The 144,179-nt window shown below is 41.5% G+C and overlaps 1 protein-coding gene and 2 non-coding genes across 3 annotated transcripts; 1 reads left to right on the top strand and 2 right to left on the bottom strand.

The window, feature by feature from the left end:
- Positions 1–16,399: 16,399 nt before the first annotated feature.
- Trnas-cga lies at positions 16,400–16,474 on the bottom strand. The gene has a single exon. It is a non-coding gene; the product is annotated as a tRNA-Ser (tRNA).
- Positions 16,475–35,865: 19,391 nt separating this feature from the next.
- On the bottom strand, positions 35,866–35,940 carry Trnas-cga. Its single transcript has one exon. It is a non-coding gene; the product is annotated as a tRNA-Ser (tRNA).
- Positions 35,941–47,306: 11,366 nt separating this feature from the next.
- Positions 47,307–130,011, top strand: LOC124789397 (esterase FE4-like). Its single transcript, XM_047256732.1, has 10 exons — positions 47,307–47,593; positions 64,853–64,996; positions 73,697–73,841; positions 79,779–79,964; positions 97,565–97,764; positions 102,531–102,687; positions 105,977–106,143; positions 107,892–108,033; positions 120,204–120,339; positions 129,740–130,011. The coding sequence occupies exons 1-10, from the start codon at positions 47,366–47,368 to the stop codon at positions 129,924–129,926; spliced, it is 1,692 nt and encodes a 563-aa protein (XP_047112688.1). The 5' UTR covers positions 47,307–47,365; the 3' UTR covers positions 129,927–130,011.
- Positions 130,012–144,179: the final 14,168 nt, after the last annotated feature.

Below are 144,179 nucleotides of genomic sequence, written 5' to 3'. Positions count from 1 at the left end.
GGCAGATGTGGACTCTGACCACAATCTATTGGTTATGACCTGTAGATTAAAACTGAAGAAACTGCAAAAAGATGGGAATTTAAGGAGATGGGACCTGGATAAACTGAAAGAACCAGAGATTGTACAGAGATTCAGTGAGAGCATAAGGGAGCAATTGACAGGAATGGGGGAAATAAATACAGTAGAAGAAGAATGGGTAGCTTTGAGGGATGAAGTAGTGAAGGCAGCAGAGGATCAAGTAGGTAAAAAGACGAGGGCTAGTAGAAATCCTTGGGTAACAGAAGGAATATTGAATTTAATTGATGAAAGGAGAAAATATAAAAATGCAGTAAGTGAAACAGGAAAAAAGGAATACAAACGTCTCAAAAATGAGATCGACAGGAAGTGCAAAATGGCTAAGCAGGGATGGCTAGAGGACAAATGTAAGGATGTAGAGGCCTATCTCACTAGGGGTAAGATAGATACCGCCTACAGGAAAATTAAAGAGACCTTTGGAGATAAGAGAACGACTTGTATGAATATCAAGAGCTCAGATGGAAACCCAGTTCTAAGCAAAGAAGGGAAAGCTGAAAGGTGGAAGGAGTATATAGAGGGTCTATACAAGGGCGATGTACTTGAGGACAATATTATGGAAATGGAAGAGGATGTAGATGAAGATGAAATGGGAGATATGATACTGCGTGAAGAGTTTGACAGAGCACTGAAAGACCTGAGTCGAAACAAGGCCCCCGGAGTAGACAATATTCCATTGGAACTACTGACGGCCGTGGGAGAGCCAGTCCTGACAAAACTCTACCATCTGGTGAGCAAGATGTATGAAACAGGCGAAATACCCTCAGACTTCAAGAAGAATATAATAATTCCAATCCCAAAGAAAGCAGGTGTTGACAGATGTGAAAATTACCGAACTATCAGCTTAATAAGTCACAGCTGCAAAATACTAACACGAATTCTTTACAGACGAATGGAAAAACTAGTAGAAGCCAACCTCGGGGAAGATCAGTTTGGATTCCGTAGAAACACTGGAACACGTGAGGCAATACTGACCTTACGACTTATCTTAGAAGAAAGATTAAGGAAAGGCAAACCTACGTTTCTAGTATTTGTAGACTTAGAGAAAGCTTTTGACAATGTTGACTGGAATACTCTCTTTCAAATTCTAAAGGTGGCAGGGGTAAAATACAGGGAGCGAAAGGCTATTTACAATTTGTACAGAAACCAGATGGCAGTTATAAGAGTCGAGGGACATGAAAGGGAAGCAGTGGTTGGGAAGGGAGTAAGACAGGGTTGTAGCCTCTCCCCGATGTTGTTCAATCTGTATATTGAGCAAGCAGTAAAGGAAACAAAAGAAAAATTCAGAGTAGGTATTAAAATTCAGGGAGAAGAAATAAAAACTTTGAGGTTCGCCGATGACATTGTAATTCTGTCAGAGACAGCAAAGGACTTGGAAGAGCAGTTGAATGGAATGGACAGTGTCTTGAAAGGAGGATATAAGATGAACATCAACAAAAGCAAAACAAGGATAATGGAATGTAGTCTAATTAAGTCGGGTGATGCTGAGGGAATTAGATTAGGAAATGAGGCACTTAAAGTAGTAAAGGAGTTTTGCTATTTGGGGAGCAAAATAACTGATGATGGTCGAAGTAGAGAGGATATAAAATGTAGGCTGGCAATGGCAAGGAAAGCGTTTCTGAAGAAGAGAAATTTGTTAACATCCAGTATTGATTTAAGTGTCAGGAAGTCATTTCTGAAAGTATTCGTATGGAGTGTAGCCATGTATGGAAGTGAAACATGGACGATAAGTAGTTTGGACAAGAAGAGAATAGAAGCTTTCGAAATGTGGTGCTACAGAAGAATGCTGAAGATTAGATGGGTAGATCACATAACTAATGAGGAAGTATTGAATAGGATTGGGGAGAAGAGAAGTTTGTGGCACAACTTGACCAGAAGAAGGGATCGGTTGGTAGGACATGTTCTGAGGCATCAAGGGATCACCAATTTAGTATTGGAGGGCAGCGTGGAGGGTAAAAATCATAGAGGGAGACCAAGAGATGAATACACTAAGCAGATTCAGAAGGATGTAGGTTGCAGTAGGTACTGGGAGATGAAAAAGCTTGCACAGGATAGAGTAGCATGGAGAGCTGCATCAAACCAGTCTCAGGGCTGAACACCACAACAACAACAACATGCAAGCCACTCCACTGATGGCAAGGTTTATGGTTGGACGTGGGGGGGAGAGGAACACTACAGAAGAAGGGTGTGTTTTTTAGAATACTCCCACGAGATAAAAAGATTATAACAGTAATGCCAGTGTTTTAACAAAAAAGTAAAATGTTACATGACTATGTCATGTCCCTACATTATGTCACAATACCTGCACAAACATTGTTGCAACTAACAGCTAGAACTAAGTAATCAGCTCAATGCAGCATATATTGTGCTTACAAATATTGTCCATCGTGGTGATCTGAGACCAAAATTTTGGCTTATTTTGCATACTGTAACTTCCTGTTGCTTGAAAGAATTTTCTTCTGTTGCAGTGTAGTATAGTTAAACACAGTTATACAGTAATGTGTACAGACAACAACCAAACAGATTACAGTGGCCTGTTGTGCATTTTCAACTTCTCGCAGCGTAATGAATAATCCATTAAATTTTGGGCATGCAGCCGCGCAAATAAAATTTCTTCTGCTGATATTTCGGCCGCGTATCGTCCGGCCATCTTCAGAGCGAGTTCCAAGACTGGAACTCGCTCTGAAGATGGCCGGACGATATGCGGCCGAAATATCAGCAGAAGAAATTTTATTTGCGCGGCTGCATGCCCGAAATTTAATGGATTATTAGATTACAGTGGCCTGTTCACAGATCTCTGAATTATTACATGCACTTACCACTGTATTTAGTCCCAGTCTTTGACTGTATTATATGTTAATAATTGACATTCAATTCACATTAATGTGATTTTCACAACCACAGTAACTCTATATCAAAAGCAGTATTTCGGAACTTTTTTTTGTGTAGGACATTCACCAACACAATGAACAGTTTAGGCTAATTTGGAAATATAAATACCCACTTAGACTCTACAGTAATTTAATACTGTCTGCCCAATCAACACAGTTTCCATTTTTTAAAATAAAGCTGAACGATTGCTCTAAGACAATCTATTTTAAAAAAATTTCATGTAGAATGATGAGATCAGATTTTATTACCTTTTAACTGTAGTTTTCTGTGTTAGTTTGTGTTCCATTTATTATTCCTTGCATTAAGTTCTACAATAATTTTGCCTGTTTTATTGAAAAATAATTATTAAATAACAGATATACTAGATTTATGATATGACAGCCATTAGTAAGTTGTTTATAAACCGACTACTACTAGGGTCTAACATTAGTTATTTACATGTACTAGCAAAAACAAATAATAATACAAGAAGCTGCTCAGTTATATAAAAAAGAAAAAAATCATATAAAAGAGTCATAACTAATTACTCAGTCATGATAGTCAGAATGTATGGAAAGAACTGTAAGAATAGGTCTAAAAAGCAGCCAATGTACACAAAAAATGCAGCTTCTCTTTAAATATATAACAACAGGAAGTTGAATTTCGTCAACTCCTTAAGACATATGAGGAAGAAATTAGACATGATTAGGGAAGAATCGTGAATAACAGAGTTAAAGTATCCTGTGCTCAGTAGAAGTGACACAACGTCACTCTTGGACAGTCTTTACTCAAAGTTACACTAGCAACAGTGTTTTAAAATCATTCTGACTATTAGCAAAGGAGTGTCATCATGCACTTTGCATTAAAAATAAATGCTTCAAGGACAAACTGAAAGTGGTCGGTAGCATTGTTAGGCAAGAAACAAACCTAAGCAGTGACAGAAATGAAAATGAAATTGAGTTCTCAGGTTTTTGCGCTGGAAATAATGACATGTTGATTTGTTTCTGCACAGAAATTAACTGCTACATCTTAACAGTGCCAACAACTACAACAGTTAATAATAAACCATCCAGTGCAGTTGTATTTTACGCGCTACACCAGACAACATACACATTTATCTATTCATTCATACATCACATTCTGTGAAGGAAACCCCTCAGTATGAGATGCATGTCAAGTTATATATTAAGAGGGAGAAGCAACAACTCTGGATTAGCAGTACTGCTGTAAAGCATATTAACAGCAGATTATGAAGAGAGTTATTTTATTCACACTGATAATTATAGGAATTACTTCTAGATTACTTTATGTATGTATATGTGTGAATATAGTGACTTTGAAAAAAGGCAGTACTCATTCTCTTACACAGCTTAGCTGCTGCTCGCACATACACTCCTGGAAACTGAAATAAGAACACCGTGAATTCATAGTCCCAGGAAGGGGAAACTTTATTGACACATTCCTGGGATCAGATACATCACATGATCACACTGACAGAACCACAGGCACATAGACACAGGCAACAGAGCATGCACAATGTCGGCACTAGTACAGTGTATATCCACCTTTCACAGCAATGCAGGCTGCTATTCTCCCATGGAGACGATCGTAGAGATGCTGGATGTAGTCCTGTGGAACGGCTTGCCATGCCAATTCCACCTGGCGCCTCAGTTGGACCAGCGTTCGTGCTGGACGTGCAGACCGCGTGAGCCGACGCTTGATCCAGTCCCAAACATGCTCAATGGGGGACAGACCCGGAGATCTTGCTGGCCAGGGTAGTTGACTTACACCTTCTAGAGCACGTTGGGTGGCACGGGATACATGCGGACGTGCATTGTCCTGTTGGAACAGCAAGTTCCCTTGCCGGTCTAGGAATGGTAGAACGATGGGTTCGATGACGGTTTGGATGTACCGTGCACTATAAAGTGTCCCCTCGACGATCACCAGTGGTGTACGGCCAGTGTAGGAGATCGCTCCCCACACCACGATGCCGGGTGTTGGCCCTGTGTGCCTCGGTCGTATGCAGTCCTGATTGTGGCGCTCACCTGCACGGCGCCAAACACGCATACGACCATCATTGGCACCAAGGCAGAAGCGACTCTCATCGCTGAAGACGACACGTCTCCATTCGTCCCTCCACTCACGCCTGTCGCGACACCACTGGAGGCGGGCTGCACGATGTTGGGGCGTGAGCGGAAGACGGCCTAACGGTGTGCGGGACCGTAGCCCAGCTTCATGGAGACGGTTGCGAATGGTCCTCACCGATACCCCAGGAGCAACAGTGTCCCTAATTTGCTGGGAAGTGGCGGTGCGGTCCCCTACGGCACTGCGTAGGATCCTACGGTCTTGGCATGCATCCGTGCGTCGCTGCGGTCCGGTCCCAGGTCGACGGGCACGTGCACCTTCCGCCGACCACTGGCGACAACATCGATGTACTGTGGAGACCTCACGCCCCACGTGTTGAGCAATTCGGCGGTACGTCCACCCGGCCTCCCGCATGCCCACTATACGCCCTCGCTCAAAGTCCGTCAACTGCACATACGGTTCACATCCACGCTGTCGCGGCATGCTACCAGTGTTAAAGACTGCGATGGAGCTCCGTATGCCACGGCAAACTGGCTGACACTGACGGCGGCGGTGCACAAATGCTGCGCAGCTAGCGCCATTCGACGGCCAACACCGCGGTTCCTGGTGTGTCCGCTGTGCCGTGCGTGTGATCATTGCTTGTACAGCCCTCTCGCAGTGTCCAGAGCAAGTATGGTGGGTCTGACACACCGGTGTCAATGTGTTCTTTTTTCCATTTCCAGGAGTGTAATTATTCAAACAAAGCATTTATGTAACTTTACACCGAACAGTGGCAGCTGCATACATACCAGCAAAGGCAAAATCTGTTTAATATGAGCAGAAGAGATAAATGGTATTTAGATACAGGAGTCTAAATAGTGTGGCAAGTTGTTGAAACAGTAGTTAATAAAGGTAAAAAACTCCATTCAGAACCTAGATAGGGATGCATATCGATATGGAAGTTATTTTTACTTCCAGTATTGTAATTATGAATTGCACAGTTCATTGCTCTTGTTATTACCCTAAGTACCATTGCACAGTACATGCGTCAGCATACAAATGTAAGAATTCCTTGGTCCCTCAAGATTCTTTTGCAAGTTGTTCACTTATCAACTTTACAAAATATTCTTACTGCATGATTCCTTAGAATAAATACTTTATTGTCCCTTGCTGCACTGATTCTGAAGATAATGTCATAGGACAGATCTGAGTGAAATAATGCAAAGTAAGCTAGAAATGCAATCTGTAGGTCACTACACTGAGAAGTTCAAAGCAAACAGCTCAGAGCTTTTTGGTTATCCTATCCACATGCTGGTGCAGTCTCTGTTTATTATCAGTCTGGGAGCCAAGGAACATTACACGCACTCTAGCGTGTGTCCATCGATCTTACTCCTCATACTTGTAAATCATTTTTGTGTGTTTTTAGGCCATTCAGCCATTAGCAATGGTGTTTTAATCATGTAATTCCTGGTTTCCAGACAAGTTTGTATTTTCATTTTCCCACAACATTTTGGTGACCAAGCCAGTTATCTTCTTCAGGTGGTGCAGGTTATGCTTGCAAAGTAACTCATTATTTCTGTTACACAATCCCTGAATGACTCAGACTCTGTTATTATGAGATAAAATGTGACATCAAGTGTGGGCACTGTATGACCTAAAATTTTTGCATGGCTTGCTGAAGTCAATGCACCATTTCATTTATGTCTATATCCTAATAAAGTAAATATTCCTTAAATCTTGTACTAGTATTGACACATCAATGAAAAAGAATGAACAACTGAATATCATATGTAATAAATAAGGGGAAAAATTTGCAATGGATCTGGTAGGATAATAATTTGCCTAAACCAGGTCGTTTAGAATTCAAACCAAAGGTTTATTTCAAATAAGCACACACATATATCTGTGAATGGTGGCCACACATAAAATTAATAAATCAAAGTAATGGTGCTAATGTAGTCATGTTGTTCTAGCAAAGCATTTACAGACAGTAACCTATGCAACCTGAGGGAATAAAGCTGTGCATCACTTCACAGAACCAGTAGTAAATCTTAAACTTTGTTAGTGTGAAAATCTCCTTAAGATTCATGGTGAAATCTGCAGTTCATTAATCATTAATGATATTGAGATGAGCTCCTAACACATTAATCACACAATTGGAAACAATAACTGCACCAAATATTTCTTTTCCACACTTGTTTTTATTTACAGTTGTCCAAAAGCATTTAAATACCAGTAATGATAAAGTAGGCATGGTTGCATAAGAAACAACCATTGAAAGTGACATCAAAATTGTACGTTCTGACCCAGTCCAAAATCCACAGCCCACTCTGACAAAATTAATCAAAGTACCAAAATATTCCAAGTGTTCAAGCTGACAACCACAAAATATTCTACATCTCACAATTGCTGTTTTAGACCTTACAGTGCTCTGGCCACACAGATCTCACCTGTCGTACCACACTACAGAACACCAACCAGAAGACCATACGTTTGGTTATGCAAGCCTCTTCTTACAATTGGTCGCAAAACCACCACTTAGTCAAATCAAGTGTTGTAAAATATCCACCATTCAAATTTTTAACATTATATTTCACATATATGCATACTAAACACAGAATAAATATTCATTGTCAGTTTGAGAGCTCATAATAAAACAATGGCACATTACTTAACCACTATTAGAAAATACTTGTCTCCCCACATGCAGCACTGCAATGAGTTTCCATTCAAATCATGAACATCAAAAACATTATAAACTTTGAATTACTTTTAACTAAATATAGGAATTGGTTAGGTTATGGATGGGGATACCCATGCTGATCTCATAATGACTGCTCATATGACAGAATTTGTAGCTGACAGAATTTGTAGTTATGGCACTATCTACATGTAACTAAATTGTTTATAATTATTAACAAATTTATTCAATAGTAAAATTTGTCATGATTGCTGGTTGCTGACTGCTCACTTCCTGCTTCACTAGCCACCTCTTGCGGCCTGCACTACTCCACCTGAGCACTCTGGGCACTATTTTGCCACAGCTGCTTAGTATACTGTGGTAGCCAGCTGTCCCCACAAATACTCAGCAATATGAGAATTTTTACAAGCGAGTCACTCGTAATGTTACTTACTGTTATTTGCAGTGCTTGATTTGTGATAGTACAGCCCGGTGCCTCATACCAGTACCTCTGTCAAAAAAAGACAAAACTGCAGGTTTTTTAGATGTGGCAGTTAGAACTTAATTGTTCACCAGCAGTAATTTTGTATTCACACTTTTAAAACAATAAGAAAAGCATTAAAGGTAATGTTTTAAGAAGTCTAAATTTCAACCCCCTCCCCTCGCTCCCAGAACCAGAAACCTTTTTTAACATATCAAGCACTGGCTACGTGTATTTGCTGTGTTAACTCCAAACTGAACTGGAAAGTAAGATAGATATCCCAGCTGCAGGTTAATATAATGAGAGATTTCTAAGTGTGAAGCACACACATTGGAAGAATTAACCACAGAGAGACATTAGTTCAGAAGACACCATTCAGAAGGAGATTACTTTATCATTGGCCTATTAAAATTAATTTAAATTTCTTACAGAGTCAATTAAAAGAAAATACCACAAGATGCTGGTATGAGATAAGGAAATAGCTGTCCATTCACTGAATGAAACACAGTGTATAATTCTTTGGGATCCACCTAAAAAGAGCTACTTGCCACCAGCAGGCTGCTACAGTTCCAAGCACTATTTTTGTCTTACATGGTTCTATAACGTTGATGTAGTGATTGACTGAAATCATTCTCTGCTTCAGGCTTTCAAACACTTAGGCATACTGCAAAAAAAATTTTACATAGAATTGATGTGCATGTGGTTGACGTGTCAATCATAACATCTCTGTATACAGACCAAAAGTGTGAACACCTATCATGAACTAACAATAATTTCTGCGAGAAACCTAACATCACCTCTTGAATATAATACAAACCTCACATGAATGTCCATATGTAAACCAGTAGAATTCAGTTTCACGTGATGTAACAAGTACTGAATGAAAAGTTATTGTATTTTGTAAATTTATTACTTTATTTATGACAGAGTTGACAGCTTCCATAAATTATGTGAATGATAACATTTTACCCATCCCCCCCCCCCCCACATGAACCATGGACCTTGCTGTTGGTGGGGAGGTTTGCGTGCCTCAGTGACACAGATGGCCGTACCATAGGTGTAACCACAACAGAGGGGTCTCTGTTGAGAGGCCAGACAAACGTGTGGTTACTGAAGAGGGGCAGCAGCCTTTTCAGTATTTGCAGGGGCAACGGTCTGGATGATTGACTGATCTGGCCCTGTAACGCTAACCAAAACGGCCTTGCTGTGCTGATACTGCGAACAGCTGAAAGCAAGGGGAAACTACAGCCATAATTTTTCCCGAGGGCATGCAGCTTCACTGTATGATTAAATGATGATGGCGTCCTCTTGAGTAAAATATTCCGGAGGTAAAATAGTCCCTCATTTGGATCTCTGGGCAGGGACTACTCAAGAGGACGTTGTTATCAGGAGAAAGAAAACTGACGTTCTATGGATCGGAGCGTGGAATGCCAGATCCCTTAATCAGGCAGGTAGGTTAGAAAATTTAAAAAGGGAAATGGATAGGTTAAAGTTAGATACAGTGGGAATTAGTGAAGTTTGGTGGCACGAGGAACAAGACTTCTGCTCACGTGAATACAGGGTTATGAATACAAAATCAAATAGGGGTAATGCATGAGTAGGTTTAATAACAAATAAAAAATAGGAGTGCGGGTAAGATACTACAAACAGCATAGTGAACGCATTATTGTGGCCAAGATAGACACGAAGCCCACGCCTACTCCAGTAGTGCAAGTTTATATGCAAACTAGCTCTGCAGATGATGATGAAATGTATGATGAGATAAAAGAAATTATTCAGGTAGTGAAGGGAGACGAAAATTTAATAGTCATGGGTGACTGTAATTCAATAGTAGGAGAAGGGAGAGGAGGAAACGTAGTAGGTGAATATGGATTGGGAATTTGCACAGAGCATAACTTAATCATAGCTAACACTTGGTCCCCCCCCCCCCCCCGCCTCCCCCCCACCCCCCACCCGCCACCATGAACCATGGACCTTGCCATTGGTGTGGAGGCTTGCGTGCCTCAACAATACAGATAGCCGTACCGTAGGTGCAACCACAACAGAGGGGTATCTATCTGTTGAGAGGCCAGACAAACGTGTGGTTCCTGAAGAGGGGCAGCAGCCTTTTTAGTAGTTGCAGGGGCAACGGTCTGGATGATTGACTGATCTGGCCCTGTAACACTAACCAAAACGGCCTTGCTGTTGTGGCACTGCGAATGACTGAAAGCAAGGGGAAACTACAACCTTAATTTTTCCCGAGGGCATGCAGCTTTACTGTATGATTAAATGATGATGGCGTCCTCTTGGGTAAAATATTCCGGAGGTAAAATAGTCCCCCATTCGGATCTCCAGGTGGGGACTACTCAAGAGGATGTCGTTATCAGGAGAAAAAAAAAAACTGGCGTTCTACGGATTGGAGCGTGGAATGTCAGATCCCTTAATTGGGCAGGTAGATTAGAAAATTTAAAAAGGGAAATGGATAGGTTAAAGTTATAGTGGGAATTAGTGAAGTTTGGTGGCAGGAGGAACAAGACTTCTGGTCAGCTGAATATAGGGTCATAAATACAAAATCAAATAGGGGTAATGCTGGAACAGGTTTAATAAGGAATTAAAAAATAGGAGTGCAGGTAAGCTACTACAAACAGCATAGTGGCTCTGAGCACTATGGGACTTAACATCTATGGTCATCAGTCCCCAACAGCATAGTGAACGCATTATTGTGGCCAAGATAGACACGAAGCCCATGCCTACTACAGTAGTACAAGTTTATATGCCAACTAGCTTTGCAGATGATGAAGAAATTGATGAAATGTATGATGAGATAAAAGAAATTATTCAGGTAGTGAAGGGAGACGAAAATTTAATAGTCATGGGTGACTGGAATTCGACAGTAGGAAAAGGAAGAGAAGGAAATGTAGTAGGTGAATATGGATTGGGGGCTAAGAAATGAAAGAGGAAGCCGCCTGGTAGAATTTTGCACAGAGCATAACTTAATCATAGCTAACCCTCGGATCAAGAATCATGAAAGAAGGCTGTATACATGGAAGAACCCTGGAGATACTAGAAGGTTTCTGATAGATATATAATGGTAAGACAGAGATTTAAGAACCAGATTTTAAATTGTAAGACATTTCCAGGGGCAGATGTGGACTCTGACCACAATCTATTGCTTATGAACTGTGGATTAAAACTGAAGAAACTGCAAAAAGGTGAGAATTTAAGGAGATGGGACCCGGATAAACTGAAAGATCCAGAGGTTGTACAGAGTTTCAGGGAGAGCATAAGGGAACAACTGACAGGTATGGGGGAAAGAAATACAGTAGAAGAAGAATGGGTAGCTTTGAGTAATGAAATAGTGAAGGCAGCAGAGGATGAAGTAGGTAAAAAGACGAGGGCTAATACAAATCCTTGGGCAACAGAAGAGATACTGAATTTCATTGACGAAAGAAGAAAATACAAAAATGCAGTAAGTGAAGCAGGCAAAAAGGAATAGAAACATCTCAAAAATGAGATTGACAGGAAGTGCAAAACGGCTAAGCAGGGATGGCTAGAGGACAAATGTAAGGATTTAGAGACTTATCTCACGAGGAGTAAGATAGATACTGCCAACAGGAAAATTGAACAGACCTTTGGAGAAAAGAGAACCACTAGCATGAATATCAAGAGCTCAGATGGAAACCCAGTTCTAAGCAAAGAAGGGAAAGCAGAAAGGTGGAAGGAGTACATAGAGGGTCTATACAGGGGCGATGTTCTTGAGGACAATATTATGGAAATGGAAGAGGATGTAGATGAAGATGAAATGAGAGATATGATACTACGTGAAGAGTTTGACATAGCACTGAAAGACCTACGTCGAAACAAGGCCCTAGGAGTAGACAAAATTCCATTAGAACTACTGACAGCATTGGGAGAACCAGTCCTGACAAAACTCTACCATCTGGTGAGCAAGATGTATGAGACAGGCGCAATTCCCTCAGACTTCAAGAAGAATATAATAATTCCAATCCCAAAGAAAGCAGTTGTTGACAGATGTGAAAATTACCGAACTATCAGTTTAATAAGTCACAGCTGCAAAATACTAATGCGAATTCTTTACAGACGAATGGAAAAACTGGTAGAAGTCGACCTCGGGGAAGATCATTTTGGATTCCGTAGAAATATTGGAACACGTGAGGCAATACTGACCTTACGACTTATCTTAGAAAAAGATTAAGGAAAGGCAAACCTACGTTTCTAGCATTTGTAGACTTAGAGAAAGCTTTTGACAATGTTGACTGGAATACTCTCTTTCAAATTCTAAAGGTGGCAGGGGTAAAATACAGGGAACAAAAGGCTATTTACTATTTGGATAGAAAGCAGATGGCAGTTATAAGAGTCGAGGGACATTAAAGAAAAGCAGTGGTTGGGAAGGGAGTGAGGCAGGGTTGTAGCCTATCCCCGATGCTATTCAATCTGTATATTGAGCAAGCAGTAAAGGAAACAAAAGAAAAATTCAGAGTAGGTATTAAAGTCCATGGAGAAGAAATAAACACTTTGAGGTTCGCCAATGACATTGTAAATCTGTCAGAGACTGCAAAGGACTTGGAAGAGCAATTGAACGGAATGGACATTGTCTTGAAAGGAGGACAGAAGATGAAAATCAACAAAAGAAAAACGAGGATAATGGAATGTAGTCGAATTAAGTCAGGTGATGCCGAGGGAATTAGATTAGGAAATGAGACACTTAAAGTAGTAAAGGAGTTTTGCTATTTGGGGAGCAAAATAACTGATGATGGTTGAAGTAGAGAGGATATAAAATGTAGACTGGCAAGGGCAAGGAAAGCGTTTCTGAAGACGAGAAATTTGTTAACATCGAGTATAGATGTAAGTGTCAGGAAGTCGTTTCTGAAAGTATTTGTATGGAGTGTAGCCATGTAAGGAAGTGAAACATGGACGATAAATAGTTTGGACACAAGGAGAATAGAAGCTTTCGAAATGTAGTGCTACAGAAGAATGCTGGAGATTAGATCGGTAGATCACATAACTAATGAGGAGGTATTGAATAGAATTGGGGAGAAGAGGAGTTTGTGGCACAACTTGACTAGAAGAAGGGATTGGTTGATAGGACATATTCTGAGGCATCAAGGGATCACCAATTTAGTATTGGATGGTAGCGTGGAGGGCAAAAATCATAGAGGGAGACCAAGAGATGAATACACTAAGCAGATTCAGAGGGATGTAGGTTGCAGTAGGTACTGGGAGATGATGAAGCTTGCACAGGATAGAGTAGCATGGAGAGCTGCATCAAACCAGTCTCAGGACTGAAGACCACAACAACAACAACAACATTTTACAACAAGAGGAGTCATTAGGCGTGGTAAAATGAGTTCTTGGACTCTGGCCCAATTATGGCCATTGAAATTCTTTCAAAACTGCAACTACAGTTTATTTCATATTTTAACTATGTAGCATTTGCATGTATTACAGGAAAACATTTAAAAATGGCATTAAATTCACAGTTGTATGCTATTGGAAACAAAATTAAGTAGAGCTTCACTTCATTCAGTCACTACGTGTTGGAAAATGTTATTATTTTTAAATTTATTTTTACACAACGTGTTTTGGCTTCTTCCTCTCTCTCTGCAAGCTGCAACAATCTAATCAAAATTATATTTATTTATTTATTCAGTAAATCTCATATGAGCGCATGGATGCATTGATGTTGCTTCAGCAGCAGTAGCAGTTTTTGCATATTCTTGCTTCAAACCTGTTGTTCTTCAAATAGTTTAAGAATTCTGCCTTTGAATAGAAGCAATGATCTAATGAGAAATAAGAATACTCTTGGGGAATTATGAAACAGTGAAAATGAAGAAATACCATAACTTGTATTTTATATGGCAGACCATTGTATATTTGTACTGCACTATTTGTAACAATAATGAAAGTTTCAAAGGCTGTTGTGGACTGAGTTAGCATATGTGCTATCCCAAAATATAATTCCATACTGTAGAATACTGTGGAACTGGGTAATGTATGCAATTCAAACAGTGTGGAAGCTTACTTTGTATGCAAGTAAATGTAGATTGTAGCATACTTTTTTTAGTGTCATTTTTGTTTTTCTTGTATGTCTGCCATTTAAAATTATGTTGGATTTATTTCCTCTAAACCAGTTATTTAGCTGGTCTGTAGCTTTATTTGCGTTTTCTTGTAGCTGTATTTGTGTTTTCTTTGTATGAAGAGTGCTAGTGTTATCTGCAAACAATGTTTTTATTTTTGATTCTATGCTTAGATCTACATCATTTATTTACAGAAGAAAAACAAAAGGTCCAAGAATGAATCCTTGAGGGACACTTTTTTCATTATTCCTGCAGCTGAAAAATATGGTCTAGTGCTATCATTTTGTTCATGTGTTATTACTACTTTCTGTTTCTGATTTGTCAAGTATGAGGAGGACCATTTTTGCGGTGCCTCTAATGCTATACTTTCGAGTTTTTCCAATGGAACTCTGCAGCCCAAGATGTCAAAAGCTTTGCTTCCATTTAAGAAAATTACCAGCAGCATTTTGTTTACTATCCAGTGCTTCTACAGCATTTTTGAGTAATGATGTAAGGCACTAGTCGTAGATTCATTTTCTCAAAACTCATTCTTAGCATCAGCGAGGGTTTAGTTCTTGTCCAGAAATTCCATCAATCTGTTATGCATGACTCTTTCAGTGAGTTTGGCAAAAACTGATAACAATGGATTGATCTATAATATTCCTTTGCTTTGCCACTTTTTTATGAATAGGGATCACTTTAGCAATTTTAAGACAGTCAGGAAAGGTTCCTGCCGAGAAGGATAAGTTAATTAACTCTGCAAGGGGTGTTGCAATGTTTCTAACACACTCCTTTACGATGTAGTCTGGAATACCATCAATCACTGAGGGCATTTTTCTGAAGGTTTTTGCTATGTGAATGATTTCATTCAGGGATGTCTCATAGAGATAGATTGAGTGGAGGTAAGAATTTACTTTGTTCTGTAGGTCAATTCGTCTGTCTATCTTATTATTAATTATTAAATTTTTCTGTTGTCTTCATAATACTGCCTGAAGAGATTTGCAATCTGCTGATGGTCAGTAATTCACTTGTTGTCACAGTTTAGGGGGATATTTTCCTTTTGTACTATTTACTTCCTGCTTCATTATTTTCCAGATTGCTTTGTTTTTACTTTCTGATTGATATAAACTTATCATTGGCCATTCTTTTTGCCTGGTGTATGACCTTTCTATACACCTGAACGTATTTTGTAATATAACTGTTAAGAAGAGGGGATATGCTGTGGCTTTTTTGCTAACTGAGCAATTTTTGTGTGCTCCTTGATACAACTTTATGAAACTATAATTATATTTTAATAAACCTCAAAAGAAAACATGTAAAACATCAATAATTAATCTACAAAGACATTAATCTATCTAAGAAAAAGAAAATTTTCTATTAACTTGTTCGCCATAATGGGTGTTTGAAACTCTTGGAATACGAATTTCTAGCATTACATTCATCACAATTTGCCAATTATCCTGATAAAAATTGTGCTGCCCTAAAAATTAGGTTCTGAAAATAAATTTAATGCCATTGGCAGAAATTGGATCAACTGTTTAAGCTGCTAGGAGAAATTAAAATACAAGCAGAAAGTGATACCAATAAGAGTTATGTTATGCTCCCCTTCCCATATTTCCCACAATTGTACTGTATGGTACACATAAGTACAATGCACCAAAATATTCAAAGATACCTGTATTGTATAACATACTATTTCTGAAAGTGTCTTTCAGTTTTTGTTACTTCTACTGGTGGTACAATGAAGTCATTTGCTGCACTGAGGCTTACATGAGGGAGTGTCGTTTATTCATTCATTGTGTTTTAGACATCTTGTCAAGGAGAACCTTCAGGGATGTGGAATGAGTCAAAGAATATATTAAAAAAAATACTATCAAATCATGAAAACTTAATCTGTACTTTGTATTAGTAATAAACTATCACCTTACTGCTTAATACTACTCATGCTTGTGTCAGTCAAATTTTAATATACACTGATGTCCGAAATTAAAGCAACAAACTGAAATTGTGCTAGATTGCATTTATTTTGCCACAAAACAGTATAATCAGGTGATGGTAAAGTAGAAACAATACAGAGAATGCAGAACATAATGCATAATGTTGTTTCCAGAATGAGATTTTCACTCTGCAGCAGTGTGTGCACCGATATGAAACTTCCTGGCAAATTAAAACTGTGTGCCAGGCCGAGACTCGAACTCGGGACCTTTGCCTTTCGCGGGCAAATGCTCTACCAACTGAGCTACCCAAGCACGACTCATGTCCCGTCCTCACAGCTTTACTTCTGCCAGTACCTTGTCTCCTACCTTCCACACTTTACACAAGCTCTCCTTGGTAGAGCACTTGCCCGCGAAAGGCAACGGTCCCGAGTTCGAGTCTCGGCCCGGCATACACTTGGAAGTTTCAAAAATGTTGTTCTTTTTTCCACCTCAATAAATTTACACACACATTCCAACTGTTTAATGGACTCAGTATGGGGTGAAAACACCTCTGGCAGCAATACAGGCCTGACAAATGATGGGGCATTTTGCGAATGATGTCATCAATCTAATGTTGAGCCAATAACACCCATCCTTCCTGCAGTGCTGCTGGCAAGTCTTGGAGAGTGGTTGATGGATGCTGAGGTGAGGCAGCCCGTGTCCCTAGGGCATCCCACACATGTTCTATGGGATTCAAACCGGGAGAGCGAGCAGGCCATGCCATGCATGCAATATCTTCTGTTTCCAAGAAAACATCAACCACGGTTGCTCTATGAGGTCGAGCATTATCATCCAGCAATACAAAATCTGGGCCCACAGCATCTCGCAATGACCACACGAGGTCTCAAGATCCTGACAGCAGTTAAATCTTGCCGGTTTAACAATAGAATTTCGTGAAGAGGTGTTTGAATGGTCAACATAATTCCTGTCCACACCATTAGCGATCATCCTCGATATCAGTCTCCTTCCACAATGGTTGGGTCCCGAAATTGTGTTCCATGTTCCCTCCAGATGCAAATCCATTGAGAATCACTGTCCTGATCAAATCAGGACTAATCTGAGAAAAAGACATTGGTCCACTGTTCGACCATCCACTGGCATGTTGAGGGCTCCACTTTAGACACATCAGAGGTACAAATACAGCAGGTCTTCAACAACGAAGGCTGCTCTGCCAAAGCCTTCTGTACACAGTTTGCCTCACTACAAACATCCAGTGGATGCTGTGAGGTCAGACGCCAGTTGTTGAGCAGTACTAAGGCGGTACCATTGTGCCCTTCCAGCCAAATAACAGTTCTCTCTTTCTGTCCACACCACATGGTCAGCCCCATTCTGGTCTTTGAGATACAGTTTCAATCTCTAGAAACTGTCAACCACATTCAAAAAACAACAGAACAATTCACATTAAGCCATTGGGCCACATAAGTTAGCGACTGTCCTGCTATCATTCTTCCTATGGCTCTCCACTGCAGAGAACCTGGTAGGTGTCTTCTATTTGCCATACTGTACCATCTGTGACTGTGTACACAGTGATTTTGGATGTGAGACTACCTGCCAAACACTATCGCATATGATAGATGCTCTGACGTCATCATTGGTGTGGTTGTTCGTTGACCAGAGTGCCATCATCCTTGCCGGACATGATCATAAGGACATCTGTTGACAATTTGTATGATTATATCGTGAATTAGCCATAGGATGGGACATTAATGGTTTGTTGATTTAATTCTGGACAACAGTGTAGTACATTAGAGGGAAGGCTGCTACTTTGAAAAATAACTGCTGCTTCCTCAGTTATATTAGGTAGCTGCTGTAAGAATATTTACTTAATTAATTTGATATTTTTCTAAGAAACTAGTAAACTGCATATGTAATTACACAGGCCAGTTTAGAAATACACTATGAAGATTTACAATGGGAACTGTTATCTACTTTACACAATATTCTTACTGCTTACTTCAGCTGAACAAATTATTCACTTTTAGCATGCTACAATAGCAGATTATTCTGTAAGACAACAAGGAGTGAAAATAAGCTAATACTTATGTCTTGAGTGATACTTCTAATCTGAAATGCACTTCTTTTATTAAACAATAGAAAATCCAGGATGGAATACCAACAATATTACAAAAAGGATAGGTTGCTGTTTACCATATAGAGGAGATGTTGAATCGTAGACAGGCATGACAAAAAGATTGCTCTACAATTAAGCTTTCGGCCAAAAGGCCTTTTTCTGAAGTAGAAATCCCACACACTTTCACACAAACTCAACTCTCACACACATGATCACTAACTCTGATCACTGAGGCAGGATGGTTTGGACAGTGGTCATGATGTACTTCTGTATGTTGACCCCATTTTAGGTCTTTCAGGAAATATACCCTGTCCACTGACTGGTTACAAATGTAGTTTAAGGGTAGTCCTACCATGTCTGCACAAGATTTTAATACTCTGGAGCAAACATTATGATAGCCAGCAGAATTACTAATTTCTTCTACACTGATTACTTCCTTAATTTTATATTTTTGAAATTAATGTGTATTGGTGGTGCACACAGTCTCTACTGAAGTAAGTCTACTGCATCTTTATGAGGCTGTATATTAGTGTGTGTAGTGTTTACTGCTACTGTGAGGAAGTATTCACTGACTCACTGAATCTCTAAGTGTCGCCATTGCTGTTACAGTTAATTTCTGTGTACTCAGTTTCAGGTGATTTTCTTCTTCGATAAAGTGATTTTCTTCTTCAATAAAGTTCGCCATTGTTTTTACTTTATCCTTGGAGGATTTGATTTTTTGAGTGTATATTTCACTCGTATAGCAATGGACTGGGGGATTTTACAATACTGGTGTTAAAGCAGTTTTAACTCTTAGCTATAGTTTATCTTCTGATTTAGACAGAGCTCCCTCTTCCTAGCACAAGGTAATTTAATCCCTAGTTACCCATCCCTTATCCTCACTTCCAATTTATTTTAGTGTTGTACGTTTCAGGAGGAAATGAGACTCAATTTTGTTTAGGAATATGACTAAGATACAGTTACATTTTCCTTCTGCACTGTTAGACTTTATTCTAGGATAGCATACTATTGTCCTATGATCTGTACCTAATTGGTTAGCACATTTTGTTGTTGACATTTCACCAACAATCCTGAAAGCCCCACTGTAGCTGGCTATGGTGGTCCCACTGAAAGAGTTCCACTCTTGCTGATTAACACCTCCAATCTATTGCCCGAAACCTAGCATCCCAAAGACAATAACCACTTATTTCAGTAACTCTTCAACCTCCCCATTCCTCTGCCTCCTCAATCCCTACTTATCACTGTTGATGACACTTCCATATTCACCAACATTCCTATGTACATGGAAATTGTTACTACCAAACTACTGAACACTACCTCTCCCTATGTCCTTCGGACTCAAAACTCACCACCTGATTCCTTACACATCTTGTCAACTACATCCTGATTCACAACTACTGTTCCTTTGAAGGGAAAGTAAACAAACAGAACCTATGCCACAAGCATGGGCACCCTGTTATGCCAACCTGTTTATGGGTCATTTAGAGGAAACCTTGCTAGCCTTCCAAAACTCCCAACCCCTAGTCTGGTTCAGGTTCGCTGATGATATCTTCATGATCTGGACACGGGGCCAAGTTACCCTATCCTCATTCCCTCACAACTTCAACATTTCTCCTACCTGCTTCAGTGCCCTCCTCAACCAAACGTGCCACCTTCCTGGACGTTGATCTCCCCCTTTCTGATGGCTCCATCTGCACCTCTGTCCACATTACGATGTATCTGCAGTGATGAAAACTCCCTTTTCCTGTATACTCAAGATCTCACCGAGGCCGTTGCAGACAGGCAGTACCCCAAACCTTGTTTGCAAACAGATCTTCCATCGTATCATCGTACACCCCAAATCCTCCCACTATCCTCAAAAATCAGCTACAAAGAAGCACCCCCGTCACCCAGAATCACTCTGGACTGGAACAACTGAACGATATCCTTTGTCAGAACTTTGACTATCTCTAATCATGCCATGAAACAAGAGATATCCTACCCAAAAATTATTCCCAACTCTCCTAAAACTACACAACATATTAGACCATCCCTATGCCTCTCCCACTCCCAACCTCTTGCCACAGGGGTAATATCCCTGTGGCAGACCCAGGTGCAAGGCCAATCGACCCACCCAGCACTTCCTACTTCTGTTCTGTCACAGGCTGAACCACCTGTGAAAGCAGCCAAGTCATATACCAACTCTGCTGGAAACACTCACAGGTTTTTATGTTGCTGTGACTAACAATCAGCTGTCCACGAGGATGAATGGCCACCAAGAACAAAATTGGCCACCCAGTGCCACAACATGCAGCTGAGGAAGCTCTCAATTTTAATGGCTGCTTCATGGCCAAAACCATCTACATCTTCCCTCCGGCACCAAACTTCCTGAACTACACAGATGAGAGTTCCCCTCACAACATATCCTTCATTCCTGCAATCATCCTGGCCTCAGCCTCTAGAAACCAGCTGCCCTCACACCCTCCACCCAACAGTTTTCTCTTACTTTGCCCTCTCATCCCCTCGCTATTCATGCCCCTATGCCATATTCAGCATGCACCACTCTCCACCATCTATACAAGCCTAGCCCTTATATCTGCCACCAGTCCCTCCCGCATTCCTAGCTGGCAAACCAGATGGTTCCCTCAGAGCCGTTGCCTACCCACTCCAAATCCCTTTCCACTACCTCTAACCTCTTTCCCTCTCTACCCACCCCATCCGACACAACCTTCACTGTAACCTACTGCAGCTGCTGAAATGCAGCACTGGCAATGTTTGTCTTGCTGGCACCATATAGGGGCATAGGTGTGTGCGAGTTCTTTACGCTAGCTTAAAAAAGGATTACTCCAAAAGCTAGCAAGTTTTCTTTCTACTGTGTGGGGCTACCAACAACTCAATGCTTCAGCTTTTCAGTGTATGGTCTCCTTTAATCCAAAGTATTTACATTCTACCAGAGCCTTCCTAAAACATTTTTCACCATCAAGGTTAGATAAACCACTGACTCTCACTTTTGTGTGTAAATCATTGAAAGAATTTGGGCCTAAAAACTAACTGTCAGTGACCGTTGAACTATGTCCTTTAATTCTTGTAGGGAATTCCACTGGGCCAAACAACCCAAAAGAGGGTACCAAAACTCCAAGAAGTCCTCAATCAGTACTTTCTTACAGAAAATCAACAGTAAAGTCTCCACAGACAACAAATCTCTCACCTAGTTAATCTTATTAAATCATTTTTTCTCCTTTCGGAAAAAAGGTCTTGGACTTAATCTAATGCCAAAAATACAACTTTAATTTCTGATGGCACAGGGAAACAAAGATTCAGGGGGGTAAACAAGAAAATAAAAGATATCACTGCACAGACATGTGCATTTACTTGGAAAATTTAAGTAAGTGCTGTCTACTACTCTTTACAAGGCAGTCAGTTGTTCAATATTTTAGACATCTTTTTGTAGTGATTTCTTTCACAACTCTATCAGAAGTACATCTACATACCTATTCCACAAGCCATTGATGTCTTCCTTTAATCTGACTTGGTGTGGATCCCAGACACTCGACCATTACTCAAGAATGGGTTGTATTAGTATCCTTCGTGCAGTCTCCTTTACAGTTGGACAACACTTTCCTAAAACGCTCCCAATAAACTGAAGTCAATCCTTTGTTTTCCTTGCTACAATTCAGAACAATGATTGTCAACTGGCTTTTCCAAAGCTGTTTAAACACTTACTCATGATTTCCAGCAATGAACTTTCAAAATTAGTTTATATCAGTATTTTTAACCACCCTTATCCTGTTACTAGCGATTTCCTTTCCTGTTCCACACACACAGAGAGAGGGAAAAGGAATGTCTCTATGCCTCCATACAAGTCCTTATTTCTCTTATCTTCATATTCCTTGCTTGAACTGTACATTGGCAGCAGTCAGCTTCAAATGCCAGTCCTCTAATTTTCCCAATAGAGTTCCTCAAAAAGAACACCACTTTCCCTCCAGGGATTCCCATTTTAAATCTCAAAGCATCTCTATAATACCTGCATGTCATTATAACTTACCGGTAACAAATCTAACAGCCTGCCTTTCACTTGGTTTGATGTCTTCCTTTAATCTGACTTGGTGTGGATCCCAGACACTCGACCGTTACTCAAGAATGGGTTGTACCAGTATCCTTCGTGCAGTCTCCTTTACAGATGGACCACATTTCCTAAAATTCTCCCAATAAACTGAAGTCAATCCTTTGTTTTCCTTACTACAATTCAGAACAACGATTGCCAACTGGCTTTTCCAAAGCTGTTTAAACACTTACTCATGATTTCCAGGAATGAACGTTCAAAATTAGTTGATATCAGTATTTTTAACCACCCTTATCCTTTTACAAAAGCTTGAAATATTTGAGCAGATCGTAATTTACTGGCACCTCTACATCAATTGTGTAAATGTTATTATATGTCCCGTTGACTGTGAATTGAAAAGAACTGCTTTACATTTATCACATCCAATAGTAGTAAGAAATGAGATCTACAACCTTGTAGATATATTAGCACACTTTAATTCTTCTGAGAGGTTTCTATTTTATTTGTGTGTCCACAATTGTCCACTAAATGTCTAATAGGCTTGCTCACCATGCATGTACAGAATTGAATGTCAGGTCTTGTACACAGAAGTGCCCAAACGACATAGATCTTATTTTTAAGGGCTGTATTGGTTTCAGTTTCTAAGACCTATGTAACTGACACGCGATAACATGTAACACACATCTGGTATAGTGACCAACCATACTTACTGATTAATGGGTCTGAAACTTTTTAACCAGTGAAAAATAAATGGAAAATTTAGAGCCTTATCACTCCAAGTACCTTTGTATAGTGATGATGTCATTCTTCTTATCCATACCACTTAGAGGTACACTTCACGAACACTGTTAGTGGGCTGAAGGATAGAACTGTAATATTTTGTTCAGCAGTGAACAATGGGTGAAAATTTTTAAATACATCTGTTTGCTTTTGGTGATTGCTACTTTATGTGGTATAACCACCACACATGGTAGCATGTCAACCTGCACAAAAAATAACCTACATTTACATTTCAAGGGATGGTGTGTATAGTAGACACACAAAAAACTGGTATGTGATCTACATCTACATGATTGCACTGCTATTTACAGTAACGTGCTTAGCAGAGGATTTAATGAACAACCTTCAAGCTACGACCAATATCACCGTTAAATGAATGAAACCGGCAATACAGTTTACAATGCAACGATCTGACCATAGACAGTTTTCTTTCGTAAGTGTCAGTGCATTATACAGCTCAACACTTCCGAAGAACTCTCAAGCATCGCATACTGGTTGTGTCTCTCTACCTTACCACTCTCGAATGGCACACGGGAAAAACGAGCACTTAAATTTTTCCGTGTGAGCCCTGGTTTCTCTTATTTTATTGTGATGATAATTTTTCTCTCTATGTAGGTGGGTGCCCACAGAATGTTTTCGCAATTGGAGCAGAAAACTGGCGATTGAAATTTCATGAGAAGATCCCGTCGCAACGAAAAACACCTTTGTTTTAATGATTGCCATTCCAATTCACATATCATGTCTGTGGCACTATCTCCCCTATTTCATGATAGTACAAAACGAGCTGCCCTTCTTTCATAAACTGACACAATAACAAGGTGTTATGATTTAGTATTTACAGAAAAAAATACTCTTGTATAGCAGATTTCTAAATATAAACAGCATAAATATTCTGAATTTGTTGGCCTTCTACTATTTCAGTAATGAATGTGATTTCAATTTGACACTACTTTGGTACCTTGTGTGTCAAGCAGCTCTACAGTTGGCCTTATGAAGCTTAATGTCCCCCATTACAGTCCCCCTGTCAAGGTTCCTGACAGTATCAGGAATTAAACAGAGCACTGTATGAATAGAAAGTCCACTAGCCACATACATGTCTTGACAATGTAGTTAGCAATGGACACTGGCAATGTCTGGAATGTTATGTTATAGACCAAGTAGTACCAGAGACTCTAACATTACGGGTGAAAAGAGAAAACTGCTTCCAATTCTATGGAAGATGAGACAAGAACAATTTTCTTTCTGAGATTAACATAAATATATGATAAGCCATTTAAAAATAAACAACTTCCGATTTTTTTCCTACTTTTCCCCCCTAATAGTAAACATATAATACACAACAATGTGTAGATGACACTAAAGAATGCCATGCTAATATTACTCAAAAGTAGCATCATATGAACAACTGTTACACTCAAATGGTTCAAATGGCTCTGAGCACTATGGGACTTAACATCGATGGTCATCAGTTCCCTAGAACTTAGAACTACTTAAACCTAACTAACCTAAGGACATCACACAACACCCAGTCATCACGAGGCAGAGAAAATCCCTGACCCCGCCGGGAATCGATCCTGGGAATGGTACACTCAAGAACTAAACAAACATAGGATACTGTTACCTGATTATTCTGAGATAGTGTCTCATAAAAGCAAGTATATGTAAATATAAGCAAAATATACAAAAAATTATTCAGTGCAAAGCACATGAGCATCATTTAAATTCTGAAAGTAAATGCAAAGCAACATGGAAACCCAACTGACTAATAGTCTCAGTGAATATTGGAAAATCTTGGAAACTCACTCTGTTGCAGTTTGCGTAACTCTTTATAGGTGTATTTCACATATTCTACTTCACACTTGTGGCCTTGCCAAGCAAGGAGTTAGCATATATGGTAGTATCTTTTGTGACTGATCTATCACCTTGAGCTGGATGCTGCAATATTGGTGAAGATCTCGCAATGACACCAACAGAAAGCAACAATAACAACAACCAAATAACCTCCTTGGAGCTGCTAAATGTTTATCTACAACGAAATTGGCAATATGTTATTTTAAATCTCTAATATTGGGAAATTTCACAAACCTTTAGAGTTAGCAATTATCAGATCGCACACTTCATTTACTTTTTCCACACGACTTTGTTTTGAGAATTAAAAAATTTACAGTGAAACTCAAGGCCACAAAATACACAAGCCCAGACAGACGCACATTTCCAACAAAACCCATATTGTGTGTAAGGTGTTTTGCTGTCACTTGACTTTCTGATTTGCTTATTATGCCTTATGTTTTAAAATTAATTCGCAATAAAAATTAGAAAAGAACCAATGAAATATTTCTGTAATGCACTTTGCTGATTTCGTTTACACAATTTCATCTTCTTTTAACAGTTAATCACACTAACTCTGTCATTGTATCTATTATTTAAACATAATTTTTCTTATTTTCATCCTGAGTACAATAACTCCATGCGACATTTCAATAGGAAATATTTAATACACTAGTGACTATTTATTAACCGCAGGTAAACACGAAAAATTTATATCAACCACTCAACAGTATTTACTAGCCGCCAGACTGTACCTAAGCTGTTCTTTTCTTACGTTGCTAGTTACGTAACTAGTTTTACTTCAACTAGTATTGCGGTCTCCCATTTCCTCATTGGAACAATTTTCTGTTGCAAATGATGAATATGTCTGTAACGGCGACATACATCAGACCGAAACCGTCCAGTGCTATTCTAAACGATCATCTCATTCCTGGCTATTTTTACAAAGTACAGTGTAAGTATTGACATTATACACAATCCCACAGCAGATCCTTGTTGAAATCTGCACTCTTCGTGTCATACATGATTTTCTCGTAATTGCGAAGCGAAAAGTTTATGACGGCTACCTGGTCGTTCAGTACACACCGATAGATGTCTCTGCAAGCATTGCAATTTGCTCAAGGTACTTCAGCACTTCGTAGCGCTAATGTTCAAAATGTATTTCGTAGCGAAGTGTTGAAAGAGCTTCGCAAATTCGCCAACAAGTGCATCACATATTGAAATGGTCCACAGAACTTCTCGCAGCGAGAGTACCTCTTGTCGTAGAAGTTTCCGTGATACATCTGATTTGAAGCGTGATGTCACTGCATGAAAACGACAATGCCTATATAAGAATTGAAGTGCCCAGTTAGCGGATGAAATTTAGATATTGCTATGGAGATGGATATTCTGAGATGAGATAGCGCAACCTTCAGAAAAATACACAGGTTTACAGGTTTGTAAAGCAGCGTTCTTCAAGAACAAGTAAAGGATGCAACTACAAAGGATACTCCTAACAAAATATTCGTGCGTCCCGTATTTTAATATTTCTCAAGCACATGGAACCCATACCAAATAGGACTAACTGGTTTATTCATTTTAACGTATACTCCATACCATGGTGCAACTTGGTATTTTTCACTTTAACAAATCTTTGCCAAAATAAGTCGTAGCACTAGTGCAGGTTTGAACCCCCAGGCCTTTAGATTACTGGTCCATTGTTTACTGGCTACTTTTGCTGTCGGACCGGCTGCTACTTTCGGTGACTACACTTATATTACCGGATCCGACAGCTAGTTCCTGTTAAACATATGCATGCAGCATTTAACTACAGGGGAAAATATTTCTTTTTACAAAACTCGAGTAGGTCGCAAGAATGAATGTAACAGGATCTCAGTTACGAAGTAAGAAAAGGCAGCAACTGCTTCAAAATTTACTATGTCACTCGAAGATACAGGCGACTCTCGATATTTCAAAGTTCAAGGGACCTCAGAAAAAGTTTGAACAATTGAGAGTTTTATTTATCAAAAGTTTGCCTTATTAAGGTGGAATTAAGAAAAAACAGGCTTCCTAGTCTATTTTTTCATGCCGAACAAATCTGACATAAACACTCACATTTCCTCACAAAACTTCTAAATAAGGATGTAATAGCTTTTTTTAGGTTAGTGAGGCGCCGATAATTAGAGACCGAGATTGATAACGAATGACTTAGCCTTGTCTTTAAACATTACAGCCCGCAACGTTCGACATGTATGGTATGTTTACCTTCTGCATTGATTATTTCAGTAAGTGTACTTCAAGACAACATGAACTCACCTTGCTAGGTCTGCAATCCGATCTTTCTGGTTCAAATGGCTCTGAGCACTATCGGACTTAACATCCGAGGTCATCAGTCTCCTAGAACTTAGAACTACTTAAACCTAAGTAAATCACACACATCCATGCCCGAGGCAGGATTCGAACCTGCGACCGTAGCGGTCGCGCGGTTCCAGACTGAACGATCTTTCTGCTTCGGCCTCAATAAAGAGCTTGTTTTTGCTTGAATGAAACACTTGCAGTTCTTTGAAGCCAGTTTTGCAACTGAGTTATGTATTGTAATATTATGTATTGTTGAGAAAACAAAGGAGTGTAGCAAAGAATTAAATGGCGAGGAAAGTAACTGCTAACTACGAATTATAATGTGCGTTTCTGGGCGGCATGTCACGACAGTCATTTTTATTTAACCCTTGTACAACGCACACATCCGATTTCTTCTATCTATCGAAGATTTTAAAACCATTTCAACTTATCGGGAAACTCGATTCATTGAGGTTCGAAGTAGCGAGTGTCGACTGTATAACAACCTGCTAGAATGCCTATAGCCGTGTAGACACGATACCCGACCGAAGAGCCATCTGTCGGTACCTTGCGTAGTCCAAGATCCAATGCCATCTCAAGGACGTAACGCAACATCGCCGGAGGCGTGAAAAGCTTGGCAGTTCTCGGCTGCCAGCGAAACTGATGATGGCTACAGCCACAGCGCGGCGTGCACCTAGGGTTGCAGTGACATCACTGCTATTCCTACAGCTGCTGCTGCTGAGGTCGTGTACCGGCGGCGGAGCGCCGGTGGTGCGGACACGTCAGGGTGCTGTCAGGGGGACCGCCAAGGTGTCGAGCAGCGGCCGCCACTTGCTGGCCTTCTACAACATTCCATTCGCCAAGCCGCCTGTGGGACCGTTGCGATTTAAGGTGAGTCCAAGTGCACTACAGGGACACGACACAAAACGACGCAGTGCATAACCAAAGAAGCGTCTTTCTCTAATTGGGGACAAACTGTAGAAAACGATCCCTGAGAGGATAAGGAGCAAAAGAGGCCATAGGGAGATATGACTGGAAATGCATTCCATGGGAGGTACATCCACTTACAGGTGTATAGAAGAGATCTTTGACAGTGTAGGTTTGAATGACAGAGCATACGTGAGAACACAAAAGGCTACAGGGCCATTTCTACCATTAGGCAAGAATGGGGCAGCAAAATTTTTAGGAGTGGCAAAGGGCGGAAAAATTAAATTCGAATCAAACAGGGAAAAAATTTAGTAAACGCGGAGAAAAAATGAACAAGAGGAAAACGTAAAACACCAAACTCAAACTGTTTTCTAAAGTGTAAGGAACATTTTCTTAATAAGTTTTTACTTACTTTGACGAAACTGGATGCTGAAAAAGATAATATTTATTCCTCATTCTAAAAACGTTTCAATTAAAACAGAACTAAATAACCCCATGATTATCCAGATGGCCTAGTTTGATGCTTTGGCATGTCTCCCATCAGTATAGCAAAATTTCTACACTCAAGGAAAAATTGATTTGCACCAGAAAATAGTTGCACACATTCATTAGTCAATTTTCTGGCAGTTAAATAAAATAAGTAATTGATGCCATATTTGGTTGGACTGGTATATTCAGATGAGTTCTAATTTAAGATGTTCAGCACGTTCTTCCAATGTCAGTTATTTTGGGAAATAACAAAAATGAGGTCAGAACATAGGAAACTAAGGACATTTGCTGTCCTCAATCAGTTTTAAAAGAATTGAGGACAATGAACGAAAATTGAGGACTGCCCCTAGAAAATAAGAATATATGGTCACTTTACTTTAATGATTAAAACTATAAAAGGATATTTGCACTGTCATAACGTTGGCTGTGGGAGGTGGTCGAAGGGAGGGGGGGATATCGGGGAAACCGATAGTAGTAAAAAAGATGGGGTGTCACTTCTCAGTTCTCACCTAGGGCGAAAAAATTCTTAGCAACGGTCCTGCCAGGCAAGTGGGAATTTTCTGCCTGTACTAGTGTTTTACTACCGTACTCAGGTTGGCAGTAGTATTTTCCACAACAAACTGTCACTACTGTATGGGAACTGTAACTTGGCATGTGGGCCCACTAGCCCTGAATCGGAAACTATCAGCAGCAGTCGGGAGATTTCGTGGCGTGACGTGGCGATTTGTACATGTCGCCAACTGTGCGGCATGGACTGCATATGTCGTCTGCTTTGTTGCCTGCTACGACGGTCGCTTAGCTGTGCTGTTGCTATCAGTGTGTAGTAGCTGTGTTTTCACTGTTTCGAAAGTAAGTGATGATCCAGTTGCTGGCCCATCGTGGGAGTTACCGTTGGCTCCAGTTCAGAAAAAGAATCCGGTTATAAGGAGCACTTGTCGTAAAATGATGATGCATGTAGTCAAGTGCTGCGATGATGAAAGAAACCAATAATCACTATTAATGTCTATTTAATAAGTCAGTACAAACAGTGATTACAATTTTGATAGGACGACGTATTTAACTGACGATTAACTGTGTCCTACATATAGCTGCTTTTGTGGAAGTTTAAGAAACACGTTTGTGTTGCCTACACTGTGTGCTTGCAGTACTTGGAGGCGGAGCTTGTTCCCCTCCTCACCCCACCTCTCTCAGGCCTTATTACCTATGGATTTACTTCCTTTATAACCACGTAATATAGACACTATGCATACCATCTTGAGTGTGGAGCTAAGATCACTAATGTAGACAGTTTTCCTATGTGCATATGTGTTCTCAAGTGATCTATCAAGGACTGAAACTTACAGTGTCAAAGATGTTTTACCTGTGCCTTCAAGTGGTTGTACCTCCCTTGGGAAGCAGTTCCGACAATATATCCATATGATGTTTTTTGCGCCTTATCTTCTCAGGGACTGGTTTCTGGAGTTTGTCCCCATGTAGCAAAATCAACTCTTGTACAGTAAATTTCAGAATTATCTTTTAAATATTAGGGTGCATGTTCCTTATGCCAAAAAAGTCCAGTAGATATGCATGTCTTAAGAGATATCAGCACTTGTTCATCCTCAGTGCTGTGAAACAATATCTTCTACTGTAATCACTTTGTTTTCCATGTTTTCCATATTTTTGTAGGAGGTAGGATGGGCCAATACAAAAAAAGTCCAGTAAACATGGGCTCTAAAGTGCTTACCTTAAGAGCTGTGAGCACTTGTTCATCTTCACAAGTGTGTAACACATCTCTTCTACTGAACGAGTGTGAGTCAACAGCCACTGTTTACTGCACTGGTTTGCACCGACTACAAGCTCCGCAGAAGCCTGAGTATGGGCAGCAGAGTGCGATCTCATTGACTACCCCTTCCAAAAGACCTGGGCCTCCTGGTCCAGTGTACCTAACAGCCTTCATCTGCCCCTGATGTGCTGGGGATTGCAGAATGTTTGTCACTATGATACATCATGCAGTTAAGAATGTGGGCAGATGCCTGGCACCTGTCCTCCACTTTCAGACATATTTCTTAGACTACACAATTTGTACTCGTAATCTCATTCACCTCTCCCCATGAACCATGGACCTTGCTGTTGGTGGGGAGACTTGCGTGCCTCAGCGATACAGATGGCCATACCGTAGGTGCAACCACAATGGAGGGGTATCTGTTGAGAGGCCAGACAAACGTGTGGTTCCTGAAGAGGGGCAGCAGCCTTTTCAGTAGTTGCAGGGGCAACAGTCTGGATGATTGATTGCTTTGGCCTTGTAACACTAACCAAAATGACCTTGTTGTGCTGGTACTGCGAACGACTGAAAGCAAGGGGAAACTACAGCCGTAATTTTTCCCGAGGGCATGCAGCTTTACTGTATGGTTAAATGATGATGGTGTTCTCTTGGGTAAAACATTCCAGAGGTAAAATAGTCCCCCATTCGGATCTCCGGGCGGGGACTACTCAAGAGGACGTCGTTAGTCAGGAGGAAAAAAACTTGCATTGTACAGATCGGAGCGTGGAATGTCAGACCCCTTAATCGGGCATGAGAAGTTAGAAAAGTTACATATAGAGGGAATTAGTGAAGTTCAGTGGCAGGAGGAACAAGACTTTTGGTCAGGTGAATACAGGGTTATAAATACAAAATCAAATAGGGGTAATGCAGGAGTTGGTTTAATAATGAATAAAAAAGTAGGAGTGCGGGTAAGCTACTACAAACAGCATAGTGAACGCATTATTGTGGCCAAGATAGACACGAAGCCCACACCTACTACAGTAGTACAAGTATAAATGCCAACTAGCTCTGCAGATGGCGAAGAAATTGAAGAAATTTATGATGAGGTAAAAGAAATTATTCAGATAGTGAAGGGAGACGAAAATTTAATAGTCATGAGTGACTGGAATTCGGTAGTAGGAAACGGAAAAGAAGGAAACATAGTAGGTGAATATGGATTGGGGGCTAAGAAATGAAAGAGGAAGCCACCTGGTAGCATTTTGCACAGAGCATAACTTAATCATAGCTAACGCCTGGTTCAAGAATAAAAAAAGAAGGTTGTATACATGGAAGAATCCTGGAGATACTAGAAGGTATCAGATAGATTATGTAATGGTAAGTCAGAGATTTAGGAACCAGGTTTTAAATTGTAAGACATTTCCAGGGGCAGATGTAGACACTGGCAACAATCTATTGGTTATGAACTGTAGATTAAAACTGAAGAAACTACAAAAAGGTGGGAATTTAAGGAGATGGGACCTGGATAAACTGAAAGAACCAGAGGTTGCACAGAGTTTCAGGGAGAGCATAAGGGAACAATTGACAGGAATGGGGGAAAGAAATACAGTAGAAGAAGAATGGATAGCTCTGAGGGATGAAGTAGTGAAGGCAGCAGAGGATGAAGTAGGTAAAAAGACGAGTGCTAGTAGAAATCCTTGGGTAACAGAAGAAATATTGAATTTAACTGATGAAAGGAGAAAATATAAAAATGCAGTAAATGAAGCAGGCAAAAAGGAATACAAACGTCTCAAAAATGAGATCGACGGGAAGTGCAAAATGGCTAAGCAGGGATGGCTTGAGGACAAGTGTAAGGATGAAGAGGCTTATCTCACTAGGGGTAAGATAGATACTGCCAACAGGAAAGTTAAAGAGACCTTTGGAGAAAAGAGAACCACTAGTATGAATATCAAGAGCTCAGATAGAAACCCAGTTCTAAGCAAAGAAGGGAAAGCAGAAAGGTGGAAGGAGTATATAAGTATATAGAGGGTCTATACAGGGGCGATGTTCTTGAGGACAATATTATGGAAATGGAAGAGCATGTAGATGAAGGTCCCTTTAACTTTCCTGTTGGCAGTATCTATCTTACCCCTAGTGAGATAAGCCTCTTCATCCTTACACTTGTCCTCAAGCCATCCCTGCTTAGCCATTTTGCACTTCCCGTCGATCTCATTTTTGAGACGTTTGTATTCCTTTTTGCCTGCTTCATTTACTGCGTGAAGAGTTTGACAGAACACTGAAAGACCTAAGTCGAAACAAGGCCCCGGGAGTAGACAACATTCCATTAGAACTACTGACAGCGTTGGGAGAACCAGTCCTGACAAAACTCTACCATCTGGTGAGCAAGATGTATGAGACAGGCGCAATTCCCTCAGACTTCAAGAAGAATATAATAATTCCAATCCCAAAGAAAGCAGTTGTTGACAGATGTGAAAATTACCGAAGTATCAGTTTAATAAGTCACAGCTGCAAAATACTAATGCGAATTCTTTACAGACGAATGGAAAAACTGGTAGAAGTCGACCTCGGGGAAGATCAGTTTGGATTCCGTAGAAATATTGGAACACGTGAGACAATACTGACCTTACGACTTATCTTAGAAAAAGATTAAGGAAAGGCAAACCTACGTTTCTAGCATTTGTAGACTTAGAGAAAGCTTTTGACAATGTTGTCTGGAATACTCTCTTTCAAATTCTAAAGGTGGCAGGGGTAAAATACAGGGAACGAAAGGCTATTTACTATTTGTATAGAAAGCAGATGGCAGTTATAAGAGTCGAGGGACATTAAAGGAAAGCAGTGGTTGGGAAGGGAGTGAGACAGGGTTGTAACCTATCCCCAATGCTATTCAATCTGTATATTGAGCAAGCAGTAAAGGAAACAAAAGATACTACAACAATTCTGCGCAACAGATAGCACAAGTGATTAACGTAAAATGTTTCAGACTCTTCTATGGAGGTCTATCGTGCGTAACTCAAACGTTTCTTGTTATTTTCCTTAATTATCTGTTATACTACCACAACACTCTCAAATGTATGAGGTTCATATCTACTATGCACCAATAAGGAGTGATAAACTCTGCAGTATGCAAGCATCTAGAGAGATCGTGTGTAGTTGGGCGGGTGATATGAGTCAGATTGGTACGGAACAGTTTTTGCAGAACGGCAGATACAGTATTGGTACGAGAAAACCGATCTGTGTATCACTTGCACCGATCAGTGCAAGTTTGAAACTATGTTACATTCTTTTCGAAAACAAAATATCGAAGTGCATTGATAACGTGGAACTCCTTCACGAGACGTCGACTGCAGTGGGTGTAGTGCCCTCTTACTTTTAGTCACTTTCAAATTGAATCATAGATAGTGTTGCGGGGAGGATTGGTTAAAGACAGAGGAAGAGTTACGAGAAACATAGAGAGAGGCAATGTAGAGTTTTGCTCAGGCTCCTTAGCCTATAGCTTCAATGAAAGGGTAGCTCGTTTCGAAACAGAGATCTGAGCGCTAGAGCTTTGAATCTCCGACTTTATCCCACGAATGTGAGAATACTTAGTGACGCCATCCACATAGGGGGAGATGGCAAATCGTAATAAAATCTTACCGAATTTATAAACTGTTTCGGCTAAGGAACGTAATTTTTGCACCTCCTCTCTGCTGATGGCTGCTTCCTACACTGAGAAACAGTGTTTGTGTTTTTCCATGTAAGTCATAGAACAGGGTTCGTGACATGTGCACTGGTGAGATTGATTGGTGCATACTATCCGTGCTCTATGCGAAGTCCAGCAGAATACTCTTTTGTTCCACATGTAGTTATGCACTGTAAGTCATAAAAATGAAAGACGCAGGGCCTAAGACCTGGAGGCCAGGATGACTACCACCTAGAGCACAGAAATAGCGATTGTATACCTGGGAGCAATATGGACCAGCAATATGAGGAATCAATGCTCAGGGTCTCTTCGGAAAACGGAAAACCGAGACATCAGCTACCCTGCCACTGTGGACGATGAGATTAAATGTAAAGATTGTCACCTTTGGACAGCTGCTTGGAAACGCTTCACAATGCCGCAAACTGTTCTAATTTTCAGATGTTGCGATGTCCACCACATTTTTGTCAATAGGAAACATCGCCTCTGTCTTTTACTTCAACCATCCTGTGTGCTGTGGGAGCAGAACAGTTTACAACATGCGATATTTAGCTTTCTATGAGAGGCAATTGATCGAAATGTGTTAATATTGGTGTAACATCTGACACAGACCTTGAAGTCATGATGGAAAAATAAAAAGTATGGCATTGTACAAACCGTTGTCATACACAGCTTGGGTGTGTTATGGTAGAAAAACGATGTATCAAATTGCTTATAAAGAACAACATAGGAACCCTCTCTCGTGATCGACGGTATGTGAAATATGGTCCTCCTACAGTATAGGTGATGAAACTTTACGCTGGTCAGTGCAATTACTTTGATCGCTGGCCACCTGCTTCAGTGGATCAATACCTGCATAATTAATAGGATCGCCATATATGCTCGATGTCAGAGTGCAGACAGTATTTGCTTTCGATATATCTGAAGGGAGGGGCACAGTAATATCTTATAGAGTTCTCTGCCAGGTGACGTTAGTGAAGTCTTTCATAGCTCATAGTTTTTCTCTGTTGGATGGTACGAAATAATGGGGAGAGGCAATGTTTGGACGACAGTCATAAATGCACCCTGAGAGAAGCAAATCTCCTTCAGACTGAAGTACCTGTATGTACTTAGTAAACACACCATATTGCAGTAGCTAGATCCTCGTCCTTCTTCCAGTACCCGTATGATGTGAAGGCTTCCTAATTTTCCCAATAAGAAACACTACTGTAACTGCTTGTACTGTCTTTGCTACTACCTCATGTTGCAGGAGAAAGCTTCGTTTGGCGCTGGCCTTGCACATTGCACACGGTTGGTGGAGCTACGACATGTTCCCATTTCCAGAGAACGGGCGTAACAGTTTTTGTTACTTCTACTGGTGGTACAATGAAGTCATTTGCTGCACTGAGGCTTACATGAGGGAGTGTCGTTTATTCATTCATTGTGTTTTAGACATCTTGTCAAGGAGAACCTTCAGGGATGTGGAATGAGTCAAAGAATATATTAAAAAAAATACTATCAAATCATGAAAACTTAATCTGTACTTTGTATTAGTAATAAACTATCACCTTACTGCTTAATACTACTCATGCTTGTGTCAGTCAAATTTTAATATACACTGATGTCCGAAATTAAAGCAACAAACTGAAATTGTGCTAGATTGCATTTATTTTGCCACAAAACAGTATAATCAGGTGATGGTAAAGTAGAAACAATACAGAGAATGCAGAACATAATGCATAATGTTGTTTCCAGAATGAGATTTTCACTCTGCAGCAGTGTGTGCACCGATATGAAACTTCCTGGCAAATTAAAACTGTGTGCCAGGCCGAGACTCGAACTCGGGACCTTTGCCTTTCGCGGGCAAATGCTCTACCAACTGAGCTACCCAAGCACGACTCATGTCCCGTCCTCACAGCTTTACTTCTGCCAGTACCTTGTCTCCTACCTTCCACACTTTACACAAGCTCTCCTTGGTAGAGCACTTGCCCGCGAAAGGCAACGGTCCCGAGTTCGAGTCTCGGCCCGGCATACACTTGGAAGTTTCAAAAATGTTGTTCTTTTTTCCACCTCAATAAATTTACACACACATTCCAACTGTTTAATGGACTCAGTATGGGGTGAAAACACCTCTGGCAGCAATACAGGCCTGACAAATGATGGGGCATTTTGCGAATGATGTCATCAATCTAATGTTGAGCCAATAACACCCATCCTTCCTGCAGTGCTGCTGGCAAGTCTTGGAGAGTGGTTGATGGATGCTGAGGTGAGGCAGCCCGTGTCCCTAGGGCATCCCACACATGTTCTATGGGATTCAAACCGGGAGAGCGAGCAGGCCATGCCATGCATGCAATATCTTCTGTTTCCAAGAAAACATCAACCACGGTTGCTCTATGAGGTCGAGCATTATCATCCAGCAATACAAAATCTGGGCCCACAGCATCTCGCAATGACCACACGAGGTCTCAAGATCCTGACAGCAGTTAAATCTTGCCGGTTTAACAATAGAATTTCGTGAAGAGGTGTTTGAATGGTCAACATAATTCCTGTCCACACCATTAGCGATCATCCTCGATATCAGTCTCCTTCCACAATGGTTGGGTCCCGAAATTGTGTTCCATGTTCCCTCCAGATGCAAATCCATTGAGAATCACTGTCCTGATCAAATCAGGACTAATCTGAGAAAAAGACATTGGTCCACTGTTCGACCATCCACTGGCATGTTGAGGGCTCCACTTTAGACACATCAGAGGTACAAATACAGCAGGTCTTCAACAACGAAGGCTGCTCTGCCAAAGCCTTCTGTACACAGTTTGCCTCACTACAAACATCCAGTGGATGCTGTGAGGTCAGACGCCAGTTGTTGAGCAGTACTAAGGCGGTACCATTGTGCCCTTCCAGCCAAATAACAGTTCTCTCTTTCTGTCCACACCACATGGTCAGCCCCATTCTGGTCTTTGAGATACAGTTTCAATCTCTAGAAACTGTCAACCACATTCAAAAAACAACAGAACAATTCACATTAAGCCATTGGGCCACATAAGTTAGCGACTGTCCTGCTATCATTCTTCCTATGGCTCTCCACTGCAGAGAACCTGGTAGGTGTCTTCTATTTGCCATACTGTACCATCTGTGACTGTGTACACAGTGATTTTGGATGTGAGACTACCTGCCAAACACTATCGCATATGATAGATGCTCTGACGTCATCATTGGTGTGGTTGTTCGTTGACCAGAGTGCCATCATCCTTGCCGGACATGATCATAAGGACATCTGTTGACAATTTGTATGATTATATCGTGAATTAGCCATAGGATGGGACATTAATGGTTTGTTGATTTAATTCTGGACAACAGTGTAGTACATTAGAGGGAAGGCTGCTACTTTGAAAAATAACTGCTGCTTCCTCAGTTATATTAGGTAGCTGCTGTAAGAATATTTACTTAATTAATTTGATATTTTTCTAAGAAACTAGTAAACTGCATATGTAATTACACAGGCCAGTTTAGAAATACACTATGAAGATTTACAATGGGAACTGTTATCTACTTTACACAATATTCTTACTGCTTACTTCAGCTGAACAAATTATTCACTTTTAGCATGCTACAATAGCAGATTATTCTGTAAGACAACAAGGAGTGAAAATAAGCTAATACTTATGTCTTGAGTGATACTTCTAATCTGAAATGCACTTCTTTTATTAAACAATAGAAAATCCAGGATGGAATACCAACAATATTACAAAAAGGATAGGTTGCTGTTTACCATATAGAGGAGATGTTGAATCGTAGACAGGCATGACAAAAAGATTGCTCTACAATTAAGCTTTCGGCCAAAAGGCCTTTTTCTGAAGTAGAAATCCCACACACTTTCACACAAACTCAACTCTCACACACATGATCACTAACTCTGATCACTGAGGCAGGATGGTTTGGACAGTGGTCATGATGTACTTCTGTATGTTGACCCCATTTTAGGTCTTTCAGGAAATATACCCTGTCCACTGACTGGTTACAAATGTAGTTTAAGGGTAGTCCTACCATGTCTGCACAAGATTTTAATACTCTGGAGCAAACATTATGATAGCCAGCAGAATTACTAATTTCTTCTACACTGATTACTTCCTTAATTTTATATTTTTGAAATTAATGTGTATTGGTGGTGCACACAGTCTCTACTGAAGTAAGTCTACTGCATCTTTATGAGGCTGTATATTAGTGTGTGTAGTGTTTACTGCTACTGTGAGGAAGTATTCACTGACTCACTGAATCTCTAAGTGTCGCCATTGCTGTTACAGTTAATTTCTGTGTACTCAGTTTCAGGTGATTTTCTTCTTCGATAAAGTGATTTTCTTCTTCAATAAAGTTCGCCATTGTTTTTACTTTATCCTTGGAGGATTTGATTTTTTGAGTGTATATTTCACTCGTATAGCAATGGACTGGGGGATTTTACAATACTGGTGTTAAAGCAGTTTTAACTCTTAGCTATAGTTTATCTTCTGATTTAGACAGAGCTCCCTCTTCCTAGCACAAGGTAATTTAATCCCTAGTTACCCATCCCTTATCCTCACTTCCAATTTATTTTAGTGTTGTACGTTTCAGGAGGAAATGAGACTCAATTTTGTTTAGGAATATGACTAAGATACAGTTACATTTTCCTTCTGCACTGTTAGACTTTATTCTAGGATAGCATACTATTGTCCTATGATCTGTACCTAATTGGTTAGCACATTTTGTTGTTGACATTTCACCAACAATCCTGAAAGCCCCACTGTAGCTGGCTATGGTGGTCCCACTGAAAGAGTTCCACTCTTGCTGATTAACACCTCCAATCTATTGCCCGAAACCTAGCATCCCAAAGACAATAACCACTTATTTCAGTAACTCTTCAACCTCCCCATTCCTCTGCCTCCTCAATCCCTACTTATCACTGTTGATGACACTTCCATATTCACCAACATTCCTATGTACATGGAAATTGTTACTACCAAACTACTGAACACTACCTCTCCCTATGTCCTTCGGACTCAAAACTCACCACCTGATTCCTTACACATCTTGTCAACTACATCCTGATTCACAACTACTGTTCCTTTGAAGGGAAAGTAAACAAACAGAACCTATGCCACAAGCATGGGCACCCTGTTATGCCAACCTGTTTATGGGTCATTTAGAGGAAACCTTGCTAGCCTTCCAAAACTCCCAACCCCTAGTCTGGTTCAGGTTCGCTGATGATATCTTCATGATCTGGACACGGGGCCAAGTTACCCTATCCTCATTCCCTCACAACTTCAACATTTCTCCTACCTGCTTCAGTGCCCTCCTCAACCAAACGTGCCACCTTCCTGGACGTTGATCTCCCCCTTTCTGATGGCTCCATCTGCACCTCTGTCCACATTACGATGTATCTGCAGTGATGAAAACTCCCTTTTCCTGTATACTCAAGATCTCACCGAGGCCGTTGCAGACAGGCAGTACCCCAAACCTTGTTTGCAAACAGATCTTCCATCGTATCATCGTACACCCCAAATCCTCCCACTATCCTCAAAAATCAGCTACAAAGAAGCACCCCCGTCACCCAGAATCACTCTGGACTGGAACAACTGAACGATATCCTTTGTCAGAACTTTGACTATCTCTAATCATGCCATGAAACAAGAGATATCCTACCCAAAAATTATTCCCAACTCTCCTAAAACTACACAACATATTAGACCATCCCTATGCCTCTCCCACTCCCAACCTCTTGCCACAGGGGTAATATCCCTGTGGCAGACCCAGGTGCAAGGCCAATCGACCCACCCAGCACTTCCTACTTCTGTTCTGTCACAGGCTGAACCACCTGTGAAAGCAGCCAAGTCATATACCAACTCTGCTGGAAACACTCACAGGTTTTTATGTTGCTGTGACTAACAATCAGCTGTCCACGAGGATGAATGGCCACCAAGAACAAAATTGGCCACCCAGTGCCACAACATGCAGCTGAGGAAGCTCTCAATTTTAATGGCTGCTTCATGGCCAAAACCATCTACATCTTCCCTCCGGCACCAAACTTCCTGAACTACACAGATGAGAGTTCCCCTCACAACATATCCTTCATTCCTGCAATCATCCTGGCCTCAGCCTCTAGAAACCAGCTGCCCTCACACCCTCCACCCAACAGTTTTCTCTTACTTTGCCCTCTCATCCCCTCGCTATTCATGCCCCTATGCCATATTCAGCATGCACCACTCTCCACCATCTATACAAGCCTAGCCCTTATATCTGCCACCAGTCCCTCCCGCATTCCTAGCTGGCAAACCAGATGGTTCCCTCAGAGCCGTTGCCTACCCACTCCAAATCCCTTTCCACTACCTCTAACCTCTTTCCCTCTCTACCCACCCCATCCGACACAACCTTCACTGTAACCTACTGCAGCTGCTGAAATGCAGCACTGGCAATGTTTGTCTTGCTGGCACCATATAGGGGCATAGGTGTGTGCGAGTTCTTTACGCTAGCTTAAAAAAGGATTACTCCAAAAGCTAGCAAGTTTTCTTTCTACTGTGTGGGGCTACCAACAACTCAATGCTTCAGCTTTTCAGTGTATGGTCTCCTTTAATCCAAAGTATTTACATTCTACCAGAGCCTTCCTAAAACATTTTTCACCATCAAGGTTAGATAAACCACTGACTCTCACTTTTGTGTGTAAATCATTGAAAGAATTTGGGCCTAAAAACTAACTGTCAGTGACCGTTGAACTATGTCCTTTAATTCTTGTAGGGAATTCCACTGGGCCAAACAACCCAAAAGAGGGTACCAAAACTCCAAGAAGTCCTCAATCAGTACTTTCTTACAGAAAATCAACAGTAAAGTCTCCACAGACAACAAATCTCTCACCTAGTTAATCTTATTAAATCATTTTTTCTCCTTTCGGAAAAAAGGTCTTGGACTTAATCTAATGCCAAAAATACAACTTTAATTTCTGATGGCACAGGGAAACAAAGATTCAGGGGGGTAAACAAGAAAATAAAAGATATCACTGCACAGACATGTGCATTTACTTGGAAAATTTAAGTAAGTGCTGTCTACTACTCTTTACAAGGCAGTCAGTTGTTCAATATTTTAGACATCTTTTTGTAGTGATTTCTTTCACAACTCTATCAGAAGTACATCTACATACCTATTCCACAAGCCATTGATGTCTTCCTTTAATCTGACTTGGTGTGGATCCCAGACACTCGACCATTACTCAAGAATGGGTTGTATTAGTATCCTTCGTGCAGTCTCCTTTACAGTTGGACAACACTTTCCTAAAACGCTCCCAATAAACTGAAGTCAATCCTTTGTTTTCCTTGCTACAATTCAGAACAATGATTGTCAACTGGCTTTTCCAAAGCTGTTTAAACACTTACTCATGATTTCCAGCAATGAACTTTCAAAATTAGTTTATATCAGTATTTTTAACCACCCTTATCCTGTTACTAGCGATTTCCTTTCCTGTTCCACACACACAGAGAGAGGGAAAAGGAATGTCTCTATGCCTCCATACAAGTCCTTATTTCTCTTATCTTCATATTCCTTGCTTGAACTGTACATTGGCAGCAGTCAGCTTCAAATGCCAGTCCTCTAATTTTCCCAATAGAGTTCCTCAAAAAGAACACCACTTTCCCTCCAGGGATTCCCATTTTAAATCTCAAAGCATCTCTATAATACCTGCATGTCATTATAACTTACCGGTAACAAATCTAACAGCCTGCCTTTCACTTGGTTTGATGTCTTCCTTTAATCTGACTTGGTGTGGATCCCAGACACTCGACCGTTACTCAAGAATGGGTTGTACCAGTATCCTTCGTGCAGTCTCCTTTACAGATGGACCACATTTCCTAAAATTCTCCCAATAAACTGAAGTCAATCCTTTGTTTTCCTTACTACAATTCAGAACAACGATTGCCAACTGGCTTTTCCAAAGCTGTTTAAACACTTACTCATGATTTCCAGGAATGAACGTTCAAAATTAGTTGATATCAGTATTTTTAACCACCCTTATCCTTTTACAAAAGCTTGAAATATTTGAGCAGATCGTAATTTACTGGCACCTCTACATCAATTGTGTAAATGTTATTATATGTCCCGTTGACTGTGAATTGAAAAGAACTGCTTTACATTTATCACATCCAATAGTAGTAAGAAATGAGATCTACAACCTTGTAGATATATTAGCACACTTTAATTCTTCTGAGAGGTTTCTATTTTATTTGTGTGTCCACAATTGTCCACTAAATGTCTAATAGGCTTGCTCACCATGCATGTACAGAATTGAATGTCAGGTCTTGTACACAGAAGTGCCCAAACGACATAGATCTTATTTTTAAGGGCTGTATTGGTTTCAGTTTCTAAGACCTATGTAACTGACACGCGATAACATGTAACACACATCTGGTATAGTGACCAACCATACTTACTGATTAATGGGTCTGAAACTTTTTAACCAGTGAAAAATAAATGGAAAATTTAGAGCCTTATCACTCCAAGTACCTTTGTATAGTGATGATGTCATTCTTCTTATCCATACCACTTAGAGGTACACTTCACGAACACTGTTAGTGGGCTGAAGGATAGAACTGTAATATTTTGTTCAGCAGTGAACAATGGGTGAAAATTTTTAAATACATCTGTTTGCTTTTGGTGATTGCTACTTTATGTGGTATAACCACCACACATGGTAGCATGTCAACCTGCACAAAAAATAACCTACATTTACATTTCAAGGGATGGTGTGTATAGTAGACACACAAAAAACTGGTATGTGATCTACATCTACATGATTGCACTGCTATTTACAGTAACGTGCTTAGCAGAGGATTTAATGAACAACCTTCAAGCTACGACCAATATCACCGTTAAATGAATGAAACCGGCAATACAGTTTACAATGCAACGATCTGACCATAGACAGTTTTCTTTCGTAAGTGTCAGTGCATTATACAGCTCAACACTTCCGAAGAACTCTCAAGCATCGCATACTGGTTGTGTCTCTCTACCTTACCACTCTCGAATGGCACACGGGAAAAACGAGCACTTAAATTTTTCCGTGTGAGCCCTGGTTTCTCTTATTTTATTGTGATGATAATTTTTCTCTCTATGTAGGTGGGTGCCCACAGAATGTTTTCGCAATTGGAGCAGAAAACTGGCGATTGAAATTTCATGAGAAGATCCCGTCGCAACGAAAAACACCTTTGTTTTAATGATTGCCATTCCAATTCACATATCATGTCTGTGGCACTATCTCCCCTATTTCATGATAGTACAAAACGAGCTGCCCTTCTTTCATAAACTGACACAATAACAAGGTGTTATGATTTAGTATTTACAGAAAAAAATACTCTTGTATAGCAGATTTCTAAATATAAACAGCATAAATATTCTGAATTTGTTGGCCTTCTACTATTTCAGTAATGAATGTGATTTCAATTTGACACTACTTTGGTACCTTGTGTGTCAAGCAGCTCTACAGTTGGCCTTATGAAGCTTAATGTCCCCCATTACAGTCCCCCTGTCAAGGTTCCTGACAGTATCAGGAATTAAACAGAGCACTGTATGAATAGAAAGTCCACTAGCCACATACATGTCTTGACAATGTAGTTAGCAATGGACACTGGCAATGTCTGGAATGTTATGTTATAGACCAAGTAGTACCAGAGACTCTAACATTACGGGTGAAAAGAGAAAACTGCTTCCAATTCTATGGAAGATGAGACAAGAACAATTTTCTTTCTGAGATTAACATAAATATATGATAAGCCATTTAAAAATAAACAACTTCCGATTTTTTTCCTACTTTTCCCCCCTAATAGTAAACATATAATACACAACAATGTGTAGATGACACTAAAGAATGCCATGCTAATATTACTCAAAAGTAGCATCATATGAACAACTGTTACACTCAAATGGTTCAAATGGCTCTGAGCACTATGGGACTTAACATCGATGGTCATCAGTTCCCTAGAACTTAGAACTACTTAAACCTAACTAACCTAAGGACATCACACAACACCCAGTCATCACGAGGCAGAGAAAATCCCTGACCCCGCCGGGAATCGATCCTGGGAATGGTACACTCAAGAACTAAACAAACATAGGATACTGTTACCTGATTATTCTGAGATAGTGTCTCATAAAAGCAAGTATATGTAAATATAAGCAAAATATACAAAAAATTATTCAGTGCAAAGCACATGAGCATCATTTAAATTCTGAAAGTAAATGCAAAGCAACATGGAAACCCAACTGACTAATAGTCTCAGTGAATATTGGAAAATCTTGGAAACTCACTCTGTTGCAGTTTGCGTAACTCTTTATAGGTGTATTTCACATATTCTACTTCACACTTGTGGCCTTGCCAAGCAAGGAGTTAGCATATATGGTAGTATCTTTTGTGACTGATCTATCACCTTGAGCTGGATGCTGCAATATTGGTGAAGATCTCGCAATGACACCAACAGAAAGCAACAATAACAACAACCAAATAACCTCCTTGGAGCTGCTAAATGTTTATCTACAACGAAATTGGCAATATGTTATTTTAAATCTCTAATATTGGGAAATTTCACAAACCTTTAGAGTTAGCAATTATCAGATCGCACACTTCATTTACTTTTTCCACACGACTTTGTTTTGAGAATTAAAAAATTTACAGTGAAACTCAAGGCCACAAAATACACAAGCCCAGACAGACGCACATTTCCAACAAAACCCATATTGTGTGTAAGGTGTTTTGCTGTCACTTGACTTTCTGATTTGCTTATTATGCCTTATGTTTTAAAATTAATTCGCAATAAAAATTAGAAAAGAACCAATGAAATATTTCTGTAATGCACTTTGCTGATTTCGTTTACACAATTTCATCTTCTTTTAACAGTTAATCACACTAACTCTGTCATTGTATCTATTATTTAAACATAATTTTTCTTATTTTCATCCTGAGTACAATAACTCCATGCGACATTTCAATAGGAAATATTTAATACACTAGTGACTATTTATTAACCGCAGGTAAACACGAAAAATTTATATCAACCACTCAACAGTATTTACTAGCCGCCAGACTGTACCTAAGCTGTTCTTTTCTTACGTTGCTAGTTACGTAACTAGTTTTACTTCAACTAGTATTGCGGTCTCCCATTTCCTCATTGGAACAATTTTCTGTTGCAAATGATGAATATGTCTGTAACGGCGACATACATCAGACCGAAACCGTCCAGTGCTATTCTAAACGATCATCTCATTCCTGGCTATTTTTACAAAGTACAGTGTAAGTATTGACATTATACACAATCCCACAGCAGATCCTTGTTGAAATCTGCACTCTTCGTGTCATACATGATTTTCTCGTAATTGCGAAGCGAAAAGTTTATGACGGCTACCTGGTCGTTCAGTACACACCGATAGATGTCTCTGCAAGCATTGCAATTTGCTCAAGGTACTTCAGCACTTCGTAGCGCTAATGTTCAAAATGTATTTCGTAGCGAAGTGTTGAAAGAGCTTCGCAAATTCGCCAACAAGTGCATCACATATTGAAATGGTCCACAGAACTTCTCGCAGCGAGAGTACCTCTTGTCGTAGAAGTTTCCGTGATACATCTGATTTGAAGCGTGATGTCACTGCATGAAAACGACAATGCCTATATAAGAATTGAAGTGCCCAGTTAGCGGATGAAATTTAGATATTGCTATGGAGATGGATATTCTGAGATGAGATAGCGCAACCTTCAGAAAAATACACAGGTTTACAGGTTTGTAAAGCAGCGTTCTTCAAGAACAAGTAAAGGATGCAACTACAAAGGATACTCCTAACAAAATATTCGTGCGTCCCGTATTTTAATATTTCTCAAGCACATGGAACCCATACCAAATAGGACTAACTGGTTTATTCATTTTAACGTATACTCCATACCATGGTGCAACTTGGTATTTTTCACTTTAACAAATCTTTGCCAAAATAAGTCGTAGCACTAGTGCAGGTTTGAACCCCCAGGCCTTTAGATTACTGGTCCATTGTTTACTGGCTACTTTTGCTGTCGGACCGGCTGCTACTTTCGGTGACTACACTTATATTACCGGATCCGACAGCTAGTTCCTGTTAAACATATGCATGCAGCATTTAACTACAGGGGAAAATATTTCTTTTTACAAAACTCGAGTAGGTCGCAAGAATGAATGTAACAGGATCTCAGTTACGAAGTAAGAAAAGGCAGCAACTGCTTCAAAATTTACTATGTCACTCGAAGATACAGGCGACTCTCGATATTTCAAAGTTCAAGGGACCTCAGAAAAAGTTTGAACAATTGAGAGTTTTATTTATCAAAAGTTTGCCTTATTAAGGTGGAATTAAGAAAAAACAGGCTTCCTAGTCTATTTTTTCATGCCGAACAAATCTGACATAAACACTCACATTTCCTCACAAAACTTCTAAATAAGGATGTAATAGCTTTTTTTAGGTTAGTGAGGCGCCGATAATTAGAGACCGAGATTGATAACGAATGACTTAGCCTTGTCTTTAAACATTACAGCCCGCAACGTTCGACATGTATGGTATGTTTACCTTCTGCATTGATTATTTCAGTAAGTGTACTTCAAGACAACATGAACTCACCTTGCTAGGTCTGCAATCCGATCTTTCTGGTTCAAATGGCTCTGAGCACTATCGGACTTAACATCCGAGGTCATCAGTCTCCTAGAACTTAGAACTACTTAAACCTAAGTAAATCACACACATCCATGCCCGAGGCAGGATTCGAACCTGCGACCGTAGCGGTCGCGCGGTTCCAGACTGAACGATCTTTCTGCTTCGGCCTCAATAAAGAGCTTGTTTTTGCTTGAATGAAACACTTGCAGTTCTTTGAAGCCAGTTTTGCAACTGAGTTATGTATTGTAATATTATGTATTGTTGAGAAAACAAAGGAGTGTAGCAAAGAATTAAATGGCGAGGAAAGTAACTGCTAACTACGAATTATAATGTGCGTTTCTGGGCGGCATGTCACGACAGTCATTTTTATTTAACCCTTGTACAACGCACACATCCGATTTCTTCTATCTATCGAAGATTTTAAAACCATTTCAACTTATCGGGAAACTCGATTCATTGAGGTTCGAAGTAGCGAGTGTCGACTGTATAACAACCTGCTAGAATGCCTATAGCCGTGTAGACACGATACCCGACCGAAGAGCCATCTGTCGGTACCTTGCGTAGTCCAAGATCCAATGCCATCTCAAGGACGTAACGCAACATCGCCGGAGGCGTGAAAAGCTTGGCAGTTCTCGGCTGCCAGCGAAACTGATGATGGCTACAGCCACAGCGCGGCGTGCACCTAGGGTTGCAGTGACATCACTGCTATTCCTACAGCTGCTGCTGCTGAGGTCGTGTACCGGCGGCGGAGCGCCGGTGGTGCGGACACGTCAGGGTGCTGTCAGGGGGACCGCCAAGGTGTCGAGCAGCGGCCGCCACTTGCTGGCCTTCTACAACATTCCATTCGCCAAGCCGCCTGTGGGACCGTTGCGATTTAAGGTGAGTCCAAGTGCACTACAGGGACACGACACAAAACGACGCAGTGCATAACCAAAGAAGCGTCTTTCTCTAATTGGGGACAAACTGTAGAAAACGATCCCTGAGAGGATAAGGAGCAAAAGAGGCCATAGGGAGATATGACTGGAAATGCATTCCATGGGAGGTACATCCACTTACAGGTGTATAGAAGAGATCTTTGACAGTGTAGGTTTGAATGACAGAGCATACGTGAGAACACAAAAGGCTACAGGGCCATTTCTACCATTAGGCAAGAATGGGGCAGCAAAATTTTTAGGAGTGGCAAAGGGCGGAAAAATTAAATTCGAATCAAACAGGGAAAAAATTTAGTAAACGCGGAGAAAAAATGAACAAGAGGAAAACGTAAAACACCAAACTCAAACTGTTTTCTAAAGTGTAAGGAACATTTTCTTAATAAGTTTTTACTTACTTTGACGAAACTGGATGCTGAAAAAGATAATATTTATTCCTCATTCTAAAAACGTTTCAATTAAAACAGAACTAAATAACCCCATGATTATCCAGATGGCCTAGTTTGATGCTTTGGCATGTCTCCCATCAGTATAGCAAAATTTCTACACTCAAGGAAAAATTGATTTGCACCAGAAAATAGTTGCACACATTCATTAGTCAATTTTCTGGCAGTTAAATAAAATAAGTAATTGATGCCATATTTGGTTGGACTGGTATATTCAGATGAGTTCTAATTTAAGATGTTCAGCACGTTCTTCCAATGTCAGTTATTTTGGGAAATAACAAAAATGAGGTCAGAACATAGGAAACTAAGGACATTTGCTGTCCTCAATCAGTTTTAAAAGAATTGAGGACAATGAACGAAAATTGAGGACTGCCCCTAGAAAATAAGAATATATGGTCACTTTACTTTAATGATTAAAACTATAAAAGGATATTTGCACTGTCATAACGTTGGCTGTGGGAGGTGGTCGAAGGGAGGGGGGGATATCGGGGAAACCGATAGTAGTAAAAAAGATGGGGTGTCACTTCTCAGTTCTCACCTAGGGCGAAAAAATTCTTAGCAACGGTCCTGCCAGGCAAGTGGGAATTTTCTGCCTGTACTAGTGTTTTACTACCGTACTCAGGTTGGCAGTAGTATTTTCCACAACAAACTGTCACTACTGTATGGGAACTGTAACTTGGCATGTGGGCCCACTAGCCCTGAATCGGAAACTATCAGCAGCAGTCGGGAGATTTCGTGGCGTGACGTGGCGATTTGTACATGTCGCCAACTGTGCGGCATGGACTGCATATGTCGTCTGCTTTGTTGCCTGCTACGACGGTCGCTTAGCTGTGCTGTTGCTATCAGTGTGTAGTAGCTGTGTTTTCACTGTTTCGAAAGTAAGTGATGATCCAGTTGCTGGCCCATCGTGGGAGTTACCGTTGGCTCCAGTTCAGAAAAAGAATCCGGTTATAAGGAGCACTTGTCGTAAAATGATGATGCATGTAGTCAAGTGCTGCGATGATGAAAGAAACCAATAATCACTATTAATGTCTATTTAATAAGTCAGTACAAACAGTGATTACAATTTTGATAGGACGACGTATTTAACTGACGATTAACTGTGTCCTACATATAGCTGCTTTTGTGGAAGTTTAAGAAACACGTTTGTGTTGCCTACACTGTGTGCTTGCAGTACTTGGAGGCGGAGCTTGTTCCCCTCCTCACCCCACCTCTCTCAGGCCTTATTACCTATGGATTTACTTCCTTTATAACCACGTAATATAGACACTATGCATACCATCTTGAGTGTGGAGCTAAGATCACTAATGTAGACAGTTTTCCTATGTGCATATGTGTTCTCAAGTGATCTATCAAGGACTGAAACTTACAGTGTCAAAGATGTTTTACCTGTGCCTTCAAGTGGTTGTACCTCCCTTGGGAAGCAGTTCCGACAATATATCCATATGATGTTTTTTGCGCCTTATCTTCTCAGGGACTGGTTTCTGGAGTTTGTCCCCATGTAGCAAAATCAACTCTTGTACAGTAAATTTCAGAATTATCTTTTAAATATTAGGGTGCATGTTCCTTATGCCAAAAAAGTCCAGTAGATATGCATGTCTTAAGAGATATCAGCACTTGTTCATCCTCAGTGCTGTGAAACAATATCTTCTACTGTAATCACTTTGTTTTCCATGTTTTCCATATTTTTGTAGGAGGTAGGATGGGCCAATACAAAAAAAGTCCAGTAAACATGGGCTCTAAAGTGCTTACCTTAAGAGCTGTGAGCACTTGTTCATCTTCACAAGTGTGTAACACATCTCTTCTACTGAACGAGTGTGAGTCAACAGCCACTGTTTACTGCACTGGTTTGCACCGACTACAAGCTCCGCAGAAGCCTGAGTATGGGCAGCAGAGTGCGATCTCATTGACTACCCCTTCCAAAAGACCTGGGCCTCCTGGTCCAGTGTACCTAACAGCCTTCATCTGCCCCTGATGTGCTGGGGATTGCAGAATGTTTGTCACTATGATACATCATGCAGTTAAGAATGTGGGCAGATGCCTGGCACCTGTCCTCCACTTTCAGACATATTTCTTAGACTACACAATTTGTACTCGTAATCTCATTCACCTCTCCCCATGAACCATGGACCTTGCTGTTGGTGGGGAGACTTGCGTGCCTCAGCGATACAGATGGCCATACCGTAGGTGCAACCACAATGGAGGGGTATCTGTTGAGAGGCCAGACAAACGTGTGGTTCCTGAAGAGGGGCAGCAGCCTTTTCAGTAGTTGCAGGGGCAACAGTCTGGATGATTGATTGCTTTGGCCTTGTAACACTAACCAAAATGACCTTGTTGTGCTGGTACTGCGAACGACTGAAAGCAAGGGGAAACTACAGCCGTAATTTTTCCCGAGGGCATGCAGCTTTACTGTATGGTTAAATGATGATGGTGTTCTCTTGGGTAAAACATTCCAGAGGTAAAATAGTCCCCCATTCGGATCTCCGGGCGGGGACTACTCAAGAGGACGTCGTTAGTCAGGAGGAAAAAAACTTGCATTGTACAGATCGGAGCGTGGAATGTCAGACCCCTTAATCGGGCATGAGAAGTTAGAAAAGTTACATATAGAGGGAATTAGTGAAGTTCAGTGGCAGGAGGAACAAGACTTTTGGTCAGGTGAATACAGGGTTATAAATACAAAATCAAATAGGGGTAATGCAGGAGTTGGTTTAATAATGAATAAAAAAGTAGGAGTGCGGGTAAGCTACTACAAACAGCATAGTGAACGCATTATTGTGGCCAAGATAGACACGAAGCCCACACCTACTACAGTAGTACAAGTATAAATGCCAACTAGCTCTGCAGATGGCGAAGAAATTGAAGAAATTTATGATGAGGTAAAAGAAATTATTCAGATAGTGAAGGGAGACGAAAATTTAATAGTCATGAGTGACTGGAATTCGGTAGTAGGAAACGGAAAAGAAGGAAACATAGTAGGTGAATATGGATTGGGGGCTAAGAAATGAAAGAGGAAGCCACCTGGTAGCATTTTGCACAGAGCATAACTTAATCATAGCTAACGCCTGGTTCAAGAATAAAAAAAGAAGGTTGTATACATGGAAGAATCCTGGAGATACTAGAAGGTATCAGATAGATTATGTAATGGTAAGTCAGAGATTTAGGAACCAGGTTTTAAATTGTAAGACATTTCCAGGGGCAGATGTAGACACTGGCAACAATCTATTGGTTATGAACTGTAGATTAAAACTGAAGAAACTACAAAAAGGTGGGAATTTAAGGAGATGGGACCTGGATAAACTGAAAGAACCAGAGGTTGCACAGAGTTTCAGGGAGAGCATAAGGGAACAATTGACAGGAATGGGGGAAAGAAATACAGTAGAAGAAGAATGGATAGCTCTGAGGGATGAAGTAGTGAAGGCAGCAGAGGATGAAGTAGGTAAAAAGACGAGTGCTAGTAGAAATCCTTGGGTAACAGAAGAAATATTGAATTTAACTGATGAAAGGAGAAAATATAAAAATGCAGTAAATGAAGCAGGCAAAAAGGAATACAAACGTCTCAAAAATGAGATCGACGGGAAGTGCAAAATGGCTAAGCAGGGATGGCTTGAGGACAAGTGTAAGGATGAAGAGGCTTATCTCACTAGGGGTAAGATAGATACTGCCAACAGGAAAGTTAAAGAGACCTTTGGAGAAAAGAGAACCACTAGTATGAATATCAAGAGCTCAGATAGAAACCCAGTTCTAAGCAAAGAAGGGAAAGCAGAAAGGTGGAAGGAGTATATAAGTATATAGAGGGTCTATACAGGGGCGATGTTCTTGAGGACAATATTATGGAAATGGAAGAGCATGTAGATGAAGGTCCCTTTAACTTTCCTGTTGGCAGTATCTATCTTACCCCTAGTGAGATAAGCCTCTTCATCCTTACACTTGTCCTCAAGCCATCCCTGCTTAGCCATTTTGCACTTCCCGTCGATCTCATTTTTGAGACGTTTGTATTCCTTTTTGCCTGCTTCATTTACTGCGTGAAGAGTTTGACAGAACACTGAAAGACCTAAGTCGAAACAAGGCCCCGGGAGTAGACAACATTCCATTAGAACTACTGACAGCGTTGGGAGAACCAGTCCTGACAAAACTCTACCATCTGGTGAGCAAGATGTATGAGACAGGCGCAATTCCCTCAGACTTCAAGAAGAATATAATAATTCCAATCCCAAAGAAAGCAGTTGTTGACAGATGTGAAAATTACCGAAGTATCAGTTTAATAAGTCACAGCTGCAAAATACTAATGCGAATTCTTTACAGACGAATGGAAAAACTGGTAGAAGTCGACCTCGGGGAAGATCAGTTTGGATTCCGTAGAAATATTGGAACACGTGAGACAATACTGACCTTACGACTTATCTTAGAAAAAGATTAAGGAAAGGCAAACCTACGTTTCTAGCATTTGTAGACTTAGAGAAAGCTTTTGACAATGTTGTCTGGAATACTCTCTTTCAAATTCTAAAGGTGGCAGGGGTAAAATACAGGGAACGAAAGGCTATTTACTATTTGTATAGAAAGCAGATGGCAGTTATAAGAGTCGAGGGACATTAAAGGAAAGCAGTGGTTGGGAAGGGAGTGAGACAGGGTTGTAACCTATCCCCAATGCTATTCAATCTGTATATTGAGCAAGCAGTAAAGGAAACAAAAGATACTACAACAATTCTGCGCAACAGATAGCACAAGTGATTAACGTAAAATGTTTCAGACTCTTCTATGGAGGTCTATCGTGCGTAACTCAAACGTTTCTTGTTATTTTCCTTAATTATCTGTTATACTACCACAACACTCTCAAATGTATGAGGTTCATATCTACTATGCACCAATAAGGAGTGATAAACTCTGCAGTATGCAAGCATCTAGAGAGATCGTGTGTAGTTGGGCGGGTGATATGAGTCAGATTGGTACGGAACAGTTTTTGCAGAACGGCAGATACAGTATTGGTACGAGAAAACCGATCTGTGTATCACTTGCACCGATCAGTGCAAGTTTGAAACTATGTTACATTCTTTTCGAAAACAAAATATCGAAGTGCATTGATAACGTGGAACTCCTTCACGAGACGTCGACTGCAGTGGGTGTAGTGCCCTCTTACTTTTAGTCACTTTCAAATTGAATCATAGATAGTGTTGCGGGGAGGATTGGTTAAAGACAGAGGAAGAGTTACGAGAAACATAGAGAGAGGCAATGTAGAGTTTTGCTCAGGCTCCTTAGCCTATAGCTTCAATGAAAGGGTAGCTCGTTTCGAAACAGAGATCTGAGCGCTAGAGCTTTGAATCTCCGACTTTATCCCACGAATGTGAGAATACTTAGTGACGCCATCCACATAGGGGGAGATGGCAAATCGTAATAAAATCTTACCGAATTTATAAACTGTTTCGGCTAAGGAACGTAATTTTTGCACCTCCTCTCTGCTGATGGCTGCTTCCTACACTGAGAAACAGTGTTTGTGTTTTTCCATGTAAGTCATAGAACAGGGTTCGTGACATGTGCACTGGTGAGATTGATTGGTGCATACTATCCGTGCTCTATGCGAAGTCCAGCAGAATACTCTTTTGTTCCACATGTAGTTATGCACTGTAAGTCATAAAAATGAAAGACGCAGGGCCTAAGACCTGGAGGCCAGGATGACTACCACCTAGAGCACAGAAATAGCGATTGTATACCTGGGAGCAATATGGACCAGCAATATGAGGAATCAATGCTCAGGGTCTCTTCGGAAAACGGAAAACCGAGACATCAGCTACCCTGCCACTGTGGACGATGAGATTAAATGTAAAGATTGTCACCTTTGGACAGCTGCTTGGAAACGCTTCACAATGCCGCAAACTGTTCTAATTTTCAGATGTTGCGATGTCCACCACATTTTTGTCAATAGGAAACATCGCCTCTGTCTTTTACTTCAACCATCCTGTGTGCTGTGGGAGCAGAACAGTTTACAACATGCGATATTTAGCTTTCTATGAGAGGCAATTGATCGAAATGTGTTAATATTGGTGTAACATCTGACACAGACCTTGAAGTCATGATGGAAAAATAAAAAGTATGGCATTGTACAAACCGTTGTCATACACAGCTTGGGTGTGTTATGGTAGAAAAACGATGTATCAAATTGCTTATAAAGAACAACATAGGAACCCTCTCTCGTGATCGACGGTATGTGAAATATGGTCCTCCTACAGTATAGGTGATGAAACTTTACGCTGGTCAGTGCAATTACTTTGATCGCTGGCCACCTGCTTCAGTGGATCAATACCTGCATAATTAATAGGATCGCCATATATGCTCGATGTCAGAGTGCAGACAGTATTTGCTTTCGATATATCTGAAGGGAGGGGCACAGTAATATCTTATAGAGTTCTCTGCCAGGTGACGTTAGTGAAGTCTTTCATAGCTCATAGTTTTTCTCTGTTGGATGGTACGAAATAATGGGGAGAGGCAATGTTTGGACGACAGTCATAAATGCACCCTGAGAGAAGCAAATCTCCTTCAGACTGAAGTACCTGTATGTACTTAGTAAACACACCATATTGCAGTAGCTAGATCCTCGTCCTTCTTCCAGTACCCGTATGATGTGAAGGCTTCCTAATTTTCCCAATAAGAAACACTACTGTAACTGCTTGTACTGTCTTTGCTACTACCTCATGTTGCAGGAGAAAGCTTCGTTTGGCGCTGGCCTTGCACATTGCACACGGTTGGTGGAGCTACGACATGTTCCCATTTCCAGAGAACGGGCGTAACAGGTACTATCACATTAGCTCAGCTCACCCCTTTCTCTATGGGATGCAGAAGGTGGTAGGTATAGCGCTCCACAACTTCTGCTCAGTTCCGACTTAAATTGGACCGATCACATGGGCAAAGATGCAGGGAGGGCGGGGCAGAGACTATGGAACTGTTACAAGATGCAGAGAGACTGTTTAACAACATGCTGGGGTTTTGCTGTATGGGGTCCTTAGCAGATAGGTTCGAAAAAAGTCACTCATTTCGAGATATGGAAGTGCAACAATTATGATTCACCAGTGGCTGTAATCATAAAAGACATCTCCACAGAATCCAACACAAGTGTGTGGTTCAGTGGAAAGACTTGATTCCAAATTGCAGACAGAATTTTTACTAGTAAGCGTAACACTACAGATCTGAAAAGCCAGTGTGTTAGTCACAGGATTTTGTACATTTATTACGACTTCATTCTAACATTGCATTTTTAAGTGATTTCTCACATAGCACACCATCTGCTATGTGTGATCATTCTCAATCAACCATCAACCTCCATTGCCTATAACCCCATGGATACATTACAGAACCTCTGTTATACTGTCTACATGGTATCGAGATAGAGTGCATTACAAATAAAATATGTTGGCTTGGGAAATATCTAGCAGCAGCATGACGGAGTTGTAAATATCGGCATAATACCACGTTCCTTTGCCGAATCTCTTTCTACATTCGGTGAGAAGGGTGATTTTATTACGAGCTTACACCACTGGCGACACGCAGTCACACTTTCAGTCTGTTAGTACACTGTCTATATTCAATGTTATCGTATTTGTGTGGAAGACCACTTCATTCGGAAGCAATATCATACTTCAAGTTATAAAGCATGTACAGTTTTTAACATGGATATCATTAGCGATACTTGTGTGTGCATGTAGAACCAGCACCGCTTTTTATGCAGGGTGACAGTAACATAGTCGTTGTGATCGTGTTTTTAATAGCTGGTTGCTCTTCCTGAAACATATTGGTACCACTCGCAAGAAAAACATCCATTCCGGAATTTTCGCTCAAATTGTTTGGTGCCATCATCATTCAGTTATTGACGAAGTATTTATCTTAGTAGGGGCTGTGGTAGATTTTCTGGGATCAGCAGGCTTATAAAATATGTTTTAGGGTGTAAAGTTGCTGTGGTCTGAGTTCAGACAAGTGTAAAGAAAATGATTATGTTCAGACATAAGGGAGGTATGAATTTGGTGTGGAAAACTGCAATTTCAGCACATTGATAGTCACAAGGGGGATGGAAGAATTTACGTGGAAAGTTACGTCCAGTCATCAGAAGGATATGGATATTGATATTTCCAGAGCGAATTGACATTTCCGGCTTAAGGCTGTAGCGAGCAGCAGGTGCAAAGAAAAATGCTGGCTGGTTGGCTCTTGCTTGCAGCCATGGGGACAAGCGCCGGTGGTGGCCTTTGCAGTGATCTCTGTATAGCTGAATATTGAACTAACCAGTATGCTGGTAGAGTGGCGACAGAGGTGGATGTGTGTGTTGCACGAGAAGCTGCAGAATGACAAGTGTTTGCATGGGATGATTATTCCCTCCATGTAAATTGATTGGTTGACTGCTTGGTGGTAGTCTCTCTCTGATCTTTGGGCTTTCAGTACGGTGGGCATGTGGATGCTGGGGGATGGGTGTACAGCTGTCAGCACGGAAGGAATCAACTAGCGATACATGGCCTCTGGCTTGGGTGCTGTTTGTGGATATCAGGATATGAGTGTGCAGGATGTATGAGTGTTCCAGCAGTCTCCGACATCTAATTGTGACAGCTACTACTACAGAATGGAACGTGGTTTAAGCGCGTGGCGTTTACTGCTTCTTAGTACAGTCTAGTGGACTCTGTCTTAAAGTGTTATTTATTGTTGTTACTATACTATCATGTTGTAGACGCTTTCCCCCTCCCTCTTTGTCCTGGTGTAATGGGGGGAACAAACTTGGGGATTATACAGTGATTTAAAAATCCAATTGCAACGACAAATTCCCGATTGACCAACTTATTGTTTCCGATAGTGGTACTATGAGGACACACATTAAACCAGCATCTCCGCAGATTGTTTAAGGACATAGCGTGCAAGTGAGCTGAAATTTGAAATTCTCAGCTACCTCCAACGTAATGGACTTCCTACCAAACGACCTAACTGTGCCAGTATCTGCCAATACGAGGCAAGGGGAAAAACGATCCAGAAGGATGTGGGAACTGGACAGTTGCAGCATCAAATCCTACCAAATATACGAGTTCTGTTGTCCACCAACTGGAATCAAAGAAAAACTGCTCACACACAAAGGGCATCAATTTAACTAATTAATTAGTCCAGCAATATGACAGAGTGAGGGAACTCAAACAACAGGAGAGAGAGAGAGAGAGTGAGAGAGAGACAGCTTATGTTTCTGCTGCCCACTACAATAACAGGATATCTTTGGATGTAGGGTGCCGCAGTCATGTGTGGATGAAAAGACTTGTGGAGAATATACTAGAGTGAGAAGGTGTATCAAGCTTCTGAAACGATATTTCATAAGAACCGATTTTGACGCAAAATTCACTGATTTCAACGCAAAATTCACCGGCTTCGACACAAAATTCAATGATTTCTGTGAAAAGCTCACCAATTTCGACCCAGAATCCTAAGATTTCAACGTAAATTCACTGATTCAGGCAAATAATTAATTGATTTCGGTACAATAGGGTTGATCCTATTGTTTCAGTTCCTTGTCGCCACATCTGCGTCATACCCTGACGCAAACTAGGTGGATGGCTGTCGCTAACCATGCAATGTGTGGAAACGAAGATTACCATTAAATACTGTGAACAGCTAGAAGGGTAGTAGTGACCGAAGTATACGGCTGCAAGTAAATTGAGCTCACATCAGTACCAGTTGTAAGCGATCCGTGATCCCATGAACATAGATGCTAGTATCCGACGCCCAGATCGATAGTAGACAGGAGTCAATTGTCAAGCGCTGCAGGAGGCAGTGAGACGAGTGTCAAGTGCGGAGTAGTACTGGAGAGTGCCTAGCGAGAGGTAGTGCGGGAGAGACGGGCAAGAATGGTGGTCGAGTGAGTTGTAAACGGTAAAATTCACCGGAGTATGACGAGTGAGCACGTCCTCCTGATCGTCGTGGGGTTGACCCTCACTAATACCGATTCGCGAGTGATATGAAACACAAAGTGACAAGTGCCGAATTACGTGTTTCGCGTCAACCGCGTCAGCCAGCAACAACCATGGATTGCAGTGAGGATTGTTGTGAATGTTAACCATCATCATTGCGTGTGACGAAGTACTGAAAATCAGCAACCAATAAAAAGAAATAACCACAATTAGACGTGTAAGGCGAAGGTAGCAACTGCCTCAGAATTTGTGTGTTAGTAGGAAATATATATCAGTTTTGTACATCGCAACCTTTGTGGTCCTTAATAATAGACAAACTTTCAATCATTAGCTATTCCGTCTCAGAACAGCCGCACTAGGTTGAAATACCCCCGAAACCACAGCAGAAAACCCGATAGCCTTTCATCCATTAAGCACACGGTCATATAATCATAATAATTAACTGTTTGGCGGCTACGATAAATTACACAAAATCCAATAAAGGAATTTAATGGGGGGGGGGGGGTTTCACAGTGAACAAAACCATTGATATTTCTAATTCAGGTCCACGTCTAGAAACTGAGGTAATTCCCGTTCTTGATGATCGGTGTACAGTCGTCAATCAGAGGATACGAACTGCCGATTCAACTGCTGGGCAAAAAGCATCCAGTAAGATATATTTGCCACCGCGACCTCTGAAGTTGGTGTCCTGCAACGGAACTATCTCCTACGTAGATGCTATAGCCGCTCGCTCTGCACTGGTTTCCGTGCACTGGAATGCCGGTGTATTAAATGAACAATTTTTGCATTCCATTCCATATTGGCCGGGGAATGCAAACAAAGAGACACACAGCGAAGGAGTTACCTGAATGGGATGGAAATCGGTAGATGTGCAGACGAACAAATGATTACAATTTCAGAAAAACTGGATGATTGGTTCAACAGAAAGGGCTTCACAAGATGAGCAAGTCAGTAACGCCTTGGTCCATTTCTGGCCCTTATCCATTCAGTTATTTGACTTGGCATTGATTGATAGAGCTGTTGGGCGTTCTTCTGAAGAATATCTTGGCAAGTTCTGTCAAACTGGCGCGTTAGATCGTCAAAATCCCAATCTGCTTGGAAGACCCTGCCCATAATGCTCCTAACGTTCTCAATCGGGTAGAGATCCAGTAATCTTGCTGGCCAATGTAGGGTTTCACAAGCACGAAGACAAACAGCAGAAACTCTCGCTGTGTGTGGGCAGTCATTACCTTGCTGAAATGTAAGCCCAGGATGGCTTCCCATAAAAGGCGACAAAACTGGGCATAGAATATCGTAGCTGTACCCCTGTGCTGTAAGAGTGGTGGGGATGACAACCAGAGGGGTTCTGTTATGAAATGAAGTGATACGCCAGAACATCACCTCTGGTTGTCGGCCCGTATGGCGGGCGACAGTGAGATTGTTATCTCACCGTTGTCTGGGGCATCTCTAGACACTTCTTTGCTGGTCATCGGGGCTCTGTTCGAAACGGGACTCATCACTGAAGACAGTTCTATCCAGTCAATGAGATTCCAGACCGAAGAGGCTGCTGGAGACGTCTCGGACACCATTGGGATACCAACTTGACTATCGCCCACCGGAAGGCCTGACAACAAGGAGTGATGATCTGGGGGTGTCATTTCATTTCATAGCAGAACCCCAATGGTCGTTTTCTGCTGCACCCTTAAAGCACGGCGGTACGTCGGCGGTATTCTATACCCCGTTTTGTTGTCCTTCTAGACAAGCCATCCTGGACTTGCATTTCGGCAAGATAATGTCTGCCCGCACTGGACAGGAGTTCATACTGCTTGTATTCGTGCTTGGGAAACACTGGCCAGCGGGGTCTCCGGATCTCTCCACAGTTCATCTCTGTACACTTCCCTTCCTATAATATTGCCATCAAGTTTATTTTCCTTGTAGGCCCTCTATATAATCCTTTCTCTTAATGGCTTAGGATTGGTTTTCCATCTCAGCTCTTATTATTCGTACAGCAGCTTTTCTTTCCCCCAAAGACCACTTTAATTTTTCTGTATTCAGCATCTATCTTTCTCGTAGTGAAATATGCTTCTACACTACTGGCCATTAAAATTGTTACACCACGAAGATGACGTGCTACAGACTCGAAATTTAACCTACAGGAAGAAGATGCTGTGATATGCAAATGATTAGCTTTTCAGAGCATTCACACAAGGTCGCCCGTGGCGACACCTACAACGTGCTGACATGAGGAAAGTTTCCAACCAATTTCTCATACACATACAGCAGTTGACCGCCGTTGCCTGGTGAAACGTCGTTGTGATGCCTCGTGTAAGGAGGAGAAATACGTACCATCACGTTTACGACTTTGATAAAGGTCGGATTGTAGCCTATCGCGATTGCGGTTTATCGTATCGCGACATTGCTGCTCACGTTGGTCGAAATCCAATGACTGTTAGCAGAATATGGTATCGGTGGGTTCAGGAGGGTAATACGGAACGCCGTGCTGGATCCCAACGGCCTCGCGTCACTAGCAGTTGAGATGACAGGCATCTTATCCGCATGGCTGTAACGGATAGTGCAGCCACGTCTTGATCCTTGAGTCAACAGATGGGGACGTTTGCAAGACAAAACCATCTGCACGAACAGCTCGACGACTTTTGCAGCAGCATGGACTATCAGCTCGGAGACCATGGCTGCGGTTACCCTTGACGCTGCATCACAGACAGGAGCGCCTGCATTGGTGTACTCAACGACGAACCTGGGTGCACGAATGGCAAAACGTCATTTTTTCGGATGAATCCAGGTTCTGTTTACAGCATCATGATGGTCGCATCCGTGTTTGGCGACATCGCGGTTAATGCACATTGGAAGCGTGTATTCGCCATCCAAGCTCTGTTTGACTCAATGCCCAATCGTATCAAGGCCGTTATTACGGCCAGAGGTGGTTGTTCTGGGTACTGATTTCTCAGAATCTATGCACCCAAATTGCGTGAAAATGTAATCACATGTCAGTTCAAGTATAATATATTTGTCCAATGAATACCCGTTTATCATCTGCATTTCTTCTTGGTGTAGCAATTTTAATGGCCAGTAGCGTAAATTCTTACCATCATGCTCTAACCATTCCTGCTTAGGCATTTTGAGCTTCCTGTAAATTTCATTCTTTAAACGTTTGTATTCCCTTTCGCGTCCTTCATGTACTGCATTTTTATATTTTCCCCGTTCATCAATTAAATTCAGTATCTCTTGTGTTATCCAAGAATTTCTACTAGGCCTTATTTTTTTCCCTATTTGATCTTCACTATTCCATCTCTCAAAGCTATCTATTCGTCTTCTGCTGTTTTCTTTTCCCCTGTTCTAGTCAACTGTTGCCTAGTGCTCTCTCTGAAAATTGGTTCAGTCAGTTATCAAGGTCCCATCTCCTTCATTTCCTACCCTTTTTTCCAATTTCTTCAGTTTTAGTATACAGCTCATAACCAATAAATCGAAGTCGGGGCTCACATCTGCACCCGGAAATGTCTTATAATTAAAGTCTGGTTCGTAAATCTGTGTCTTACCGTTGTATAATCAATCTTAAACCTTCCAATTTCTCCAGGCTCTTTCCACATAAACAACCTTCTTCCATGATTCTAAAACCAAGTGTTAGCAATGATTAAATTACGCGCTGTGCAAAAATCTACCAGCTGGCTTCCTCTTTCATTCCTTTCCCCGAGTCCATGTTCACCTACTATGTTTCCTTCTCCCACTATCGAATTCCAGTCCTCTATCACAATGAAACTTTCGTATTCTTTAACTACATGAGTAATTGCTTTTGTCTCGTCATACGTTTCTTCAATCGTTTCATTATTTCTGGAATTAGTTGGCATATAAACGTATACTACTGTGGTAGGTGAGGGCTTCACGTCTATCTTGGCTACGATAATGCGCTTACTACCCTGCTCATAGTAGCTTACCCACATTCCTGTTTTCTTATTCATTATTAAAATTACCCCTGCATTATCCCTATTTGATTTTGTGTTTATAACTCGGTTTGCGGCTGTCCAGAAGTCCTGTTCCTCCTGCCACCAGACTTAATTCCCACTATACCTAACTTCAGCCTACCCATTTTCCTTTCTAAATTTCCTAACCTCTGTCCAATTAAGGGATCTATCATTGAACGCTCCGACCCGTAGAACGCCTGTTTTGTTCCTCGTGATGACGACATGCTTCAGAGTAATCTCCGCTCGGAGATCCGAATGGGGACTATTTTCCGTCCAGAATATTTTACCCAAGAGGACGCCATCATCATCGAACCATACAATAGAACTGCATGCCTTCGGGAAAAATTACAGCTGTAGTTTCCCATTGTTTTCAGCCGTTCGCAGTACCTGAATAGCAAGGCGATGGGTGATGTTACAAGGCGAGATCAGTCAGTTATCTAGAGTATTGCCCCTGCAGCTACTAAAAGGCTGTTGCTGCTCTTCAGGAGCCACCATAGTGTGCTCAAAATTTGCTTATTGTCGAATCAGTTTTCAGCTACCGTGTACTACACTCCTGGAAATGGAAAAAAGAACACATTGACACCGGTGTGTCAGACCCACCATACTTGCTCCGGACACTGCGAGAGGGCTGTACAAGCAATGATCACACGCACGGCACAGCGGACACACCAGGAACAGCGGTGTTGGCCGTCGAATGGCGCTAGCTGCGCAGCATTTGTGCACCGCCGCCGTCAGTGTCAGCCAGTTTGCCGTGGCATACGGAGCTCCATCGCAGTCTTTAACACTGGTAGCATGCCGCGACAGCGTGGACGTGAACCGTATGTGCAGTTGACGGACTTTGAGCGAGGGCGTATAGTGGGCATGCGGGAGGCCGGGTGGACGTACCGCCGAATTGCTCAACACGTGGGGCGTGAGGTCTCCACAGTACATCGATGTTGTCGCCAGTGGTCGGCGGAAGGTGCACGTGCCCGTCGACCTGGGACCGGACCGCAGCGACGCACGGATGCACGCCAAGACCGTAGGATCCTACACAGTGCCGTAGGGGACCGCACCGCCACTTCCCAGCAAATTAGGGACACTGTTGCTCCTGGGGTATCGGCGAGGACCATTCGCAACCGTCTCCATGAAGCTGGGCTACGGTCCCGCACACCGTTAGGCCGTCTTCCGCTCACGCCCCAACATCGTGCAGCCCGCCTCCAGTGGTGTCGCGACAGGCGTGAGTGGAGGGACGAATGGAGACGTGTCGTCTTCAGCGATGAGAATCGCTTCTGCCTTGGTGCCAATGATGGTCGTATGCGTGTTTGGCGCCGTGCAGGTGAGCGCCACAATCAGGACTGCATAGGACCGAGGCACACAGGGCACATGGTGTGGGGAGCGATCTCCTACACTGGCCGTACACCACTGGTGATCGTCGAGGGGACACTGAATAGTGCACGGTACATCCAAACCGTCATCGAACCCATCGTTCTACCATTCCTAGACTGGCAAGGGAACTTGCTGTTCCTACAGGACAATGCACGTCCGCATGTATCCCGTGCCACCCAACGTGCTCTAGAAGGTGTAAGTCAACTACCCTGGCCAGCAAGATCTCCGGATCTGTCCCCCATTGAGCATGTTTGGGACTGGATGAAGCGTCGTCTCACGCGGTCTGCACGTCCAGCACGAACGCTGGTCCAACTGAGGCGCCAGGTGAAAATGGCATGGCAAGCCGTTCCACAGGACTACAGCCAGCATCTCTACGATCGTCTCCATGGGAGAATAGCAGCCTGCATTGCTGTGAAAGGTGGATATACACTGTACTAGTGCCGACATTGTGCATGCTCTGTTGCCTGTGTCTATGTGCCTGTGGTTCTGTCAGTGTGATCATGTGATGTATCTGACCCCAGGAATGTGTCAATAAAGTTTCCCCTTCCTGGGACAATGAATTCACGGTGTTCTTATTTCAATTTCCAGGAGTGTATTTTCAACATAGGATTAAACAGCCAACCGGTTGCAGATAAACGGTAGGAACATTGGCCTAGATTTCGACATCAGAGTCTGATGTTGTTGCCAGCTGGACACACGTGGCAAAGGCTAGAGCGGTTTGTTTTACTTTTGACTTGAGCCTACGGATAGCTGCTCCAAATTCTGACTATTGCTTTTTAGCAATGTAATTTTAAGATTGAGCAACATTTAATTTTCATGAAGACACCCCTAGTAGATGTCGAAACCTAGGTCAGTGTACCTATCGTTTAATCCTATGCTGAAATTACTGTCGAATGTTTTGATGATTCCATGTGGTTCAAAGCGGATGATCTCTGACCCATATTTGTTTCGAAAATAGAAATGAAGTGTACCTTATCCTTTCACAGAAGTTACTAGCACACAGAAGCTTGTCGATATTGATAGTTCGCACGGTTTATGTGCTCCTTGTCAGCCGAGCTGCCCACATTTGCCAGGCAGTGACTCTTACCGTTCTGCTGCTTATAAACCTGTTTCTTGGAGCATGCGGTCACGTCTGCGGGAACAATATGCAAACTTAAAATAATATTTAAATCATAAGGAGAATCAAATACATAGACTATCAACCTTGAAATATTCTTTGTCCCAAGTAGTACGATTTTCGTAAGCTCCCCTTTCAACCAAGTGAAAAAGCAACAGTTGAATAGATAGCACGTCTTTGTCACGGCTTAAACAACTTCGTTGCGTGGAAGTGTGGTGCGGATCGAGGGAATACATATTAAAGAATGTAAACAGTGTAATTGCAATCAAAAGAACTGGTGGAGGTTCAGAGAAACGGATATGTGAAAAAGGTATTGTTTATAAAGGATTATTAGCTACCTAATTATTTGCAGATAGACACGAACGTCAGTGCGCACAGTATTGAATAAAGTAAGTCATTTTGTTACAGAGTCCTCAACCTCCAGATGGATGGGAGCACATCCGCGATGCAACAGCTCCTGGGGCTTGGTGTCCGCAGGTGTCCGTGTTGTCCCCATTAGAGCCTCCAACAGGGACCGAGGACTGTCTGTATCTCAACGTGTTCACGCCACAGGTATGTTGCTCCCTATATTGTACTCCGTATGGAGGGAAAACGTAACACTTAATCAGTGTCAATATGTATTACTGTTTTTCTGTAAGGTAGGTCTTCCGGTTCTATAATACGCCAGACTACATTTAAAAAAATCCTTCCGAAGTTGACAAATCGATCTGTAATATACAAAGATTAAAAAAGCCGTGTCATTAAATGCTATAGAATTGTTTTGTGCTACAGAAGGTAACAAAATTATTTATTTTACTAACACCAATTTTCTGTAAATGCTCGTCACTTACATTGTTCCGTTGCACGGCTTTCTATTAAGCTTTTTCTCATCTTCGGCTATGAGTATTACACAGACCGTATTGGCTACATGCACGCCAGCAATGTAACAGGGAACTGATCCACAGATATAGAGAATGGGGAAGCTTCTAACAACGCCTAAAGATTCGTTCAGTTACGTGTTGCTTCATATGTATTTCTAAAACGTTTGTTGACGTTCATTACAAAATATTTCGTTATTGTTTCCTCTTAAGTACGAACACTATTACACTCAAGAAGTTGTTCTCACGTGCAGTGAAAACTTAACTGCTTGAATGCTAACAGTGACACGCCTGTTATAATGTTATTTTGTACAAAATAGTACAAAATATGGTAGCAACACGTAACTCAGCAAGGGCTATCTGTTAATATCCTTTCGATTAAGGACCAGCTGGAAACCCAGGAACGACTGGAAATCAATAGTTAAACATGTTAGGAAGAATATTAATGAGTAACCTCATCTGGCAAAAGTGTGTGTTTATTGGCGTTTGAGAGGGAGCGGTAGTTTCAAAATTCGAACGGATTAGCGGTTGGATTGTTGCAAATGGTCCGTCTCATTGTTCCCGAAATATGTCAGATGAGTTTGATGTACGCGCTCGAGATAAGAGATTACTTCAATGCTCCAACGTTGCAGATCTCAGTGTTACTGAGTACGTAAGGGATGATTTAACGGAGATGAAAGTTCCTTGGAGGTATGAACTACATGCGGGGGTAGGTATGATCAAAATGGCTCACTAACGTAACCTATTATTGCTGTTGTTTTTCTGATTAATTTAAATATTCTATGCTATTTACTTACCGAGAAACTATGATTGTTGACTTGTGAGTGCTAACAACAACGCCATCGTGTGCTCTATACTTGCACTACAACAACTCAAACAATCTCTTATTTTGTGGAGGCGGTAGTACCACGTTTCGCAACCGTCATAATTACAAGGTGATGAGACTCTTTAATGAGAGGAACGCTCCAATCCTCTTGCTTACTAACAACGGGATTGTTCTTAATGACAGGCCGATAATGAATCTTTTTGCTGGAATGCGTCATGAGAGCTGGCAGGAAGCGTCAGTGCATTATTCAGTTGTCTCTGCACATATAAAATGTACTATCTGCATCCGTCTTGATTTATATAAAACCAGTATTTATTATTTGGGAATATTTGAGAGGTAATGCTTCAGTAACATGAGTTAAAGTCGCAGTGAGATATATCCGCTTTAATATTTTAGCACAAGGGTGAATGAAATTACTGGCTAGAAATAACAAAGGACCATTATGTGTTTGTTACTATAATTCGTTTGGGCCTACAGTGAAACACGTAGCTCATAAAACTGGCAATCTTACCCTTCTAGTCCAGTACCTCTCATCCCAAAGCAGGTTCGAATCCTGCCTCGGGCATGGATGTGTGTGATGTCCTTAGGTTAGTTAGGTTTAAGTAGTTCTAAGTTCTAGGGGACTGATGACCAAAGTAGTTAAGTCCCATAGTGCTCGGAGCCTCATCCCAAAGCTATCGGTATTCTTCCATTCCTGAGCCCATTTCACTCCAGTACCCAAACGTACATTTACTGTTGTTAGTTAGTAGAGAGAATCTAATATTCTGATAATAACTCTGTTCTCATCTCTGTTGTGAATGTCTGTGTAGTCAGTTTCTAGTTGCTCAAGGTCTTTCCTAAATAGTCTTCTCAACTTTTTTTTTGAGTCATCAGTCTTCTGACTGGTTTGATGTGGCCCGCCACGAATTCCTCTCCTGTGTCAGTCTCTTCATCCTAGAGTAGCACTTGCAACCTATGTTCTCAATTATTTGCTGGATGTATTCCAAACTCTGTTTTCCTCTACGGTTTTTGCCCTCTACAGCTCCCTCTAGTACCACAGAAGTCATTCCCTGATGTCTTAACAGTTGTCCTATCATGCTGTTCCTACTCTCTGTCAGTGTTTTCCACATAATCCTTTCCTTTCCGATTCTGCGCAGAACCTACTCATTCCTTACCTTGTCAGTCCATTTAATTTTCAAAATTCGTCTGTAACACCACATCTCCAATGGTTCGATTCTCTTCTGTTTCGGTTTTCCACAGTCCATGTTTCACTAGCATGCAATGCTGTGCTCCAAAAGTACGTTCTCAGAAATTTCTTCCTCAAATTAAGGCGTATGTTTGATACTAGCAAATTTCTCTTTGCCAGGAATGCCCTTTTGCGGTGCTAGTCTGCTTTTGATCTCCTCCTTGCTCCGCCCATCACTGATTATTTTGCTGCCTAGGTAGTCGAATTCCTTAGCTTCATCTACATCATGACCGTCAATCCTGACGTTAAGTTTCTCACTATTCTCATTTTAACTACTTCTCATTATTTTCGCCTTTTTTCGATTTACTATCAATCCATACTCTGTACTCATTAGACTGTTCATTCCATTCAGCAGATCATGTAATTCTTCTTCACTTTCACTGAGGATAGCAATGTCATCACCGAATCGTATCATTGATATTCTTTCGCCTAAAATTCTAATCCCACTCCTAAACCTTTCTTTTATTTCCATCATTGCTTCTTCAATGCACAGATTGAACGGTAGGGTGAAACACTACATCCCTGTCTCACACCATTTTTAATCCGAGCGCTTCGTTCTAGGTCATCCATTCTTATTATCCTCTCTTGGCTCTTGTATATTACCCGTCTCTCCCTATAGCTTGCCCCTATTTTCCTCAGAATCTCCAACATCTTGCACCATTTTACACTGTCGAACGCTTTTTCCATGTCGACAAATCCTATGAACGTCTTGATCTCTCTTTATTCTTGCTTCCATTATCAAACGTAATGTCAGAATTGCCTCTCTGGTGCCTTTACCTTTCCTAAAGCCAAACTGGTTATATTTAACGCAATTCCATTTTCTTTCCCATTCTTCTGTATATTATTCTTGTCAGCAACTTGGATGCATGAGCCGTTAAGCTAATTGTGTGATAATTTCGCACTTTTCAGCTCTTGCTGTCTTAGAAATTGTGTGGATGATACTTTTCCGAAAGTAGGATGGGATGTCGCCAGACTCACATTCTACACGCTAACTTGAATAGCCTTTTTGTTGCCACTCCCACCAATGATTTTAGAAATTCTGATGGAATGTTATCTCTTCCTTCTGCCTTATTTGATCTTAAGTTCTCCAAAGCTCTCTTCAATTTTGATTCTAATACTGGATCCCTTATCTCTTCTAAACCGATTCCTGTTTCTTCTTCTATTACAGCAGACAAATCTTCTCCCTCATAGATGCCTTCAATGCACTTTCCACCTATCTGCTCTGCCCTCTGCGTTAAACAGTGGAATTCCCGTTGCATTGTTAATGTTACCGCCCTCGCTTTTAATGTCACCGAAGTTTGTTATGACTTTCCTATAAGCTGAGTCAGTCCTTTCGACAATCATTTCTTTTTCGATTTCTTCCCATTTTTCATGCAGCCATTTTATCTTAGCTTCCCCGTGCTTTCTATTTCTTTTATTCATCAGTAACTTGTATTTCCGTAATCCTGAATTTCTCTGAACGTTTTTGTACTTCCTTCTTTCAGCAATCAACTGAAGTTTTTCTTCTGTTACCTATGGTTTCATCGCGGTTACCTTCTTTGCACCTATGTTTTTCTTTACGAGTTCTGTGACTGCCCTTATTAGAGATGTCCATTCCTCTTCAACTGTACTGTGTACTGAGCTATTCCTTAGGGCTGTCTCTATAGCCTTAGAGAACGTCAAGCGTATCTCGTCACCCTTAGTACTTCCGTATGCCACTTTCTGCGTATCGATTCTTCCCGACTAATCTCTTAAACTTCAACCTACTCTTCATCATTACTACATCGCGATCTGAGTCTATATCTGCTCGTGGGTACGCCTTACAATCCAGTATCCCATTTCGGAATCTCTGTCTCTCAATGATGTAACCTAACTGAAATCTTCCCGTGTCACCTGCCTTTTGCAAGTATACCTCATCCTCTTATGATTCTTGAACAGAGTATTCGCTATTATTAGCTGAAATTTATTACACAACTCAATTAGTCTTTCTCCTCTCTCGTTCCATGTCTAAAGCCCATATTCTCCTGTAACCATTTCTTCTAATCCTTCCCCTATAACTGCATTCCAGACTCCCATGACGATTAGATTTTCATCTTCCTTTACTTTCTGTATTACCCTTTCAATACTGTCATATACTTTCTCTATCTCTTCATCTTCAGCCTGTGAATTCGGCTTGTATACCTGAACTAGCGTTGTCAGTAAGAACAACTCTATCACTGAACTGTTCACAGTAACACACTCTCTTCATTACTCTCCTATTGATAGCGAATCCTACTCCCGTTATATCATTTTCTGCTACTGTTGATACACCCTACACTCATCCGACCAGATATCCTTGCCTTGTTTCCATTTCACCTCACTGACCCCTACTATATCTAGATAGAGCCTTTGCATTTCACTTTTCAGATTTTTGTAGCTTTCCTACCACGTTCAAGCTTCTGACATTCCACGCTCCGACTCGCCACACGTTATGTCATTGGTTATTCAATCTTTTTCTCATGGTCACCTCCCTCTTGGCAGATCCGAATGGGGTACTACTCCGGAATCTTTTGCCAATAGAGAGATGATCATAACACTTCTTCAGTTACAGGCCACATGTTCTGTGGATACTCGTTACGTGTCTTTAATGAAGTGGTTTCCATTGCCTTCCACATCCTCATGACGGTGATCATTGATGATTATACCGCCCTTAAGGGTAATTTCCCACACCAAGGACAAGATACTGCCCTGAACCTTGAAAGGTGGCTTCACTGAGTCACAGCGCCAGAGATTGCGCCAAAGATTATTATTCCGCCGCCTCCACTGAGCAGTAGTAGTTCAGAGGAGTCGAGGGCTGTTGTTGTTCTGTTGGGCGAGAGAGTAGACGCTGTTCGGTTGGTGTAATGTATAGATGGAAGAAGTTCCAATTGTCAGAATATACACTCCTGGAAATTGAAATAAGAACACCGTGAATTCATTGTCCCAGGAAGGGGAAACTTTATTGACACATTCCTGGGGTCAGATACATCACATGATCACACTGACAGAACCACAGGCACATAGACACAGGCAACAGAGCATGCACAATGTCGGCACTAGTACAGTGTATATCCACCTTTCACAGCAATGCAGGCTGCTATTCTCCCATGGAGACGATCGTAGAGATGCTGGATGTAGTCCTGTGGAACGGCTTGCCATGCCATTTCCACCTGGCTCCTCAGTTGGACCAGCGTTCGTGCTGGACGTGCAGACCGCGTGAGACGACGCTTCATCCAGTCCCAAACATGCTCAATGGGGGACAGATCCGGAGATCTTGCTGGCCAGGGTAGTTGACTTACACCTTCTAGAGCACGTTGGGTGGCACGGGATACATGCGGACGTACATTGTCCTGTTGGAACAGCAAGTTCCCTTGCCGGTCTAGGAATGGTAGAACGATGGGTTCGATGACGGTTTGGATGTACCGTGCACTATTCAGTGTCCCCTCGACGATCACCAGTGGTGTACGGCCAGTGTAGGAGATCGCTCCCCACACCATGATGCCGGGTGTTGGCCCTGTGTGCCTCGGTCGTATGCAGTCCTGATTGTGGCGCTCACCTGCACGGCGCCAAACACGCATACGACCATCTTTGGCACCAAGGCAGAAGCAACTCTCATCGCTGAAGACGACACGTCTCCATTCGTCCCTCCATTCACGCCTGTCGCGACACCACTGGAGGCGGGCTGCACGATGTTGGGGCGTGAGCGGAAGACGGCCTAACGGTGTGCGGGACCGTAGCCCAGCTTCATAGAGACGGTTGCGAATGGTCCTCGCCGATACCCCAGGAGCAACAGTGTCCCTAATTTGCTGGGAAGTGGCGGTGCGGTCCCCTACGGCACTGCGTAGGATCCTACGGTCTTGGCGTGCATCCGTGCGTCGCTGCGGTCCGGTCCCAGGTCGACGGGCACGTGCACCTTCCGCCGACCACTGGCGACAACATCGATGTACTGTGGAGACCTCACGCCCCACGTGTTGAGCAATTCGGCGGTACGTCCACCCGGCCTCCCGCATGCCCACTATACGCCCTCGCTCAAAGTCCGTCAACTGCACATACGGTTCACGTCCACGCTGTCGCGGCATACTACCAGTGTTAAAGACTGCGATGGAGCTCCGTATGCCACGGCAAACTGGCTGACACTGACGGCGGCGGTGCACAAATGCTGCGCAGCTAGCGCCATTCGACGGCCAACACCGCGGTTCCTGGTGTGTCCGCTGTGCCGTGCGTGTGATCATTGCTTGTACAGCCCTCTTGCAGTGTCCGGAGCAAGTATGGTGGGTCTGACACACCGGTGTCAATGTGTTCTTTTTTCCATTTCCAGGAGTGTATTTGAGAAAGGAGATGGGCTTTTGATTTATGATGCTGGTGTGATGGAATATTTTCGTCAATATATAATGAGGTAAAAATGTATTACAGTTTTCTTTAATAACAATCCCTCTTGCTCATAGGTACAGCCAACAAAGCATTTTGCTCGTGTTCATTTATTAGACTTGTAATTCTGGTTTCTATGTGCAATTATAGTATTTCTGGTTATTAAATTAGTTCATTGTAAATGGTGTTTAAAATATTTTGTCGTATTGAGAAAGAACCGAACCAGATACATGTACGTTGAGTCACACTACCACACACAGAACAGTTACATTTGTGCTTTGTTGTTTCGTAGCTTTTATAGTTGCAGGGGACTTAATTAATCAATTGTGTTAACGGAAATTCCTTGTCAGTCTTTATTTTCATTTTATGCACTCAGATTGCGTGCTAATACTAGTCAGGGCCAACCGGTTACGAGACTTCGTAACTGGTCACACAGCTACTAAAATTATTGCATTTATTCATTAATGTTAGTCCTTTCTTTTTAATTACGACCCCATGCAACCTCTGTCCGATCCTCCGCTCTCTTTGACGAGGCTTTTGGCAGAATGAGAGTGACTTCTTCTGCCGAAAGTCTTCGGACATCTATGCTGATTGTTGATAAAAATTTAAGCGGTGGCGTGTTTCGAGCCCGGGATTGAAGATGTTTTGATTACTAGTCATAGACCCTACCACATTTTTTTTCTTCTTTAGTTCGTTATTATTTGGTGAATATGTTTGAGGACGGATGTCCCATGACACCAGTTCAATTTCATCGTTGATCCATTCACTCAGTCTTTTATTACAGAGAGCAGCCAGCCCTCTGACCGAAATTGCTGAGCTACCGTGCCGACTAACCCCTAGACCATCAGTGCGTCGAACGTATTGTTTCTATTTTGTATACATCATCCTTTCTGGCGGGACCCATGATATTTCTCGGAATCTTTGTATGCATCTGATTTCCTGATTTATCCCTTTCTGACCACGTTCAGGCATTCTGGGGCATAAACTACTGAAAGTCTCACTACGGTCATGTAATGTTGCAGTTTTAAGTTGAGGGAAAGGGATTTAGATCTGTAAACGTTCTTATAGAGATGGTAAGCTCTCTCCAGTTTAGCGTACCTATTGCTCAATGCCAAATCCTCACGGAATTTCGGGATTATCCATTCTCCAAGGTATATGAAGGAGTTGTTATTCTGTATTAATGTGTAATCCAATGGGGTCGTGTTCGGAGCATCTCTGATCATTGCTATTAACTCAGTCATTTTATGAGTGAGTTAATAGCAATTTTTGACTCAGTTTCAGCTTCTGTACTGTTGAGGGAGGTAAGTAACATCTGCTACACTGAATTCTAAAAGTGTCATGTCATCTGTGAAGACTAGACAATTAGCTACTAACTCGTCCTCTTTGCAGCCAGTTTTCATTCTAGAATTTTCGTTCATTCACGAATAATTTTCTCCAGCAGGCAGTTGAAGAGTGATAGATCTTCTCCTGGTCAAAAAACATTTCTGAACTCGTTTCGTGTTAGTTTTCCTCTGAATTTTTCATTTGACGTCGTATGGGTAATCGTTCCTTTTACACGGTTCAAGAAGTTGTTGTCTACCTTGGTTAGTGTCAGGAAGAGGAGATGTCTATCTACCGAGTTGTGCTTCTTTTGGGAGTCAACGAATTGCAAGAGTATATACATATTACTGATGTTCTGAAAACTAATTTTACTATCATTAATCTTCTTGTTGTTATGGTGAAAGTACGTGTTTAGAGCTGGCTACAAAATATTCGAAGTTCGGCTCTTTGCTGTTAAGTAGCCACAGGTTTCAATACGACGACTCGGTAGTGAGTAGTAGATTTTACCACCTCCTTAAAAGTGTGTGTGGTCTGGGCTTCCTGCATGTACTATCTTATATGCTCATTAAATACCATACGGTGACCACTAAACAGTTTATGTCACTGGTAAGTGTGTAGCTACAACGAGGCAGGGCGTTATGTTCCCTCTCTTCTTTCAGATAAGACCTAGTGAACTGTTTCCTGTCATGGTCTGGATTCATGGCGGCGGTTTCGTGGGAGGTGCAGCCACATTTTACGAATACGGATATCTCTTGGACCACGACATTGTTCTTGTTGCTCTCAACTATCGGATTGGCTCTCTTGGTAAGTATCTACTATTTGAGGTTGACTTAGGAGAACTGTAGATAATTATTGATTCTCAACCTGTCAGAACTGTGCAGCACAATGGCGAAAATATGTCATTTACACTAATAACGCAAAACTCAAAATTACACTAGGAACAGTTAGCGTCGTTTGGATCAACGCTGGTTTTCTGAAGCTGGGTTGATTTTTCCTGCGACTGCAGTAGTTCTGTTTCTACTATGCCATCTGTGACGTATGTGCCTTGACTTTCAGACTTTATCGTTTGGGCGTGTTCTTGGTCCGTTCAAAAATAAATGGTCGTCAGTTTCTACTGAGAAGGCAGTCACCATCTAAATGTTCAACTGTGTGTGAATTCCTAAGGGAGCAAACTGGTGAGGTCATCCCTAGGCTTACACACTACTTAAACTAACTTATGCTAAGAACAACATACACACCCATGCCCAAGGGAGGACTCGAACCTCCGGCAGGAGGGGCCGTCCAATCTGTGACATGGCGCCTCAAACTGCGCGGCCACTCCGCGCGGCGCAGTCACCATCTCTCCTCGACAATGGCGAGTAAGCGTTCTGTGGAAATATAGAAAGAAGAAAAGATGATCTCCCAATTGCATTTTGAAAAAAATGATGGGACGTACTGAAGAGAGGGTTGCACAGAAGATAGATTGACAGCTGTAGCAGTAATTCTGGGGACCACTTTCACTGATGTACGCGCGTGGTCGTTAGGTGTGACGTTATACATTGACGAAAAAAATCGTAACACCAAGATGGAAATGTGTGGCATAAACAAAAGTTGACAGGCGTTTTTCTACATATGAAAAATGTATTTTCAAATTTCGAGCGTCACGTACGAATGGCAGTAGCAACGCCACGATGAGAATGCAGATCAGGTTTACTTTAAGTACACCGTATCATGAGCGTTAGTTACCTTTGAGATTGGACGTGGTGAGTTGATGTTAGTTCACAATGCGTTTAAGGCGACAAAGACGCCATTATCAACACTCACTGAGATTGAACGAGGTCACTTTAAAGGGCTACAAGAAGCTGAATGTTCCTTCTGCGGTATTGCAGAAAGACTAGGCAAGAATGTAGCCGCTGTACATGTTTGCTGGCAGCGGTGCTCACGAGAACGTACAGTCGCAAGAAGACTGGTCTCCGGACGGTCATGGGGCACTACCGAGAGGGAAGACTCTGGCGCATCATATTACATCTGCATCAGATCAGCAATTTGAGCAGCAGTTGGCTTCACAGTGACACAATAAACTGTTGCAAATCGTTGTTTCAAGGACAGCTCCGAACGAAACGCCCTGTAGCGTGCATTCCACTGACGCCAAACCACCTCCATTTGTGACTTCAGTGGTGTCAAGCGAGGGCTCATTGGAGGGTAGTGTGGAGGTCTATTGTGTTTTCCGATAAAAGCTGGCTCTGCCTCAGTACCAGTAATGGCTGCCTGTTGGTTAGAAGGAGGCCAGTTAAGGGCCTGCAACCAACCTATCAGTGGCCTAGACGCACCAGGCCTACATCTGGAGGTATGGTCTGGGGTGCGATTTCGTATGACAGCAAGAGCACTCTCGTGGTTATTCTACGCAACCTAACTGCAAATTTGTACCGCAATCGGGTGATTCGACTAGTTGTGCTGCCATTCATGAACAGCATTGGTTCAAATGGCTCTGAGCACCATGGGACATAACTTCTAAGGTCATCAGTCCCCTAAAACTTAGAACTACTTAAACCTAACTAACCTAAGGACATCACACACACCCATGCCCGAGGCAGGATTATAACCTGCGACCGTAGCGGTCGCGCGGTTCCAGACTGTGGCACCTAGAACCCCCAGGCCACCTCGGCCGGCCATGAACAGCATTCTAGGATTGTTTTCCAACAGGATAACGCTCACCCACATACCGCTGTTGTAAGCTGACATTCTTTACAGAGTCTCGACATGCTGTCTTGGCCTTCTCGACCACCAGATCTGTCTCCATTTGAGCACATATGGGACATCATTTGATGACAACTCCAGTGTTAACGTCCCTGTATTGACTGACCAAGGGCAACATGTATGGTATTCCATCCCACAAACTGACATCTGGCACCTGTACAACATATGCATGCACATTTTCATGCTTGCATTCAACATTCTGGCGGTTACGTTGGTTATTAATGTACAAGCACTTCACATTTGCAATGGCTTATCTCGCATTTACGTTAATCTGTGCTATTGTAATGTTAATCCCTTAAATATGTTACCTAGACAAACGTATTCCCAAAATTTCATTACTTCATATTAATTATTTTGTGATATTGCGATTTTTTTCCGTTAGTGTATATTTCATGGACTTTGAAAAAATATTTCACGAGATAAAAAGGGTAAAAAAAGAAAAAAGTGTCCAAATTTAGTCTCCAGATCTCTTTCCGTTATTTCCACATGACCAGCTTCGGACCAGCTACCCATCTTCAGATGATTTGTTACAACTATAGAGTAACCTGTCGAATGTGTAACTGAAATTTCCCAGAGTTATGCCAATGAACTTTCAGTTCCACATTCGGCAAGTTGCTCTGTAGCTGTAATAAATTATCTGAAGATGGGTAGCTGGCTTGAAACAGGTCACATAGAAATGAAAGAAAGCAATCTGGAGACTGAATTTGGACTCTTTTTTTTATAAGTAATGATGTCTGTAGCTCTGTGAAGACGAATACGTCTAGTTTTGAAAAAAAAGGTAAAGTTTGGCCAGATAATTTTTCCAGTATCCGTATTAGACTATGTGCACTCTGTACCAGGCGACGTCAACTGACTCGTTATTTGCTATCTTCAGATCGTCATCAGCGTGAGGTTATCAAATTTTTGTAGACATCAACACATGTTGTTGGATGTTTTGTGGTACATACAGATTGTACGGTAAATGGCAGTGCAATTAAATGTTGTAAGATCGAGAAATGCGTAGCGGGCTTTTGGGTGCGCCTACATTGGCCAACGGGAAAACCGCACACCATGCGAGAGTTGTAGGTAGTCGACGCAGCCGATTAGAAGGCGAGGGGAAATGAAAGTGGGAAGGAACTGTATTGCTGTTTCTATATGTTTTACTATTTGGTTTGTATTTAGTGTTAAGGAACGAGTACAGAGAATTGGAATACAAAATACGACTACTCTATTATGTCTCAGTTAATCCAAACGAATACACTACAACTGCACAGATCCTATCTTACATAGAAACTCATGGCTGGAAGCTGCAGCGGAGTTTCATAAGTACTGTTCGAAATGACGGCCGCAGTGTGTGTGGCAAAGTTCAACTCTTCGCAGAAGCGATTGCTGAATACGATCCATCATGTTTGCATTTCTTCACATAGTATCACTGGCTTATTGTATTTTACGTCGAAGTTTGTTGACGTCACCAATCCCTCCTTCACAAATCACAGATTTCAGATGGCACCACAAAAAGAAATCCAGCGGATTAAGGTTTGACGATCTAGCTGGCCGTGCTATAAGGCCTCCACTACCAATCCGTCGGGAATGGAAGGAACTGTCCAGGTGGCGTCGCACTGTGCCGTTGAACTGAGCGGGGGTTTCATCATACTAGAAGCCAAACTAGCGTGTTCCAACAATTCCGTAGCATCCAGATAACGCCCATATCACGCTCCTGTCAGCGTTGGTGGTAGCACATGTGGCCCTAAGAGATGCCGATAGATACTACCACAACAGATTTTGACGCAGCATCGTTATTGATACCCTCTTACCACAGTGCTGTCGCGGTTTTCTCCTGCCCACTTGTGCCAGTTATGTGAATTGTCTATACTCTCCTTCATGAAATAGACTTCGTCGTTGAACAGTTTTGTTCGTAGCAAAATACTGGTCGTGCCTCTGACGACTCAGGATGCGTCGGCGTTGTGGTCGAACGGTTCTAGGCATTTCAGTCCGGAACCGCGCTGCTGCTACGGTCGCAGGTTCGAATCCTGTCTCGGGCATGGATGTGTGTGACGCACTTAGGTTGGTTAGGTTTAAGTAGTTTCTAAGTCTAGGGGACTGATGACCTCAGATGTTAAGTCCCATAGTGCCTAGAGCCACTTGAACCATCTGAGGCCTCTGCGACAGTGCTTGTTCCTTCCACAACCGAAAGGGATGGTAATGATTTCGGTGCAGTACTCGCATAACTGTAGATTGCGACATTCCGATCGCAGTGGCGAGAGACCAGGTGCTTATTCTTCGGTCCTCTGCAACAGTTTGTAACAAATTCTCTCCGTCAGCCGCACTGTATGTCACGGTCGGCGACGTCCACTGCATCCTGGTACACATGCACGATGGTCCATCAAGTGCCTATCCACAGAGTAAATTTGATTTTTGCGGATGGGAGACGACGGTTAGGAAACCTGTCGTGATACAGTTGTCTTGCAACGCCAGATCTTCCATCTGCAAACCCATAGGTGAGGTGGATGTCGGCATATTCCTCGTTTTTGAAAGTTGCCATAGCAGTAACACTGCACTACACTCATTAACAGCTATCGGCGCGGCGAGTATCGGCTAGAGCGAACAGTGCAGTGATGTTGTAAACACATCATGCGCGCCGCCTTTTACCTTCCGCCAATGACCACTCTTTCCGTTTACTGGACCAACATTCCAAGACATGAGACTGGACGATCTGTCACAGCTGACAACATGTAGTTCATAACCTCTGATACAATTGCACAAACACTGCGATGGAATTTGTTCATTCTTGTATCTTTCAAACGCTGGCAGATATAAATCAACTCACGCGATGCATCTGTGGGTGGATGATATGTCGTGATTGCAGGGTCTGTCGAATTAGCGTCAAATGGTTAACCGTTTATGTCGTTCTATGTGCACAATACATCAAGAAGAACAAAATTAAAATGTGAAATGCATATTTGTGCCGGACCAGGACTCGAACTAGGATTTCGCGTTTATTGCGAGCGGTCCCCATACCATTTTACTGTCTCAGCACGACTCATGGCCAGATCCAAATTTCTACGTATCATCAACCATCTGTTTATATCCTGTATTCGTCCATCCATTATGTACATTCCGTACAGGAGAAACATTTTACTTGGAAGTCGCTTGCCCATTGTCCGCCGATAAATACGATATTGCAGTGCCTGTGTTATTCCGAATTATGATGTGAAGTTCCTTCGGGTATGCGTGCAGGCGACAGGCACTGCGGCGACTACGGCTGTCATGAAATACATGAAATGTTTGAGCCTGCCGGCGAATCGTGTTCGGATAGCCAAATGGTAAGGCGATCGCTCACGACAAGCGGGAAATCCAGGTCCAAGTCGGGTCCGGTGCAAATTTTTACTGTCGTCATTCCATTATACAGCTAACGGTAATCCATATTCGCAGCTGCGAAGACATTTGTTGTATTTTATGACGGCTGTAATCGCTGTAGCGTCTGTTCATTCGGACATGAATGCATGTTCAAAGGAACTTTACACCGTAATTCGGAATAACACATGCACTACAATAACGTAAATTAACAACAGTCCGTTACTTGTTGCACATAGCAGCATGCGATCCTCAGAATATTTTTCCTCATTTGCAACTCACCAAGTATGTACATATTTCTAGGGGTTTTGTTCGACGTATTGTGTACAGTACGTAGCACAGCACGAGTTTCTAATATTCCAACATTTAAACAGCAACAAAAGGCGGAGGTAACACAAGATATTAGACATAGTTTTCTAGCGCTATTACATGCTGAATATCAATGAGTACGATGCCATTGTTCTTAGTTTGTATAATAATTCCGAGTATTTAACAGAAAATAAATTAGTATTATCGTTCAAAAATTTAAGGATTTGATACGTCAGTTGTTTGTACGCTGAAACATAGTGTTCAATGGTTTTGATTTTATATGCCATTTTTTTCATGTAATTATTTATTCGTTGTGCTACAACGATTCTGTCAATGAAATACTATTTTATTTTGTTGTTGAAGGTTTCTTAAGTACAGGAGATGAGATTTCTCCTGGGAATTATGGCCTTAAGGACCAGGTGTTGGCTCTGAGATGGGTTCAGGAGAATATTGAGGCGTTTGGCGGGGACCCTGGCAGCGTCACGATCTTTGGGGAGAGCGCCGGGGGTGCCAGCACCCACTACCTCATGCTGTCTCCTCTAGCCAGAGGTAAGCACTAGGAAATCGGTGCATATTCTCGCTTTTATAAAGCGACATGGAAATCGTCTGTTAATCACTGCTCTAACAAGCTACAATGCAAATAATTTTTAATGTTACACGCAGTGTAACCTAACAAAGTTCAGTCATTCGTATTTGTCGTTGTTTAAGTATCCTGAGTGACTCACCTGCGTTGTCAGTTACGAGACACCATACAGTTAAGACGCAATCACAAACAACACAGCACGGTATAGGTCATCTTGCCAAAACCTTCTTCACTGGTTTTTATAAGTGTATTCGTAATACGATTTTTATTCATGAAGCAACCTTACATCATAACATAGTAGACTGCAGAACTCCAACCTGCTAATGAAATATAGTACCTCATCAGGAAGGGTAGAAACTGATCGCTTCGGTAGAAAATAACACTTTGTCATTACCCAAATATGGATATACGAGGCTTGATAAATAAATAACGGAACTTTCTCTAATAATATTTTTATTCAAATTATCGATGTTTAGCCCGTGTTTCCTCTAGTCAAACACTTGACCCAGCGGTGTTTCCACTTCGGCAGCCAATCCAGGAAAGTTTGATCTGAAATTTACTTCCATGTCCTTCCTTACATCATCAATGATGTTGATATGGAACCTCCCAATACTAATTTAAAGTTTTGAAACAAGGTAAGCCCACAATTAGTGAGGTCTGAGTAGTAGAGTGCAAGGGACAAAAATTTGATTTTTTGCTGAAAACTCATGAACTGGCAGGACCTGGGGAAGACGATTTATCGTGGCAAGAAACCATGAGCTGTCTTGCCACAGCATCGATTTTAATGAATTTTAAAAGCTCATAGCAATGGCGATAGCTTTAAATGCTCAATTCCAGTGACATCGAAAAAAAGGGGATCATCGCTTTGACACTGTACTGGGGCGTTAACACTTTTTTAGTTTGTGGAGATGCAATGCTGCTCCATCGTGATGACAAGACGTTTGTGTAATGGTAAATTTAGCACCTGTCTCCTATGATGATAATTCTTTGCATGAATGTTTCGTCGCCGTCAGTTTGTTCAAGGAATTTCCTGAAAATGTTCGATTGATGGCCTCTATACTCCTCGGTCTTTAATGCAACTAGTTCGATTTTTCGATAACAGTCTCATGGCACGATCAGTTGAGTACCATCCAGAATACTGTTTTTTGAACGTGGTCGTCACCTGTTAAGATCGAATGGTTGTGGATCATCTTCAGCCGATTGACGAATATGGAGAACCATTCACAACATTACGATTCGCGTAGCTCATCATCTCCGTAAGTTTGCCTCAAAACTTCAGACATTTCTGTGAATGTTTTTTCCACTTTCAAACAAAATTTTACCTTCCATCTTTCCTCCCGATTTGAAAAATCGCCACGGACACTGTACCACCTTCACTCAATTAACGATAGCTCAGAAACTTAACGATGTAACAAAGTAATTACTCGGGAGGTTACAACATACGCGACGCCATCAGTGGCACTACGTTATCAGGTAAAAGAATTTTCTCAACAGAATTGTTCAAAACATGATAATACAACGTCACAAAAGTGCTTCACTGCGGCTGCCTGTCGGCCTTTACGCAGTGCATCGGCGATCACTGGCCGACTCAGCGTTCGCTTGAGCTTGAACGATAATAGGTGAATGTACAGAATCCTCTCTGATGGACGGCTATTGGGAGCGAGCCTCAGAAAATTTCGGAAACGCCAGAGTACCAGTTTGATGATTTTGTATACTTACAAGGGAAACTTCCCATCGCGCATCCTCTCAGATTTAGTGGTAAGGTGGCCCAGTGCATAGCCCGTGGAAAACTGATCACAGATCAAGCATGAAAACAGGAAGAACTGTGAAAAAAAACCAAAATAGAAACAGTGAAAGGTCCAAGCTGAATAAGTGCAATTTTAAGCAGCATTAAATTGCAGAGGCGTCGTAGTCAAGTGGCTACGATGATGGACTGTAAACGGGACGAGCGCTATTCGAAGCTCTCCCACGCCATTTCTTTTTATCTACTTTTCTTTTCACAATATTATGAACTGTCCGTCCGGTTATTGAAATGATTGTTCTCTTTCTGTAGTCTTGGTGGTTGTAATACTGTACATTCGTTATAGAATATGAGTCATGTGGTAAGAATGTGTTACCGTCGCAAGTAAATGTGATGATTAGTGAGAGTAGGTGAGATACCACATAGACGTCTCACAGAAATGAAAACAACAAATAACCGGGTGTGAACTATGTCACAACAAAGGAATTCAAGAGTCAAAACTTCCAAAACGGAAAGCATCTTCAGAAACGTTAAAAACATATGTTTTGTCAGAGGACAGAGAAACTGTGTGACTGTGAAACTGTTGCGCTCATTTTCTGCAGCTTATGTGACAAACTATTGCGTTCATCAATTTTCTTGAGAGTGATCACATTCACTTTCATACGAAAGGGCAAGGAGGCATATCTCACTTCTCAGTCGTAGAAATCAGGTGCGTCGATAAGAGATTCCTATCATATGACACATGTACTGTCGCTAATGCCGCATATGACACACCAGACATGTTTTCCAGTGGACCATTCGCTTGACTTGTCGCCTTGTCATCAAGCCTTTACTGTTCTCGTTCGAAAGCCACTTCCTTTCGGTTGCTAATAAAATAGTTGTGCGGAATCAACCATCATTATAGGTTCCTGCCTTACACCTCGCTGTTGCAAATGGCTGTTTCATCACGACAGAAAAAAATTTGAGTAAGCGAACAGCGTGCGGAAGAGGGGGGGGGGGGGGGGAATGGTAGGATGGAGGTTTGAACACGGCTCGCCAGGCCAACACCAACACCAACACCGTAACCACTTAACCACGACGCCGTTGCTCTGTCAGACTGCTGTATATTGCACTTCTTCTCTTTGGAGTATTCACTGATTCCATTTTCCTTTTTTTTTTTTCTTAGGTTCATGCTTCATGCTTGACCTGTATTCAGTTTTTGACTGGCTATCCACTTGGCCCTCCTACCACTAAATCTGGATGGGGTGCGATGGGGAGTTCCCATCGCTAGTAATTGTAAGTTAAGAAGTTTCTACTTATTACATTTCCGGTCTGGAAATGTTAAGTGTTGCCTGTAACTAAGAAACAACCGCAACCGCGTGACAGTAGCATCGCGATTTATGCCAGACTTTAGATGATCAGCGACTAGTGCAGAATTTCCAAATTTTGAATAATACTCGGACTCTGATCAGGTTGCAGTAATGCAGAAGATAAAAAAAAATTCCAAAGGAGAGAAGCACGTTTCCTTGTAATTTCGTTTAGTAAGAGTGAGGAAGTTTATTATTAAAATTCCCAAGACGATTCAAGGAACACGTTACTTCCTCCCACACAGATCTCTGCGTATGACCGTCTTCTTCCACATCAATACTCCGAAAGGCATGTCGTGATTGATGTTGGAGGAATCTTTGCCTATCGCTGTCACTTTTCCTCTTTCCTGGTGCAGTCGCGAATGTTGCACAGGAAAAGATAGTTGCTAAGCCTCCATGTGCTCTCCAATCTCACTAATTTTACTTTCGTGGTCTTCTCGTGAGATGTACGTAGGGGAAGTAACATATCGGCTGACTTTTTTATGGACATAATCTCTCTCGGAATTAAATCAGTAAACCACTCCGTCGTTCACAATGCCTCTCTTGTAGCGTTTACCACTCTAAATTGATTGCATGTCCGTCACGTTTTCGTGCATACTGAGCGAACTTGTGTCGAAATGCGCTATTCGTTTCTTATCTGCTCTATTTCCTATATCGTGTATCCTCTCGAGAAGAGGTCTCTCACACTGACAAGCAAACCGAAGTATCGATCGAAGGAGAGTTTCGTAAGCTATCTTCTGTATGGAAGAACAACACTTTCTGAGGATTACTGTAAAGAATCTCAGCCTCTCAACTGCCTTTTCTACGAGTAAATGTATGTGTTCTTTCCACTTTAAATCACTCCGTAGTAAACTGTATTCCAACTATTATTAATTTTATTACACACCTATGATACTGAGCTTTGATGACTTAAGTCCAATTTTAACCTTTATTTTACTAATGAAGTAAAGTTTTCCGTTAGAAGTGACTGAGCAGTTGCCAGCATGAATCTGAGGCCGCTGCGTTGAATCTGAAATACATTGGGAACGGTGGGTTATTATTCGTCACTTCGAGCGGAGGTGATTCTGCCTGTGTACTAGGTTGGTTCACTGAGTGAAGCTTGAAAGGGTAGCTGTCGTAGTGTTGTACTTAGTATGGGAATTAAAGTTAAAGAAATATTTACCCAACTGGGCGTTGACCGTAGTGCACATTCGTACTACCCAATCATTCTGCATGCATCTCCACTTCTCAAAAATGTCGAGTGTAGTACATGAAAGATAAAGATAGTTTAAGTTAAAGAAAATGCATGAAATGTACCTCATACAATACGTAGATACATTCTATTTAAAATCACATAAATGTTCCCTAAGAACTGGTACAATAATTAATAGTTATTACACTCTTGAAAAGGAGGACGTATGTCTTCGTTATTTGAGAAAATTTTGTATAATCGTCTCCGCCACAATCAATAACTATGGCGACACAAGTGACTTCGGATTTACTCACATTCGCTACTCTCACAAAATGTTTTCAGTAAATCGGTTCCCTTCTTTTCTACAAGTTGAAGAAAACAAATAACAATACATCTCCATTTTCAGTACAGCGCAAAGCGCTGCCACTCATGATTCGTTCGTATATGATCGCTGGCGCAGTGCTCGTGCGCTGTGTAAATTGTTCATTATTTAATACTGTTTCTAGTCTCTTGCAACAGCACAGTCTAAGTTTGTCCTTTAATTTAACTTTACACTAACAGAAGCAAAAGCGGATAGCAAGGAAAAGGGGATAGCACATTAGGTATATTGACTGTATTTAATGGATGTCACTTCTATGAGTGAGTTTTTAAAAATCGTGTAATCGTATGAGAAGTGTCTGAGAGGTTCTGTGACAAACCTGAACGTGTCTCTGAGTCACTGGTCTCTTTATAAATTCCCTAACCACACCAATCACGTTTCTCTCGAATAGCATTGCATGCTTCAACGACTTTATATTTTCCCTAAATGATGTTGTATGTGAGACGGAGAGCGAGAATTTTGAATTATTGTATTTTTTTACGTTCAGTATTAAATTCTGAACAATTCGTAAAACAAAAGAATAGATTTCCGTCAGTAAATTTGCTTGCGTTATGACAGGTTCAATATTCGTGATGGAAAATATGTATTTTGAGATAAGGCGGTTTAAATTTTCACTAATTTGACGTATTTATGAAACAAATTCTCAAATGGTACAGACTTTTTTAAGTTAATTTTACACGTTACATGGTTACCTCGTTCAGACAAATAGCACATTTTTTGCAAAACGTTGGTATTTTTACTCTGTATTATGGCATCTTTTAGACCAAGTTTTGGTTTTGAAGCCATTAATTGTACTAAAACCCTCTAAAATTATGAATACACAAAATCCCCAGAAATAGTTTACTGAGGTCCCGTATTTTATAGTGCCCCAAGGATTTAACTTTCAACTTCTAAAACACTTGTGCCTAAAGGGATGCAAGTTCGTTCACAAACAGCATATTCGTTGGTTCTGGAATATCTTGGTGGCTAGGTTCTTCCTCAGGACCCTCATTGTCATTGACTTTAGGTTCTGGTTTTACTTAGGAACACAGAGTGTCATTTTATTTCCTGTTGTTTCTAAAAAGATATTCTTTTCGTTCTTTTGTCATCCATACTGGAATTACTGCACCAGGAAACCCAACTGGTTTATTATCTTTGGGAAAGATGAGGTGCCCAAGCTCATTTCCATCAATGCTCATTTTGTTATGCACACTACCTTTGTAGCTAACGATGAGCTCAAAAATGGACATATTTAGTCATGAGAGTACTTTGTTAGCATTACTATTCTTCAAGGCATTTAACCAGTCGTATGTATTAACAGCAACATCACTTTTTTTATTTCCAGCAGCAATAGCTGAGTTAACATGTGTTGTAGGTTTTGGTTTTTGTTGCAACAGCAAGTCAGCTGTCAGCATTTTAGAGCTGCCAACTACAAACTGGCAACATTTATAGGCATTTATATCATTTATATCTCTCATATAAAAAGGGACTACTTATCTTGTTTGGCATTGTTTTATTAATAAAACGTTCTTCTTTTATACAAAGCTACTCTGAGCTCCTTAAAATGTCTATAAAATTTGGAGATGCTGTTTTGTGAAGCACTGCAGACGCCGCTGAGAGATTTAGATAATGGACCTTTTGTCGAGCCCATGTTATTTCCCCATAACGAGAAGGAATCTCTTATCGGAAGACTGATGTCGATTGCTTTTTAATTATATATTGAAATCTGTTGTATTCAAACAACTTTCAAATCGTTACGAGCGGGTACAGAATTAAGTAAATTAATACAATATACCAAAAAGATAAAACAGATATTTTAGATATTATCGAACATTTTTACTTGTACTAAAAAATTTACTTCTCCGACAAGAGGTCCCTTTTCGCTTTCTGTCTCACATATACTAGACAGACTTGGGAGCAGTGTACAAGTTTTATAGAATCTCATTTGCCTTCTTTACAATTAAGAAAAGGCAAACCTACGTTTCTAGCATTTGTAGACTTAGAGAAAGCTTTTGACAACGTTAACTGGAATACTCTCTTCCAAATTCTGAAGGTGGCAGGGGTGAAATACAGGGAGCGAAAGGCTATCTATTTACAATTTGTACAGAAACCAGATGGCAGTTATAAGAGTCGAGGGGCATGAAAGGGAAGCAGTGGTTGGGAAAGGAGTGAGACAGGGTTGTAGCCTCTCCCCAATGTTATTCAATCTGTATATTGAGCAAGCAGTAAAGGAAACAAAAGAAAAATTCGGAGTAGGTATTAAAATCCATGGGGAAGAAATAAAAACTTTGAGGTTCGCCGATGACATTGTAATTCTGTCAGAGACAGCAAAGGACTTGGAAGAGCAGTTGAACGGAATGGACAGTGTCTTGAAAGGAGGATATAAGGTGAACATCAACAAAAGCAAAACGAGGATAATGGAATGTAGTCAAATTAAATCGGGTGATGCTGAGGGGATTAGATTAGTAAATAAGACACTTAAAGTAGTAAAGGAGTTTTGCTATTTAGGGAGTAAAATAACTGATGATGATCGAAGTAGAGAGGATATAAAATGTAGACTGGCAATGGCAAGGAAATCGTTTCTGAAGAAGAGAAATTTGTTAACATCGAGTATAGATTTAAGTGTCAGGAAGTCGTTTCTGAAAGATTTGTACGGAGTGTAGCCATGTATGGAAGTGAAACATGGACAATAACCAGTTTGGACAAGAAGAGAATAGAAGCTTTCGAAATGTGGTGCTACAGAAGAATGCTGAAGATAATGTGGGTAGATCATGTAACTAATGAGGAGGTATTGAATAGGATTGGGGAGAAGAGAAGTTTGTGGCACAACTTGACTAGAAGAAGGGATCGGTTGGTAGGACATGTTTTGAGGCATCAAGGGATCACAAATTTAGCATTGGAGGGCAGCGTGGAGGGTAAAAATCGTAGAGGGAGACCAAGAGATCAATACACTAAGGAGATTCAGAAGGATGTAGGTTGCAGTAGGTACTGGGAGATGAAGAAGCTTGCACAGGATAGAGTAGCATGGAGAGCTGCATCAAACCAGTCTCAGGACTGAAGACCACAACAACAACAACAACAATTACATCAATCCGTGGAGTTAACTTGTTTACCTTCTTTTCAGCTAAATTAAACCTTGCAGTTAATTCATTGATTAACCTCAAAGTGGTCTGAAAATAAGTATTTAACTGTCTGATACTTTTGTTTAGCGCTGAAAGTTTAGTAGTATGACGTTCAATCCCATCATCGACACCTGAATTTTCACGTAAATGTAAATGTTCTACCTTAACTTCTCTGCCAAAAATTTCGTCAGTGTTCTGTAACTTCAGTTCCTATATCTCTTGCGTGTTTGCGTATTTATCAGGTACAGTTGCGCTCTTTGTTAACTATGTTGTGCAAAGAACCGCTGTTTGCATCATGCATTTGCTTTGTGTTTCAAGAGCCATTCGCAGCAGTTAGACCCCCAGTCGAATGATAGCTCTGAAAGTAGCAGCAGCTCATCAGAGTACTGTGAGCTGACACAGCTTCCCATAAAAAGCGACTCACTTTATATTTTGACAGTGTTCTTTAGCTTCAAAGCCTATATTTCTTGCATGTCTGTGTATTTATCAGGCCATATTTAGTCTGGATAAAAACTGTGTTTGCTGTGTTCAGACGCAAGCCAAGCTGGTGACCCTTAGCTCACAGCTCCAGGTGGTGTTGGCTTCATTAACGCTGCTTGGGGCTGTTGCCAATGGGAATCACTTTGGGGAGACGGGGGGGGGGGGGGGGCAGACAGGGTGATCCTAGGGATATCCAGCAGGACCCATGTGTCCCCCATTGGATCCACGACTATGGCCATCCCAGGCACTGCCTGCATTGAGGTAAATCCTTCATCTATAGTCGAGTGGGAGTCCGTTCAAAGTCGGTCAGCAGTGAAAGACTAGGGACCGATTGCAGAGTCTCCCGGGTTCGTCTGATGAACATATTTTGGGCACTGTCTGTGGCTGACGAAGTCCCTGAGCCAGATGGAGTTGCTCGCCCTTTTCCAGAGGAATTCTCTTGGCTGCAAGGTCTGGGCATTCATCTGGGCTTTCATAGAATGTGGGGTTAGTGCGAGCTCCAATGATAGGCTTGTAATGGAGCCCTTAGGGATATGGCTGCGAAGGAGGGGAAGGCATTCATTGTGCACTCTGTGTGAATACTGGGAGGAGACATTACAGATGTGAAACGGTTGCTTCTGGATGCTATGAAGAGCACAGGGTGCAGCCAACTGCATGTGGTGACTCATGTTGGTACTAACAATGTGTGTTCCTTTGGATCAGAAGAGATTTTTTTCTGGTTTCGAGCAGCTATCTGAAGTAGTAAAGACTGCCAGACTTGAAACTTCCTGGCAGATTAAAACTGTGTGCCGGAGAGCACACTCCGCTGCAGAGTGAAAATCTCATTCTGGAAACTGCCAGACTTGTTTGCTAGATGAAGGCTGAGCTCACCATCTCTAGCATCATCGACAGATTCAACAGTGTGGTCCTTTGGTACAGAGTTGGCTAGTCTGAATCAGAAGCTTAGGCGGTTCCGTGACCACGAAGGTTGTGTATTCCTCGGCTTTCGCCATAGGAGGGGGGGGGGGGGGGGTGGGGGTGTCCGGGTTCTGCTATATATGTCAGGAGTCCACTACACGCAGGAAGCGGCTAGACGGGCACGGGGGGCTGTGTGGAGAGGACTGTGCAGTTTTTTAGGTTACAGTGTCGCGGTGGAGGTCAGAAAGGGCTTCAGCTTCCAAGCACGCTGGGTCAAAACAGGAAGAGGTAGATACAGGAACAATCAATATTCTAGTTGCAACCTGTCGTAGCTATGTTGGAAAAGAACCAGAGCTCCAAGCGCTAACAGAAGGCTCTTAATCTCAAACCGTTATTGGTACCGAAAGCTGGCTACAGCTGGAAATAAGTGTAGCCAAAATTTCTACAAAGAACCTAACTGTGTTTGGAAAGGATAGATTAAATACCGTTAGAGGTGGAGTGTTTATTAGTGTCTGAAGTAGTTTAACTTGTAGTGAAATCGAAGTAGATAGTTCCTTTGAATTAGTATGTGTAGAGATTAACTTGACAACCGGAATAAACTAATAATGCTTCCTTTTACTGACACCCCGACTCAGATTATGCAGCCACTGAACAGTTCAAAGAAATCTTCTCATTTCTAATAGGTACCCCATTTATACAATTATAGATGCTGATGACGAGACTCTACCCTAATATGTTGGCGAAAATACATGTTTAAAGTCGGAGGTAGGCATAAAGCGCAACCAGAAATCGCACTGAATGCCTTCTCAAAAAGTTATTTTGAACAACTTGTTCAGGAGCCCACTCGAAGTGTCAATGGCTGCGAAAACGTACTTGACCTCTTAGCAACAAGTAATCCTCATCAGATAGGGAGCGTCATGACAGATACAGTGATCAGTGACCACAAAGTTACTGTAGCTAGACTGAATATCGTAACATCCAAACTCACCAAAAATAAACCCAAAATACATCTCTTTAATAAGCAGATAAAATTCTCTTGAAACCTTCCTAAGAGACGCTCTCTACGCCTTACAATTTGACTGTGCAAGCGAAGACCATATGTGGTTTAAATTCAAAGAAATATTATCGACGGCAGTTAATAAGAGATGGTACTGATCAGCCATGGTACACAAAGCAATTCAGAACAGTATTACGGAAGCAACGAAAAAAGCACGCCAAATTTGAAAGGACTTAAAATCACCAAGTCAGCAAATTTTACAGAAGATTGAAATTTAGCACAAACTTCAATGCGAGAAGCTTTTAACAGTTTCCATAACGAAACTCTCCCTCGAGATATTGAAGAAAACCCAAAGAAGTTCTGCTCGTATGAAAAGCACACCAAGACGCAGCCATTACGTTCACTGCACAATAACATTGGTGATGTTATTGATGACAGCGCCGCTAAAGCGGAGTTATTAAACACGGTTTTCCGAAACTTTTTCACAGAAGAAGACGAAGTGAATATTCCAGAATTCGAATCAAGAACAACTGCCAATAGGAGCAACTTAGAAGTAGGTATCCTCGGTGTAGCGAAGCGCTTAAAACACTCAAAAAGGACAAAGCCGGTCCAGACTGCATAAAAGTCAGATCCCTTTCAGATTATATTGGTACAATACTTCCAGATTTAGCAATCATATACAACCGCTCGCTCATAGAAATATCCGTACCCAAAAACTGGAAAGTTGCAGAAGTCACATCAGCGCCCAAGAAAGATAGTAGAAGTAATACACTGAATTACAGATCCATATCACCAACGTCGATTTGCAGCAGGATTTTGGAAAATATACTGTGCTCGAACATTGTGAATCACCTCGAAGAAAACGATTTATTGACAAATAGTCAACACGGATTCAGAAAATATCGTTATTGTGAAACACAACTGGCTCTTCATTCTCACGAAATAATGAGTGCTGTCGACAGGGGAATTCAAACTGATTCCATGTTTTTAAATTTCCAGAAGACTTTTGACACCATTCCTCACCAGCGACTTCTAATTAAGTTGCTTCTCTGTGGAGTATGGTCTCAGTTGTGTGACTGATTTATAATATCCTGCCAGAAAGGTCACATTTCGTAATAACTGACGGGAAGTCATCGAGTAAAACAGAAGTAATATTTAGAGCTCCCCGAGAATAAGTTACAGATCCTCTGCTCTTCCTGAATTACATAAACGATTTAGGAGATAACCTGAGCAGCCCTCTTAGACTGTTTGCAGATGATGCTATAATTTACCGTCTTGTAAAGTCATCAGATGATGAAAACAAATTGCAAAATGATTTAGACAAGATATCTGTGTGGGCAAAAAGTAGCAATTGGCTGTAAATCATGGAAAGTGTGAAGTCATCCACATGAGCAAAATCTCCTAAATTTCAGTTACACGATAAATCGCACAAATCTACAGGCTGTAAACTCAACTAAATAGTTAGAGATTACATTTGCAAATAACTTAAATTGGAACGATCACTTACATAATGTTGGGGGGATGGCGAACCAGAGACTGCGATTTTTGACATATAGCTTACAAAATGTAACAGGTCTACTAAAGAGACTGCTTGCACTACGCTTGTCCGCCATCTTCTAGAGTACTGCTGTGCGGTACGGAATCCGCATCAAATAGGATTGACGGAGAACGTCAAAAAAGTTCAAAGATGGGCAGCTCGCTTTGTATTATCGCGAAATAAGGGAGAGAGTATCACGGATATGATGCACGGATTGCCCTGCAGTCTTAATGACAAAAGCGCTTCCCGCTTTCTTCTCAGAGAGTGAAAATATTTTGTAGGCACCCAAGTACATAGGGAGAAATGATCATCGTAATAAAATAAGAGAAAGGAAAGATTTAAGAGTTCGTTTTCCCCGCGCCCTGAAAATAGTAGAAAAGTAGCTTAAAGGTGTTTCAGTGAAACCTTTGCCAAACACTTAATTGTGAATTGCAGAGTAATCATGTAGATGCAGACGTAAAAACGTCCTGAAGGTTAGACTGGTATCGACCATCATTCAACTGCCGCCTTTTATCGGTAACTAAAAGGCTGTACTGTGAATGATTACAGCAATCTCGGACTAAAGTAATAAGTTAGTCGAATGTCATGTTGTTCCCATATGCTTCTGATAAGTGTTTTGAAATCAGTAGACTATTATCCTGTTTGAAGGCTCGTATCTCTTATCAGTTGCTTTTGGATCCCAGAATATATCTGATTTGGCTAAAAGACATCAACTCCTGTACAGCACCCAAAATAGAAGTTGATAATTTTTGTTTTGGCTAGAGCGACAGTCATGGTTAATTTTTTGAATGATGCTGCCACCATTTGTAATAAGCTTCGTTTATTATTATACAATTCAGATTTTGGCCTTAGGCCATTTTCAGGTACAAAATCCTATTTATAAGTCAAAAGACAGAAGACTGATATGAAATACAAGTTCTTCTCAGTAAAGCATATCAGATCGTACAGTCTAGATGTGTCATTTGTAAAAGTGACAGCATTTAGACATTTTAGAGATGTTCTCACTTCTACTGATGACAGATCTGGCCTATATGACGAGATATGCTTTTCTGCCAAAGTCTTGTATTTCATAACAGTTCGATCTCTTTTAACATAGAAATAATTTTTTGTACTTGAAGATGGCCTAATGCCATGCAATAAAATAAAATTTCTTACAGTCGAATGGCGGCAGCGTATTTGATCCTGATTTGCTTCCAATAGATCGCGAATATTAATACTAGACCTTATTTTTTCAAATCGTGGGACGTTTTCACTTCGGGTGAATGTCTTATATGCAGCACCATCATGCCTGAAGATATTTCCTCAAGTAGTTGGTATCTGAAATGGGAGAATGTTTTTGAAAATAAATTTACATTTTCGAAGCGAACATCATGGATTCATTAGCACGAACATGAGAATATTCGTCTTCCTACATTTAGATGATTTGACACTGCCTACTATTAGACTATTAGAGATCCGTTCTTCTTATTCTGTTTTTCCAAAGTATTCTCAGATCAGGCAGTTACAACAAAATCTTTGTAGAGACGATGTGTGATCCATCAGCTCATGTTGAATACTATATGAGTACAATAGATACAGGGATTTTTATAGGAAAAATTAGTACAGATGTTATACACACCTCATTTATTTTTTACTTATACGTGACAGAATAAAAACCGTGAGCGTTAGGTACCTTTGACACTGGACGTGGTGAGGTGAAGTCAGTCAACAATGCCTTTAAGTCGACACAGACGCTATTATCAGAACCTCACTGAGTTTGAACGAAGTCGTGTAATAGGGCTACGAGAAGCTGGATGTTCGTTCGGCGATACTGCAGAAAGACTCGACAAGAATGTTGCCGCTGTACATGACTCCTGGCAGTGGCGGTCACGTGAATGAGCATTCACCAGCAGACTGACTCCAGAAAGCCACGTACCACTATCAAGATGGAAGACCATCGTGCTCAGCGTTTGGCTCTGATGCATCGTACTGCCTCTGCAGTAGCAATTTGAGCAGCAGCGGGCACGGCAGTGAATGACAAACTCTTACAGTTCTGAGACAGATGCCCTGTAGCATACAGATCCAAAACACCACCATTAGCTACTTCAGCGGTGTCAAGCGAGAGTTCATTGGAGGGCAGGGTGGAGGTCAATTGTACTTTCTGATGAAACTTGGTTTTGCCTCAATACCAGTGATGGCAGTGTGTTGGTTAGAAGGAGACCAGGCGAGGACCTTCAACCAACCTGTCTGCATGCTAGACGCACTTTACCTACACCTGGAGTTATGGTCTGAGGGGCAATTTTGTATGACAGCATGAGCGCTCTCGTGGTTATCTCGCAACCTGTTGTGAAGCCACTCATGAACATCATTCCAGGGGATATTTTCCAACAGGATAACGCTCGCCCACTTACCTATGTTACCCAAAATGACCGACAGGGTGTCGACATATTGCCTTGGCTTTCTTCTCACAATGTCTTATCTCCCACTTACATTAACCTGTGGTCTTGCAATATTAATCACTTAAATATGTTACCTAGAAAAATGTATTCTTAGAATTTCATTACTCTATATAAGTTATTTCTTGGTGGTGCGTTTTGTAATTGGATATATACACTCATGGAAAAGTCACACACGTCTATGACATCAGAGGGGTGGGGGAAATTGTTTAAACTTTGGGTAGCTGGACTTGAACTTATCAGAAGTAGACTGAAACGTCAGGGAAAAACCGATGAGCTGCTCGCCATTTTATACACAGGATAGGTGTCTTATTTTACAATACGTGAAGTCCGACAACCATGCACGCTGCACTAGTATCATAGGATCTGCCATCTTGAACTGTAATGTCATAGGGTTGGTGAAATCGCAGGAAATCTGACAACCCTGCAGACTGCCCTAGTGTCACAGGTCCACCATCTTGAGTTCTCGTATCGTATGGTTGGGGGAAAACCCAAGGAATTTGACAACTAAACTTGTTGCACCAGAATCCCAGGATCCACCACCTTGAATTTTCAGTCAATAGAGTAAATGTCTATCTCGGATTTTTGAATTTCCGACCATTTTATACACAGGACTTTTGGGCTATTTTGAATTTGCTGTTATTTTATACATAGGGAAATTAGACTTGGTGAGAGGGATGGCAGAGGGGAACTCTGGCAAATTCGCATAGTGATGTCATCAGAAGTCTGGCAGCAATGCAGGCTGCACCTGAACTGTCCTTGTTATATTACTTATACCTCAACATGAATATAACAAAGCGATTATCATTACTATTATTGTTGTTGTTCCTTTTGTGAGAAACGTGATTTGTTGTAGGGATACAAGTGTTTGGTGATACACTTTTTAAAAAATTACGAAGTTCGAAAGCAGTACAAGTATACCTTTATCTGCTGCTTCAGCCAGTTATGCTGATGCTGCTGCTCGTTGGCTGGCGCACTGTTCTGGTAAACTGGCTCATTTTCCCGAAGATGTTTATGAAGTGCATTGCACGAGAGAGGCATTTGTAACGTTTAAGTCTGTATTTCAGTCATGCAGAAGATAAAGTCATTTACCTTTAGGATATATGCTTCATCGTTGTACTCCAATTAAAATTACTTGATAGTTCACATCTGTCACTGACTGCTATAGTATTGCCACATCTACTGCCACCTGCTGCTCAGTTAAGGCAGCACACACACAGTGGGGTCACTTCAAAGACGCTGTTAATGTGTAACACGGAGCAATGTTGGAAGCGGCCTTCACAAGGTATGAAGGAAATGGTTGGTTGGTTGGTTGGTTGCTTGGGGAGAGGGGACCAAACAGCGAGGACATCGGTCCCATCGGATTAGGGAAGGTTGGGGGGAGGAAGTCAGCCATGCCCTATCAAAGGAACCATCGCGGCGTTTGCCTGAAGGGATTTAGAGAAATCGCGGAAAACCTAAATCAGTTGGGCGGACGCGGGTTTGAATCGTCGTCCTCCCGAATGCGAGTCCAGTGTGCTAACCGCTGCGCCACCTCGCTCGGTATGAAGGAATGAGAGATGTTCTATCGACAGCTAACTTTAACTGATCAATGGTTAAACTGCAGTAGACGACACGTTTTGTAGCCCGAAATTTAAACTCGTTTCCTAACCTAACCAAAACCTCATGATGCGCAGTGTGTCTGAGGAAACAATGTGCAGCAGAACTAAAATCAGGATCTCTTTGTTCACAGCGTTTAAGGCTAACCTCTAAGAGCAAACTCAAAACAGAAAATTTTCAGTTTAAGCAGGAAAAGCAAACTGTAATTTCTCATTGTCGTTGGTTACCTGAAGCTATCTTCACACTGGCGACACAGACTGGCTCGTTACCAACCAATAAGCAGTAAGCAGTCCTAGTTGGCACTTGGTTGCATATTACAGGCGACACAAGCAGATTTCAAACGAAAAAAGAGGTAGGAAGAAAATAAGAGCAAATAATAAAATTGAAATACTAATGATAATGACGCTGCAAAGTATTACAAATAAAAACCCATTCACTGAATAAACATAATAATCAAAGTCTGTTGATTAGATTCATAAAATTAAAAGAAATTGCTGTGTTTACGGGATTCATACCTACGACTTTCAACAGGGCAGGTGCGCTATGCCATTGCACTGCGACAGGTTGTTGTATTTAAGACTCTTGTGCCATGTCGCAATGATTAATTGCCGCCTTCAAAAATTCAGCTTCACACAAAGTCGTGAGAAACTTATCTAATGTAATCCAACCTCTGTGATTATAGTAGCTGTATACGTGGCGGCTGAATCACGGCCAGTGTGGAAGAATCCATTAGTGTTTGGTATGAAACGTATGTATTTTGTTGTGTGTGTGTGTGTGTGTGTGTGTGTGTGTGTGTGTTGTTTTTTGGTGTGGTTATTGTGTGTGATGAAATACAAAATAAAAGGATGAGATCCGAGATTCGGGATCCAAACACATCAAGAAAGGAAACTGGACAAGGAATTGCAAGTGAACAGATTAATTGTTGTGGTAGTTTGGCAATGTCAAATGGTCGGGGTGATGTTGAGCAATCTGATTGAAGGAAACCATCTACAATGCATGATGTGTCAACTATCAAGTAATTTAATCGGACAATAATCAGTTTGTCTGCAGTTTGTAAATACTTGAATGACTCGTGGAAAAATGTAAATAATAGATACATCAGGAGAAGGTTAACAAACCAGGCTGTTTATCCTGCAGAACATAACTGACTTCTGCAAAATAAATTAATTTAATGAGAAGGCACTGTTGTTAGACAGTGAACTAATACTTTTGAGGACTGCAGTTCACATCCTAATCTGGTCATTCAGATTCAGATTTTTATGATTTACCTGTATCGCTTAAATTGAATGCTGAAATAGTTCCTTTGAAAGGGCATGGCCGATCTCCTTTCCCATCCATTCCAATATGAGCTTGTGTTCTGTCTGTAATGACCTTGTTTTCAGCAGGACATTGAACCCTAATCTGTCTTCCTTGCTTCATAATAAAATTAGAATAACATTTTCAATTCATTGTTAACGAAGATAGGTATTTGTTCATATGGTACTATGGTTCCTGGAAGAGTAATGGATGTCTCAGAAAATTGCCATCAGATTCCTTACAATAAATCAAAATTTATATAGTCTGAGTAAAACGTAACGAATATAGTTTAGAAATTTTTAGTGCAGTTGTGTTAGAGGCCACATGATGCATCAGTCATTGCTGCACATATTCATAATTTTTTTCTGTTTTGTTGAAATCATGACTCGCCACACACAGCGAAATTACTGTATCCTGAAAATCTTACTTGTACGCACGGGGCACAAAGAGCTTATCATATTAAGCACATCTATCACTACTACAGATAGGTACCTCCTTCAGACACTGGAAAACACAACAAGAGTCCTACCACTCTGTTCCTACATTTGGGTAATCAATTTTCTGTGACATCCTTTTTCATGCTGCAGGTCTCTTCCACCGAGCGATATCGCAGAGCGGTGTAGCGTGGATGCCTTGGGCTGCGCCACAAAGTGGGGCTGGGGCAGTGCGAAATGCGCGCAAGTTGGCGACACTGGTCGGATGCCCAACAGAGCCCAGCGCCGCTCTCGTCGACTGTCTAACGGGCGTCGACGACCACAAGCTCATTGCGGCACAACAAAAGTTCGAGGTTGGTTCCTTACTATTCGTTTCACTGAATCTCACTACAATAATGACCTACAGAGTCGAATATAAAATAAAACACCGAAATTCACAATGACAGTAGACCAGTCGATAAAAGTATGACATAGATGACAAATACAGATACAAATAAGTGAAAGTATGTATCTAATCATATATGGGTTTCGTAGATACTATTTACCAGGTAGTTTCATGTTTCTGATTGATTGGCACTTACTTCTAGAGAACATGGAGACAACAAAGGTAACTTGTATCTGTTAGGTTCACACAGAAACTCAGGTCACGTCAAAGGTCAGATAGAAAAATGGATGCATGTTTCTTGAGCGCACTGAGAAATTCCCGAGTTCCATATTCCTGATGCAGCTTATGAGCAGCATTAACAGAAAGCTGCCTGGGTGTGTCTGTATTTATCTGCATAAATCATCGCTGTGTTGCCAGGGACATAGCAGTGTTTAATTGCCGTCGATCAGGGACTATGCAGAAGCACTGTTCTGATTTTTAATACTGTATCACTTCTTTCCGTTAAATTAAATTCGAGTTTTAGAATTTTTTATTTTACTCCAGAGTGATCATTATCCTTTGCTCAACTTTTTTATTTAGTACTAACAATGGATAAATATTATTTCATCACTTACATTCAGTAATGATAAACACAATGTGGATACACAGAAATGAAAGTTATGGAATCGGAAATATTTTAAAGAAATGGATGTTTATTGCAAAATTTTGAATTGGAATTGTTTGAGTGTTGCAAGAAAATGCATACAGCAGTGTTGTTGATATTAGTTGTGGTGGTCTTCATTGTGATGACTGGTTAGATGTAGCTCGCGAAGCTAGTCCACCAAGTGAAAGCTTCTTCATTTCTGCGTAGCTGTTGCATCCTACAGCCACCTGTAGTCAGGTTTTGGTCTTCCACTGCAGGTTTTTTACCTGCCACACTACCACCCACTAACAAACTGATTACTCCTTGATGCCTCAGAATATAGCTTTTAGTCTACTTGTACAATAAATTTTACTTCTTTCCTAAGCGACTGAGTATCTTATTATCAGTTATCTGATATACCCATCAGCATCCTTCTTTAGGACTACATTTCAGAGGTTTCTGTTCTCTCCCTGCCTGTAATTTTTGTCAAGAACTTTTCACCTCTGTATAAGGCTAAACACCAGACAAATTCAGGAAATATTTCTTAAAACCTAAATTTTTATTGAATTTTAAGATACTCATCTTTTCCAGAAAAGCTTGTTATGCTGTTGTAAGTCGGCAATCTATATTCTCTTCTGCCATCAGTTACGTTTTGCTGCCTCTATCAGCAGAACACGACTGAAGCTTTTACTGTCTCTTTTCCTAATCTAATTCCCTCAGCATCTCCTAACTTAATTTGACTACTTTTCATTACCCTTGTTAAACTTTTATTGATGAACACCCTACAAATTCTTTTCAGGTACTATCCGTTTCGTTCAAATGATCTTCCAAGGTTTTCGTTTTACCTGAGAGGATTTCAATGTCATCGACAAACCTTAAAGTTTTTATTTCTTCTTCCTAATCTTTAATAATTTTTTCACATTTCTGCTAGTTTTCCTTTACTGTTTCCTTGTTGTTGTTGTTGTGGTGGTGGTCTTCAGTCCTGAGACTGGTTTGATGCAGCTCTCCATGCACTGTTTTCTTAAGCTTCATATTAATCGACATTGGGAATGAAGTACAACACTATCTCACTCTCTTGTCAAGTACTGCCTTCCTTTCATGTCCTTCGACTCTCATAACTGCAATCAGGTTTTTGAACAAGTTGTAAATAACCTTTCGCTTCCTGTATTTTATCCATGATAACTACAGAGCCGGCAGGGGTGACCGAGCGGTTCTAGGCGCTACAGTCTGGAACCGCGCAACCACAACAGTCGCAGGTTCGAATCCTGCCTCGGGCATGGATGTGTGTGATGTCCTTAGGTTAGTTAGGTTTAAGTAGTTCTAAGTTCCAGGGGACTGATGACCTCAGAAGTTAAGTCCCATAGTGCTCAGAACCATTTGAACCATTTTTTTTGATAACTACAGAATTTCAAAGAGTGTATTCCAGCCAACTTTGTTAAAACCTTTTCGTAAATATATAGTTGCTATATCCGTACACTTGCGTTTTTTTTCATTTCTTTTCTGATGTGTTACATTTGGCCAGAATCCAAAATGATCTTCAGCCAGGTTGGCTTTTACTAGTCTTGACATTATTCCGTAGATAATAGGTGTCAGCATCTTTTTGACAGTAGCTTATTAAGCTGATAGTTCAGTCATACTCACACCGCTGAGAATCTACTTTCTTTGGACTGCGATTATTAGTCTTCTTGATGTCTGACAGTATTTCGCCTGTCACACATATCTTGCATACCAGATGGAACATTTTTGTCCCTATTGGTTCTCCCAAGGATCTTAAGAGTTCCGAGGGAACGTAGTGTACTCCATGCATCTTTTGGTCATTCAGTCATATGCCAAATACTTCTCGCAGTATTCCATCCTCAAAAAAAAAAAAAAAAAAAGAGGTTCAAATAGCTCTGAGCACTATGGGGCTTAACATCTATGGTCATCAGTCCCCTAGAACTTAGAACTACTTAAACCTAACTACCCTAAAGACATCACACACATCCATGCCCGAGGCAGGGTTCGAACCTGCGACCGTAGCGGTCACACGGTTCCAGACTGAAGCGCCTAGAACCGCACGGCCACACCGGCCGGCTATTGCATCCTCTATACCATCATAATTCATTTTCTTTTATATACCCTTCAGTAAATTCCTTCATCCTTTCAGCTTTCCTTTCTGTACAAGAACTAACTTCCCATCTGAGCCCTTGACGTTCGTACAGATGCTTGTATTTTCCTCCAGTTATGTTATTCAGGTCACCTCTCTTTTTGCATGCTTCTACAGGATTAAATTTCTCCTCTGGCTATTCTTTCTTTGCTGATTTGCCCCTTCTGTCAATCTCACTTTGCAGATATGTATATTACTTTTTTCTACTTCATAGACTTTATTTTTATATCTTTCCTTTCGTCCATTAAATTCAATATATCATGTGTTAGACAAGAATTTCTATTGAATTCGGATTCTTTGCCAAATAGTTAATTGTTGCCTTCATTACTTCATCTCTGAAAGATAGCAGTTTGTATTTTATTGTGTCCCGTTCCAAAGTTTCAGTCGAAAGTTTTCTAATGCTTATTTTGTAACTCTCAACAACCTCTAGCTCCATCAAATCATCTAGGTCTTACCTCCAGTATTTCGTACCTTTCTGACATTTGTTCAGTTTTAATCTGCAATTCATAACCAGTAAAGAACGGTCAGAGTCCTTTTCCACTCCTGAAAACGTTTTGGATTTAAAATTCGGTTTCTCTGTCTCACCATTACGTAATTTATCAAGAACCCCTCGTGTCTCCAGACCTTTTCCGCATATTCAAATCTATTTCATTATTCTTCAACCAGCTTTTTGCAGTGATTAAACTGTGCTCACTGCAAAAATCTATTATCTCTAGTTCCCTTTCAGTCCTGGTGTAAACTCAGCTTGTACTGCGTTCTCAACTATGATTTCGCCTAGAATGGGTGAATATTGGCTTTAAATATAGTTTTAAGAACTTCTCCAGGAAAAGAAGAAGGAAGAAAAAAAATTTAAAGCCGTATATATCAAGCCGCAATTTGTCTCGCTACAAGTCGGTTTATTCCATTCAAACTACAGCACTGTCGATTTGCGGACTTAATCTCGAGAATATTTGGTAATCTCAAGTAAAGACTATACCCTTTCGCTGTTCATTGGAAGAATAAAGAATAAGAAAGATAAAGAAATGAATAATATCCGTTGTTGGTTGGTATACTACAAAAAAATCATAAAACACTACTGGAAGGATATAGTTTTATCGCGATTCCCTACTAAAACAATGTACCTTGATTAGTGAATAGTTTCATGCCTATGTCGTCTTGCTGTGCAGTTGCCAATCGGAATTTTATTCTGAGTTAGAGGAGCGAGATCTAGAGAAGAATAACATCCCGATATCCATATTAAGACACCTTATAAATTTAGCTCCTATATTCATGAATTTAAGCATTTAAATTTGTAACTATCCGTTTAACTTGTAGGTAATACCAATGGGACACAGTGTAGTCACTGACTGGTATCATTTGATGCCATCAATTCATTGCAGTTTGAGAGTGAAACTGGTATTCACAATAATCTTAAAATCAAAACTGATTTATATTATTCTATAACGAATCTACTCTTGACGGATACAGGCTTGATAAGTAAGACAGATCTTTCGAAACAGTTAAGTAATTATCAAAATAAGTAATTGAAACAACTAAAAAGTAAGTGACTTATAAAGAAAATTCCACACGTAACGTTCTTGCTCTCTCTGTCTCTCTCTGCGACATCTTTGGGGATAGAAGAATACGGTATATAATATTCACCATATCATTATGTTTTTCTAGTCATGCTAAGATATTCTTGGATTAAATGTGATATTTACTAACTGATACGTTTGATAGATATTCTTCACCGGCAAGACATGTCACACGCGTGAAATTTTTTTCAGGCGAAATGAAATAAAAGTATCTTTGAGGTTCTAACGATTATAGGAATTCGATGAATAGAGATGGTTGCAATGAAGAGCGCCTATCAAAGCAAGTAATGCATTTTTTCTGTAGATTAGTTTCCCAGCGTTTAACGCATTTTTATTATGACTTCTGTGCTAGAGCATTACTGTATCATGATGGGTTTATGACTTTGTTGCAGGCGTCGTTCTTGACTCCTGTTATACCATTCCGGCCAACAGTCGAGGCTGAGCGGAAAGGCGCGTTTCTACCCAGACATCCACTGAACTTGGAACCCCACACAGCTCTACCGTGGTTGGTAGGGGTCACTAAAGATGAAGGATGCTTGTTCACAGCAGGTGACTTTTTTTCGCTATGATGACGACAATGATAACAGATAGGTGACATGGTGGAAGTTATAACGATATAAATCGAGATGCCGTGCGCATTAGTTACGTAGTATGAATAATTGTTCAGAATCTGCACACAGTATTATTTTCCACGTAATGCATCGGCTATGGTATATTAGCAGTTTATGGAAGGAAAGTCATTTACGTTTCTTTCAGTGTTGACATGCTTCCCAAATAAACTGAAGCTTAATATACTGTTGTTGTGGTTTTAACTGCTAGTACAGCCTGTAGACTGAGACTGTTACACATAAAGGCTTCAAAATCCTTATCATAGCTTTTGCGTCCTATCGTATGACATTCTGAACGAGGCCGCCCGTTGGTCGAGGTACTATGCTGACGACGTTGTGTTTAAGACACAAGCATCTGATTAGTTCAATATTAGAATATTAGTGGTAGGATTTGTACAATGAAAGAACCAAAACAACTGGACTCTCTTTCTCTCGGAGAATTGTACGTGGATGATGCTGTTGGAGACAAAGAAGTCGCGACGCTAGAAAATTGTAGCGAAATGTAGGAAGACCTGGAGATGATCGACGCTTGGTGCAGCCCCTCACAATAAACAAGTGCAGCTTATTGCGAATACATGGACACAATAAACCCTTTATTGTAAAACTACAATTGCAGAACAGCCACTGGAAGCAATTGCATCCATAAAATATCTAGGAGTATACGAATTTACGGATTTTAATGGAAAGACCACATAAAATTAATTGCGAGTAACGTGGATGCAAGAATGAGATTTATTGGAACAATCCTCAGGAAATGTAGTCCATCAACAAAGAGAGTAATTTACAAAACATTGGTTCGAAAGATACTTGAATGTTGCTCGTCAGATAGCACTGATAGATGAAATAGAGATGGTCCAAAGAAGCTCAGCGCGTTTCCGTTTCGTTACAGTTTCATTCAGTAAGCATGAAAGAGTCACAAAGACGATCAACCAACTCCAGTGGGAGATGCTGCGAGAGAAAGGTTCTGCATCACGGTATAGTTTATTGTTAAAGTTGCGAGTCAGTGCGTCCCTAGAAGAGCCAACAAGTACAGGATGTTTAAAAAACGTGGCGAATACTTTGAGAGGTGGTAGTACTCATCGAAACAAGAAAATAAGCTCAATGAGCATGGTTCCGGAAATGCATACTTTTTGCGATAAACAACCATTTACAGGAGGTGTTGAATGTGGCGTCCATTCATGACAAGCACCCCTCTGCCCTCTGGCGTAAGGAATGACACACCTTTGTAGTATACCCGGTTGTTGCTGTAACTGCTGGCACGCATTGAAGACGCAACATTGTAGCGTCCGGAAATCGTTGACTGGCGTCGTATAGACCAATTCCTTCAAATGTTCCCATAACCAAAAGTCTATGGGATTGAGATCTGGGGAACGAGAAGGGCAAGGTGTGCCGCCCCCCCCCCCCCCACCCCACCCCTCCCCAACCAAACGACAAATCCAGCGGTTCTGAAATGTCGTGTCAGATGTTCGCGCACATTGTGACGAAAGTGGGCTGGTGGGCCATCATGCATGAACCACATATGTATTCGTTGCTGCAGTGGCACAGCCTCCAGCAAAGTACGCAATTCATTAATGAGAAATTCCAAATAATGCACCCGAGTTAACCTTTCTGGTAGCACGTATGGCCCTACTAATCTATTGGCAAGGGCGCCAGCCGATGCGTTGACTGAGAACCAGTGTTGATGCCGTCTTTCCTAAATTGCAAAGGGGATTTCAACCTGCGCAAGCATGCTGGTATGGAAGTTCACAACATCATCTCTCGTGAATCCTGCCTCATCGATAAATAAAATCTTGGATATGAACAGTGGATCTGCGGCACCCTTCTGCAACTGCCATTGACAGAGCCGCTGTCTGCTATGATGATCCTGTGGTCTTAGGGCCTGAACACACTCTAGATGATATGGGTATGGCAGTTGTTCGTGAAGTACTCCACAGACAAGAGAATGAGACACGTTTTCTGCTGCTGATATTCGTCGCACACTGGTCTCAGGGGTTTCTTCCACTGAATGTAGCACCCGCTCCTCCATGTCAGGCGTGCAGACTGTGCGGGGTCTTCCACTGTCAGTCTTCCGAGATTCAAGGGAACCTGTGTCCCTCAGACGTTGGAAAAGTCTGCCAAATAGCTTATCAGAGGGCACTCTGCGCTGTGGATACTTTTCGGCGTAGAGGGCATGGGCTCGCAGGCTGCATCCATTTGTTAAACAATAGCAAAATATCATATCGACTATTTCACTTGTCGAGTAGTAGGCTTCCATTGGTAACAAGTGGTGGAGGAGAAGAAATGTACTACACCATTTGTACGTACAACAGTGCAATGACAATAAACAAGTAAGTGAATCCGCATTTGGAAGACGGTAAAACACCATAGTACATACCCTGAGTTGACAATACTGTAGAATAACGCACACTAACATGACGAAAACTAACGCAGCCTACAACCCGACTCGAACCACACAACTGGCTGCAGACCACCTAGTGGTAGGTAGAGAAGTGGGAGTAAGACATCTTAGTACCCTGGCGACACATTTGACAGAGCGTCAATGCGCTACTGTGCTAATATCCGCAACCAAGTGTCGTGCAGCCCTTCCTATAAACATGCGTTTATCTTGGAAAGTATGCGTTCCCGGATCCATGTTTATTGGACTTATTTTTCTTGTTTCGATGAGTGCTATCGCCCCTCAAAGTATCATACTTTTTTTTTAACACTTCGTATATTGCTCTCTCCTAGTGTGTCTCGCGAAAAGACCGTGAAAATATCGTTAGCGAGATTCGAGCCCATACGAAGGTTTACCGGAAGTCGTTCTTCCAGATAACTACTTGCTACTGCAACAGGAAAGGGGGAAAGTGACAGTGGTCACGAACTACCCTCCACGCACACCGTAAGAAGAGTTGCGGAGTATAGATGTAGATGTTGAATGTCTCCATATGTCCGTGGAATTACGATCCATAGGAAATAGAACGGTTGCCTTGTAGAGTTCTGGAGAACACGGACGTTATATCCTACTATTTGTTACTGAAATTTCATGTCATTGTCAGGCCACATTTGCTATACTGGCTGAATTGATCAAGGCTGTTACTGTTTTGGGTTTATTAGATTGCTACCAATATCCTAATGAATATCACAACAAATTGACACTTAAAAATTTTATCAGTACCTTCTGTGAATGTTTGGATATTGATCTTTAGTAACTATATGCACTAAGAGGTATTATGTCTTGTTGTGTTTTCCAGCTCTAGCCTTAAATAGCACACTATTGCAAGAATTTCAGCACGACGGCAAGAAAATCCTTCCCATGTCTTTATCTTACGATGTGTCGCCGCAAGTCGAATTCATTACAGAGAAGATTTACAATTTCTACTTCCCGTCTGGGGAACTTACTTACAGCAAAATCACTGAGGTAAGCAAATCTTTTTAGAATACTGAGTCACATATCTTTCTGAGTTTTTCGTGTAAGTGTGCTATTCAAGATGTGCTTTCTGAAAAATTTATGGAAAAATGCTTTACTGTGTAACAATTACTCAACGTTCCAGCCGTTTCAACAGGAGCAAATTCCTTAGGAGCAAAATATGACACCAAAATAAAACAGGAATTAATCCATCTATTGTTAACAAAACAGACAGCTAAGCAATTTAAAGTATAGGCTGATCTATCTATTCCAAACGTTAGACTTGGAATATCATGCCTTGTAAATAGATCACCAACAAATTAGTCGCTAATTATTCTTCCTGCAGTAGTGATAATAGCCAACACGCAATGTACAACATGGATGGCGTAAGCGTGTAAGATAGTATTAAAGACTCTCTCAGAATTGAAAGAGAAGAGGTTGTAATTAAGATCTTCCACCACTTCAACAGGTTGTAATTGTAACTATTAACAAGTACTGCGGATCTTCAGTGATCTTATCTTACTCTCTTATTAGTTGTACTGTTAGATGGTTATCAGGATCTGATTCTGGAGGTATTTTATGGTAGCGACTCTGAAGTGCTGCAATTATATATAAACCCTCACAATTCCTACTAAGAGTTTAAGTTTCGCAACATTATCAATAATGCCAATTTTCAAATGTCTAGAATGCAAAATAAGTGTAAACAGTAATACTGACACCACGATAGAACTAATTATTAGATTCATAATTGGGCAGTGTACACACTTTTGAAGAGCAAAACAAGGAAGGAAAGTAGAAAAAACTGCACAGAACAATCGACTTCGCTGTATAAAAGCGAAAGTTGGACACTTATGCAAAAAGAGGCTTCGACAGTGCAGTCCACTGAAGTGACTTTTCTTTGATTTGTTAAGAAAAATTTCATGGAAAATAAAGAACGAAAATGTATGGGTAGATGTAAATGAATACGGCGGCATGTATTAGGTGAGTACATCTCCTTCTGGCAAGAGAGTGCTAGAAAGACACAAAAGATGAACAATGGAACAGGGAGGTGGTGATATTTATTATTTCATGTTCTGCATAAACTTTTACCTCACTTAATTTCCCTGGAGTTTACATTTTCAAAATTTATTTTACAAACAGGAAAATCACACTGCATTTGCAGTAATGACTTGGGTACCAACCAGAGCATAAAAATGAACGGTTTTTAACATGACAAACTAAATTTTGACTACTGCATTCCTTTTTATTGTTGATACCATTTGAATAATTATTTTATACAATGGATTTCCAGATATTTGAATGGAAACCTAAGAAAAACGCATCACTGACACTCTTCAGGCACACCATGACGCGACCATGTTAGGTAATGCACTACCGCATACATACTAAAAAGGTAACAATGTAACCATAATCAGTAAAATAGACTGTCAATGACTTTCAAATATTAAGTAAAAAATCGCAGTTATGTTCATCACCTTCAACTTCAGATATCCTCTTCCAGATTTAATCACGTTGTGTAGGTACGTCATCCCTTTTTTGCAATGGAATGAAACAATAACATTTGGTAATGAATACAACATGAAACTAATAAATACAGCAGCTCTTTTTTGAACTGGGATGACAAAATGTCCGAAGATGAGCCATTAAGTTCGAATTTTTTTTTTGTGTAATAAGCAACAAATAAATAGGAGTAGTATGATACTCACAAAGCTATCTGCTAACTAATGCAACTGTGATTTTCCATTTCTTTTCCTCTTTAGCTGTATTCTGATGCATTATTTAATTGGAACACGGATGAAGCTGTCAGGAGGTATAAAGACGTGGCTCCAGTGTATTACTACATGTTTTCATACCAGGGGGAGCTCGGGGCGGAAGCTTTGCTTGGAGTACAGGAAGATTTAGGTAAGAATCCACAGCAGATCCTTAAGTGCATAAAAGGTAACAATGCAGTCTTTTCGGTAATCTTTTCAAACTGAATGTTGTGATTTTGCTTATTTGGAAAGTGAACTGATTTGAGTTGTAGCTTTTAAAACATAGTTTTTGTCCTCTACTGCAGTGACGGTCTTTGATCAACAACACAGACTCGCAATACATCCTATCAACGAGCGTAAAGCGAAAGACCGTCGACGCTTCAAATTCTCGTATCCTCCTTATATCATCAACCAAGATTCAGCAACCGAGGCGGAACAGTAATTAAGACAAGGATTCACATTCGAAAGGAATGCAGTTCAAATCCTTGTTCGGGCATCGAGATTTAAGTTTTCCGTCCTTTACGGTCACGGTCGATTTCTTTCCTTATTATTACGAATCATTAAATTCTAGTCTCCCTTCTTCTGTCTCACACATTATAGTTTGGCGTTGGTGACGGTGAAGATGATTATGACAACGATGATGATGACGACGACATTTGAATAAGTCCTATTGTCTAAGTTGCTGTTTCTTAATATGTCTCCATGGTCACTTTGCTCAAAATTCTAAACAAAGCCTTATGCTTATTCTCTGCCACCGAAGAAGGACGGCATCCCCACTTTTGAGAAAATCCTTTTTTCTTGAGTCATCAGTCTTCTGACTGGCTGATGCGGTCTGTCACGAATTCCCCTCCTGTGCCAACCTTTTCATCTCCGAGTAGCACCTGCAACCTATGTCCTCAATTATTTGCTAGTTTTATCCCAGTCTCTATCTCCCTCTACAGTTTTTATTCTCTACAGCTCCTTCTAGTAACATGGAAATTATTCTCTGATGTCTTAACAGATGTCCTATCATCCTGTACCTTCTTCTTGCCAGTGTTTTTCAAATATTCTTTTCTTCGCCGATTCAGCGGAGAGCTTCCTCATTCCTTATTTTATCAGTCCATCTAATTTTCAACATTCTTCTGTAGCACCACATCTCAAATGATTCTATCCTCTTCTGTTGCGGTTTTCCCACAGACCACGTTTCACTGCCACACAATGCTGTGCTCCAAACGTACAGTCTCAGAAATTTCTTCCTCAGAGTAAGACGTATGTTTGATGTTAATGGACTTCTCTTGGCCAGGAATGCCCTTTTTGACAGTGCTAGTCTGCTTTTTATGTCCTCCTTGCTCCGTACGCCATTGGTTATTTTGCTACCAAGTTAGCAGAATTCCTTAATTTCGTGATCACCAGTTATAATGTTAAGTTTCTCACTATTTTCATTCCTGCTATTTCTTATTACTTTCCTACTTCTCCAGTTTACTCTCAGTCCATATTCTGTACTCATTAAACTGTTCAAGACCATTCAAAGTTCCTGTAGTTCTTCTTCACTTTCACTGAGGATAGAAATGTCATCAGCGAATCTTAGGATTGATATCCTTTCACCTTGAATTCTAATCCCACTCTTGAACCTCTTTTTTAATTTCTATCATAGCCCCCTTGACATACAGACTGAACAGCAGGGGCGAAGACTACCCTTTTTAAGGGGGATAGGACGCCAAACGGGTCGACTTGGAGCAGGAGAGGCATCACAGGACATTTTAATTTCCAGTGTCTATACTTTTGCAAATAAATTCATCAAACTTTGCCTGCATCCCCAGGAAGGATTCAGGATGTACACCGATTGCCATGGAAGTTCGAAAACATAACAAAATAAATTTTTTTAGGTGCGAAATTTCATCATTTTTTCACTTACTAATGGCTGCATTTGTTGCTATAGGTACACTTTTCTTCATAAGTTAGAGAGATTCTTCGATGAATTTTGCACAGCATACATACCATAGTCATAGGTGTATGAAACTCTAGAATTTATTTAATTTATGAAAAAACTTCATCTTTAGAAAAAACACAAATTTTATAGTTAATTACCTCAATTTTTACCACAGTTTTTAATAGATTTGAAAAATTCTAGAGTTTCATACACCTTTAAGTATGGTTTGTATGCTGTGCAAAATTCATCGAAGAATCTCTCTTACTTATGAAGAAAAGTGTACCTACAGCAACAAATGCTGTCATTAGTAAGTGAAAAAATGAAGAAATTCACATGTAAAAAAAATTATTTCATGTTTTCGAACTTCCACTGCTAAGAGTGTGAATTCTGAATCCTTCCTGGTCATGCTGACAAAGTTTTATGAATTTGTTTGTAAAAGTATAGATAGCGGAAATTAAAATGTTCAGTGGTGCATCTCCTGCTCCAAGTCGGCCCGTTTGACGTCCTACCCCCCTTAATCCGTGCAGTTCGTACTTGGTCTTCCACTCTCACTATTCTCCGTTGGTTCTTGTACATATTTTATATTTGGTAGTAAACCTTTCGGGATGTGAGGTCGTGGCCCAAGAGGCGCAGTCCTGCCGACTGTCGGCTAGACTGAGTGGAGGAGTGCCTCTGAGGATGTCCGCCCCAGTTCTGGAAGAAACGTCAGTAACGTAAGTGTTACTTGGACCACGACCCCACATTCCGAAAGGTTTACTAGCAGCTATGTCATCCGGTCGTGAAAGCCTTCATTCTATGATCATATTTTATATTACCTGTCTTTCCCTGCAGCTGAAACGTCCCCTTAGAAAAATTATACATGACTGTGCTTAAACTGACACACAATATTTTTTAGCGCAACGCAATCTGACTTTCAATAATCCCTACAAAAGAATGGCCCTGACTAAGATTAACCTATACCTTTCAGAAATCACTTACCTCACAAAAATCTTAGTTACTCGAACTACTGCAATACAGCGAGCGCCACTACTGCCAGCTAAATAAAAGATTCTAACTACCGAAGGCAGTAACTACTGATAGGCATAGTTAGCAAATGAAAGATTTTGATAGAGAACAAACAATGTATTTACCTTAATAGTGTTCAAAAGTCATTATATATATATATATATATATATATATATATATATATATATATATATATATATCAGTTCATGACATCCAATCTTACAAATTTACTGTCTCTGTCCAGATCATCCGCTCTCAAAAATCCGCCATCTCACTTCCCCACATCCACCACCGCGGGCGGCTCACCTCCAACTGCGCAACGCTACGCGTTGTTAACAGCCAACTGTCCAACACTATAATAGCCAACAACAATGCAAACCAGCCACAGACTGCACACAGCACAGCCAGTGATTTTCATACAGGGTGCTACGTGGCACCAATATAAGAAACCTAAACAGCCTGCTTACACAACTTACAACCTATTTTCCTCAGTATATCGAATATCTTGCACCATTTTACATTGTCGAACGCTTTTTCCAGATCGACAAATCCTACGATCGTGTCTTCATTTTTCTTCGGTCTTGCTTCCGTTATCATCTGCAACGTCGGAACTAGGACTGTTGATATTTTCAAAAATGTCGGGAATCCGATATATCGATATTTGAAAATATATCATCATAAGTCCTCGATAAGATGGAAAAAGTATCGAATATCGATACGTCGATGGAGAAAATATCTATGTACTGGCCTATATAAAGATCGGCTGCACATTGTAATCGTACCGCTGGTTTTAGGGCTGTATATTTAAGTACTGAGTTCTTATTAGATATTCTGTACATCAATAAGCTGGCAGCATGCGTATCCTCCTTAGAGCAAGGATTTGACGATAACCACTTTGTTGGCAATGGTAACTGCATTTAAGTGACACAATAAAAGTTGTCCGATGTGTCCATCATTTGGTTTCGTCACATATCGGATCTGTACAGAACCCTTCATGTCGACTTCCCTGTTTTCTCATTTCTGCGAACACCAGCGACCTACCAACTGTAGTGTCAAAACTGCGGGGTGATGTTAAACATTGAAGTTTCTGTTGGTAGCGCCGACCGCCGATTACATCCAGCATTTTCCCTCAGACGTCTCCACCAACCATAAGGACCAATCTTGTCATTTAGAGTTTTGTTCTTTATTTTCAGCAACTGTTTCTGAAGAATGCCGAAGTGAAGAAATAGCACATTAGTGAAATTGAAAATTGTTTTGAAACGCAACTGGTGTGGTATTTCCTCACATCGGATTCTTTTTATTCCATTCACTCCGCTACCCCCCTCCCCCTACCCCCCCCACCCCCACCCAGTGCAACAATAAGTAGTAAGACTCCTTCGCACTGTTAAAACTAAATTTTGTTTTACTACAACTTCAAAAGAACAATTTCAAATATTTACCGAAAATTGTGAAAAAAATATAATATGAAATAAAAATATCGCCATCCGATATTGCCATTTTGATATCGATATCTCGGTGAAAGAAATATCGCGGCTATATACCGATATTTTTTGGGGAATGTATCGCAATATCGATACTGTATCAACGGCCCTAGTCGGAACTGCCTCTATGGTGCTTTTACCTTTCCTAAAGCCAAACTGATCGTCATGTAACAGATCCCCAGTTTCCTTTTCCATTCTTCTGTATGTTATTCTTGTCAGCAACTTCGATGCATGAGCTGTTGAGTTGATTGTGCGATAATTCTTGCACTTTTCGGCTCTTGCAGTGTGGGGAATTGTGTGGATGGTGTTTTTCGAAAGTCTGGTGATATATCACCAGTCTCATACATTCTTCACCCTAACGTGAACCAACGTAAATAACCTTTTTGTTGACACTTGACCCAATAATTTTAGAAACTGCGATGGAATGTTTTCTATCCCTTCTGCCATATTTGATTTTAAGTCTTCCAGAGCTCTTCTAAATTCTAACACTCGATCCACTATCTCTAACCCATCGCCTCCCGTTTATTCTATCACGTCATCGGGTAAGTCCTCTCCCTCGTGCATATTTTCAATAAACTCTTTCCATTTACGCGCCCTCTCCTCTGCATTTACCAGTGGAATTCCTATTGTATTCTTAATTTTATCGCCTTTGCTTTTAATTTCAGCGAAGACTGTTTTGACTTTTTCTGTATGCTGAGTTAGTCCCTCCGACAATCGTTTCCCCTTCGATTTCTTCATATTTTCGTGTAGCTATCTCTTCTTACAAGGGAACCTCCCCATCGCACCCCCCTCAGATTTAGTTATAAGTTGGCACAGTGGATAGGCCTTGAAAAACGGAACACAGGTCAATAGAGAAAACAGGAAGAAGTTGTGTGGAACTACGAAAAGAATAAGCAAAATATACAAACTGAGTAGTCCATGCGCAACATATGCAACATCAAGGAGAACATGAGCTACGAGCGCCGTGGTCCCGTGGTTAACGTGAGCAGCTGTGAAACGAGAGATCATTGGTTCAAGTCTTCCCTCGAGTAAAAATTTTATTTTCGCAAAGTTATGATCTGTTCGTTCGTTTGTTGACGTCTCTGTTCACTGTAATAAATTTAGTGTCTGTTTTGCGACTGCACCGCAAAACCGTGCGATTAGTAGGCGAAAGGACGTGCCTCTCCAATGAGAACCGAAAACATTTGATCGCAAGGTCATAGATCAACCGATTCCTCCACAGGAAAACACGTCTGATATATTATATACGACACTGGCGACGGCATGTGCGTCAGACGACAGGAATATGTTGTCGACCCACCTAACTTGTACACTTGGCGAACGGGTAAAAAGATTCTTCTACCTTGCCCGATTTAGGTTTTCTTGTGGATGCGATAATCACTCCCAAAAAAGTGATTAAAACATAAGAATTTGCCACATAAACTGCAACAAATGAATGCAACAGTTTCACAGTCGCACAGTTTTCCCTGTGCTCTGTCAAAACATATGTTTTCAACGTTTTCAAATTTTTCCGTGTGTAGACCGTCAAATCCTGCGTATGTCCAAGCAAATCTGAACATGTCCTGGAATTTTGGAGAGCGAAGTTGATTACGTGTCAGTGCCTGAACTTTGATAACTGTCTGAAAATAAAAAATTAAACTTTTTACTCGAGGGAAGACTTGAACCGAGAACCTTTCGTTCCGCAGCTGCTCACGCTAACCACGGGACCACGGCGCCCATAACGCACTATAACCTTGATATTGCATATATTGCGCATCACTACTCAGTTTGTATATTTTGCTTATTTTTTTTCATAGTTCCACACAACTTCTTCCTGTTTTCTCGATTGATCTGTGTTCAGTTTTTCAAGGCCTATCCACTGTGCCAACTTGTAACTAAATCTGAGGGGGGTGCGATGGGGATGTTCCCTTGTTAGCTTCCTCAAACTTCTTATTTATTTCATTCCTAAATGACTTGAATTTCTGAATTTCCCTGAACACTTTTGTACTTCCTTCTTTCAACTGAAGTATTTCTTCTGTTACCCACGTTTTCTTCTCAGCTGCCTTCCTTGTACCTAAACTTTTCTCTCTACTTTTTCTGATTGGCATTCATCTTCAACTGAACTGCCTACTGAGATATTCATTATCGCAGTATCTATAGCCTCAGATAACTTCAAGCGTATCTCTTCATTCCTTATTGTATCTTATTCCGTAGTACTTTCTTAGAAAATTCTACCACTCCGAATGGTCTGGATGGAATCTGAGAAGCCTAACACGCCAATTTAGAACTGATAGAAATATGCCGTAGCTTTTCAATTGTGGTACACCCCATGTCGAACTCTTAAGGGCGTCGGCATGCGCTATACTACATTTGATTCAGTATGATTCGAAGTATTCAGTTCTGACTATTACTGAATTCCTGGGTGGAATGCTGGATTGCTGGATGAGCTGGCACGAATGAGTCCTAAATGCCATTTTGCATGTATCGCAAGGGACTAATGTACTAGCGAAGGTTCGTCCAGCATTAAACTAATGTCCTTAGCTACTCTCATCAGGAGAAGTAGGTCTGGAATTCTACGGGACGAAGAGTGGAATGTTGAATCCCTTAATCGTGCATGTCAGAGTACGTGAGAAGAGATATGGAAAGTAGCCGCAGTGGGAATCAGTGAAGCGCAGAAGAACAGTAATTCTGGTCTAGCGAGTAACAGGTTATCAATAGAAAATAAAAGAGGACTTACGTTGGAGTAGCTGTAGCACTGAATAAGGAGAGGAAATCTGAATGGCCTACTGTCAACAGCACAGTTAAGGCATTATCATAGGCAAGATCGACAAAAAGCCACAGCGACACATGCAGTTTACTAGCTCTGTAGGTGAGGAAGAGTTTGAAAAAAAAAGATGAAATAAGTTTTTCAGTAGATTATGGGAAATGAATATTTCTGATGGAACGGTGGAATTCAGTAGCAGCAAAAGAAGACTATAAAAAGTAGTAGGTGATGGACAGGTAAAAAGAAGTGAAAGACAAAATTTGGCACGAAGCACAATTTATTCATTGATATAACTTGGTTTAAGAAGTTTTAAGATTTGTGAAACCTCGTTTCTTGGAGGAATATAGAGAATAAAGTATGAATGGAAATTAATAGTTTTAAAGTATGATTGAGGAATCAGATTCGTGCCCATTTCCCTCACTTATTTAATTCATATTAGCTCATTCATGTTAGCTCATTCTCGGGCCATTATCGTTCTGAAGTCAAGATTTCATGATAGCACTGTATAGCACGCCAGTGTTGGTGTTCCGACATCCCAGAAACACCCAGAAAAGATCTTAATCATTAAGTAGGAATCTTTTGCGTTTCCCACGCACGTGCACTGCTGGCTACTGCTCCATACAGTACACGCCCGGTTTTATGCCAACACGTCCGAATCTCCAGGAAGTTGTATTTTTGCACAATTACCAGCTCCCTTTCCCTCGGAATCCTGTCGCGTAAGCTTTACGCGCAGATAATTCCCTTATCCTTGTTGTTAGTCGAGGCTTATTTCGAAACTTGATTCAGTTGCTCAGGAACAAAGCTATTCTTCCGTTCTTAATAACTACTGAGTATTGATATTTCACTTAGAAGTTTATGTTAATTCCTAAATAACCTAATGTGTCAACATGAGAGGTACTAGCTAACCTTTGTGTTTATAAGCATTTATAAACTAGGTACAATAAAAGAATTGAATTTAAAGCAACAGATAGTTAGGTGTCGTTATTTGCTTGTAGAGATATGATTTTACTCTTTGTATGTTTTATCCATACGTAATGTTGATTTTTTGAAACCATTTACCTTATTAGGCATCAACAGCACACTCATCTGCAGATTCTCTCGCTCTTGCGACAGAGGAAACGACGAAACTAGAATCGAAACCCGACAGGTTGTATACGGGTATGGACCTGGAGACACCGTGAGGCTTCAGGTAGATTATACAGTGGTAAGACAGACATTTTGCAACCAGTCTGTCAACTGCAGTGCAAAACAAATGTGAACTCTGACCATAACCATAATATGGTAATTATAAAATGAAGAAAAACTGCAGAAATGTAGAGAGTTCAGCAGATAAAGCCTAGATAAGTTGAAAGAACAATTACTGAGAGTTTCAAAAAGAGCATTAGTCAGCGACTAACTGAAATTTTGAAAAGAAGTCAACAGTACATTAATACGTCCTTTTGAGAGTTGAAATAGTAAAGACAGCAGCGGAGCAACTCGGCAGAAAGGCAGGAAGCGATATAAATTCTTGGATAACGCACAAGACATTGAATTTAATTGACGGCAGCTTCCTACAAAGCATGAAAAAGGGTGTACACACCTCTAAAACTGAGATTGTCAGACTCTGGAAAGTAGCAAAGCACGAAGAGCTGGAGTGGAAATGCAAAACTGCAGAAACACGGATGACTGTGGAAAATGTATGGAAGCCTCGTATAGTCTAATTACTTAAACCTCAGAAGAAAAGCGAAGCAGCGGTATGAACGTGAAGAGCTCACGTGGAAAGCCATTAGTTAACGCAGAAGAGAAGGCCGAAGGCCGAAAGATGGAGTGAGAGAGGAAGAAAACTGAAAACAATGGAAGAAAGAAGTGGATGACTGTGAGATGAAGTGTGCGACACTGCCAGAATAGTTTGATAGCCTTAACTTTTTTACTAGGCTAAATACCCTCACACTTCAACAAGACTGAAGTGATCGCAATACCAAAGAAAGCAGAGTATGAGAGATAAAGGTATTACCGGACCAGCAGCTTGATAAGCCGTGTGCAAAATATTATCGGGAATTATCTAGTGAAGAATGGCAACTGCACTAGAAGGCAACCTGGGGCAAGATCTATTTGGGTTCTGGAGAGATGTGGGAACATGTCGGGGAATACTGACCCTACAATTATTCCTGAAAGAGATTTTGAAAATCTACATTTATAGCATTTGTAGATTTAGAATAAGCTTTTGACATAGTTGACTGGAATATATTGTTTGAAATTATGTAGTTATGAGGGATAAGATACGGAGAGCGAATGGGTATCAACAACTGTTACATAAACCAGACAGCAGTATAAAAGTAGAAGATCATGAAAGGAAGTTGGAACTTGGGAAGGGAGTGAGAATGGGTTCTAGCTTATCCCCCAAATATCTATCTAAATAGCTGAAAGAATACAGAAACCCAGGAGAGCTGTGGAAAAAGATTAAAGTTCAAGGAGAAGAAATAAAGTTTTTAAGCTTTTCCGTTGACACTGTAATTCTCTTAGAGATGCATCAGCTTGGGAGATCATTTGGAGGGAAAGGATAATCTCTTGAAAAGTTGTTATAAGATGAATATCAAGAAAAATAAACAACGGTAACAAATTTTAATCGAATTTAATTAGATCATGCTGAGAGAGTTAAATTAGGAAATGAGACACTAGAAGTTGTAGACGAGCTTTGCTCTTTGGGTAACAAAATAATTAACGATGACAGAAACAAAGAGTGTAGAAATACGGACGTACAATAGCAAGAAAAGCTGATACGAAAAAAATGTAATACGTTAACATGTAATATAAAGTCAAATATTTGGAAGTCTTTTATCGAAGTATATGTGTGGTCTGCAGCCATATATGGGAGTGGAATGTGGATGATAAACTTTAGACAGGAGGAAATTAGAAGCTTTTCAAATGTGCTAAAGAGGAATTTTAAAGGTTGGGTAGTTAGATTGGATAACTAATGAACGGAATGAATCGAATGAAAGAGTAAAGAATTTAATGGTAAGGTAAAAGAAGGGATAAGTTGAAAGGGAACATTATGAGGCATGCTGTAGAAGGATAAAACTCTTAAAGTGACACCAGGGCTACAATTCCAATGTATGCGGATTAGACCGACATGAAGACGCCTGAACAGCTTAGACTAGTGTCCAGATGTGCTTCACGCAAACCATCTCGCTCAATCAATGGCAAACTTGGTTACCTGCGCATCACCGCTACGACAATCCCACTGAGGCTCTGTGGCACAGTGTGCCATTTTTGAGGCTAAGGCACCAGCACTTCACGCATCTACCAAGGATTAAACGATTTCGTGATAATCATCCATGTTTTCCAGATCAAGTGTTACCACGGAAGAACTCAGCTGGATTTAATAAGTATTTTCTAATCAAAGAATTCGCCATGTTATTGATTTCCCAGTAACGTAAATCCGTAAGTTACAATTGACCCTGACATCAGGCTGCCACTTAACGATGTTGTTTTCAAAAAACCCTACATTTTGCCTTCTTTGTTGAGACGAGAAATGTGGCATAACAATGAAACTTCAGGGAGAACAAATGAAGACTTTGAAGAGTGGGTCCCACAGACTCACTGTAATGACCGACTGTAATCATTACGCTTATGTCTGTTAAAATATTTATTGCTATTGAAACTTAAACAGTTTGTCATTTTCAAGCCCTATGATGTATTGCTTGAAAAGTTGTTATATGATGAATACCAAGAAAAATCAAACAATATGTAAAGAATTTTAGTAGAATTCAAACAGTTTAGGCTGAGGCAGTTAAATTAGGGATGGGAGACGAGTTTTGTTCTTTGGGCAACAAAAAATTAACGATGACAGTAGTAAAGAGGATATGAAACGGAGGCCTGTAGTACCATGAAAAGCTTTAATGAAAAAGCAACTCTGCATGAGTGTGCACTGACCTCATATGTGAAAAATGAATCACAGAAAAGTAACCTGTCAGTTAACTATGGCCATAGTGTCTAAGTGTATGCACTGTGACTATTATGAAAAAATATTGGGCGTATCACTTAGTAAATAACCATAATTTGACCATTGACCTCATCACTCATATTTATAATCACAATTTACTCTTGCTTCACTCAACCCCTCCTGCCCAGTGAATTCATTATGTTTTATTGAATTTATTCAAACTGCAATTTTATACACAGTCGTACATAATTTTATTGGTTTAAGTGTTAGTACTACTGCTATAAACTCGGAAAAATTCTTGATATTAAAAATATAATTCTTATCAGTAATATATTTTTCATATATAGTTTAGGAGTTAAATCGCATTATAAGGTTTGTACAGAATAGATGAGGTCAGGTTAAATGAGATTATGTTAGGTGAAAATGGGGCCAGAACTTCTAAACCTGTTTATTTATGAATGAAGGTTAAATGTTTACAGACAACGTCAATTAGTTTCTATCATTTCAAGACACATGGAGCACTGTACACAAGATTGCTCTTAGGTGATAAATTGAAATAACTTAAATTCCTCTTCAGTTATGAATCCTATTAAATAGAGTCTATGAATGTGTGTTTCCTACTACAAACTATCATTGTAAAAAATAAATACATATTTAAACTTCATTTAACATTTTAGTCAGTTTACGTTTGCCATACTCGTTCAGTCATTTACCATTCATACTGGAAATGGACAAAAGATGTGAGTATTCAAACATTTAGTTCATCTTTTGTTTACGCAATACTGGGAGGCAACAAACTCGTCGCACTACCCCACAGTGACAAAAATGCGAACATTATGTTAGTTTATGATGCCACAGGTTCCGCTCCTTGTAAAATGAGTTACGTGATCAAACCGACGTGTTGAAGGATAGGATTTTCAATCCACTCTGCCATGTCTTTACCCATTATGTCTATATTCTCCTTCATATTTAAACCATTTTAAAAATGAAGATAATCATAAGGTTTCATGGACTGCATGGTCTTAGGAACGACAATATATCTGCGTACATTATGTGATTTCTCAGCATCTGTCAACGTTTTCCATACCTGATATTGCATTATGTACAAGAACACTATGTGAGAAATACTACCTCATTCTGTTTTCTAGAGGAAGAAATCGTATTGAGCAAACAGAAACTGTGGAATAATATTTTTGCGTTTCTTCTTCATTTGTTTTAACTAACAGTTTACTGTGTATTATCAGTTACAAAAATGTTTCAGGTATTTCTCATGGCGACGATTTACTTTACTTATTCTCAAATACAAGCATCTTGCCAATACCTGCTGAGAGGCCAAAAGAGGATAACGAAATGGCAAAAATCATGACTAAACTGTGGACGGACTTCGTGAAACGTGGGTAAGTACTCAAAATTTGTCATGGAAGCCTCTTGCTCTGTATAGTGGCTGCAGACTTTGTTCTGATCTCTCTGACACTGTTTTTGAAGTTCTCTCTTCTCTCATACGCAATGATGTTTCTCATAGCACCTCTGCTGATCGGGAATGTGTTTGAACATTCCCTAGAATTTCTTTCTCTCTTTTTTTGGGTCATCAGTCTTCTAACTGGGTTTAATATGGCTCATCACTAATTCTTTTCCTGTGCTGGCCTCTTCATCTCAGAGTAGCACAAACACTCAACGTCTTGAACTATTCTTCGACATTTTACAGAATCAATAAAGCTTTTACACTCTACAACTCCATCAATTAACGTGGATGTCTCAACACATGTCTTGTCGTCCTGGCTCTCCCATCCATTTCCACACAGTGCTGCACTCAAACGCACATTCTCAGAAATTTCTTCCTCAAATTAAGACCAACATTTCATGTTAGTAGACTTGTTTGGGCTGGGAAAGGCCTCCTTGACTGTTTTACTTTTTATGTCCTCTTTGGTTCTTTTACTTCGAAGATAGCACATTTCCTTCATTTCATGTACTTAGTGGCTTCTAGTTTTAATATTAAGTTTATCGCTAACTTCATTTCTATTACTCCTCATTAAAGGATTCCATATTGCAGTGGACAGCTGTTTCCATAATACCTTGGCTGATTAACGTTCCTTTATTATTACGTCTAGTACGTCATGTTTCGCACCTCACCCTCATTTTACAGCACATTTGCCGGAACAAGAGGACGTATGTAACATGACGGTCAGACCTCATTCCTGTACAGACAGTTATCAATAAAATACCGACTATGAGATACCTATGGCTATCACCTACATCTCCAAATAGCATTTGTCAATTGCGATATTGTCTAACGTACATTGGATAAGAGTTGAAGGGTCACTTTTTTTAAACTCTATGATCTCCCCCCTTTGCTATGCAGCAGTGATTTGCTGTAAGGTGCGTACAACTTTCCTCTGTTATGATGCAAAAGTGTGGCGCCCTGTAACGTCTCCCTCGGACTGGGCATTGCTTCAAAAAGTAAGGGTTAATGCCGTCGGAAAAAAGGAAAGGCACACCTCAGAAGTTCATATGAGGTGCAAGGTGGGTTAAAGATGTTCGATTGACACCAAATTTCACCTCAGTTACACCCAACATTAACATGGGCGGGCGGCAAGCAGGTGCCAGAGCGGCAGTATAGTACGAGTATTACGCAGCAGAAGGGTGTCGAGGGCTGCTTGCCCACAGGCAGCTAGGAATCGGTCACGATTTGTCACTGTACAGGTACTTTTTAAAGTGTCCAAAGTAGGAGCACGGGTAGCGCAGAGGGTATTGCTATACTGGATACTCTTAGAAGGACCTTTTACCCTTTTGTTTACACATGTTTCAATGTTGCCGCCCCTGCTATCACTCTACTGATGGTGCGAAACAGCAGAGCTGAAAAAGCATAAACACCCTATGCTGCTTCGGATCACGTTCAAATTTTGTCGAATGTTTTTGAACAGTCCCTTGTGTCTCCACCCCGTATACCAGAGCAAAATTTGTTCGAGGGTGAGGTCGCAGGGCGCTTCTGCATTGCACCATTAAAGAGGAAGGCTGTTGGCACCTTTGAGCCAAATTTCTAACTTCTTCTTTGGAGTGACGGTAAATGATGTGGTTCCGAAAAGGTGACCCTTTAATTCTTTTGCACAGCGTATTTGTGCTATAAAGCTTTTATGCAAGGGTATTTGTCCAACTGCAGCCGCTGAGGTGATAATATTCCTTATGCCATCTGACATTCTTATAATCCCAGGTATGATTGTACCTTTTATAGATGTTCACTCCATTTAAACTGAACTGCCTATCGCGGTATTCATTGCAACTGCTGCCTTGGAGAACTTCAAACACACCACACCATGCCTCCGTCCTTCGGTAACCGACTTCTTTCCACATTTATTCCTCCGGGCAATTATTTTAAAATTCAGTCTACTCGTCATCATTACTAAATTGTGATCTGAGTCTATATCTGCTTGTGGGTATGCCTTAAAGTCCAAAGTCCGATTTCGGAACATAAACCAGCTGGTATCTTTCAGTGTCTCCAGGGCTATTCCAAAAATATCTCCTCCTCTTGTGGCTCCTGAACAATGTATTCGCTATTACTAGCTGACATTTATTGTCGAAATCAATTAGTCTTTCTCTCCTTTCGGTCCTATTACCGAGCCCATAACCTCCAGTAATTCTATTCCTTCCAATACTACAGTGTTCCAGTCATCCATGATGATTAGATTTTCATTTTCCTTTACATAATGAATTACAAGTTCAATATCTTCATATACTTTCTTTAACTTTTCATCTTCTGCTTGTGTTGTCAGCATGTTTATGTGAATTATCTTTGTTGGCGTTGAATTCCTGCCGATTCTGATGAGAACAGCCCCATCACTGAACTGTTCACTGTGATTCACTCTGGGCCCTACCTTATTATTCATGATGACTCTTACTCTTGTTACAACATAATCTGCTGCTACTGATATTACTGGATATTGGTCTGTCCGGGAACGCTTGTGTTCTTTCCATTTCACTTCATTGATCCCCACTATAACTAGACTGAAGCGTTGCATTTCCCTTTTTATATTTGCTATCTTCCATACTACACTTAATATTTTGACTTCGACGCTCCGACTCTCGCAATATTACCCTTTCGGTAGTTATTCACTGTTTTTCTCATAATTACGTCCCCATTGTCTGCCCCTCCCACAGGCCCAAATGGGGAATAATCTTAATTTTTTTCCAATGGAGTGATCATCACGACAATTTTACAATTTTTCAATTACAGGAGACATATATGCGGATACACGTAACGAGTATGTGTCTTTAATGCAGTGGTTTCCATTTCCTTATGCACCCTCATGTTATTGACTATTGATGATTCTTCCGTCTTTCAGGAGCAGTTTCCCACCCAAAGTTCTAAAGAATGTCCTGAACCTCTGTCCACTCCTCCGCGCTCGTTGACAAGGCCATTGGCATAACGAAATTGAGTACTTCGATGATTTTGCTTACCATTGCTGATCATTTTTACTCAAAATTTAACCAATGGCTGGGTATCGAACCCGGACCGAGGAAGTTTTTACTTTATATAGTTCATGATTATCGACTTACATGACAAAACAGCAGATGAATGTAGGATTTTTTCGCGTACAAACAAAATACATTGACTCTTAACGTATAATTATGAAATACGGTTCTGCTTTGAGCAAATACAATTTCTTCAAATTTAAATTCTGCCTAACATGTAACTTTATATCCTATAGAATGACTCTTAGTTGTGTATCACGTTTGGCCTACTTTTTATTCCAGTTGCTAGGTATACTGAGCTTTTTCAAAATGTGCAGGTAGTTCAGGTGCAGAGAACTGTTCAATGATTCCGAGAAGAATATTGACTGTTTTTTCTATTGCAGATCTAAGAAGTTTAATTACAACAATACTATGCTCTGCAGAACGTGCGAACTCTTCATGTCATACATTAAAGTGGTAACGAATAAAATATATTCAGAACATCAGTGGTGTCAAGACTAAAAAAAGGTACAAAGATTACGGTCTGGTGTATCGTGGATGAAAGAGTCATTAAAAAGGAGCTCAAGATTGGATCTTCCGAGGACAGGACAAGAATTAGATTATATTTTTCCTAAAGAAACCAGTCTCAGCATTCGCCTTAAGTGATTTAGCAAGCCCAGAGTCAGGGCGGCTGCTCAGGAATCCTAAAAAATTTGCGGACGATACGGTCTTGTCATTAACTATAAGCTGATTTTCTTGTGTGCAAGGCATATCCTGTAAGTGGCATTTGAGGAGGTGAATCAGATTGGGTTGGGTTATTTGGGGAAGGAGACCAGACAGAGAGGAAATCGGTCTCATCGGATTAGGGAAGGACGGGGAAGGAAGTCGGCGGTGCCCTTTCAAAGGAACCATCCCGGCATTTGCCTGAAGCTATTTAGGGAAATCACGGATAACCTAAATCAGGATGGCCGGACGCGGGATTGAACCGTCGTCCTCCTGAATGCGAGTCGAGTGTGCTAGCCACTGCGCCACCTCGATCGGTGTGGATCAGGTTCTGCATTACATCACACGGCAGATAATGTTCACCTCTGCGCGGAGAGACCACTGTTCTGCACCGTGGTTCCATCCGTATCTTATTCAGCATACACCACAGAGGGTAGGGGAGGTTATAGCCAACGGCAAGTTCTCCTTTTCAAAGGACTTTTCTAGCTTCGTTGTCAGTCTGTCCAATCTGTGGTTCTAATGGGCATCAACTAAAGTTCTTTGCAGGAAGTTTTTCCTTGATCGTAAACATCTCCCAACAGGCTGCGATGCCTTTATTGGATCAGCTTCCACCTTGCTCTCCACGTCCAGCGCAGTGTCTCTGCACAGAGGTATGTGCCGCCTCTTTGCCTGCGTTGGCTTCACGCATCCCGGTGCAAAACACACTGACATGCTTACTGCTTTGCTGGCTTATTTCAATGTGCACAGCCGTACTCAGCACCACCACCCATCCACTCACACAAACACACACACACATACACACACACACACAATGCCAAACCATACATCGGCAGTAGTCGTATATCAGTCCATCGCATTCAGCTCGTCAGGAACTTGATGGTGTTTCTCCTGGTAGAGACTTCAGCTGATGTTGATACAGAGTTGCTTGAATATCAGAGGAGTAACGCCTAGGAATTTGGGCTGTGCACAACGCTTTAATTATTAAACTTTGCATCTAAATTTACAGATATACCTCGCAAGCCACCTTACTGAACCACTACCAATCATTTGCCTTCATGTTCCACTCGAAAACAAAGTGAGGGAAAATTGACTATCCAAACGCTTCCTTATGAACTAAAAATTCTCTTATCTTCGTGGTCTTCACGCGAAATGTACGGTGGCGGCAGTCGAATTGTTCTGCAGTCAGCCTGAAATGCCGGTTCTCTAAATATTCTCAGTAGTGTCCCTCGAAAACAACGTCGCCTTCTCTCCAGGGATTCCCATTTGGGATACCAAAGCATCTTTGTAATACTTGCGTGTTGTTCGAATCTACCAGTAACAAATCTAGCAGGCCGTCTCAGAATAGCTTCGATGTGTTCCTTTAATCCGAACTGGTGCGGATCCCATATATACGAGCAAAATTCAACAACACGTCCCACTAGCGTCCTATGAAAGGTCGCCTTTGCAGATGGCTCACACATTCTTAAAATTCTCCTGAGAAACCGAAGTCGGCCATTCGCCTTCCGTACTACAGTCCTTACATGCTCGTCCCACTTCATAACGCTCTGCAACGTTACGCTTACATACTTAAGCAATATGACTGTCGAGCAGCACAGTTCTAATGTTTTTCTTATTGATCTGCATTAATTTACATTGTTCTACATTTTGAGCTAGCCGACACTCGCCATACCAACTAGAAATTTTGCCCAAGTCATCTTGTATCTTCCTATGGTCACTCAACGACGACTTCTTCCCGTACATCAGAGCATCAGCAGCAAACAGCCGCAGATTGCTGCTCACCCTGTTCACCAAATGAGTTATGTGTACAGAAAGTAATAGCCGTCCTGTCACACTTCGCTGCGGTACTGTTGACGATACCTCTGTCTGCTATGAACACTAGCCGTCGAGGACAACTTGCTAGGTTCTATTACTTAAGAAGCGATTGAGCCACTTTCATATCTTGGAACCTAATCTACGAGTATATGCTCGTGCCTTCGTTAACAGTCTACAGTGTGGCACCGTGTCAAATACGTTTCGGAAATCTAGGAATATGGAATCTGCCTGATGCCCTTCATTCACAGTTCGCAGTAGAATATGTGAGAAAAGGGCAAGTTCAGTTTCACACGAGCGATGCTTTCTAAATCGGTGCTAATCTGTGAACAGAAGCTTTTCTGTCTCAAGGAAATTAATTATATTCTAACTGAGAATATGTTCAAGAATTCTGCAGCAGTCCTATATTAAGGATATTGATCTATCATTTTTTGGGTCTGGGACTCTGGGCTGGGCGAGAGATTCGCGATGAATGCGCCATAAGTAAGTGGTCAGTGCTGTGGAGTACTCTTTTTAACCTGAATTCAGATTTCATTCGGACCTGGCGACGTATTTGTTTTCAACCCTTTCAGTTCTTTCTCTACGCCAGGGTTGCCTATTACTGTGTCGTCCATACGGGAATGTAACAATGGAAAATCCAGGATGGAACGTAACAATACCAGAGAAGGAAAGTTTCCTACTCACCATATAGCAGAGATGATGAGTCGCGATAGGCACAACAAAAAGATTCACAAAATTATAGCTTTCGGCCATTAAGGCCTTTGTCAGCAGTAGACACACACATTCACGTAAACGCAACTTGTACACACATTTGCAGTCTCAGAGAGCTGAAACCACACTGAGCTCTTTTTGTTGTACCTATCACGACTCACCGTATACTCTGTGTGATAGTCAAACAACGGTATGATTATACAATTCTCCTGTGTGAACGATTTCTTAAACGCGCAATGTAAAACTTCGATTCTCCTTTTTGTTATTTTCTGCTGCCATACCAGAATGATCAACGAATTAGTGGGTAGAAGCCTTAGACCTGCTTAGCAATTTTACATGGCACCGGCATTTTCTCGGGTTCTCGGCCAGATCTTTTGCTAAGGTACGACGGTGGTAGTTATTGTATGCTTCGCTCATAGATCTTTTTACAGATGCATGAATCTTTACTAACCTTTGCCTGTCGTCATTTGCATGGTATCTTTTGAACTGAGAGCCGAGAGTGCAATAGCCTTTGCTTCCTCAGCATTTTCCGAATTCTGTTGTTAAACCACCATAAATCTTTTCCACCCTTAATCCACTTACTAGGCACATATTTCTCCTGTAGACGATTTACAATCTATACAAACTTTGCCCATAATTTCCCTGTGTCCGTCATACAGGCCATAAGAAACTCTCGTCCCGCTTCACTGTTGCTGAGAAACGCAACCATTTGTCTCGGTGGGATTCAGTTTCAGATCGTTCCAGTCCATTACAGCGTTTGTGTCCGCTCCGCGACAAAATGTCTTCAGTATTTTTTTTACCTCTTGTAGTTTAACAAGTATTGTAAATAGTCAGAATAAGTTTTCAATAAATATTTGTTACCTCTTATACTTTAAAGTTTATCCTTTTACTCCAACTACCACACATTCTCATGTTAACTCCATGAGCGAAACCGGGTACGCCAGCTAGTTTCAGAATATTAATTACTCAGGTCAGGCCGAAATTCATATGGAATCTAACATTTCAATTCAAGTACGATAGTTTTCAGGAGACAAGATTCATTACAATGGGATGTTCAAAATTTTTAGCCTTTTTGTGTCCAGTATCGCTGGAATGTATTCTGACTATTTACAATACTTGTTAAACTATAAGAGGTAAGAAAATATTGAAAAGATATCCTGACTATTTAGAATACTTCGTTTGAACGCATAGGCCATGTGAAGTGCAGAAATCTTGTGGCATGGAATTTCTGTAGCATACAGTTACGGTATGATATTAAGGTTCGTAATTCCTCTATTTACGTACAGTTTTGCTATTTGTAGTAATTAATCTAACTACATAAAATAAGATCACTTGTTCATTAATTTGTCGCTCCATCAGTGCAAATTGTATATCACACCTGAGTAGCAGCGAAAAGCCAAATTTCAGAGGTTGCATGTGACATCTGTCGGACAGCAAAATCATGATTCATGTGACATCGACATCACTCCCCTCAGTTTACATGCTTTTTGTCCTGCAGTTGGTTTAATTTACAATAATTAGACGGAAAAATGTAAACATTCCTTTGTTAATAATACACTCCTGGAAATTGAAATAAGAACACCGTGAATTCATTGTCCCAGGAAGGGGAAACTTTATTGACACATTCCTGGGGTCAGATACATCACATGATCACACTGACAGAACCACAGGCACATAGACACAGGCAACAGAGCATGCACAATGTCGGCACTAGTACAGTGTATATCCACCTTTCGCAGCAATGCAGGCTGCTATTCTCCCATGGAGACGATCGTAGAGCTGCTGGATGTAGTCCTGTGGAACGGCTTGCCATGCCATTTCCACCTGGCGCCTCAGTTGGACCAGCGTTCGTGCTGGACGTGCAGACCGCGTGAGACGACGCTTCATCCAGTCCCAAACATGCTCAATGGGGGACAGATCCGGAGATCTTGCTGACCAGGGTAGTTGACTTACACCTTCTAGAGCACGTTGGGTGGCACAGGATACATGCGGACGTGCATTGTCCTGTTGGAACAGAAAGTTCCCTTGCCGGTCTAGGAATGGTAGAACGATGGGTCCGATGACGGTTTGGATGTACCGTGCACTATTCAGTGTCCCCTCGACGATCACCAGTGGTGTACGGCCAGTGTAGGAGATCGCTCCCCACACCATGATGCCGGGTGTTGGCCCTGTGTGCCTCGGTCGTATGCAGTCCTGATTGTGGCGCTCACCTGCACGGCGCCAAACACGCATACGACCATCATTGGCACCAAGGCAGAAGCGACTCTCATCGCTGAAGACGACACGTCTCCATTCGTCCCTCCATTCACGCCTGTCGCGACACCACTGGAGGCGGGCTGCACGATGTTGGGGCGTGAGCGGAAGACGGCCTAACGGTGTGCGGGACCGTAGCCCAGCTTCATGGAGACGGTTGCGAATGGTCCTCGCCGATACCCCAGGAGCAACAGTGTCCCTAATTTGCTGGGAAGTGGCGGTGCGGTCCCCTACGGCACTGCGTAGGATCCTACGGTCTTGGCGTGCATCCGTGCGTCGCTGCGGTCCGGTCCCAGGTCGACGGGCACGTGCACCTTCCGCCGGCCACTGGCGACAACATCGATGTACTGTGAAGACCTCACGCCCCACGTGTTGAGCAATTCGGCGGTACGTCCACCCGGCCTCCCGCATGCCCACTATACGTCCTCGCTCAAAGTCCGTCAACTCCACATACGGTTCACGTCCACGCTGTCGCGGCATGCTACCAGTGTTAAAGACTGCGATGGAGCTCCGTATGCCACGGCAAACTGGCTGACACTGACGGCGGCGGTGCACAAATGCTGCGCAGCTAGCGCCATTCGACGGCCAACACCGCGGTTCCTGGTGTGTCCGCTGTGCCGTGCGTGTGATCATTGCTTGTACAGCCCTCTCGCAGTGTCCGGAGCAAGTATGGTGGGTCTGACACACCGGTGTCAATGTGTTCTTTTTTCCATTTCCAGGAGTGTATAATCTGAATGTTTGATGTGTCTGAAATTGTTATAAATTCTTTGGTATGTATTATGAAATGTCATGTGTACCATCTTATTCCTTTGTGATTAAGTGAATGCTTCAAAACTGACACTTTTTTTCTTGTAGGAATCCAACGCCAACTGACGAATTGGTGCACTGGCCGAGAGTTACTTCAGATAGCGACCTAGAATATTTGGACATAGGCCAGACGTTGCAGGTTAAAAAAGGACTATTCCAAGAGCGAATAGACTTCTGGAGATCGCTGCCTGTCAGAGACACACAGCAACAAAGCAACGTCAGAGATGAGTTGTGACGTTAGTAATAACGGATGGACGACAATGATTGAATTTTCTTTGAAATATCCTTGCAAATTAAAAACGCCCGAGAAGACTTTGTTATTGTGTATTTGTGTTATTTCAAATAACTTTATTTTGTCAAAGAAACCTTTTTAAAACGATATCTCATGTGGTAGTGGAGAAGTACATCAGCTGCTTTTTACCACGCTATTATTCGCAGTATGAATGTTGCAATAAGCAAAAAAACAAATAATTCGAACTGTCAGACATATAATATCGCGGATAATTTTACAGAAAATATCACTTGAAACGTGACATCTCTCCTTATACCATGTCATTGCCTCTGCTGTGCAATGAGGTTACATGTCTTTTACGACGGTGCCGAGCTGGATACATCGATTCCTGTCATCACCGTAGTTAAGCACCGTCAGGCGGGCCATACTTGGCTGGGTGACCGTTTGGGTACACCGCGTGCTGTCGACAATTTTCCCTTTGCAGAGGAGACAGGAGGGGTGGTGGCGTGAAGTCCCTCAGCACCAGCCTTCCCGCCAATGGCCTGGAGTCAGTTCCAAGTCTCTTCGCAGTGTCTCGTGAACTGAGGGCGCGCAACACTGTTGATAACGATTCTGCCTTCGGATGGAGACGTTTAGCTTGGCGACCCCTGGCTACTATTCGAGAGGAGGTGGCTACATCCCGACACCGGGCTTCACCCTCTCCATTCTCTCACCATTTCCTATGCGAACATGACACTACACTACACACACCCACAGGCCACGTACACTAAACAGGTGCCTCAGGCATGGATGTGTGCGATGTCCTTAGGTTAGTTAGGTTTAAGTAGTTCTATGTTCTAGGGGACTGATGACCTCAGAAGTTAAGTCCCATAGTGCTCAGAGCCATTTGAACCATCTGAACCACTAAACAGATACACTTACCCGAAAAGGAAACATACCTTTGGGGGCAAGGTATACGGAAAACCTTTTCAACTAGGCGGATGAACCTGCCCTTTGCGATCTCCCAACCATTCGTGCCAAACGACTTTATTTATTTAGGTTACATGCATTAGATATCATTAACGCGCCAAGAAATGCATTATAGGTCAGATGCGTATGAGAACTGGATAGAGAATTAAACTACCTTACTGCCACATGAAACTTGTATGTTGGCGAGTTTCACATCAGCCCACATTTCGCTGCAGAGTGAAAATTTCAGTCTGGAAATATCCCCCAGGCTGTAGCTAAGCCATATCTCCGCAATATCCTGTTTTCGAGGAGTGCTAGTCCTGCAAGTTTAGCAGGAGAAGTCAAGCGTATAAGGTAGGAGAAGAGGTTCTGGCGGAAGTGAAGTTGTCAGGACCCTTCGTGAGTCGTGCTTGTTTAGCTGAGTCAGTAGAGCACTTGTCCGCGAAAAAGTTCCGATTTCGAGTCTTCGTCCGGCACGAAGTTTTAATTTGCCAGGAGGTTTCAGCAAAACGTATTCGTTGTTGGACACGGTAAATATATCACACAGCTGTCCAGTGAATGAGGATAAATTTTAAGTGCAGAAGATGCCTAAGAATAGCGCCTTTATGTTTTACAGTTGGTTTTGTACATACAGTGCTGGTCGTTAAAATTGCAACACCATGAAGACGGCTTGGAACCAATATCAAATTGACAGAACAGTGGCCCCTCAAAGAAATGCTTTCGAAACTGTATGGCTGTACAGGGATGACTATCCTGATCCTCATGTAAGTATCAGATAATCGTCCAAATTATGAGATTACTGAGGTGAAGAGAGGATGTTCATGGCAGGACACATGAAGCTTATTTGGATAAGATGCTTATCAATCCGCATAGCAGTGTCAAGGACTGATGAGGCCGCCAACGCCCCCTACCTTCCTACGGCGGTGGGAGGGAGGGAGGCACCCAATACGTGAAAAAATAGCGAGTTTTACAACAGAATCCATGTACATTTTGTTTATTCGTCAACTGAATTGGTCTTTCAAACATGCGATCCATTGTGACCTCCACTAAAAGATTCTATTGTGGCGTAAATTGGTTCGTATTCATTCGTTAAAACATTTTTCACGTAGCCCATCCTCTCGATTTGGATGAATGACTATTTGTAGCTACTAAGATTGGTAAAAGCACCACGATTTTTCTTTGTTGGCGTTAAGAACAAGGATAAAACCTAGCAGATATTTTTAGTGGCTTGGTTGTATATTTTTAAAGGATGCTCCCTCATAAAAAGTGTAAATGCAACCACATTTGTTTAGAAGGTGTCATCAAAAGTATTGTAATCTTGAGTGCTTGGTCCTGGGTTATATGGGCGCGAGCGCGCACGCGCGCCCGCACACACACACACACACACACACACACAAACACACACACACACACGGAGGAATTAAAGTTCTTTCGGCCGTAAGCACACTATTGTTAGGAAAGTGGAAGTTTCTAATAACAGTAATTCCGATAATGCCAAGGTGAGCCCTAGCTTGTCTTGCCTTCCTGATGCGTAAGGAGGCATTGTTTGTCGAGCGGTCTTGGATCAATACCAATAAAATTTTCGTATATTTAGTCCTAATGTCGAATCATTTCTTCTGCCCCGTTACTCCCTATAGAGCCAAGACTGGGAAGAATCACATACATTGCATGTTTGGTATTTTCTTAGTGTGTCTTGCGACAAAATACATGACTTGATCAACAGTCTGAGACACATGTCAGGTTGGGTCAATGGATGTTGGCTGACTCCATTGAAGTCTACATTACTGACGGCCCCGTGCTTACAGATTTTAGAGCGAATATTAGGCACAGATACGGTTTTTCTGCATGGCAGAAGCACACACACAAAATAGTGTGTACCTTGATTTGCATGGTCATTCACGTTTAGAAGGTATAACCGGAAGAAGATCACATGCCATCATGACCTCGTCATACGAAGACATATTCTTGTGTCTGTCCTATGGAGAATTAAAAGTAAATACATTTGATTTGCGTACACAGTTGGAGCGTATGACTACCCATCGCTGCTATATGTTCTTTTACAGTAAATTCTAGTATCTCTCTGTGCTTAAAGCAATGTGTACACCTTTCTTGTTTCCCACCAATTGTAGTTTTTACATATGCCCCTTTATCCAATGAACGGTCTTGATTCCAACAGTTTCGACGGGCACAGGATGTAGCTGTAAATAATGTTTGTTGGTCTTTCCTCAGGGCCTGACACATTATCCACTCTGCTTCGTGCTGTAAGATTCTTGTCAGATTTAGATGTATAGATTTTTTTTTCGTGTGACTGTTAAGGTAGTTCTGAATCTTGATTCAGACAGTACTCCAATGTATGGCTGTTTGCAGCTACAATGGATAGCAAAACCACCACAGGTTTTCTTTGCTAGTGTTAAGAATATGGACAAGTATCTAGAAAGGGGGGGGGGGATGCAAAGAATAGCTGATGATAGATCACCACATTCTGAATCGGTTTTACACTCTGCAAACGATTGTTATGTTATTACGTGTACAACATCTAAGTGGGTCCAGATGTGAGTGGAACTTTAGAAACAGATTTTTTGTGTGTCCCTTATGTCTTAAAGGGTCTCAATTCTAACACTTTCCACCATTACACCATCGTATGGCCACCCACCACTAGTAGTCAGGCGACGATGGCGATATGTCTGATCGCCGAAATGTTGTGTCCGTTGGACAGCCGGCCGGGGTGGCCGAGCTGTTCTAGGCGCTACAGTCTGGAACCGCGCGACCGCGACGGTCGCAGGTTCGAATCCTGCCTCGGGCATGGATGTGTGTGATGTCCTTAGGTTAGTTAGGTTTAAGTAGTTCTAAGTTGTATGGGACTGATGACCTGAGAAGTTAAGTCCCATAGTGCTCAGAGCCATTTTTAAAACCCGTTGGACACTATGGACCGGAAGTACACCCGTGGACTGTTTGAGCAAGAAATACGCTGGGAGAAACTGAAGAATCACATCATATACCTGTTTTATGGTTCTAACAATTAGTTCCACTCCTTTCTGCAAATCTTTTAGCCGAGAGCATTCGGAAGTTTGATTCTTCGTTGTATATCCTATGTAACACAGCTGTTAAAGCACATAACATTTTCCTGGGTGTACGCTGGCAACTGTTCTTCTGCACAATCGTGTGGAATCTCCATGTAGAACTTCGTGTATACAACTTTTGCAAACGAGTGTCCATTAAACGTAGTTATTCCATCAGTTTAAGCTCTGCAAATGGCTGTTCTGTTGCTACATGTACATCCTCGACGTTGCAAAATTTTTAGAAGCAGTGTGATCAGTCTTTTTAAGCAGGTCCAGATTTTTTCGTGTGTCCTTTAATGCACTAGTAAACATTTTCGATTCCATTGACTGATTCCGAACAGTATCTCGACATGCGACCAAACTCCATTGCTGCTTACTGCAAATTCTACCTTGTACACCCCAGTCATAGTTAGATTTCTCCATACGCTATATTTAAAGCTGCAATAGTTGCCCTTTTCTTTCCAACCGCAGTTGCGGCAAGCGCATACACATGCTTTGTGCTTTAAGCGTGTATCCCGCAATTTAAATCTCTCACCCGCTTATGTAGAATTTATGGATTACCACCAACATCGGCCATGACAATTCGTAACATGTGGAATAAAAATTTACCAAATATCTCGCAACGATCACGTTTAATGGTTGCACTGAGTACGAAATTTAAAACAGAGCACTCAGAACGCTACTTAACGCTCAATGGCTGTGGAATAAGGCATGCTGTAGGTGTGCAGAACGAGCATAAACTCGTCCGCCATCATTTGTGACTCCAACTACACTGGTGTCCAAAATTAAAGCAACAAACGGAAAATTTTCAAGAATGCGTTTATTTTGAAAAAGAACAGTACAAACAGATGATAGTAAAGCAGAAACAATGTAAAGAACACAGAACGTAATCAACTGCAAAATGCATAACGGTAGACAAAAACGTTCTTAGTTTTTGTTCAACTTGACGGATTTGCACACACTTTATTTATCCAGGTGGCACGTTGACAGCTCCACTCCAGGCGTTCTCTTCTGTGAAGACACGCCAGAGGTAAAGAGACAGCAGGGCTCCAACAACAAAGGCCGCTCTGGTGAAGCCTTCTGTAGACTGGTTGCCCCGATACAACGCGTCCAGGAATGCTGCGAGGTCAGATGCCAGTTGCAGTGCAGTACTAAGGCGGAACCGTCCACTCTTTCTGATGTCACATATGGTCGGCCCTGTCATGATCTCCAGGATACAAATTCGGTCTCTATAAACTGTCGCCTCATCCGCATCAGCGATTAATATTAAACCATCGGGCCACATCAGTTTGCGACTCTCCTCCTTCCATTCTGCCTATGGCCCTCCACAGCAGAGAGTCTGAGGCGTCTTCTCTGTGTCTTACTACACCGTCTGTGACCGCACACAACGACTGTGGACGTGGGACTGCCCTGCAAACACTACCCCGTCATTGTTGGCGTGGTTGTCTGTTGATCGGAACGCCATCTTCCGTGCAGAACACGATCTTAACGACATCTCTTGACAGGTTGTATGATTATAACGTGAAGTGGGCATAGGACGGGGAAATAGCAGTTTGTTGCTTTAATTTTGGACACCAGTGTATAAATGACCCACAAATCTCCTTCTTTAACCATTACTGTCCACTCGACCACAGATTTTTAAACAAGCAAAATGTTACCGCAAAACTAATCTGCAATGGGTATAAGCAGACCTAAATTCTTCTTGCTAAACAGCATACAATTTCTGGTGTAATTTATATTGTCAATGTTAGTAACAACGCTGTCCAGTAATAACCACAAAGCAAACCGGTCGTTCAATGGTCTTGTCTCTTTCCCTCATAGCTGAAGCATGTTTAGGACTTTGGAAGACGAAACCATGGTGATGTTTTCACCACCGCAGGAGATAGATCTGATTGTAGCTCTCAACCTTTCTTTTATAGTCTGAAGAACTAATATGACGGCACTCGGACGAGCTATCAAGGCACAGCATCTCTTTCATTTGTTGCAAATGCTGCTTGTCGATGTTTAACACATTTACACAGCCCATTTTGTTCCCTGGTATAAAGTTCTGTTGGTTTTTAAGCTGGTAGACAACCATTCGCTTAATACTGTGGGAGTTAAATGACGTTCTGCCTGGCACCACTGGCGAATCTGGTCAATAATAATCAGCGTTCTTCCAGGATTGCATTTATATATATATAATAGCAGAAAGTCAAGACACTACTTTTAGTCTACCACAACACGATATTTACACAAATAAATCTGGTAATATTATTAGTTTGCGGCAATGCTACAAGACTCGTAAATGCAATCCTGGAAGATCGCTGATTATGAAACCTTCGACGAAACATAGAATGTGTCGTCGTCGTGGCTCTCTGTCGTTATCTGCAATAACTCAAAACTGTTCCTTACCTTTTTTGCTGTTAATGGATCGCCATCTGACTGCTACATCAAACTGCGACATGAATATACTTACTCTGTTTTACTATATTAGCTGCTGGTGGGCTGTCATAATAAGTGGCTGTATTTATTACCAAAGCTGACGTTATTCTTTAATAGCAAAGCTGACGTTATTCTTTAATTAATTTGACTGACGTTACGTAATTCATAGTTAAACTTTTTCCTGACAACAATAAAATTTTGCAAAGTTTTACGTTGATGGTTTTTGGGATGGATTATAATCAGTAATGCAATATTGCTGGCAAAAATTAATCATATTCTGAATGAAATGATTTTACAAACGTTAAAATGGGACTTATCTTTTACAATAATCTTACAACTAGCATTGCGCAAACATACCTCCAGTAGTCTTGAGTTTCTAAAAAAAAATAATTCCATAATATTAGTTTCTCTTATGATAATAGTTAGCTGATGTCTCTGTACATCCGTTTATAATCTCTTGTAAATCATAGCTGGTGGCTGGCAGGCACACCGCTCCTCTCAACCTCTCGCTTCAGACCTGCTACCGACTCGCTTCACTTCTCGCTTACTACTGACTTCCTACGAACGTTAAAGTGCGGTCTCTCCCGCCAACAATGCTTTCTGGTGCAGACAATACCTGCTACAATTACAAAATGTATCAATGCGCGCTCTTTCCTGCTCTTTTCTTAAAATGTATCCATACGCGGTCTCTCCCGCCCTTTTTAAAATTGTATCAATGTGCGGTCTCTCCTGCCAACAATACTTTGGTGCAGACATTCCCTGCTACCACAATTATTTCCAGCATGACAAATATTAATTACTCCTACTTAATCCTATTAATAAAATATAAACATCTTTCATAAATTGTGGTTTGACAATAGAAATATACACGTCTTATATACAGGGTGTTACAAAAAAGGTACGGCCAAACTTTCAGGAAACATTCCTCACACACAAAGAAAGAAAATATGTTATGTGGACATGTGTCCGGAAACACTTACTTTCCATGTTAGAGCTCATTTTATTACTTCTCTTCAAATCACAATTATCATGGAATGGAAACACACAGCAGCAGAACGTACCAGCGTGACTTCAAACACTTTGTTACAGGAAATGTTCAAAATATCCTCCGTTAGCGAGGATACATGCATCCACCCTCCGTCGCATGGAATCCCTGATGCGCTGATGCAGCCCCGGAGAATGGCGTATTGTATCACAGCCGTCCACAATACGAGCTCGAAGAGTCTCTACATTTGGTACCGGGGTTGCGTAGACAAGAGCTTTCAAATGCCCCCATAAATGAAAGTGAAGAGGGTTGAGGTCAGGAGAGCGTGGGGGCCATGGAATTGGTCCGCCTCTACCAATCCATCGGTCACCGAATCTGTTGTTGAGAAGCGTACGAACACTTGGACTGAAATGTGCAGGAGCTCCATCGTGCATGAACCATATGTTGTGTCGTACTTGTAAAGGCACATGTTCTAGCAGCACAGGTAGAGTATCCCGTATGAAATCATGATAACGTGCTCCATTGAGCGTAGGTGGAAGAACATGGGGCCCAATCAAGACATCACCAACAATGCCAGCCCAAACGTTCACAGAAAATCTGTGTTGATGACGAGATTGCACAATTGCGTGCGGATTCTCGTCAGCCCACACATGTTGATTGTGAAAATTTACAATTTGATCACGTTGGAATGAAGTCTCATCCGTAAAGAGAACATTTGCACTGAATTGAGGATTGACACATTGTTGGATGAACCATTCGCAGAAGTGTACCCGTGGAGGCCAATCAGCTGCTGATAGTGCCTGCACACGCTGTACATGGTACGGAAACAACTGATTCTCACGTAGCACTCTCCATACAGTGACGTGGTCAACGTTACCTTGTACAGCAGCAGCTTCTCTGACGCTGACATTAGGGTTATCGTCAACTGCACGAAGAATTGCCTCGTCCATTGTAGGTGTCCTCGTCGTTCTAGGTCTTCCCCAGTCGCGAGTCGTAGGCTGGAATGTTCCGTGCTCCCTAAGACGCCGATCAATTGCTTCGAACGCCTTCCTGTCGGGACACCTTCGTTCTGGAAATCTGTCTCGATACAAACGTACCGCGCCACGGCTATTGCCCCATGCTAATCCATACATCAAATGGGCATCTGTCAACTTCGCGACCGAGCGAGGTGGCGCAGTGGTTAGCACACTGGACTCGCATTCGGGAGGACGACGGTTCAATCCCGTCTCCAGCCATCCTGATTTAGGTTTTCCATGATTTCCCTAAATCGTTTCAGGCAAATGCCAGGATGGTTCCTTTGAAAGGGCACGGCCGATTTCCTTCCCCATCCTTCCATAAGCCGAGCTTGCGCTCCGTCTCTAATGACCTCGTTGTCGACGGGACGTTAAACAACACTAACCTAACCTAACCAACTCCGCATTTGTAAACATTGCACTGACTGCAAAACCACCTTCGTGATGAACGCTAACCTGTTGATGCTTGATGCTAGTACTGTAGAGCAATGAGTCGCATGTCAACACAAGCACCGAAGTCAACATTATCTTCCTTCAATTGGGCCAACTGGCGGTGAATCGAGGAAGTACAGTACATACTGACGAAACTAAAATGAGCTCTAACATGGAAATTACACATGTCCACATAACATCTTTTCTTTATTTTGTGTGCGGAATGTTTCCTGAAAGTTTGGTCGTACCTTTTTGTAACACCCTGTATATACATATAATCAGCTGCCGGCCGGTGTGGCCGTGCGGTTCTAGGCGCTTCAGTCTGGAACCGCGTGACCGCTTCGGTCGCAGGTTCGAGTCCTGCCTCGGGCATGGATGTGTGTGATGTTCTTAGGTTAGTTAGGTCTAAGTGGTTCTAAGTTCTAGGGGACTGATGACCACAGATGTTAAGTCCCATAGTTCTCAGAGCCATTTGAACCATTTATAATCAGCCAGAACACTATGACCGCGTGCATAATAGCTGATATGTCCACTTGGCGTGGATAACAACAGGGACGTGTCATGAAATGGAAGCAGAATGGAAGCACTGAGACCTTGGTAGGTCTCTAGAGGGAGTTGCCTCCACATCTGCATACAAAAGTCACCTAATTTCTGTAAATTCCAGGGAGGGGGACAATGAGCTCTGACGCCACGTTTAACCACATCCCAGGTGTGTTCGATCGGGTTCAGATCTGGCAAGATGGGGGCCACCATATCAACTGGAATTCGCCGTTGGTGTCCTCGAAGCACTCCATCTCACTCCTGGCCTTGTAAAATGACGAATTATCTTGCTGAAAAATGCATGCCATTGGGAAACATGATCTGCTTCAAGTGCTATATGTGGCTTGCAACCAGTGTACAATCCTCCCTATCCGCCTATCCGTCATGACGCCTTGCACGAACTCCACTGGACCCATGGAGCCGGCCGGTGTGGTCGAGCGGATATAGGCGCTTCAGTCTGGAGCCGCGCGACCGCTACGGTCGCAGGTTCGAATCCTGCCTCGGGCATGGGTGTGTGTGATGTCCTTAGGTTAGTTAGGTTTAAGTAGTTCTAAGTTCTAGGGGACTGATGACCTCAGATGTTAAGTCCTATAGTGCTCAGAGCCATTTCGACCCATGGATACCCACTTGAATGTTCTCCAGAGCATAATGAAGCCGCAGCCAGCTTGTCTCCGTCCCACAGTAGATGTGTAAAGGAGCTGTTCCCCTGGAAGACGACGGATTCGCGCTCTCGCATCGGAATGATGAAGAAGGTTTCGAGATTCATCAGACCATGCCATTGTGACAACATCCAGTGTCGATGATCACGTTTCCTTTTCAGTCATACTTGCCGATGTCACGACGTTAACAGAGGCACATGCATGAGTCGTTGGCTACAGAGGTCCAAATTTTATTCGGTTTAATACCTTCATCTTTCCTGTTAAAATTATTACGGTGTTTATCAATCTCGCTAGCCTCTCTGTACTTGGGTGCATAATAATGCTGGCTGAAACCAGCAGTAAGCTTTTTCATCTCCACTTGGTTATCAGTAATGCTATGCAGTGTGGTGATTGGAATAAGACTGACGGTCTAATATTCAAAATTATGGAAGTTAGTGCAGAAATATCAGTAAATAGACAGAAGAAGTTCGCTAACTTACAGAACATTTCGGGAGGTTCAGTTGAGGACAATTCTCGAACTGTTGTTAACCTGTCTGATAAAGATTTGTCAAAGGTTTAAATTTTTGTACTAGCCAAAGGAGGCAATTTTGCTGACACCCAAAAACGTACCCACAGAGGATATTGTAGCGAATATTGAGGCAGGTATCCGTCAGCTTACACAGCAGTACGCTGATGTAATTAGAACGGAAACAGCTAGGATTTTACGTACATGTAAGCCGCCTAACAGTAATCTGTCACACGCACAAAGGAAGGCGCTGACGGATATAAATGCAGATAAAAACATTATTGTTCTTAATGCAGATAAGGGTAATGCCACCGTCATATTGAACAGTGAGGAGGACTGTTATGGGAAGATCAATGATATTTTGGCTCCCTCCAATTACAAAAAACTTCAGAAGGGTCACACTACGAAGACTTCAAAAATGACCAATCGACTGGTGAAAGCGTCTTTATTCCCCTCCAACAGTAAGGAGCTGCTTTGTTAAACAGAAGCGTACCCACCTAGACTTTATGGATTAACCAAAGTGCATAAACCTGAGGTTCTGTTGAGGCCAATTGTCAGCGCTATTGGCGGACCCATCCACGAGTTAGCTAGACACCTTGGCTCATTGCTGCAACCTTATGTTATGTTGGTAGGGCGGACAGGCATATTAAAAATTCAGCTCATTTCACTGACAAGTTAAAGGAAATGAGCATGGGCCCGGAAGATCTCCTCGTCAGTTCCCATATTCTGTCGTTGTTTACCATGATTCCGGTAAACGAAGCTATCTCATGAATAGCGGATATTTTTTCTACCGATATTGTGGCATTATTTCGACACTGACTCACCACAATCTACTTTCAATACAATAGTGACTTTTATGAACAGAGTGACAGTCCTCTTAGTCCTGCTGTGGCTAACTTATTTATGGAGACTTTTGAACAACGGGCATTGCAAACCGCCAGGAAGAGACCAGCCAGATGTATCGCTATGTCGATGACATGTTCGTAGTATGGACACACGGAGCAGAGGAGTTGGATGCCTTCCTGACAGATTTAAACCGCATTAATCCGAAAATCCAATTTGCTATGGAGACGAAGAGTAATGGTCAATTGAATTTCCTGGATATGTCTGTGATTAAACGACAGGACGGAACGTTGGGCCATAAGGTGTATGGGAACGCCACATATACTAGACGTTATCTGCATAAAGATTCAAACCACCATTATAGACAAAAAAGAGGTGTAATAGAGCGCACAGTATATGTGAATCTGTTAATTTAAAAGATGAGATTGAACATTTACGGGCAACTTTCATGAGGACTGGCTATTCTAGCAAGGATATAGATCGAGCACTTCGCTCTAGGCAGAGAATTAGGAGCAACGACGAACAACAGTCGCCCAACTGTAAGGTTTATCCTTCGTTCATTAGTAAGGTTACAGATCGCATTGGAAAGTGTTAAGCAAGTATGGGGTAGAAACTATTTTCAGACCCACCAGGAAAATAAAAGAATGTTTAAGATCAGCAAAAGATGCCCGATATCCTCTGGCTACACCGGGGGTATATAAAATTCTTTGTAGTTGTGGACAGGTGTATATCGGTACCACAAAGAGAAGTGTGAACACCCGTCTTGTTGAACATAAGAGGAACTGCCGCCTGGCTCACACGGATAAATCAGTCGTAGCAGAACATGTTTATCAAGAAGGTGATCACGAAATAAAATTCAGTGACACTAGCGCCATATTTAAAACCTCGCATTATTATGCGCGCACTTATAGAGAGGCTGTCGAGATTGATGAACACCGTAATAATTTTAACAGAACAGACGAAGGTTTTAAACTGGATAAAATTTGGATGTCAGCGTTGCACCGGAAGCGTGACGATCGATTACGTTCAATCGAGAATGTTGGCATTACCAGAGACAGTCTCATAGCCGACGCCACGTGATGGACAGTTCGCCACTTTACCTCGGAGGATGTCTTCCGCAGTCGGAGACGAAACGTCAGGTCCGCAGCTCGTGGTCGTGCAGTAGCGTTCTCGCTTCGTACGCCCGGGTTCCCGGGTTCGATTCCCGGCGGGGTCGGGGATTTTCTCTGCCTCGTGATGACTGGGTGTTGTGTGATGTCCTTAGGTTAGTTAGGTTTAAGTAGTTCTAAGTTCTAGGGGACTGATGACCATAGATGTTAAGTCCCATAGTGCTCAGTGCCATTTGAACCAGTTTTGAACGAAACGTCAGGGGAGAGTTTTCTACATCGACCACGGCCTGTCAGTCGAAAGTTTGAAGTGGAGACAACATCGGCCGTGAAAGCCTACATTTCACGATAGATATGAGTGAGTTTAGTCGGCGCACGAGCATTGGACAAGGCATCTCAGAGGTAGCGATGAAGTGGGGATTTTCCCGTACGATCATTTCGCGAGTGTACCGTGGATATCAGGAATCCGGTAAAACATCAAATCTCCGACAACGCTGCGGTCGGAAAAAAATCCTGTAAGAACGGGACCAACGACGACTGAAGAAAATCATTCAACGTGACAGAAGTGCAACCCTTCTGCAAATTGCTGAAGATTTCAATGCTGGGCCATGAACAAGTGTCAGCGTGTGAACCATTCAACGAAACATTTGAAAAACATTTATATAGCTATAACAACAATAATATCAATGAGAAACAATTAACAATTATAACAGCAGCAGTATCATCATAAATTTGACAAATACTTACTCCTGCCTACTGCTGCTCAGAATGTGTTTTTTTGTAATGTTGTGAATTTATATGGCTACTGCTGCTGCTACTGCTGCTCGTGGATGGCGACTGGGTCTGCAAATGTTCATCCACTCAAAAAAATGGTTCAAATGGCTCTGAGCACTATGGGACTTAACTGCTGATGTCATCAGTCCCCTAGAACTTAGAACTACTTAAACCTAACTAACCTAAGGACATCACACACATCCATGCCTGAGGCAGGATTCGAACCTGCGACCTTAGCGGGCGCGAGGTTCCAGACTGTAGCGCCTAGAACCGCTCGGCCACTCCGGCCGGCCTCACCCACTCAATAGTATAAAATGCTACTCCACACAGAGTCCCCGGGCTCAGGGTACCATTGGCCAATAGGCGTCGAAGCTCAGTCGCCGTTGGACACCATAAAACATTAGGAAAGGAGTGAGAGTACCAAGACAGAGAGGGCAATTACTTAAGAGACCAACTCTAGCCAATTAATGAAGATGCTGTCTATGAGGGTCAAAGGTCAAGTCGTAAATAAGACAAAAAATGCACTGGAAACCGCAGCGTCATACTACAATGTACTCACTAATTTCGCCTTTGTTTGTTTGTGGGAACCTCAATGTGTGGTATCACGTGTTGATTCCATGCCATGGGCATCAAAGCTGAAAATGGATCCCGGGTTCGGTTCCCGGTGGGGTCAGGGATTTTCACCTGCCTTGAAATGACTGGGTGTTTGTGGTGTCCTCATCATTTCCTCATCATTCATGGAAGTGGCGAGATTGTACTGAGCAAAGGTTGGGAATGTGTCCGGACGCTGATAACCACGCAGTTGAGCGCCCCGCAACCAAACATCATCATCATCATCTGAAAATGGAACTGAAAGTTCCCATCAGACACTGATAGCGGCTGTGCAGGATCTGGCGGACCCAATGGTGCACACCCACTGAGCCACACCTCCAGAGGGCTCTCTATTACTGCAGTATATAGGATGGCTGATA

Source organism: Schistocerca piceifrons, chromosome 3 (genome assembly GCF_021461385.2).
Source record: "Schistocerca piceifrons isolate TAMUIC-IGC-003096 chromosome 3, iqSchPice1.1, whole genome shotgun sequence".
Taxonomy (NCBI): domain Eukaryota; kingdom Metazoa; phylum Arthropoda; class Insecta; order Orthoptera; family Acrididae; genus Schistocerca; species Schistocerca piceifrons.
This window is presented reverse-complemented; position numbering and strand designations above follow the sequence as displayed.

What these genes read in the sequence shown, in the direction of transcription:
- LOC124789397 (XM_047256732.1), top strand. Translation starts at nt 47,366, where the DNA reads ATGATGGCTACAGCCACAGCGCGGCGTGCACCTAGGGTTGCAGTGACA. An exon ending in TGGGACCGTTGCGATTTAAG is followed by an intron (nt 47,594 to 64,852) that starts GTGAGTCCAAGT and finishes ATTTTGTTACAG; the next exon opens with AGTCCTCAACCTCCAGATGG. An exon ending in GCTGTCTCCTCTAGCCAGAG is followed by an intron (nt 79,965 to 97,564) that starts GTAAGCACTAGG and finishes TTCATGCTGCAG; the next exon opens with GTCTCTTCCACCGAGCGATA.